Source organism: Magnolia sinica, chromosome 12, assembly GCF_029962835.1.
Source record: "Magnolia sinica isolate HGM2019 chromosome 12, MsV1, whole genome shotgun sequence".
In the NCBI taxonomy this organism is placed as follows: Eukaryota; Viridiplantae; Streptophyta; class Magnoliopsida; order Magnoliales; family Magnoliaceae; genus Magnolia; species Magnolia sinica.
The window spans coordinates 63,554,433-63,698,611 of record NC_080584.1 but is presented as its reverse complement, the minus strand read 5'-3'; the positions used below and the strand labels follow the sequence as shown (position 1 = coordinate 63,698,611).

Sequence of the window (144,179 nt, the reverse complement as noted above, 5' to 3'; positions counted from 1 at the left end):
GTTTAAGATTAGGCTAGGTTTAGGTTTAGGTTATAGGTTATAGGTTTAGGTTATAAGTGTAGGTTATAGGTTTAGGTTTAGGTTAGGCTATCGGTTAAGGTTTAGGGAATTGAGTTTAGGTTATAGGTTATAGGTTATAGGTTAAGGTTATAGGTTTAGGTTATATAGGTTTAGGTTTAGGTTTAAGTTTAGGTTATAGGTTTAAGTTATAGGTTATAGGTTTAGGTTTAAGTTATAGGTTTAGGTTTAGGTTTAGGTTTAGGTATAGGCTTAGGTTATAGGTTATATGTTTAGGTTTAGGGAATTGAGTTTAGGTTATAGGTTGAAATCCATGCCAACCACCCTAATACCATTCAATCCCTTCCAATCCACCCGACCAAACATGCCCTTAGGGTTTAGGTGTAGGTTATAAGTGTAAGTTATAGGTTTAGGTTTAGGTAAGGTTATAGGTTAAGGTTTAGGGAATTGAGTTTAGGTTATAGGTTAAGTTTTAGGTTATAGGTTTAGGTTTAGGTTAATGTTGTAGGTTATAGGTTATAAGTATAGGTTATAGGTTTAGGTTATAAGTTTAGGTTATAAATGTAAACTATAGGTGGTTTAAGTTATAGGTTATAAGTATATGTTTAGGTTATAGGTTAAGGTTTAGGGAATTGAGTTTAGGTTACAGATTAAGGTTATAGGTTTAGGTTAAGGTTTAGGTTTAGGTTAATGTTGTAGGTTATAGGTTATAAGTATAGGTTATAGGTTTAGGTTATAACTGTAGGTTGTAAGTGTAGGCTATAGGTGGTTTAAGTTATAGGTTATAAGTTCAGGTTTAAGTTTAGGTCTAGGTTTAGGTTTAGGTTTAGGTTATATAGGTTTAGGTTTAGGTATAGGCTTAGGTTATGGGTTATATGTTTAGGTTTAGGTTTAGAAATTCGGGTTGGGGTTTGGGTTTGGGTTCTGGTTTATGTTCGAGTTTAGGTTATAGGTTTAGGTTTAGGTTATAGGTTATAGGTTTAGGTTTAGGTTAAGGTTTAGGTTTAGGTTTAGGGTTTAGGTTATAAGTATAGGTTTAGGTTTAGGGCCCGTTTGGCCAGGCGGATTAGAAGGGATTGGATGGTATTGGAAAGGATTGAAAGTAAAATGCCAGGATTGGCCGGGCATGCCAAACAAATTGGGTGATCTGATCCCGGGATATAGCAATCCCATAGATCTTAAGACAATCCACTGACAACACCATCATTACCTTTAAATCCCATGCAATCCACCCTAATCCGTTCAAATTTTCCTAGGACATGTTGGTTCGAGGGATTGGAAGGGATGGGAAGGTTTAATCTCGAGATTGGCCGGGCATGCCAAACAGACTCGATATAGCAATCCTGGGATATAGCATTCCCATGGATCTGAAGACAATCCACTGACAACACCATCATTACCTTGAAATCCATGCCATCCACCCTAATACCATTCAATCCCTTCCAATCCACTTGGCCAAACAGGCCCTTAGGGTTTAGGTGTAGGTTATAGGTTTAGGTTTAGGTTAGGTTATAGGTTAAGGTTTAGGGAATTGAGTTTAGGTTCTAGGTTTAGGTTATAGGTTTAGGTTAAGGTTTAAGTTTAGGTTAATGTTGTAGGTTATAGGTTATAAGTATAGGTTATAGGTTTAGGTTATAATTGTAGGTGTTAAGTGTAGGTTATAGGTGGTTTAAGTTATAGGTTATAAGTTTAGGTTTAGGTTTAGGTTATAGGTTATAGGTTTAGGTTTAGGTTTAGGTTATATAGATTTAGGTTTAGGTTTAAGTTATAGGTTTAGGTTTAGGTTTAGGTTATAGGTTTAGGTTAAGGTTTAGGTTTAGGTTAATGTTGTAGGTTATAGGTTATAAGTATAGGTTATAGGTTGTAGGTTGTAAGTGTAGGTTATAGGTGGTTTAAGTTATAGGTTATAAGTTTAGGTTTAGGTTTAGGTTATAGTTTATAGGTTTAGGTTATAAGTTTAGGTTTAGGTTTAGGTTATATAGGTTTAGGTTCAGGTTTAGGTTCAGGTTTAGGTTTAGGTTTAGGTTTAGGTTATGGGTTATATGTTTAGGTTTAGGCTTAGGAATTCGGGTTTTGGTTTGGGTTTGGGTTCGGGTTTATGTTCGAGTTTAGGTTATAGGTTTAGGTTCAGGTTATAAGTTATAGGTTCAGGTTAAGGTTTATGTTTAGGTTATAAGTATAGGTTTAGGTTTAGGGCCCGTTTGGCTAGGCAGATTGGAAGGGATTGGATGGTATTGGAAGTTAAATCTCGGGATTGGTCGGGCATGCCAAACAGACTTGGTGATTTGATCCTGGGATATAGCAATCCCATGGATCTTAAGACAATCCACTGACAGCACCATCATTACCTTTAAATCCCATGCAATCCACCGTAATCCGTTCAAATTTGCCTAAGACATGTTGGTTCGAGGGATTGGAAGGGATGGGAAGGTTTAATCCCGGGATTGGCCAGGTGTGCCAAAAAGACTCAATATAGCAATCCTGGAATATAGCAATCCCATGGATCTTAAGACGTTCCACTGACAACACCATCATTACCTTGAAATCCATGCCATCCACCCTGATACCATTCAATCCCTTTCAATCCACTCGGCCAAACAGGACCTTATGGTTTAGGTGTAGGTTATAAGTGTAGGTATGGTTTAGGTTTAGGTTAGGTTATAGGTTTAGGTTTAGGGAATTGAGTTTAGGTTATAGGTTTAGGTTTAGGTTAATATTGTAGGTTATAGGTTATAAGTATAGGTTATAGGTTTAGGTTATAAGTATAGGTTGTAAGTGTAGGTTATAGGTGGTTTAAGTTATAGGTTATAAGTTTAGGTTTAGGTTTAGGTTATAGGTTATAGGTTTAGGTTATAGGTTTAGGTTTAGGTTTAGGTTATATAGGTTAGGTTTAGGTTTAGGTTTAGGTTTAAGTTTAGGTTATAGGTTTAAGTTATAGGTTATAGGTTTAGGTTTAAGTTATAGGTTTAGGTTTAGGTTTAGGTTATAGGTTTAAGTTAAAGTTTAGGTTTAGGTTAATGTTGTAGGTTATAGGTTATAAGTATAGGTTATAGGTTGTAGGTTGTAAGTGTAGGTTATAGGTGGTTTAAGTTATAGGTCATAAGTTTAGGTTTAGGTTTAGGTTATAGGTTATGGGTTTAGGTTATAGGTTTAGGTTTAGGTTATATAGGTTTAAGTTTAAGTTATAGGTGAAAATTCAATCAATACTTTTTTTCAAATTTTATGGTCCACTTGTGACTTAGATCTACCTCATTTCGACCTAATACATAAACACCGGCTTGTCCAAATGGCCAGACCACCCATATTGCTGTCCATAAAAAACGGACAGCTATTCATCATGGTCATCACCAATGGTTCCCACCTTCCAGGGACCCCCGCTCAACATCCGGATAGCTCCGACGCACATCCGGGTCTGCTCCATCAATTTCGAGCTAATACATAAACACGGGCCTGTCCAAATGGTCAGGCTACCCATATTGCTGTCCATAGGAAACGGACAGTTACTCATCATGGTCATAACAGCGGTTCTCACCTTCCAGGGACCCCCGCTCAACATCCGGATAGCTCCGACGCATATCTAGGTCTGCTCCATCAATTTCAAGCTAATTCATAAACACGGGCCTGTCCAAATGGCCAGACTACCCATATTATTGTCCATAAGAAATGGACAGCTACTCATCATGGTCATAACAGCGGTTCTCACTTTCCAGGGACCCCGCTCAATTAAATCCTAAATTAGTTACCCATCCAAGGTTGGATAGATTGTAATACTTTAATATTCCCATTTGTTAGTCCATGCCGAAAATCTGGTAGCATCTCCCCATGCCTCTCTAGATAAGTTGATTTTACGATACATTTCGATGTCAAATATCTAAAGTAATGTAAAGATATTTGGCATTGGATATGAAATGGAAGAAACAGATCCAGAGAGAAACGAGGAGATGGACCGCGGATCAGGCATGAATATTTAAATAGATTATATGAAAGCATACTATCCATCCAACCTTAAACTGTCCAAAATGGGACAATTTAAGTGATTTCTATGCTACCAAAAACACACCATATCTATGTATGGCCCTATAGAAATCCTCAAATGGGTAACTAATTATCTAACTTACAAATCACAATTATAAGTCACAACTATAAACTAACTAATCACAATAATAATTTAAGACAAAAAAAAATGTAATATACAAGCTCATTAAGGTTTGCAAGGACAATTTTGGGCAACAGAAGGCAATAAAACAATATGTACTTAGCAATCAAGGAATAAATAGGTTATACTAAAATTGCTATTAAATATAATGAAATATATTATAACATAAACAATCAGAAAGCAAAAATGAAACATATCAAAAGTTCAAGTGAACCACCTAGGAAACAGTGGGGATAATGACACCAAGACTTTAAAACTTCCCAGGGCCCAACATAATTTTTATTTAGGAACTAACATCTAAGTACAAAAATTTGCTCATTTTTTTAAAAAAAAATTTAGGAACTAACATCCAAGTATGGAAACTGATAGACGGAGTGGACTTTGGAAATGGATTGGCTACTCCCTGCCACTAACCAATGGCTAGTGGTAGGTGTTCTGTGGGCCCCACCATGATGTATGTATTTCATCCATACTATCCATCTATTTTCCTAGATAATTTTATGGTATAAGCCCAAAAATGAGGTATATCCCAATCTCAAGTAGACCACATTACTGGAAACAGTGTTGATTGAACGTCAACCATTAAAAACTTTTTGGGGGCCATAAAAGTTTTAGATCAAGCTAATCTTTGTTTTTTAACTTCATCTAACTTTGTATGACCTAATCCATAGATTGTACTAATCAACAAACTAGATGTCAAATAAAAGTGCAGTGGGCCTTAGGATTTTAATGGTGGATATCCAATCACTATTGTTTTCCTTTAGTATGGTCCACCTGAGATTTACGTCCCTCTAATTTTTGGGATAAAGCCCTAAAATGATTTGTAAAGTGGGCAAAATGCATTTACTTGAAATTTTATCTTGGAAATTGGGCAAAATGCCTCAAAAATTGGAATGTAGGTACCTATACCGGATCTCTAACTTGAAAAATGGGCAAAATTATGTAAAGAATGGGAATTTAGGTACCGTAACCTTGATTGTTAACTTGAAAAGTCAACAAAATGCCTAAAGGATAGGCATTTAGGTGCTGTGACCTAGATTTTTAACTTCGACCAATAAAAAAAAAAGCTTCAAGGATAGGCATTTAGGTGCTGTTACCTAGATTTTTAAGTTAGAATGTTGGGAAAATGCCTCAATGATAGGCATTTAGGTATCCTTACCTAGATAATTAACCAGAAAAGTGAACACAATGTGAAAATGTTTCAAGTATTGTTATTTTGATTACTTTACCCAGTTTTTTAAGTTTAGAAATGGGCACCTACCTCAAAGATAGGAATTTAGTTGCTCTCACCAATATTTTTAACTTGGCAAGTGGGCAAAATGCCTTACAGTTTGGCATTTAGGTGCCTTTACTCGGATTTTTATGTTGGAAAGGCTACAAGAATATTTTCACACATAACCCATGACACATTATATAAGTTTACAACAACACTGGATATTAATAAAGAAATCATATTATCCAAACGGTTTATCGATCATCAAGATTAACAACTAAGATTGACCCCACCACATTCACATGGCTAGTGGATTAGGGTGCACATTAAATTTTCCTAGCACAACTCCATCAACTAATTTAGAGATTTTTAGATGGTTCTCCATTGTCTTATATGGTGTGGCATATTTCATGACTAGATTAGCTAATATTTTGGACATCCAATGAATGGGTTAGATATGATCTGCACATAGTGATGGGAACAACACACAAGTAAAACAAACTACGGATGTTAGGATATTTTTGTAGTTTGTATAGATTCCTCTAAGATAAATCCCCGCCCCACCACTGCGATGAATGTGTCTCACATCCACACTATCTATTTTGATAGCTCATTTTAGGGTATGATGGCAAAGATGAAGCACATATAAATCTTAGGTAGACCATACCATAGGAAACAGTCGTGATTGAATTCCCACCATTAAAAACTTTCAAGCGGGCCATCAGAATGTTTATTTTCTATCCAAACTGTTGATAAGGTCATAAAGACTTGAGTGAAGAGGCCACAAAAATATCAGCTTGATCCAAAACCTTTGTATCATGCAAGTCGTTTTTAATACTTGATTATCATTGTTTGTTGTGTTATGGTCTACCTGAGATTTGGATCTACTTCAAAATTTTTTCCAGATCATGCCCTAAAATGAGTTTTCAAAATAGATGGAAGGTATGGGTATAAGGCACATACATCACAATGGGCCTCGCAACCAGGGATCCCACCCACCTCAGTGGATCCTCTATATGTATCATATAGAGAGCCCAAGAGAACAAAAACCTCTAGGTTCATGGTTGACTTTTGGACCACACTCATCTTTTATCTTCATATCATCTGCATGTGTTTGTCCATCTATACTTTGCTAGCTCATTCTAATCCATGAACCCAAAAATGAAACAAATCCAAAATCTCAAATGACAACACAACAAAAATGGTGGTGATTGAATGCCTAGTATTAAAAAGTTCTTGGCCACTAAAAGTTTTGGATTAAGCTAATATTTGTTTTATTTTTTATTTCATTTTATTTTTATTTTTTTCTCATTTAAACTTCATGGAGGTCTTTGACCTAATCAACAGGTTGGAGTTTCTAATGGTAAGATTTGGACCTGCCTCATTTTTTAGATCTTGCACCAATCCACTGACGCAGCTAGCATTACCTTGAAATTCGTGCAATCCACTCTAATACCATCCAATCCCATCCAATCTGCCTGGCCAAACAGGCCCTTATTGTACTGAGTAAACTCAGTAGAGCCCACCTTAAACCCCAAATCCCTAAATCTCCAAATCCCCAAATCCCTAAATCCCCAAATTGTTTCAATCGGTATTGAGATTGAGAGAGATTGAGAGAGAGAGAGAGAGAGAGAGAGACCTCACGCTCAACTGAGCTTTAGAGGAAGAGAACAACTTCCTGTTTGAGTTGGAGCCCTAATCACGAGTCCATGCCGAAAATAGGGTTCCTGAGCTCTGAGGAGAGAGAGAGAGAGAGAGAGAGAGAGAGAGAGAGAGACCTCACGGTCAACTGAGCTTTAGAGGAAGAGAACAACTTCCTGTTTGAGTTGGAGCCCCGATCACGAGTCCATGCCGAAAATAGGGTTCCCGAGCTCGAAGGAGAGAGAGAGAGAGAGAGAGAGAGAGAGAGAGAGAGAGAGGATGCGAGAGAGATAGAGAAGGGAGAGGATGCATGAGAGAGAAGGGAGAGGATGAATGAGAGAAAGAGAGGACCGAGAGAGACAAAGAGAGCAAGGATGCGAGAGAGAGAGAGCATCGAGAGAAACAAAGAGACAGAGAGAGAGGATGCGCGCGCGCCAGAGAGAGAGGACTGAGAGAGACAGAGAGACAGAGAGGGCGCGAGTGTGAGAGAGGCCTGAGAGAGAGAGAGAGAGAGAGAGAGAGAGAGAGAGAGAGAGAGAAATAGTCTCTTGGATACAGGCGTGCAACGGATTGGCTGGTCGATGCTCTGTGGGCCTCACCATGATGTTTGTGTTTCATTCATGCCATCTATCTAGTTTTCTATATCATTTTATGATATTAGACCAAAAATGAGTTATATCTCAATATCAAGTGGACCACATTACAAGAAATAGTGTTGAATGAATTTCGACCATTAAAATTTTTTTGGGGGCCATGAAAGTTTTGGATCAAGCTTATATTTGTTTTTACCCTTCATCTGGGTCTGTATGACCTAATCAACAGATTGGATGTCAAATAAAAAGTACAATGGGCCTTAGGAGGGTTTTAATGGTGGATATCCAATCATTATTGTTTTCATGTGGTGTGGTCCACTAGAGATTTATATCCCTCTCATTTTTTGTATCAAGCCCTAATACGATATGTAAAAATGGATGGACGGCCTGGATGAAACACATACATCATGGTGGGACCCACAGAGCACCGACCACCAGCCACAGGGCTGGTGTCAGGAGTAGCAGCCAATTTGTTTCCCTGTTGGACGCCCTAGGGTGATGACACCAAGTTTTGTGGGCCCCAATATGATGTATTTGTTATATCCACACCATCCATCCATTTTGAGTTATCATTTTAAGTCATGAGCCAAAGAATGAGGCAGATAAAAATCTATAGTGGACCCCACCACAGAAAACAGCGAGGAGAGTGATTGCCACTGTTGAAACTATCTTAAGGCCATCGTAAAGTTTATTTGAAATCCAACTTGTCCAAAAGTTAAAAAAGACATGAAATATGGGAAAACACAAATATCAGCTTGATCTAAAACTTTTGTGGCTTTTAAAAGTTTCTAATGGTGGGCGTCACTGTCCCTTTAGGTTTTTTATGCTGGGTCCACTTGAGCTTCGGATTAAACTCGTTCTTTGGATATTACCCTAAAATGATCTCTCCAAATGGAAGGAAGGTGTGGATACAAAACATACATCATGGTGGGGCCCACGGAACTTGCTGACGTCACTTCAGTAGCCAGTCTCGCTACTCCCACTGAACCAACCCCGTGGCTGGTGGTCAGTGCTCCGTGGGCCTTACCATAATGTATGTATTTCATCTATTATGTTCATCCATTTTTAAATATCATTTTAGGGATTTATTCCAAAACTGAGAGGTATATAAATCTCAGGTGCACCACACCACATGAAAACAATAGTGATGGGATATCCATCATTAAAATCCTCTTAAGGCCCACTATACTGTTTATTTGACATCCAATCTGTTTATTAGGTCATACAGGCCTAGATGAAGGGGAAAAAAATCATCTCGATCCAAAAATTTTATGGCCCCCAAAATGTTTTTAATGGTCAACGCTCATTTAACACTGTTTCCTGTAATGTGGTCCATTTCAGATTGGGATATACTTCATTTTTAGTCTCATGCGGTGAGATGATCTTTAAAAATAGATGGACGGCACGGATGAAACGCATACATCATGGGGGGGCACACAGAGCACCGACCACCAGCCATTGGATGGTGTCAGGGGGAGTAGCCAATCCGTTCCCCTTACGTACCGATTGCTTACCGAGTATCTCAGTACACTTAGCGCACTTAGTAAACTATGGGGCCCACCGTGAATACGTATTTTTTATATATCCACTCCGTCCATCCATTTTACCAGATAATTTTAGATAATTAGCCAAAGTATGAGGCAGATCCAAACTATGAGTGGACCACACCACAGAAAACAGTGGGGATTGAACACCTACCATTAAAAACTTATTTGTGGGCTTGCCTAAATGTGATTCACATATCCAACCCACTCATTATTTGTGTCCCACTTGGATGAGGGGTCAAACCAATTTTCAGCCGCATCCAAAACTCATGTGGGCCCCACCAAGTGCTTTTATATTTTTTAGGATGTCTTCACATAGTTTTAGATGGTATGGCCCACTTGAGTTTCATATACAGATGATTTTTGAGATATCTCATAACCTAAAGGGGACACATCAAATCCACGGTGTTGATGTTCGACACATATCATGATGGGGCCCACAAAACTTACTAACATTAATTCTTAGGTTCTTAGGGTGTCAATAAGTTGGGTCACAATTTTGACCACAATATTTGACCCATTTTACATGTCTGGTCCATTTACTCTATTTTACTGATCATTACCCTCAATTTAACTAGTTACTCGCCCCAATCATGCTATATATGAGAAAGATATTGGGTAAACAAGATTGATCAACAATTTGAGTGAATTTTGATTTAAACATCTAAAGTTATTTACTCTTCAAACTGGACTGATTAGATTGTCCAAAAATGGTTAAAGGTTATTCATAATATCAAAAATATATGAATGAATAGAAAACACAAACATTAGCTTGATCCAAAACTTCTATGGCCTCCAAAAAATTTTAAATGGTAGAAGTTCAATCACACTATTTCCTATGGTGTGGTCCACTTGAGCTTTGGATGTGCTTCCTTTTTGTTCTTTAGACCTCTGTTAACATGGATGATTGGAGTGGATAAAATAAATAAATAATGGTGGACCCCACAGAGTTTACTCTGGTAAGGGTAACGAGTAACTCACCTAAATGTAGTGGAGAAGGGTTTCCTTAAAACATTCATAATCATATATTGGGCCTGCCTAAATGTGATTCACATATCCAACCCACTCATTACGTGTGTCCCACTTGGATGAGGGGTCAGACCAAGTTTCAACCGCATCCAAAACTCATATGGGCCCCATCAAGTGCTTTTATATTTTTTAGGATGTCTTCACATAGTCTTAGATGGTATGACCCACTTGAGTTTCATTTACCGATGGTTTTTGAGATATCTCATAACCTAAAGGGGACACATCAAATCCACGGTGTTGATGTTCAACACACATCATGATGGGGCCCACAAAACTTACTAACGTCAATTCTTAGGTTTTCACAAGGTTAATAAGTTGGGTCACAATTTTGACCAGAATATTTGGCCCATTTTACATGTCTGGTCCATTCACTCTATTTTGCTGATCATTACCCTCAATTTGACTAGTTACTCACCCCAATCATGCTACATATCAGAAAGATATTGGACAAACAAGATTAATCAACAATTTGAGTGAATTTTGATTTAAACATCTGAAGTTATTTACTCTTCAATCTAGACTGATCAGATTGTCCAAAAATAGTTAAAGGTTCAATTAGTGGGCGTGCCTAATAATTTAGTAATTTTATTTTTCACAGATAAAATTGAATTTCCTTTTAAAAATAACATTTTTTTTTCAAAATGTATATTTTTTTCTCTTTTAACAAAATATCACTTTTATTAAAAAAATATTTCAAAAAATATTTAAAATACAAATTCTGATTTTTTTTTTCAAAATCTCAAAAAATTTCTCATATTTTAATTTCTTCTAAAAAATTTCAAAATGCCAATTTTTTTCTTCAAAAGCATTATTTTGTTCTCAAATTTTTTCTCAAACATAGTTAAAATTTCTAAACTTTTCAATATTCTTTTTCATGTGATATTACAAATCATTTAAATATTACCTTTTAATTATATATATATATATATATATATACACACACACACACACACACACACACACACACACACACACACAAATCAATTAAATATTAGCTTATAAATATTATTCTTGACGGTTTTGGTTCGTCGGTAAAACTCTTACCGCGAAACTTTTTCAAGACAGCGGGAAAATTTTCTAAGTTAAAAATAAGATCATTATTCCCGATGAAATTATTTGTTGGTAAAACTCTTAGTGGAAACTTTTCTATCTTAAAAATATAACACTTTTATCGACGAAACTTTTCGTCAGTAAAAACACTATTCCCAACGGTTTTGGTTCGTCGGTAAAAGTGTGGGCGAAAATTTTCTAAAGTAGACTACTTTTACCGACGAAAATTTTCATTGTTAAAACTCTCAGTGCAAAATTTCCTATCTTAAAAATATAACACTTTTACTGACAACACTTTTCGTTGGTAAAAAACATTATTCCCGACAGTTTTGGTTTGTCGGTAAAACTCAGGGCGAAAATTTTTCAAGTGAACAACAGAACACTTTTACCAACGACAATTTTCGTCGGTAAAAAGATTATTCCCAACGGCTTTCGTGTGTCGGTAAAACTCTTAGTGGGAAACTTTTCACGGCAGTGGGAAAATTTTCGAAGTTAAAAATTATGTCATTATTCCCGTCGAACGTTTTCGTCGGTAAGTCTTAGTGCGAAATTGTCTATCATAAAAATATCACACTTTTACCGATGAAAATTTTTGTCGGTTAAAACATTATTCCTGACGGATTTCGGTCATCAGTAAAACTCTTAGTGGGAAACTTTTCAAGGCAGCGGGAAAATTTTCTAAGTGAAAAATTATGTCATTATACCCGACGAAAGTTTTTGTCGATAAAAGTCTTAGGGTGAAATTTTCTATCTTAAAAATATCACACTTTTACCGACGAACATTTTCATCGGTAGACGAAAATTTTCGTCGGTAAAACCAATGATTTTAGTTTGTTGGTAAAACTCAGCTTGAAAATTTTTAGAGTGGAAAATATAATATTTTTATCGACGAAAATTTTCGTCGATAAAAGTGGTTTTGTGATTTTTACCGACGAAAATGTTCGTTAGTAAAACTCTTACGGCGAAATTTTCAGAATTGCGCGAAAATTTTCTTTCTTAAAAATTAAAATAGTTTTACCGATGAAAAGGAAAAAATTTCATCAGTAAAAGTGTTGTTTTACCGACAAAAAAAAATTTGTCGGTAAAAACGTACTTTTACCAACGAAATTTGTTTCGTCGGCAATAATTTCATTGGTAAAAGCATTGTTTCTTATAGTGAACCCTATTTTCTTTGTCTTGTTTAGCCTTATTACTTTGTTTAGTGGAATCATGTTGCTTTGTCGGGCAACCTCGTCACTTTGTTTAATATGACTTTGTCACTGTGTCTAATAACCTCATCACTTTGTCCAATGAATCCTGTCATTTTGTCGGTGGCCCCACATGATTTAAGGCCCACATTGAATTTTGCCCTATATAATGTAGGTTAGAGGTGGGCATCGAGTCGATTCAAACCAAGTTAGGGCCGATCTGACTCAATTCAGTTTTGAAATAGGCCTAACCCGAACTTGAGCTGACTCGGTACGGAGTCCAACATGCCTAACCCGATCCAAGTCCGAGTCTGTCCTAGACTAATTCAGACTGAATCTAACCCAATCACAAGTACCAATTCAGGTCAAATCTTAAAATAATATGAGAAAACGGATGAACGGAGTAGATATACAATGCATGGATCAAGGTGGGCCCACGTTGAGGATTCTACGGACATCACTCATCCTGGGCTGCACCTAATATTCCTTGCTAATCAAGCAGATTTTGTAAACATATATTTTTTTTTAATCTTATAAAATTGTCGTGAGATGACATGACCTAATTAAATTTTAGAAGAAAGAAATTAGAGGTGGATTAGATACTGACACGTTGAGTAGATAGACTCGCTACTGAAGTGACACCACCAAGTTCTGTGGGGCCCACCATGATGTACGTGCTGTATCCACATTGTTCATCCATTTGGAGAGATCATTTTAGGGCATGATCAAAAGAATGAGGTAGATCCAAAGCTGGAGCGAACCCCACCATAGAAAATAGTGAGGAGAGTGATGTCCACTGTTGAAGCCTTCCTACGGTCCACTGTGATTTTTATTTGAGAAATAACCTGTTCATAAGTTAACACAAAAATTAAAGAAGCGAAAACACAAATATCAGCTTGATCTTAAACACTACGCCAAAACAGTGAAAAAAGGATGGTCCAAAACCGTCTCAAATGACCAAAAAGGACGGTCATGGACCGTCGCATGGGCCGTCAAATTTTGGCATGTCGTATTACTTAAAGGACGGTCGAAAACCGTCATTCTTATTGACGAAAAAAGGACGGTCATGGACCATCTCTTATGAGCCTTCAAAGGACGGCCATTGACTGTCCTTTACAAGGATGGTCATGGACCGTCCTTAAAAAGGACTGTTATAAACCGTCTCTGATGAGCCTTCAAAGGATGGCCATGGATCGTCTCTAATGAGCCTTTAAAGGATGGCCATGGACCGTCCTTAAAAAGGATGGTCATGGATCGTCCTTAAAAAGGACTGTCATGGACCATCTCTTATGAGCCTTCAAAGGACGGCCATGGACCGTCCTTAAAAAGGACTATCATGGACCGTCCCTTATGAGCCTTCAAAGCACATCTTCAAATTTGAGAGGGTCAATATACACCTGTTACAATATATTTCATCGTATTCTTCTCGATATACACCTGTTATATAATATATTTCATCATATTCACATTCACATCCATCTAAACCCAAACAACGTAAATTCAACATAAACTACATTCATCCAAACATAAACTACATCCATCCAAACACAAAGAATCTTATCCACATTACATTCATCCACGCATAAATACATATAAGTTTAAGATCATAAATAAAAAAAGAAAAAAAATCAGCAACAATTTTCTTTTTGTCTTTCATCTATAAAAAAAAATATTAAACCAACAAAACATTATAATTCAGAATCATGAAGAATTGCATAAACTTCTTCCAAAAAAGTGGGTACTTTTTTAAAATAAAACTGATCATTAAAATAAAACTAATGCAAGTAAATAATGCAAAAAAGTATTTCAATTCAAGTTAATAGAAACAACAACAAAAATTAATGCTTTGTAAAAAGGGGCATGTGTTAAAAGGGATACATTCTTGTTTGTTGCCATGTGATTGGGCTACAATTCAAGTTAATAGAAACAACAACAAAAATTAAAGCTTTGTAAAAAGGGGCATGTGTTAAAAGGGATACGTTCTTGTTTCTTGCCATGTGATTGGGCTACATTATTACAACAATCGGGTTCGGGTTCGGGATTGGGTTTAGGTTTGAGTTTTCAAGTTTAGGTTTAGGTTTAGGTTAGGGAGTTGAGATTAGGATTAGGTGTAGGTCTAGATTTAGGGATTTGAGAATACATTTAGGTTTTAGGTTTAGTTTTAGGTTATAGGTTATAGGTTATAGGTTATAGGTTATAGGTTTAGGTTTAGGTTTAGGTTTTAGGTTATAGGTTATAAGTTTAAGTTATAGGTTATAGGTTATAGGTTAAGGTTTAGGTTTTAGGTTTTGGTTTAGGTTTAGGTTAAGGTTTAGATTTAGGTTATAGGTTTAGGTTAAGGTTAAGGTTTTAGTTATAGGTCATAGTATATAGGTTATAGCTTTAGGGAATTGAGAATAGGTTAAGGTTAAGGTTTAGGTTTAGGAAATTGGGTCCGGGTTCGGGATCAGGTTTAGGTTTGGGTTTTCAAGTTTAGGTTAGGGAGTTAAGATTATGATTAGGTGTAGGTTTAGGATCAAGGATTTGAGAATACAATTCGATTTTAGGTTTAGGTTTAGGTTTTAGGCTTAGGTTTAGGTTATAAGTGCAGGTTATAGGTTTAGGTTTAGGTTAGGTTATAGGTTAAGGTTTAGGGAATTAAGAATAGGTTAAAGTTTAGGTTTAGAAAATCGGGTTCGGGATCGGGTTTAGCTTTGGGTTTTCAAGTTTAGGTTTAGGTTTAGGTTAGGGAGTTGAGGTTAGGATTAGGTGTAGGTTTAGGTTTAGGGATTTGAGAATACATTTAGGTTTTAGGTTTAGGTTTAGGTTATAGGTTATAGGTTTAGGTTTAGGTTAAGGTTAAGGTTTAGGTTTAGGTTTAGGTTTGGGTTATAAGCTATAGGTTTAGAGAATTGAGAAAAGGTTAATGTTTAGGTTTATGAAATCGGGTTCGAGTTCCGGATCAGGTTTAGGTTTGGGTTTTCAAGTTTAAGTTTAAGTTTTGGTTAGGGAGTTGAGATTAGGATTAGGTGTAGGTTTAGGTTTAGGGATTTGAGAATAAATTTAGGTTTTAGGTTTAGGTTTAGGTTATAGGTTATAGTTTAGGTTTAGGTTTAGGTTTAGGTTTAGGTTCAGGTTATAAGCTATAGCTTTAGGGAATTGAGAATAGGTTAAGGTTTAGGTTTAGGAAATCGGGTTCGGGTTCGGGATCAGGTTTAGGTTTGGGTTTTCAAGTTTAGATTTAGGTTTAGGTTAGGGAGTTGAGATTAGGATTAGGTGTAGGTTTAGGTTTAGGGATTTGAGAATACATTAGGTTTTAGGTTTAGGTTTAGATTTAGGTTTCGATTTAGGTTATAAGCTATAGTTTTAAGGAATTGAGAATAGGTTAAGGTTTAGGTTTAGGAAATCGGGTTCGGGTTCGGCATCGGGTTTAGGTTTGGGTTTTCAAGTTTAGGTTTAGGTTTATGTTAGGGAGTTGAGATTAAGATTAGGTGTAGGTTTAGGTTTAGGGATTGGAGAATACATTAGGTTTTAGGTTTAGGTTTAGGTTATAGGTTATAGGTTTAGGTTTAGGTTTAGGTTTAAGTTATAAGCTATAGGTTTAGGGAGTTAAGAATAGGTTAAGGTTTAGGTTTAGGAAATCGGGTTCGGGTTCGAGATCGGGTTTAGGTTTAGGTTTTCAAGTTTAGGTTTAGGTTAGGGAGTTGAGATTATAATTAGGTGTAGATTTAGGTTTAGGGATTTGAGAATCGATTTAGGTTTTAGGTTGTAGGTTATAGGTTTAGGTTAAGGTTTAGGTTTAGGTTATAAGCTATAGGTTTAGGGAATTGAGAATAAGTTAAGATTTAGGCTTAGGAAATCGGGTTCGAAATCAGGTTTAGGTTTGTGTTTTCAAGTTTAGGTTTAGGTTTATGTTAGGGAGTTGAGATTAGGATTAGGTGTAGGTTTAGGTTTAGGGATTTGAGAATACATTAAGTTTTAGGTTTAGGTTTAGGTTTAGGTTTAGGTTATAAGTTATGGGTTTAGGGAATTGAGAATAGGTTAAGGTTTAGGTTTAGGAAATCGGGTTCAGGTTCAGGATCAGGTTTATGTTTGGGTTTTCAAGTTTAGGCTTAGGTTTAGGTTAGGGAGTTGAGATTAGGATTAGGTGTAGGTTTAGGTTTAGGGATTTGAGAATACATTAGGTTTTAGGGTTAGGTTTAGGTTATAGGTTATAGGTTTAGGTTTAGGTTAAGGTTAAGGTTTAGGTTTAGGTTATAAGCTATAGGTTTAAGGAATTGAGAATAGGTTAAGGTTTAGGTTTAGGAATTTGGGTTCGGGTTCGGGATCGGGTTTAGGTTTGGATTTTCAAGTTTAGGTTTATGTTTAGGTTAGGCAGTTGAGATTAGGATTAGGTGTAGGTTTAGGTTTAGGGATTTTAGAATACATTTAGGTTTTAGGTTTCGGTTTAGGTTATAGGTTATAGGTTTAGGTTTAAGTTTAGGTTTAGGTTAAGGTTTAGGTTTAGGTTATAAGCTATAGGTTTAGGGAATTGAGAATTGGTTAAGGTTTAGGTTTTGGAAATCGGGTTCGGGTTCGGGATTGGGTTTAGTTAGGGTTTTCAAGTTTAGGTTTAGGTTTAGGTTAGGGAGTTGAAATTAGGATTAGCTGTAGGTTTAGGTTCAAGGATTTGAGAAAACATTAGGTTTTAGGTTTAGGTTTAGGTTATAGGGTATAGGTTTAGGTTTAGGTTATAAGCAATAGGTATAGGGAATTGAGAATAGGTAAAAGTTTAGGTTTAGGAAATCGGGTTCGGGTTCGAGATCGGGTTTAGATTTGGGTTTTCGAGTTTAGGTTAGGGAGTTGAGATTAGGATTAGGTGTAGGTTTAGGTTTAAGGATTTGAGAATACATTTCGGTTTTAGGTTTAGGTTTAGGTTTTAGGCTTAGGTTTAGGTTATAGGTGTAGGTTATAAGTGTAGGTTATAGGTTTAAGTTTAGGTTAGGTTATAAGTTAAGGTTTAGGGAATTGAGAATAGGTTAAGGTTTAAGTTTAGGAAATTAGGTTCGGGTTTGGGATCGGGTTTAGGTTTGGGTTTTCAAGTTTAGGTTTAGGTTTAGGTTAGGGAGTTGAGATTAGGATTAGCTGTAGATTTAGGTTTAGGTTTAGGGATTTTAGAATACATTTAGGTTTTAGGTTTATGTTTAGGTTATAGGTTATAGGTTTAGGTTTAGTTTTAGGTTAAGGTTTAGGTTATAAGGTATAGGTTTAGGAAATTGAGAATAGGTTAATGTTTAGGTTAAGGAAATCGGGTTCGGGTTCGGGATCGGGTTTAGGTTTGGGTTTTCTTGTTTAAGTTTAGGTTTAGGTTAGAGAGTTGAGATTAGGATTAGGTGTAGGTTTAGGTTTAAGGATTTGAGAATACATTTAGGTTTTAGGTTTAAGTTTAGTTTATAGGTTATAGGTTTAGGTTTAGGTTTATGTTAAGGTATACGTTTAGGTTTCGGTTTAGGTTATAAGCTATAGGTTTAGGGAATTGAGAATAGGTTAAGGTTTAGCTTTAGGAAATCAGGTTCGGGTTCGAGATCGGGTTTAGGTTTGGGTTTGCTAGTTTAGGTTTAGGTTTAGGTTAGGGAGTTGAGATTAGGATTAGGTGTAGGTTTAGGTTTTCGGATTTGAGAATACATTAGGTTTTTGGTTTAGGTTTATGTTTAGGTTTTAGGTTATAGGTTTAGGTTTAGGTTATAAGCTATAGGTTTAGGGAATTGAGAATAGGTTAAGGTTTAGGTTTAGGAAATCGGGTTCGGGTTCGGGATCGGGTTTAGGTTTGGGTTTTCAAGTTTAGGTTTAGGTTTAGGTTAGGGAGTTGAGATTAGGATTAGCTCTAGGTTTACGTTTAAGGATTTAAGAATACATTAGATTTTAGGTTTAGGTTTAGGTTTAGGCAAACTGTATGAGACTTCATAAGTAGTTTCTCTGTGTTCTTTTTGACTCCTTTATGGGACCTTGTCAACCTGATTTAGATTAATACCTCAAGCTTGGCATCCTCAGGCATTGCTTCTTGCTCTCCACAAGCTAAAGATATCAAATGAGCAGAGGAAGTTCTCAGTTGATACCTGCGAACCGCTTGTGGCCTTTGCTCTCAGCTATGGGATGTACTCCTCTCAAGCGGTAACTTTGCTAGTAATTTCTTTTTCTGCCTGATGGTCATTTCATGCATGGGAATCAATATTACACTACGTTATGTTCTGTGATTCACTCTCTGATAAATCATTTCTATTAGAATTCTTCGATGTAATTTGTGATGGTCTGATTTCCCAGCCAGTAATTTTAGTGTTGTTGGAACACTACTTGCTCATAATCACTTGGGAGAAATTATGTTCGAAGAAGGTGTCTCATCCGCGGCCATGATCGGATGGGCGCCTTGTTCTATCGGTCATGTGAGAGTTGTAACTGCTACCACCATACAGAGCACCAGATTTCAATTTGAACACAAGCAACTTCACTTTCTTTTGTTCCAGCATGTTCATGTAATCAAAATATCACTATACTTCTGCTAACAAATCGAGGAAGTCTTCTATACACAATAAGTCATTAAAATTGAGAAGTTTGACCTTACCTTGATAGTTTTTTTCAGCACGATATAGTCGATCAGCTACATGGATTGGTCGTCGAGTAATGACGCCATCGACATCCTCGTCATTGGAGCTTGACCTATCTAGGATTGCCCTGTGATTTGCCTCCAGAAATGCCCTACGAAAAATGGGTTGTGTCATACAATGATCATGGGGTGGCTGAGTGTTTCCTTGGGCTTAAATAGGAATTAATACATCTGCAATATGGTCGAGGGTTGCCTTTAGGCCTTACATGGTTAATCGTCTCTCTTGGTGGAAATGTTCTATTCTTTCCAATAAATAATGAATCCCTAAATCACCATCCATAGGATTTTAGTTCATTCCATTGTTAATTGTCATCAGCATAAGGGGAGTCCTTGCTCTGATACCACTTGGCACAAGGTGGGATGTGAAGGAGTCGATCCCCATCTTTCTCAGGGGATAACTATTTTGAATCCACGGAGCTCTCTAGACTCCTTTTAGAGCTTCCTCAAATTTAGGGAGATACAACCAGAAATAATTCCAATAAATTCGAAATAACTTGATTGATGATTAAAAATAAAAAAAATAAAAAATAAAGTTACAACTCTTTAAATTAGGAACTGAAACCTAGGAGGGAGTTTTAGACTTAAACTCCAACTCAAACACCCTAAGAACGTGACTTACTATAAATAGTAAACTTACTATTTATAGACAACCTCTATTCCTATTTAACTTCGTGGTTTTCGGCCAAAAATAGTAAGTGTTCTATTTGGCCTAACCAAAGTATTCTCCTAACTTTTCTAAGCCATTTTCATGTTGGGCACTAATTCTACAACTCAAAGGATAAAAGAATTATACTTGAACTAAAACTTACGATTTATAGTAAAAACTAAATTAAATAGGACTTTTGACCATTGATCTGATGGAATCTCATAAATACAGTGTAGGCAACGCAGCATAGTGGGGGTTTTTTTTTTTGGCTTAAGTAGGTCCTTCAACCCCAAAATCATATATGATATGTCAAAAAACTTATCCCGGTTTACGAGATATGATTGATTTAAGGTTCTAACGGTCTGGATCATTTCCACCTCTGATTGGGCCTTCTCTGGTCCATCTTTGCCATGAATGTGCCCGTTGTCCGCTCTACATCACAACCTCTAGCCACCCTTCCCCTAGTGGTTGTCAATCACATAGCGTAAGGGACATACCATGGGCAGTCAGAGTGACACTTCGATCAAGAAGAACTGGTAAGCCCACAATAGCTACTCAACTAGGACGATGTTACATGGCTCATTTAGTAATATGGGGTCTAACAAAACAGTCGAAACATTCCTCCGTTGATTTATAGGAAATCATACTCTGAGAGAGTCGATCAATATTACAAGATTTCGAGAGATTTCAGGTTCCCTGAGTTCACACTTTTCTCCGGAGAAGGGGAGACCTCTATAATCAATCACATTGGTCACTTCACTGTATAGTGTGGTAAGTCATCTCATAATGATTTTTTAAAACTCACGTCGTTTGCGAATTCTTTAATAACAACCGCTTTCACATGGTACACAAATCTCTTTGCAAACTCAATCCAAGCCTGGAATGATATGGAAGAGAGGTTTCACATGCAGTTCCACTGAACTGAGCTTGAGGTATCGGCCATAACCGACTTGTTTAGGCTTGACAACTGCCTAACGAGATGATCGAGCAATTCATCGCCCGATTCAAGGATGCCAAAAATCGTTATCTAGTGATTCTCCCCAAGGTTGAGTTTCTGGGCTCGCCTTAGAAGGCATGGGTTTCGAGTTTAGAAAGCAGTTTGAAGGCATGCACATTGAACATTTGTTTGAGTTGTTAACTAGGGCAATCCAATACGAGCACATCATCAAAATAAAGGCAACGAATGAGCACATCCAAGGGCACATCTTATCATGACCTGAACTATTAGTTGGTTGTAGTGGAAATAATCATCACATGGTCGAATGAAGACCACGACACCTGTTACGAGGCGGCCGTGGCCAAGATAGTTGGCACGTGACTCTGTGAGTGTTCTGCCCTTAAAAAGGTCGAGTAAAAGGCCTCGCCCTGTATAAACTCGAGGAAAGGTTCCTCTGAAACTCTAAGGCATTATACTTTTGATATCTCTATTGTTTAGGAGATGTTATACATTCTATTGGAAGCCAAGTTCATCATGCTTCCAGACTACCAAAAGATTCCATCAACTAAAGATTCCAACAACCAAGGAACTCGAATAAGAGATATCGGCAAGTAAAACGGTACTAAGATTCATTCTACTAATAATTGTAACATGTTCAGGAATATAGTAAATGAGAACATGAACAAAGATCTCTTTAATTTCTCAAAAAAAGAGGAGGTGATGGGAATTGATGGCGGCCAACGTCAACATAGTTGTAATTGAGATGATAATGACCTAAGATAAAGCGTGTGGAAATGGTACATCATCCAACAGCCCTGGTCAGCCAATGCCCAATCAGTCAACCACCCACACTGCAGGTTGAGATATGGTCGATCATTATCAAGGTTACTGATAGTCGGACATCGTCCATAGTAACCAAACAGAGCACAAGCAAAGGGCTTAACCCTAGCCCCAAAGGAAAGGTTCATTTCAAAGGGAGTAATCATCAAAGACCGGTTAGCTAAAACCAAGGATAAGAGAAAAGCCGCAATGGTCAACCAAAACCAAAAAAGTTGGAATATTGTTAAAACTTCCTAGAAGCTCATTCTACATGAATCCTTCTACGTCATACTTGTCATAAGAAGATAACTTGTGGAGGGATCCTGATCTAGATGCACTAAGTTGCCCAATCTGGACAGCATTTCAAAACTTGTGTCTGGAACTTAAAACAAATTGGTGTTTAGAGACAATCTATTAACGGATGAAAGGGCATCCAAATACGGTAGAATGCTTCTATTGAAGTGGTTACAACTCAAATTAAAGTGATCTAGCTTGCTCAATCTCCGCTATCTTTTGAAACCTGCGTATGGATGACGTCTTGTGTTTAGGACCTGCTTAGAACAGGGGAATAATCCCAACCATTATTAATCTTTCATTAAAAATAAAATAAAAATATTTACTCAAAAACATAACATGCCCAAGAGGACACACTTAAGAGGGCCCTTTGTTTCCAACAGGCTCCCTTCCCTTAGATCTTGTATTCAGCATGAAACAGATGGCAATGCCATAGTGAATTAAGATACGAAGGTAAAAAGAATGCTTTCCTATATTTATGTGGGGGATGGCCTCAGATCCCAATAAATCTGTTTTTTTTTTCTTCGCTGTTATCATTGAAGCCTTAATATTAATTAAATGTGCCCGCCTGTTTGTCTCAAGTCCAACTTGAAATCGACAGAATTACAATTTAGAAGTCGGCCTGTCGAGTGCATTTGGATGCACTATCAAATTGAATTTCAAATCCAGCATGGATACTGGTTGGTGCTGGAAAACCTCTATGGGTTCCACCATGATGTATCTTATCCATGCCGTCCATTCAAGTTGCAAACTCATTTTAGGGAATGAGACCAAAAAATGATACAGATCCAAAGCTCATGTGGGCCACACCACCGTGGAAACCTTCCTAGTGCCCACTCAGGATGTTTGTTTTCCATTGGACCTCCTCATAAAGTCACATAAACCTGGATGAAGGCAAAACAGAAAAATCTGCTTTATCCAAAACTTTTGTAGCTCACAGGAAGTTTTTGACAGTAGGAATTCAATCTCCACTGTTTATGTGGCGTGCTCCACTTGAGCTTTGGATCTGCTTCACGTCTGTGATGATGATCTAAAATGACCTGGAAAAATGGATAGACTGCATGAATGGTTGGCACTAGAGGATCACTACATAATCTGAGTCCTCTCACCTCCTTCCTCTCTCTTTAATCACTTTAGGTTAAAGCTAAAGGTGGCTTCTTTTGACCGATCTCTAACGACAAAAGCCCTCTAAAAGAAAATAATAATAATAAGAAGAAGAAGAAGAAGAAGAAGAAAGCACTGAAACCTATCTTTGTTTTTCACCACAGTTGAGCTTATAACACGACAGAAGATGTAATATTATTTTCTGCTAATACTGATGGCAAGAATCAACAAGCATCTCAAAATGTGAAATTTCAAATGTCATTTTGATATGCATGTGAAAGACTCTCAACTCTGCATCTATCAGTAAGATCTATCTGAATTTAGATTGGAGGGATAGAGAGCAATTCAGTATCTTATATTTCAAATCCAAAACTTCCAGATATAATGTTTGGACATGTGACTGAGGCATGGCCACTGAATCCAGTTCAAAAAATTGTTTTAAACTGATGTTATCATTCTCAGTTTAATTTCTTTACAATTAATCCACTTAACTTAAGAGGGGAAGCGTCCTTCAAAATTATTGAAGCGTAGATCAAGAGTCCTGAGGGATGAGAGTGAACCCAAATAGAGGAAAATGCTTTCGTTGAAGGAGTTCAAGGTACTCTAGGTTGGGCAATCTGGACCATCTTTTGAAACCTGCATATGGGTGACGTCCTGTATTTAGAGCCTACTTAGAACAGGGGAAAAATCCCAACCATTCTTAATCTTTCATTAGAAAATTAAATAAATTTCCTCAAATGCATCATGCCGAAGAGGAAACACCAGGGGTCTTTATTTTCCAACACTCTGCGTTAGATCTTTAGTTCAGCATGAAACAGATAGTGATGCTGGAGTGAATTAAATTGCAATGGTTAAAAATGTTTCCCTGTATTTATGTAGGAGAAGGCCTCAAATCCCAACAACTCTGTTTTTTTTCCCCAAGTCATCCTCATTGTAGTTGAAGCTCTGTTTTTATCAGGTCCAAATTGAAATTGACAGAATTACAGTTCAGAAACGAGAAATCCCTGATATGAATGCTAACGAGTTAATTACAGTTCATTAATAGGTGCTCCAAATGCACTCTCACAGTTGCACCCCAAATGACATCTTTCAAATTCAATTTACTGGGCCATCAAGGAAGAATGTTAAGATTGTAGGAGATAAAGATACCTTCATCATCAACCCAACCAGCGAGGTTATTCCCGGCTCCGCAGTTCTCCAAAGGATGGAAGTAAGTTGGCATTTAGATACCATTCTCTCAACTCGTATTCCCTTGTATTATTGAGAGAAATTTCAGTCACTCTGTTGCAACCTGGGTTTTGGCGGTGGACGTGGGATCAAGTGAAGGGACGAGGTGAAGGTGGAATGGATTTAGGTGTCTTCTTTAGGCGACCAATGGTGAGAGAAAAAAAGACTATAGGATTGTTAAAGGGATCCAATCCTTGCTGCAGACAACTGTTTAGAGATAAACTTCATGTCCTTCCTCCATTCCTTTCCAGTTTTTGTAGACTTTATTTACAACTTTTCCCACTACACACCCAACTTTTCCCACTACACAGATGTGGGGATGTCTTCCCTAAAACTAGGACTAAAACAAGGAAACTACCTAAGACTCATACATGAAATAAGGAACTAATACAACCAACTAGTGACCTCACTTGCAAACATGCCTAAAACCATGCCTAAATACATACAAACAGAATGACACGTACAACTGACTACTTCCAATTACTGGTTTGTAACATCCCCTCCTCCTTAAAAAGAGCCCTTGCCCTTAAGGGCTATCTTTGGAAACATCATCTTCAATTCTTCAAGATTTTCCCACGTGGCATCTGCAGGAGATAGACCCACCCAATGCACCAATGCTTCAGCTTTCCCTCTTTTTATGCACTTGTCTAGTATTGCTTGAGGATTTGGAATCATTCGAGACTCTTCATCTACTTCGGGAAGTTGTTCGATCACCTGCTTAGCATCCCCAATCTTGGGTTTGAGCAATGAAACATGAAACACCGGATGTATCCTTGAATCTTTTGGTAAGTCAAGTTTGTAAGCAACACAACCAATCTTCTCTATTATCTTGAATGGCCCGTAATACTTGGGAGCGAGTTTCATATTTCTCCTGAGAGCAAGGGAAGCTTGCCTGTAGGGTTGGAGTCTAAGATAGACCCAATCTCCTACAGAGTAATCTTTTTCTATGGGACCCATCATAAACCTGTTTCATACGAGACTGAGCTTTCTTCAAGGTCTCACGCAACTCCTTCAGTACCTTGTCCCTATGAAGCAGCTCATCTTCCACAGCTTGTACCTTTGCAGTGCTGGAAATATAAGATAATAAAGTTGGAGGGGTGCGGCCATACACTGCCCCAAATGGAGTCTTCTTGATCACTGAATGCCAACTTGTATTATAGCAATACTCCACCCATGTCAGCCATTGCATCCATTCTTTTGGCTTGGTTCCACTGAAACAACGGAGATACATCTCCATGGTGCGATTAGTTACCTTTGTCTGCCCTGTCGGTTTGTGGGTGGTACAAGGAGCTAAAATTGAATAGGGTCCCATGTAGTTGGAAAAGCTCCTTCCAAAAGCACTTGTGAAAGTTGGGTCTCGGTCACAAACTATGGATTCAGGCATACCATGAAGCTTAAATATTTAATCAAAGAAAACACGAGCAACCCCTACAGCCATATATGAATGCTTCAATGGAACAAAATGACTGTATTTAGATAGGCGATCTATTACCACAAAAATTGTTAACTTGCCTTGAGAGGGTGGAAGTCCCTCCACGAAGTCCATGCTAATGTGCGACCAAATTTGTGTAGGGATTGGAAGAGGTTGGAGAAGTCCAGCCGGTTGTCTGTGCTCAGCCTTGTTCCGCTGACAGACATCACACTTCTTGATAAATTCTTTGAGTTGTTGCTTAAGCCCGGTCCAGTAAAACCCCGCCTTCAAGCGCTGGAGTGTTTTGACTAATCCTTCATGTGTGCTATTATGGAACTGAGATAGTACATCCTGCAAGAGGGGGGAGTCATCTGCAAGATAAATACGATCTTTAAAAAAAAACACACCTTCATGAAACCTCCATGGGCCAATGGCATTATCTGCCAAGCATAGCTGGACTAGTCGTTGGAGCTTGGGGTTAGATGCAACTTCTTCTCTGATGGCTGAGATCCACCGTGGAACAGGAGAAGAAACAGCTGCAACCTCTCCTTCATAGTTGCTTCGGGATAGCGCATCTGCCACTACATTTTCTCCCCCTTGTTTGTACTCTATGGTGAAATCGAACCCCATTAGTTTGTAGAGCCATTTTTGTTGTGCAAGGGTGGTGATCTTTTGCTCCCACAAGTACTTAAGGCTTCGCTGATCTGAGCGGACAATAAAAGTTCTTCCAATCAAATATAGCCTCCATTTTTGGACCGCAGAGACTAGTGCAAGCATCTCCTTGTCATAGGTTGACATGAGGAGATTCTTCCCATTAAGAGATCGGCTGAAGAATGCTATCGGTCTCTTGTCCTGCAATAAGACAGTACCAATTCCTGACCCAGATGCGTCACATTCTACCACAAAGTTTTTAGAAAAATCAGGCAAGGCTAGAACCGGCGCCCTTGTCATTGCTTGTTTCAAGTTTTTGAAAGCTTCCTCAGCAGCTTGGGACCAAGCGAACCCAACTTTTTTTGGCATTTTTGTAAGAGGTCTAGCTATTTTTTCGTAGTTCTGAATGAACTTACGGTAATAATCGGTGAGGCCAAGGAAAACTCAAAGCGCTTTGGGAGTAATCGGCTTGGGCCAATTAGTCATAGCCGCAACCTTCTCAGGATCTACCGCCACTCCCTTGCGAATAATGATGTGGCCCAAATAGGCTACCTGTGTGTCACCAAAATGACACTTTTGCTTTTTTACAAATAGGTTATTAGTTTGTAAGATATCAAAGATCACCTTCAAATGTTGTAAATGGTCATTCCATGTCTTGATATAAATCAGTATATCGTCAAAGAAAACAAGGACGAACTTACGGAGATGATCGCAGAAGATGTCATTCATGAGGGCTTGAAAAGAGGAGGGCGCATTTGTCAGGCCAAATGGAATGACTAGAAATTCATAATGCCCACTATGTGTTCGAAAGGCTGTTTTGTAGATGTCTTGGGGGTGGACTCAAATTTGATAATAGCCAGAGCGTAAGTCTAGCTTGGAAAAGAAGAGAGCACCATGTAATTCATCCAACAGCTCGTCGATCACAAGAATTGAAAACTTGTCTTTTATGGTGACCTTGTTGAGAGTCCTATAGTCGATGCACATCCTCCATGACCTGTCATGTTTCTTGACCAGTAACATAGGTGAAGAATAAGGACTCGTGCTAGGCCGTATGACTCCTGATTTCAGCAGATCGCTCACTAATTTTTTAATCTCTGTCTTCTAAAAATGAGGGTACCGATACGGGCGTACGTTGACAAGTTCGGTCCCAGCAAGGAGTGGGATGTGATGATCATGCTGGCGTGGTGGTGGGAGACCGACTGGTTCAGAGAAGACATCTGCATAATCATCCAATATTACAAGGAGGGTGTTGTCGATTGCCTTGGCTTGTGGAGTAGCTATTGCATTAAGCAGTAAGACCACTCCTGGGCGCCCTTGCTTTAATACTCGTTCTAGGCAAAAGTTTTCTACGAGCTTGTCTTGTGGAGATGTTAAACCCTGCAATGAGATTTCTTTTCCCAAAACTGTGAAACGCATTTGAAGGTTGAAAAAATCTCAGATTATAGGACCCAAAGTCCTGAGCCATTGGGTACCCAAGACAATCTCATATCCATCCAAGGGTAACAAGTAGAAGTCTAATAAAAGTAGCCTTGGATATGGAGTGGGACCTGGTTGCACCGGCCTGGGCTGATCAACCGTTCCCCACTTGCTACGGTCACCTCAAATGGCCTCCCTTCCAACGCTTGGAGCCCAACTTTAGCAGCTAGAGTGCTACTAATAAAATTGTGTGTGCTCCCTGAATCCACCAAAATCTTCACTGGTGTTGAAAACAATGTACCTTTCAATCTCATAGTTTGGGGAGTATGAGCTCCAGAAATTGCATTGAAAGAGATCTCGGGCGTGCTCTCACTGGCTCCTTCGACCTCTTGTGACCCTTCTCCTCCATTGTCTTCATCCTCCTCGGGCCAGCAAGCTTCAATGACGAATAGGCGTTTGCATTGACGGCCAAGGGAGTATTTTCATTGCAGCGGAAGCAAAGGCCCTTATCTCTCCTTTCTTTGACTTCTTCCGGTGTCATGCGCTTAACTGGAGAAGCCTCTGGGGTGCATGTTGGAGGTAGGGCCTATTTGAATTTGGAGTTTTCCAACACTGGTGGTCGGCGAATGGCTTAGTTTTGGGCTTCAGACAAGTGAGCAAGGCCAATCACTGCTTCCAATGTGGCGGGATTTTCCGCCCTCACATCGGCTTGCAAGTTGTCACGGAGCCCACTGATGAAGCAACTAACCTGCTGTATTGGGGTGACTTGACCCGCCCGTAAGAGGAGGAGTTTAAACTGTGTCTGGTACTCTTTGACACTTCCAAACTGCTTCAATTTAATCAAGTCAGCAAAGAAATCTTGAAATTTTGTAGGACCATACCTTGCATGTACTCCTTGTTTGAACTCCTCCCAATTCATGGACCCATGAATCTGCTTGTGAAGTTGCAGACACATTTGTGCATCCCCTTCCATGTGGAAGGAAGCAAGTGTCACCTTCTCTTCCTCTAAGGTGTGCTGAAATTTAAAAAACTGCTCCACCCGACAGAGCCAACTTGTGGGATCTTCATTGCCGTTGAATCGCGGGAAGTCGAGCTTGACTAGCTTCGGAGTACTGGAATTAATGGAGGTTCTCGTACTGGTTGAGCTATTGTAGCCCCCCCCCCCCCCCATTGTTGTGAGGTTGAGAAGCTTCTCTCCATTCTCGCGGATTGGCTTGGAGTTCCCACCTCGACGACCAAGTTGTGAAGAGCTCGATCATCTTTTCGATGACTTCTCTTGGCCGGCAGCAAGTGTGCTAACCTCCTTCTTTAGACTCTCCATTCGATGCTCCATTGGCCCCGTCTCTGATACCATAATGTTGCGACCTGGGTTTTGGCGGTAGACGTGGGATCGAGTGAAGGGACGAGGTGAAGGTGGAATGGATTTAGGTGTCTTCTTTGGGCGACCAATGGTGAGAGAAAAAAAAACTATAGGATTGTTAAAGGGATCCAATCCTTGCTGCAGACAGTTGTTTGGAGATAAACTTCATGTCCTTCCTCCATTCCTTTCCAGTTTTTGTAGACTTTATTTACAACTTTTCCCACTACACACCCAACTTTTCCCACTACACGGATGTGGGGATGTCTTCCCTAAAACTAGGACTAAAACAAAGAAACTACCTAAGACTCATGCATGAAATAAGGAACTAATACAACCAACTACTGACCTCACTTGCAAACATGCCTAAAACCATGCCTAAATACATGCAAATAGAATGACACATACAACTGACCACTTCCAATTACTGGTTTGTAACACACTCGGCCTATCCCATCGTGGCACTTGATTCTTTCCCAACTACAACAGTCAGTCCCATCCTCCCATGTAGGAAGAGAAGACCCATTCGGGTAATTGATGGAAGCTTTGATCTCCAAGAGAGAAGTCCTCTCCTTGTCCAAGCACGCAAGACACCCATCACTACAGTCCTGAGCAAAAACCAAAGCCCACAACCACATAACCAATGCCCAATCCATGGAAATTGTATTAGTTTTCTCCTCTGTATTCCAGCAGGAGAATGTGCTTCAATTTGCAAGGTTAAAGTTTTAAGTTTGGTCAGGGTCAAGGAATGCATGGGAGAGCTGACGTGTGTAGCAGATTGGGTTGGGTTTTAAGCGACGATGCTCTGTAGGCCCCACTATAATGTTTATTTTATCCATTCCGCGTATCCATTTTTTATTATTATTTCATGAGCGTAGAAACAGAGCAGATTAAAATCTCAAGTGGACCACACCATGAGAAAACAGAGGTGAAAATTTCGGTGGGAGGAGCGTGGCGCGACTAATCCATGGGTCTAACTGCTCTGATAGGTGCACGTCGCGTGTCAGGGATGGAAGATAATTAAGTTTATCTCTCTCTCTCTCTCTCTCTCTCTCTCTCTCTCTCTTTCTCTCTCTTTATGTATTTTTTGAATATACAGGCCGTCCATCTGTTTTTTTCATCTCATTTTTGGACGTGTTCCCAAACCTTAAGAAGATACAATTTTCAAATATACTACACCACTAAAAAACTGTAACGAATAAACTTTTTGTGGGCCACAAAAGCTTCCGATCAAGCTGATCTTTATATTTTCCCTTCATCCGGGTCTTCTTAACATTATCAACAGGTTGGATGAGCCTTTGGAACTTTTAATCGTGAGGCATACCTGATATTTGGATATGCTTACCTAAAACAGGCCGTTGAAACGGATGGATGGCATGGATATACAAAACATCATGAAGGTGGGCCCCATGGTAATGGTAACACCCACTAAGGTGTTATCCGGCTAACACCTAATCCGGTCCCAGTGACTGAAGGGCAGTGAGTTACAGACGGTTCAGATCGAGCTAATGAGTATTGTTTATCCCGTGGCCGTCATTCCTCACGAGAACCACTCAGAGTAAGTTCCCCGTGTTCCATATGGATTCGCCTATTGCGAGAGGATTTTTTTGTAATATAGAAGGAATGCATGGAGCAATGTCACATCATTGCTCGAGTGATTGATGAAAGAAGGTTCATGAAGAAGCAGTTAGAAATGGCAGAAGGTGATAAAAAAAATAAAAATCAAATAATGCTGAAACGATTATAGTAACCGTTAATGCTTGGGAATAATCGAGATAGCTGGATTAAGTCTATAAATAACAAAGAAATGTAGCAAATTTTTTTTGCCTCATATCAACTCAATTAAAACCAAATATTATCCTTAAGTTATCTTTCAATTATCGGTCATTTTATATTTCTTAGTATAAATAGCTTTACTTCTTACGAAGTAAATTACATTCCTTAGTGTAATTCTTTACTTTCAGCTTATTGTTTATATTTCGTAGTATAATTCGTAATGATAACCAAGTAGTTGATAATCTTAACTATAAGTTCAAGTAGACTCCACGACGGAAAATAGTAAGGACAACGATACCCACCTTTAAAACCTTCCTAATGCTACTATAATGTTTATTTGAAATCAAACGTCTTTATAAGTTAACACAGACATGGAATAAGGGAAACAACAAAAATCAGCTTGATCAAAAACTATTGTGGCCCAAAGAAGTTTTTAATGGTACGCATTCAATCCCCACTATTTTCTATGGTGGGGATAACTTGACCTTTGGATCCATCTCAATCTATGCATCATGCCCTCAAATAATCTCTTCAAATGGATGGATGTTGTGGATACAACACATAAATCATGGTGGGCCCACACAACGTGATGACGTCACTTTAGTATCGAGACTCGCTACCATTGAGTTCAGTAGGTAATCCACGTTCAGATCTGAATGCGGATTGGCTAGTGACCCGACCACTGGCCAACGGCTAGTGGTCAATGCTCTGTGGGCCGCACCATGATGTATGTATTTCAACCATGCATTCATCCATTTTTCCATATCATTTTATAGAATGAGCTAAAAAATGAGGTAGATCCAAATCTCAATGGGACTCCGTTACATAGAATATTGTTGATTAAACGCTCACCATTAAAAACTCTTCGAGAGCCACAAAAGTTTTGGATCAAGCTGATATTTGTTATTTTCACTTCATCAAAGTTTTGTACGACCTAATCAAAAGATTGGATGTCAAATAGGAATTACAATGAGTCCTAAGAGGATTTTAATGGTGGATATTCAATCACTACTATTTTCTTTGGCGTGGTCCACCTAAGATTTATATCTTACTAAATTTTGGGATTGATCTCTAAAATAATCTGAAAAAAATGGATGAACGGCGTGGATAAAACACACATCATGGTAGGGCCCACAGAGCACGGACTACTAGCCAACTGGGCATCACTAGCCAAACCGTGTACTCATTTTGAGTAGTGCCAACACAGCATCGAAATGCTGTTGATCTTGTAAAGTTTCGGGGCCCCACCATGATATATGTTTTATATTCATGCCGTCGATGAAAATTTCCAGATCATTTAACTCATGAGCCCAAAATTTGACAGATCCAAAGCTCAAGTCGTCTACATTTGTCCATACCTGCGTATTTTTAAGAAAAAGTAATGAACGCCTAAAAACATTATAGTTAGATTTTCCTTGTTATCATTAATGGTATAACGGTTGAATTTTGGGGGTGAAATTCTTTTAAAGATAGGAGATTATAACACCCCGTACTTTAAGCCTAGGTGTTAGTTTTCAAATTTTAGATAAATAGACAATTCATTGGTGTGGTCCACATGAGCTTTGGATCTACCTGATCTTTGGTCATATGGCATAGTTGGAACGTACAAAGCAAATGATCGGTGTGGATCTCACAGAATATCACTACGAAACCCACTTTTATTACCGCCTGCACATTAGTAGTCATGCACCCGCTATGCATTGAATTGGGTTTTTAGTCAAACGTGGCTTTGACCCAAACTTACCGAAGAAGAAACCATTCTTCTTTCTTCCCCTGTTTCCGTCAGCGTCCGTTTGAAATGGATAGCCGTCGTTTGTTTGAATGGTGCCACCATTGGTGTCTATCCGGGAAATCCAAACCGTCCATCTCGTAGAACACTGGATTTCGACCAAAACCCATGCATTTTCACATGATTTTTCACACGTGTGTATTCACCATGCCTAGCACAAGAAGAGTGCGCAAGAGAAATTCAAAAATAATAATAATAATAATAATAATAATAATAACGGAAAAAAATTCCGTCTCTTGCACAGCTGGAGTTGATCCGAGGGAGCTCCTTTTTGCCATTCATAGCCTTCGCACATATTAGGGTTCAAGTTTACAACACATATAAATAGAAATTTTTTAACATTTCTCTTCTCTGGCTGCTTTCGAAAATAGGAAACCTTAGCTTCCATTCAATTCTAGCCGTCCATTCTTACCTCTTCTTGCACAACGAAACCAGAAAAAAGATTAAGATTGGTGGCCGATATTACCGTCTTCTTCGTCAGCATGCGACGACACGTCATCTCAAACTTTCTTCAAACCCACCAGGGAAACATGATCTAAGCTTCGATCCGACGTGTCATGAAGCTTCCTAGTGTCGATACTCGTCATCCAAAAGTAGCAGATCGAAGAAAGGAGGCTCTGGTGCCAATCTGCCATCAGTCAATCTCTTCCTCGTCGGAAAATGCAATTTTTGCGATCGTGACTAGCCACCAATCCCAAATCGGGTTCATCCATCAGGTAGGTCAATTGATTATTTTCTAAGCACTGAAATTTCATCAATTTCCCACCATTGATAGGGGAAAGTGGGAGAGAGTGAGATGGGTTCACTCAATTTGACTCAATTGAGTCGCAAATGAGTTCTCTCACCTTGTGTTGCTGAGTTTTGTGGTGAGTACAATCTGAGTTGGACTGAATCTAGTCCATGGCGTGAGAAGATTAATGGATATTTCTTTTAGAAGATTAGCAAGTCAGGGAGCTATCGGGTTATCACCGTGGTACTACCGAGTTAACTCGACAGATAATATTAGGCTGAGTCGAGACCGAGTTTGGGCTAGGCTTGGTTCAGATCTAGGTGTTGGATGTGATTGTCAGTTTGTAGAAAAGGAAAAAAAGAAAGGAAAGTAGAGATCGAGTTCCCGATCGAGTTCATGTTCAGGTTCAAGTTGTTGCCAAGTCAAGCCGAGTTAACTCAGTTGTTCTAGGGAATTCAGTCTCAGTCAAGTCTGGTCGTTTTGGTACAACAACTAGAGTGTCCTTCATGTCACGCCCCAAATCCATGGACGGACAGCTTCCTTGATATATCGAATTCGGTACTTGACTTCCACACACCAAGTCTTGAGTTCGGCGCATCACAAGGAAGATTTTTGACTGATTTTTTTTTTTAATATGCATATAATAATACCTGAGCATGAAGATCCATGATCAAATGACTAAGCAATACTTTCCATTATAAATCCTAATAGTTACAAGTACAATGCTTTCCAAAAGGTACACAACGTCAACATTCCCAAATCCACTTAGGCAAGTATGTCTTCCAAGCTACTCCAGCCTTGAAAAAAAAATTCAGTAAAAAATCTTCCTTGTGATGCGCCGAACTCGGGATTTGGTGTATGAAAGTCGAGTGCCGAATTCGATGTATCACGGAAGCTGTCCATCCACAGATTTGGGGCATGATACTTCATCTCTGACTCGGCCCAGTTACCATTACAGAAGAAAAAAAAGAAGAAGGAGAGATCAGTGTAGGGTGTTGTCTAATCCACTTTGTGGCATTATCGAGTCGACTTAGTTGGAGTCGAGTTGTGTTGAATGGTTTTCAACCCTTATTACTAGAAAGAAAAGGAAAGAAGATGAGGAAAGGAGAATGAAGATGGGACGAATAAAAAAGAAGTGGGGATCATTGTTAGGTTGAACTAGTTATTCTGTCGAGTCCAAATCGAACTTGACTCGAACTTCGTCCAATGTTGGGGGATTCTAGTCCAGTGGAGTAAGTATTGGTTATATTGATTCAGGTGATCATGCGACTACAACAAGTATAGTAGATCTCGATTTAGAATTGAGTCGATGTATATTGATTTAGCTAGGTCGTGAAGAATACAAGGTGAGTTGAGTCATATGGTTTTAATTTTGAAATATATTTTAATGGAAGTTAATTGAATTCGTCTCTATTTGTTAGGTGGGAGATTTCGTTTTCCCAATCGCTTCATCAAGGTTCACCTTGTGTGGATTGAGTTGGAACCGAGTTGTGTCAATTCGATTTCAACTTTTGAGGGTTTGGACTTGATCTCAAGCAAGCGCATGCACTCTAAACCATATTTAAAGAAAATCCACACCATAAAGTGAGGATTCACCGTTCAAGCTTTCCTTCATTATCATAAATAATTTAGTTTTCTTTTGATTTATTTGCCTAATATTATTTATGACTAATTTACGTGTATTATCGAATAATTAGTTGAGATATGAATTGTTAATCTTTCTTTTAAGATGATTCGCATTTATATATGCACATTATCTTATAATTATGAACTATATGAGTATGTTTCTTGATTTGTAGATATTAACATTCTAGATTAATTATAAAGATTTATGATTTATTTAATTGTGGAATTATTTACTCTAGTTTAGTTTCGATCAGTACTTACATGTGTATTTACTAGATAATGTATATTGAATTGATTATGGTTTAATTTGACATTTGGTTATGTTAAGGAGTTGTAGTTGGAATATATGTTAATGGATATGTACATTATAGGTTCATCGAATTAGTGGTTAGTTGTGAATGAATTAAATAATATTTGGTCGTAAACTTACCATCTCATAGATTATTTGTGCCAAGATAACGTATGGATTGTATTATTTTATTATGTCCTCAAAGGACTTGGTACCAATGTGGCTTGTTGGGAAGACTCTTTGTTGGAACTATATGTGGACTTGTGATGATAATGTCTACATGTTGAATCATCAGTGGCTACTAGTTGTAAAGGTTTTTTTTTTTTTTGTAATGGAATACCTTGAATAATTTATTTTACCAACACTGTTTATAATCATTTGTGTGTGTTAGAATCTTACTTGTTTAAATCTTGTGAGCTGGGGATGATGGTATAAGATACTATGCTGGAGCTATTGGCCTATGCTGGGTTACGCGCGTCCCCATAGTGACCTTTGAGCATCTCTGATGTGCTATTTGTAAAATGAACTAATAACAGTTGAGTTAATCATGCATACATGGTACATGAGCGTTATCGAGTACCTGGTTGACGGTTCGAACAACCCTTTTACATTTTGAATGGGTCGACTGTTTGAAAGACTCATTCTCTTGCATAGAAGGGCCAATTGTCTGAAAGGTTCATTTATTTGTTCAGCTGGATGTGTATCCCCAGGTTGATTGCATTCATACATTCATGTATTAATCAAGATTAAATTAACGATTGAATATTGTGATGATTTGGATTATATTGGTGAATAGTGGAGTGCATCTCCTTATGTGATAGCTTGAATTGTGGTTTGGATGTATTGGTTGGTGTTATACTTGTGAGTGGTGAATTGTAATTTAGATATTATGTTTTCTTAAATCGTTACTCGAAAATGTGAGTTGTATCTTATTCCTGATTTTCAGGTAATATTCTTTTATATTTCACTTATGAAATATAAATTGTTTATTATTGTATTTTTAAAAGTGAAGTTTACGTTGAATATTGTATTATCATGAGTTTATTTGAATTATATTCTTACCTATTGTGAAGCTGGGCAATCTTTAAGGGTATACTTCATTAGGATATCTATTGATGCTATCAAAACATATTCAGTTAGTGCGGGTTATGTAAATGATATATATGTCTACATTGTATATGGAGCATGAAGAGCCGGATGAGCTTACGACTATTGATTTTAGATTTCTTATTATTTTTCGTTATTATGTTGTTACATTTTTTATATTTGAGCCATTGATTTGTATAAGCCCTTTGGGCAAACCATTTGTACATTTGATATTTATATTCAAACATTTTCTTTAGGTATGATTTGTTTCCTTCTGTCAAGTTGGTTACTAATAAAAGAAATAAAAATTTATCATGAAACATGACTTGTCTTTAAAAGTTAACACTTAAGATTTCGAAAAAAAGTACTAAACTCAAGCTACGAAATCCTGAGCATAAGGACACACATGCCTGGACGAAGGGAAGTTAGAAATGCCAACGTGACCAAAACTTCTCTGGCCCGCGTAAAGTCTTCAGTGGTAGGTGTTAAATTCCCACTATTTCCTCCACTTAAGGTTTGAATCTGGCTCAATTTTGGATTTGTTTCCTAAAATTGATATTTAAAAATGAATGGACCGTGGATATAACACATGGATCATGACAGGGCCCACGAAATTTTACCACATCACATCAACGCAACACTGACCTCGGTGTGTTATGCACTATCGCAATAAAACACTCACGATACTGCGATTCTTCCCAGCGCGGAAGCGAATTGTGTCCGACCGGCCTGTATCTATTTATCCACGCCGTCCATCCCCTTGTTTTCAGATCAGGCTAAGGTGTGGGACCAAAAATAAGCAGATCCAACCTCTACTGGACCACACCAAATAGTAAGTTTGGTTACATTAAATGTGCAGAGCCTTAAACCAAAGTTGCATTAAATGCAAGAGTCATATTTCGTATGGTCCACCAGCGCTTTGGATCTGCCTCATTTGTGGGCCATACCTTGACATGGTCTGAGAATAGGTATGGACGGCGTGGATAAACAATTACATCACGGTGGGCCCCGCACATATCTGGTTGTACGCTTAAACGTAGGACCGGAGGTCGGATCCAATTCGCTTCCCGTGTTACAGCAACACATGGCATTCAATCCGTCCATTTTAGCCGGTACATCCATCCGTAAATCATACCGGTTTCAGAACTTAAGTGTACCAAACCATGGGCAAACGAGTGAAGAGACACTTCTACTATTGAAATCATCCAATGGCTTGTAATGTTCACGTGACATCCAACTCACTCATAAGGTGAGTACATGAATGAAGGAAAAAACCAAATACCTGCTTGCACAAGAATTTAATGGATCCCAAGAAAGTTTTAACAGTACACGTTCTATCGTGTTATTTCCTGTTGTGTGGCCCAATTGAATTAGATGAGCCTGATTTCAGATATGAACTGTTACTATAATATCTTGCAAATGATGGATGCAGAGGATTTCACACGGACACAGCAATTGACCCAATTAATGCCTATTTATGTCAGCTTTGGTGCAATTTACAAAAGAGCAGAGTACGAATGTTGACCGCGACTTGGCTTCGACCTCCGAACCACGTCGGTAAGGCTATCAATGTGTTGAACCCGCAAAATCTAAATTTTGATTAGACTATGACCACTAACCCCGGCTCCCGCTCGTTGATAGCTCTAGATGTGCGTGTGACTATGACCATAGGGCCCACCTTGAAGTATACACTATATATCCACACTGTCTATCTGTTTTTCAGCTTATTTTAGGACATGGTCCCTGAAAATGAAGTAAATAAAAATTTTGGATGGACCACACCACAGGAAACAATAGTCAATTGAATGCCAACCATTGAAAACTTCCTACCATCGACTGTAAGGTTTATTTACGGTCAAACCTGTTAATAAGTGGCACAAACCTATAAGAAAAGAAAAACCAAATTTCAGCTTCATTCAAAACTTTGCAGCCCACGAAAGGTATTAAAATTTTAAAAACCAATGTTTCCTGTGGCGTGGTCCACCTGAAATTTCCATATGTTTCTGTACGGGGAACATGACTAAAATAAGCTGGAAAAACAGATGAGCGGTGTGGAAATACTGTGCATAAATCAAGGCGTCCCCTTACAATCAAGGCCTCACCCACATGGCTGGTCCCGGGTCACACCCAAGTCGCGCCGGAGGACGTGCTGGTATGCAAGGGAGAATCTGTCTGGAGAGTCGCCTGCAGCCAATTGCTTAACTTCCTTAAATTTCAAAGATGACGTCAGTCCAAGAAATTTTTTTTTTCCTTAAATTCCTTAAATTTCAAAGATGACGGCCGGCCCTTGTCGTTCAGGAAGAATCGCAAGGTCCTTTTGACCAAACCACATGTCCAATGCATGGTGCAGATGATTTCTTAAAGATGGGCCATGGTTTGGTGAGTCAAACCATGACTTGACGGGGGGACTTCACCCAAAATATTTAAAATTACAAGATGCTATACTTTCAATCAATGGTTCACATGTAGATGATCAGGAGATGATCCATTCTTTTAAATCAAATGGAGTAGGTTTTCTGTCATATATTGGAAGGAAAATAGGTCAATGATTTTAAGTACTGAAGTATTCCCACATGGGAGATATTTGAAGTGCTTCTTTTCCATGATGTTTTCTGCATCTAAAGCGTAATTGCAGTGTCCTTGAGCCGGGGACATGTACACTGATTCATCTATCCTTAATATTGTATGAGTGGGCTCATCTCTAGCTAATGGAGATGGGTGAATTCATGTGCCTTCTGCAAGCAAGAAGGATTACCCCAAAAATGAGCCAATCCTACCACTCGAGGGCCTGGAAAAGTTGGTATATTCTGCAGAAAAAATGACAAAGATAATAAGGATGGGCCGGGTCATCTAATCTTGGAGGCTGGCTGGCTTCATTCAGTCCATCATCCATTTTATGCCTTGACAAATTCATTCTGTTTATCAATCTATCTACCAATTTGTTCAAAGGTTGCTAGCATGAATTTGAAAAGTGGGTCACGAATGATGGGACCCAGCAGAAGGGTTGGTGGCTAATGATGGAACCCACCAATAAATAGCTAAGCACTGGGGGACCTCCACTTTGTATATACGAAATCCATTCCAGGTATATATGGAAAATAAGCCTGATTAAAAACTCATATCATGGGCCACAACCATAGGAACAATGTAAACCTACTCTCAGACCACCAAGTTTACATGGTGTACTGGCCTGATGACTTTTGTATCTCCTCTTCGTCATGGTAAGTTACACCTGATTAATAGGTTTGGTGAAAAATACACACCAAAGTGGCCCTACACACAACCCTATGGTTGGCATCGCATCCCCATTGATCCATGTGGTATGCATGACCCATCCCAGCCGTGGATCTAATTAATAATTTTGGCCTGGCGTTTAATTGAGGATAGAACCTGATAGGCAGTGGATTTCACAAATTCAACCTAATGGGCCCCAGCAGACTTGGGTGTTTTAGTCAGTCCCCCACGACATCAGGAGTCAACTTCAAGGACTGTATCTCCCACCTGAGACTAGAGTGTTTTATATATGTACGGCAGCAGATTAGGTGTTACCCTTACTATGGGGCCTACCTTGATGATGCGTTACATATCCACGCTGTCCATCCTTTTCTCCAACTCAGTTGGGTAGATGGTCTAAAAAATTATGCATATATGAATCTCATGTGGACCACACAACAGGAAACAGTGGTGATTTAGTTCCTTACTATTAAAAATTCCAAAGGTCCATCCTAAGGTTTTCCTAATGCTTATCTGCAATCCAACCTGTTGATAATGTTAAGAAGATCGATATGGAAGATTAACTTAATTGAGATCTTTTGCTACTCCTAAAAAGTTTTTAATGGTCATTCATCACGGTTTCTGGTGATATGGCCCACCTGAGATTCGCATCTTCTTAAGTTTGGGATACGTCCTACAATGAGATGAAACAACGTATGGCGTGAATATATAACAAATAAATGAGATGAAATACATCAAGTGGGCCCACATGGTTAGGATAACACCTACTAACGTGTTGTCCGGTAACAGTTAATCCGCCAACTTTATACAGGGGGTAATATCGCAACTGGAGTCAACGCCAATGACGGGATGTCCCACCATTGGCTACTTCCCCTGCCACCAGCCAATGGCTGATGGTCGGTGCTTTGTGGGCCTCACCATGATGTATGTGTTTCATCCATTCCGTCCATCTAATTTTCTAGATTATTTTAATGTATGAGACAAAAAATGAGGTATATCCAAAACTCAACTGGACCGCATTACAGGAAACAGTGTTGAATGAACGTCAACTATTAAAAACTTTTTGGGGGCAATAAAAGTTTTGGATCAAGCTGATCTTTGTTTTTTCCCTTCATCTGGGTCTGTATGACCTAATCAACAGATTTGATGTCAAATAAACAGTACAGTGGGCCTTAGGAGGATTTTAATTGTGGATATCCAATCGCTATTGTTTTCCTGTGGTGTGGTCCACCTGTTATTTATATCTGTCTCATTTTTTGGGATCAAGCCATAAAATTACCTGTAAAAATGAATGAATCGGAATGAATAAAACACATACATCATGGTGGGGGCAACGGAGCACGGAACCATCAGCCATGGGCCTGTGGCTGGGGAGTAGCCAATCCGTTTCCTTCAGATGCTTGGTGAGGCGGCCGTGTCTCTCTCCCCATCCCATGTGAAGGCTGGATAATCTCCCGCTGGAGGCTTCTTGTTAGGTTAACCTAGATCTCATCATGCCCTTCTGCAAAGATACTGTCCGCCAACTAACCGCGTGTACACCGTAAATGCGTTAGCAATGGAAGCGGATTGCGTACTGAGTAACTCAGTACGCCTAGCGTACTGAGTAAACCCTGTGGGGGCCTATTGTCATTCATGAATTTCATCGGTTCTGTCCATCCATTTTAATAGATAATTTTAGGGGTTCATCCGTTATAAAACTTCACTCAGTAGGCCTACAGTGAAGTTTTAGATCAAGCTTATATTTGTTTTTTCCTTTCATATATGTGTGTATGATCTTATGAACTGGTTTGATGACAAATAAACACCACTGTAGGCCTTAGGAATGTTTCAATGGTGGAAATCAATAGTTCCACTGTTTCCTGTGGTATGGTCCACCTGAGCTTTTGATATATTTAAATTTTGGTCTCAACCTCTAAAATGATCGGGAAAAACGGATGGACGGCATGGATAAACTACACGCATTCACGATGGGCCCAACAAAGTTTACTCAGTACGATAAGAGCGTACTGAGTAACTCAGTACGCAATCCGATTCCGTTAGCAATTGGCGGTTCATCTTTTCACTATTCATTTTCGGGACGCCGATTTCCTGCGAAAGCAATAGGCAGTAAGTGACTGCGCTGGGAACTAAGTTGGGCCACCGTAATGTTTGCGAGAAATCCGCCCCGATTATCATTTTGTGAGCTAATTTTAAGACATGGGCTAAAAATGAGACGGATCCAATACTCAAGTGAGCTGAAAAGGGAAATCGGATTGCGTACCAAGTTACTCAGTACGCTCTATGGTACTGAGTAAACTCAGTTGGGCCCACTCTGAATGTATGTTGTTTATCCATGCCGTCCATCCGTTTTTACTTTTAATTTAAGGGGTAGAGCCCAAAATTGAAGCATATCCAACAATCAAGTGGATCATAACACTGGAAACAGTGGGGATAATGATATCCACCGTTGAAACCTTTCTAGGCCCCACAGTGATGTTTATTTGTAATCCAACCTGTTCATAAGATCATACAGACATGGATGAAGGGAAAAAATAAATATAAGCTTGATCCAAAACTTTCGTGGCCCCCAAGATATTTTCAACGGTAAACGTTTAATTCAACTGTTTACTGTGATGTGGTTCATTTGAACATTGGATATGCCTCATTTTTTGGCTCAGGCCTTAAAATTATCTGATAAAATGAATGGACATAGCGGATAAAATACAAAAAATAATGGTGGACCTCACAGAGTTTACTCCTCACAGAGTTTACTCAGTACGCTAAGCTCAGTGAGTTACTCACTACGCAATCCGCTTCCCTGAGAAGGTGAGGATTGAACGTCCACAGTTAGTTGAAATATCCGTAGAGCCACGGAAGTTTTGAATTAGTATAATATTTGTGTTCTCATTTGATCACTACTGTAGGAATGACCTTATGAACTGCATAGATGGAATGTAAACATCACTGTAGACTCAGGGAGGTTTCAACGGTGGGAATTTTCCTACCCACCTTTTCCTTCAGTGAGGTTCATTCGAGTCTTGGATCCTATTCAATTTTTCTTTCAAGTCCTTAAATGTGCTCAAAAATATGATGGATGGAGGGGATTTCAAATAAACATCAGGATGGCCCCACCTAAGTTCAGCGCAGGAACTTTCTTTGAAAGGCTTTCCAAGTAAATCCGCGTCCCCATTTTACCCGTACAAGTGGAAGCTGATGATGGAAACAGATTGGCTACTCCCCTGCCAGCAGCACCGTGGCTGTGGTCGGTGGTCTGTGGGCCCCACCGTGATGTATGTGTTTCATCCATTCTGTTCATCCATTTTTACATATCATTTTAGAATTTGATCCCAAAAAATGAGAGGGATATAAATCTCAAGTGGAACACACCACAGGAAAACAATAGTGAATGGATATCCACCATTAAAATACTCATAAGGCCCACTGTACTGTTTATTTGACATCCAATCTGTTGATTAGGTCATACAGACCCAAATGAATGGAAAACAACAAAGATCAGTTTCATCCAAAACTTTTATGCCCCCCAAAAAGTTTTTAATGGAGATTGGGATATACCTCATTTTTGGTCTCATACCATAAAATGATCTCAAAAAATAGATGGACGGCATGGATGAAACACTTACATAATGGTGGGGCCCATAGAGCACCGACCATTGGCTGGTGGCAGGGGGAGTAGCCAATCCATTTCCCCCGATTGGCTGGTGTACCACACACCACCAACCTGGCTAGTGTGGGTATGTGTGGTACGAAGACTAGCGCTGACACTCCTCCAACTCTGAGTTATATGAACAATCAAAAGGAGATCGAAGTAACATAGGACCTGCAACGATGTATTTATTATATCCACACCGTTCATCCATTTTCCGAGATCATTTTAGATCATGATCCCAAAAATTAGTCATATCCAAAGCTCAAGTGGACCACACCACAAATAGAAGCGGGGACAATGATTCTCATTGTTAAAACATTCTTAGGGCCGTACATTGTTCATCTCCATTATTGCCATTCCCATTGAGAACCAGTAGAGGGAGTTACGTGTGATCAATACATATCCACATGGTGTATTCGAAGATATGCATATATGTGCGGAGAAGATTTCTTGATAATAGTATCCGGAGCATATCAAACCGTGTTGTGTAATTATTAGAGTGAATGCCGAAGAAGCAATCATGTGAAAGTAGTTACATGATAGATGACAAAAGAAAAGGCAAAGGAAACCAAGTAGTGGCGAACGATTATAGCAACCGTCAGAACATGAGAACGATCTAGATGGTTAAATCAAGGTTATAAATAGCTAATGAGTTTAGTAAGAAGAATCGTTTCATAACTACTCCAATAAACTAAAGCCATCTTTCAACTAATTTTCAATTTACTAGTTAATTTACATTTTATAGTAAAATCTTATACTTTTTCTATCAAGCAAATTACATTCCATAGTGTAATCTTTTACTTTTCAGCCCGTTGTTTACATTTCGTAGCTAGTAACTTTTAACTGTAATTTGAGTCTACGCTTGTGCACTGGATTCAATTTATCGATCGAAAATGTGTTTTGCGGCTGTTCTTCACGACCGTCTGTAAGAATCCCTTGCTCATTTCCATTTATCTATATTGAAAAGTAATTTCGTACAGAAGACAAATGTGCAACCCATCATTAGAGGACGAACCCCACCATATGAATATTATCTGATCCAATTTTACACATTGAGTGAGTGGCTAAATAGGTGACGAATCTCACCAAATCATGGTCATATACTATGTGTCTGCCGATCCTAGCGCTTGGGGCCATTGTTGTTTGGCTTGAATTGAAGCCACAATTTCAATTCTGGCATGTCTCACACGTACGACCGAAAATGATGGCATTGGGGCCTTAATTGATTGTTTAGGAGTCAAGAAAAGATTCCGTGGGAGATAAGAGGATTTTCTTTTAAAGGAGATTAGGGGATTTTTCACCCTTAGTAATGCCCCTTTGAGCTGGATTGGGGGCTTAAAAAAAAAAACATTTTCTCCATTTCATGGGAGTAACTATACATGACAAAGACATTTCTAGCTGCCTTCAGAGAAGAAAAAGGAAACCGAGCAGCCTATCATAACCCTTTACAAAGGCACCCACGGTGGGGCCACCTCCTCCCCCACGCTAGATTCTCTAATAGAATCCAGCCCCACCCTATCTATAAAAAAAAAGACACCAGAGAGAGGGAGATCTGAGGCCTTCCTAAATAAATGGCTCCCCTGAAGATCACTTCCCACACGTGTCAGCCCATCTGCCGGGCCATTTCCTTCTCCCAAGACGTGGACAATCCAAATAATCCCCCTCTTCTTCAGGCCTACTACTCTGGCTAATCAATACCGCCATTTCCAACCCATTTGGGATCGGCATTTCAGAGTGTCTGCCACAAACTTCGAGTTTGATTCAACCACCACCTTAGATAGGCCTTGGTTCAAACAAATGGCGAGGTTGTCATACACCGCTTGAAGCTCAACACTGTTGTTGGAACCTACCCCATATCCCATAGAGAACGCGAAAAGGAGGTCGTCGTTTGCCCATCTAAAAATACGTCTGCCTTCAAACCCCGGGTTCCTCTAGCTGACCCATCCAAGTTCAATTTTGCCCAACCCTTTTCTTGCCTACTCCACTTCACTAGAGCATACTCTTTTCTTACAGGGAAGAAGGAGCGACCCCCCAACTCCCGAGGATAAGTCGATTGACCATCAATAGATTTATGGGAGATGGGGTCCCTGTACTGACCCACGCCAACCACCACTTGATAAGAGCAATCAGTGTAGCACTCGGAACCTGCTTGCCAACAAATTTAAAGCCATTTATAGCTTTCCATATTTCCCACAGAATAATGCACGAGGTCAGCCCACGCAACGCACCTATGTTGACCCCCGGGGAGTGCATCAGGCACCATTGACCCATTCTTTCTTGTACCGATGGTGAGCTGAGAGGACAATTCCAAAAATAACACTAAAATGATGCCAAAACTTCACAGCTAGACTGCCACTGACAAACAGGTGGTTCAGCAATTCCATCCCAGGACGTTGATATGATTCCTCCCCACAACAAACGCATTTTGAAGCTAAGAGAACCCATTTTTCATGTATTTTGTCATCAACCGGGTTGGCCCCCTGCAGCAGCCTCCAAACTAATGTGGAGATCTTCTGCGGCATTTTCGACCCATTTGGCCCATCCCCTGTGCTGCCCTCCTTCTCTACGTATCGCCTAGGCCGATTTCAGTGAAAAACTGCCTGATGGTTTGAGAGGCCATATGCAAGAGTCCATATCATCTGAAGTGCAGAAGCCTCCCTGGACGATGTGGTCCAGCACTCCCTAGGGAAGGTATTCAGGAACCGACGGGGAAGGGGTCCCTCCAGACCAAGGAAATCCCGCACTCCTTGTGGGAGTGTTTTTTAGGCTGGTTTCTCACTGGTGAGGCCCAAGGTGTACCCCTTCCATGGTGAGGCCCATTTCTCACTGATCGAGAACTTATGGGCCCTGCCATGAATAAAGGATTAAGCAAAAACTACCACTGGTGAAAAAATTCTAGCTCTTTTCACTGGGTGCCCTAAAAGCAATAGATGGTTAACAAGAAATGTAAAAAGGCCGTGATTGAATTTCAAAGTGGGAAAGAGGCCATAGAGTTGTTGACGGTCAGGATCTTCTAATCTTAAAGATTTTGTGGAGTCTTCCATCCATGCTATGGCCTATTAAATCGACTGTCTTGATCACCCAGCATGCCTCCGCTTGTCCAAGCTCAAGTAGGGAAGAAATATTCAATGGGCAGGGTGAAATGATGTTGAAAGTCCACTCACCATGTGGGCATCAAACGTGTATTGAATTTGGACCATGGGAAGTGTTCTGACCTTTTCCCACGTAAACAATAGCAAGACTGCATCTTACAGCCTCATCGTGTATATGCAATGGCCAGACAAGGAAGAATGTATCTGTTTTACTTTTGGTCGATTCCAAATGTGGTGGGGACTGCCTAATGACTGACTTGGATTTCAAATGGTGCATGCTGCAGAGCACCTGAAGAGGATCCGGATTCCCTTAAGAAATATTCGGATCATACATGACATGTGTGGTTGGGCAATTTAACGAATGATTCTTATCTCACACTATCAAGCATATGTGGGAGTCTCCCCTAGCGTGCAACCGCATACTTCAGTTCACTTGCACAACCAAACAAAGAAGCGATGGAAACATGAGTTGAAATAAAAGCCATGCCATGCATAAACATGATTATTATTGTCTTACAATAAGAGTTACAGGGAGAAACTGATCTGACTTGAAGGTTATGCGCGTGGCCGGGTGAAAACCTTCCGAAGGTTGTCTAAGGCAAAATAGTAGTTGTCTAAAGCAAAATAATAGCATGAATAGATACATGCATCAACGAAATAGAAGAATAGACCTCTCCAATAGCGGTTGATGTAGAGAAGTGCTATGAAAAGCAAGAACGACATAGTGCATGACACCGAAAAACATGCATAGAAGATTATGTCATATCCATCATCCTCGTCGCCTGACGTTGTTGGTATTGAAGGTGGTAGTGGAGAAGTGGAGAAGCAACTCTTCAGTGGTGGTCCAAAGAGTAGGGGATTGCCTTCGTAGCTGGTTTCTCCAAAGGTGCCAAACTGCCCCTTCATCATGTCCGGTAGGACGCCGGATAAGTTATTGTGAGAGACGTTGAATACAGATAAGAAGTTGAGCTCAGTTAGTTGAGGAGGAATCTCCCCGCTCAATCTATTGCGAGAAAGGTCCAAGCTCTCAATCTGTTTTAGATTTGAGAAGGTTTCTGGAATTGGTCCACTCAATTGATTGTGGGACAAGTTCAATGCATGAGTAGCCATTAGATGTCCAATTTCAGGTGGGATTTCACCTGCTAACTGGTTCCATGACAGATCTACGCCAGACATAAGGTCAAGAATGCCGCCCTTGTAAGTTTCAGACCTCTTCTTTGTTATAAACTCCACTTCTTCCTCATCTTTTATCAGACGTCCAACCATAAAAGGCATTGTAACTTCAATATGGTATCCAGGCAGCTCGATGCCTGGATTGAAACCGTAAATCCATGGAGAGACAACAAAAGTTGAGAAGTCCCCCCATGTCATATTACCAAAGCATGGCGGTATTATGATTGATGACCTTACAATGCAATGATGACCTTACAAACTCATGATTACTTGCATATACTCATCTCTCCATCCCATTCTCTCCCATCTTCCTCATTTGCAACCCAAGGAGGCCTTGGACGTCCAAGCAAGGAGAGAAAAACCCAACATTTCCAGCCCCCTTCCTAGCTAAATCCCACTCAATCCAACCTTCTAAATCCCATCTCCACCATTGAAGGAGCTCCATAGAAGCTTGAGCATACAAGGGAAGAAGTAAGAGAGGTAGGTGCTCCTTACATGGATCTTTTCATTTTCTTGCACGGGGATCCCATCTTGGTCTCTAGGTGTGGCCGATGGCCCACTTTGAGATGAATGCATGTGCCATGATGTGACCATTCTCCATGGACCCCATCATGATGTTTTCTTGTTATTCAACTTATTAATGGTCATCTAGGCCTTGATTTTGTGGTGGGAATAGGATTCCCCACCTGATCTTCTGATTTAGGCCCACCTGTTTTTGGGACCACACATGATTTATGTATTGTAGAGCTCTAGGGGAGCTTATAGTTGCGGAGCTCTCCCGCCTCACGTCTCTCTCGTTCCTTCTCTCTATCTCTTTTCCATCTTTTTGTGGCCCACCTGATGTGTGCACAACATCCAGATCGTCCAGCAACAGGGATGTTCCTGTTGTCCAGGTTGCTGGATGTCCAGTGGCCCATATTGCTGGCTGTTTAGGCCTGCATGGGTTAGATGACCACTCAGGCTGATGAGTGGAAAATACAAATATCCACTTGATTCAGATGTTGTGCGGCCCATCCAGGTGGACCCTACCTTGATCAATGTGATCTATATCCACCCGTCCAACAATTTGTGGGCTGTACCATGCAGCAACATGTTGCTGCCCAGTTTCCAAGCCCACATTACTGACCATCTGGATGGAGCAAAGTCCCCTATTTGAGCTTGATTTTTGATGGGAGTGGAGTGGCCCACTGATGTGTGGACCCTACCTTGATGTATCGTTGAATCCACACCTTCTAACCATGGGAGGCCACACTGGTGTGGGCCTAACCGAGCTGGACGGTCTAGCATGTTGGCACCGTCCAGCAGGCTTGGATGATGGGAAAATATAAACATCAGCCTGATCTTTAGAGGAGGGGTAGCCCACTGATGTGGATCCCACCTTGCTGCATGTGCATGCACGCACATCATCCATCCATTCCCCCATGTCCAGCAGTCCCTGGGCCCAACCTAAAGGCAGGGCCAGCGTCCAGCAAGGCTGGCCGTCCAAGCTGCTGGACCCACTTTGATGTTTGTATTGTACCCACGTCATTCCTCCTTTTGTGGCCACTTGGACAGGGCCCACCTTCTGGTGGGACGTTTGCAAGTGGGGCCCACCTTATGTAATGTTTAGCCCATTGTCCATCCATTTGGGATGTCCAGCAGGGCTGGGACGCTGCTGAACTGACCGTCCAGCAGCAGGCCCACCCTGATATATGTGTTGTATTCATGTCATTCATCTGGTATGGCCCACTCTGATATATATATGGGCCACCGTGAGCTACGTATTCCATCCAAATTGACCACCTACTGGACCCCAGCAGGCCCAAGAAGTTAGGAGGGATGGACGTCCAGCGAAGGCCCTATATTGTTGTTTGTAGTTGTATATTATGAGGCTGTGAGGCCCACCAGGTTGAAGGTGTAATGCATACATACTAAGCATCTATTTTCTGAGACCATGGGCCCCATTTGTGCCTTGTAAGGCCCACCTTCCATCTGAATGGATTAAGGACCAGACAGTCCAGATTTTTGGACATCCAGCAGGCCCAGATGGGCTGGACATCCAACCTTAGAGCCCATTTTAATGCATGAGCTACCCATCTATTGTGCTGGACTGTGTGGGCTGTTTGTAAGCCCACTATGATATATATGTGTTATACACCCTGCCCAACCATTTTATAGAGTATATGGGCTGCCCCATGAGGCCCACCAGCATGCATGTGTTGTATGTCTTCCCTGACCATTTATTTTTTGGGCTATGGGCTGCCCCATGTAGCCCACCTTGATATATGTAGACCATGGGCCGTCCCTTGAAACCCACCATGATGTATGAGATAACATGAATGCTGCCCATTTATTTTCTAGCTATTGTAAGGGTCATGGGCCCCATTGTGAGATAGTTTCTATAGTGGGCCGCACTCTAGGAGGCAATGGTGGTTAAATGTTCACCTTGTAAACCTCCATAAGGCCCATTATTAAGCACATTTCCATCTTCTCTTATTAGGCTACCCCTAATCGTTGGATCCCCATTAATGTCAATGATACCCATTTTCCCTTATTGGGCCCTCCCAAACCATTGGGCCCCTATTAATGTTAGTGTCACCCAATTTCCTTATTGGGTTATCCCAAACCGTTGGGTCCACAATGATGTAGTAATTTCCACCTTACCTTGTTGGGCTAACCCAAACCATTGGGCCCCCATTGATAATGATGCTTCCCGCCATACCCTGTAGGACTAAAACCTTGGGACCCATCTTGTGGTCATACCGGGCCTTCCATAGGAAATGTGGTCCACCTAGATACACGTGTTTGACCAAGCTCAGTTACCAAACCCAAGGCCCACTTAGATGATGAGTGGGCTACCCGATCCGTTTGGCAAGGACACATAGTCCTAGATGTATGGACCGCACCAAAGCCCACCTTGTTTTCATATCGGGCCCCCCATAGGAAGGCCCAGTTATTACATGATAGAGTGGGTGAGGAAGCCCACTTACTGTACGTAGGCTCATCCTCTTGACTGCCTTTGTTTTATGCCCATTAAACTCACCCCATGAGGTCTATCCTTGATGTAGTATGACACCTAGATTGTCCACTATCTATGGGTGAGTGTTTCATCACCCCTTGCTGTAGATGGAAGAATCTATGGTATCAGGTTAGTATATCCACTGTTTAGATCTAATCTCGATGTTTTGGATTAGATCCGCCGTCCTTCTGTGGACCCTATCATGTATTTAGGTCGGTTATTATTTATATCTGATAATCATACTAGTGTGCTTAGTTTAGTAGGATACACCTAGTGTAACGCCCTGAAAATTGGGGGTCGTGCATACGCTCGACTCCCGAGTTCCAGGACATCACTTATATTCGATTTTTATTTGTTTCTGTTTAATCAAGTTTAATTGCGCAGCGTGGAATCACTTGGAACATGAAGTACAATCACAACTAGTCTACTGAGATGAATGAGTCTGAATATATACAAGTCCAAATTAATACAAACGGGTCGCACAAGGCGTTGCCTAACAAAATCACAAAAATATATCCAAAAGGAATGATGAGCTAAGTCCAACACTCAGCGATCCAAGTCCATTTGCAAACTCTGCGGCGAACCGCTCATCAACTGGAGATAGGACAACTCGTCCTCCTCATCCAAGCTCACGCCGCAAGGCTCCTCATACTCGGCGTCACCTGCAACTACTGAAGAGTCTGGTTGGTGTTTTAAAACACCGCCCAGAGTGGGAGTGAGTGATCAACTCAGTGGGTGCTATTAATCTTAAGTTACATCAGGCATCAATTATATTATGAATTTAATGAAAAGCAATCATCCATAAAAACCTAACTAATCTTATTAATGCATATGCATGATAGATGATATGATGCATGCCCTCACCACAACACTCTCTCAAGCGACTCCGTCTAACGATCGTGCATGTCAACACTCCCTTAGAGCGACCTCGACTGCCGAGTCGCCAACCTAACTAATGCGATGCGATGATAATGTTAATTAAGTTTTTAGTTAAGTTCTTTCATCCAGCAGGTTGGGAAAACTGATACACCCCACGTATCAATGCCCTGAATTGGTTGCGAGGCCAAGGCCCCCCAACGTGTGAGGCCGAGACCCCGCGATCCTTGACCCCGTCAGGTTTCCCCCATCCCCGACTTCAAACACATGGGGGGTGCTGAATGTGGGATCGCTCGTGGTCACTACGGGGAGGCGCGTCACCCCAGCATAAGCCGACAGCTCGGACACAGTGTCCCATTCCACCATGCCCGGCTCATGAGACAGTAGATCGATATTCAATTCGTTATCGATGGGCTACAATGGTGGTAGGGTATTCCAGTTTCCATACATATGTGAGCAAACAAGGTTAACAAACCAGGTGGGTCAGCCCGTGAACTAAACCGCACGAGCCCAGGTAAGTACGTGGTGGAACGACATCGGGTACAAGCGACCCATGTAGTCTAACTACTGCCGCCCACACGCACTCGCCCAAACCCATGGGTTTAGCCTCAAGGTGATCCTACCAACGGAACCACCTTCGCTCTCCTCATGTTCCTGACCAACCCAAGGGTAGGAATAGTGATTCATAGCATGCCAACTCCAATGTAACATTAAGCATATTCAACACCATGTTCTCATGTTGCTCAACATACAATTCAAATTTCTCTAGCAAGTAAACTATTAATATCATGAATAAGGTGTATGTGTGTGGTGTGAGTTGGTGAGGAAGTTAAGCACTTCCTACACCTCAAGGGATCAAATACATAAGAGCAAATGAATCATACACAATATGAAACAACACATATGAGAAAAAGAAATCAACCAAACATGAGCATGTAATCATCCATACACTAGATCATGAGAGAGGCAAGATTAACATCAAAGAGAAATAAACATGCAATTCATACAATTGAACAACATGTCATCCCTAGGTTTTCTCTAGATTCTTCAATACATCACACCTAACAAACAAAATCATTAAACTCCTACTATAATCGGTGCTAGGCCACCTAAGGATAATACTCCGCACCTATGGATCGTTGAGATCTTGGAAAACGACCTAGAAGCGCCGAACTCGATGTTGATCGGTCAGAATTCTAAGACAATGCACTTGCATGTTAGGATTTCATACAAATCCTAGCTCAACACAAATGATTACAAAAATGATGGGTGCTTACCTCCCCAATCGGATGAAAATTGCTTGTATTTGTGAATGTGGGATTTCTTGAGGAAAGGGAAGAGGGATTTCTAGATCTCACCTCCCTTAGGCCCACCTTTCTCTCCCTTCTTCCTTCTCTCCTTCTCTCTTTCTCCTCTTTTCTCCTCTTTCTCTTCTCTAAGGCAAATTCGTATGGGGAGACGGGGTGCCCATATGAGGCCTTTTTATAGTGTCAGATTTGGTGTAAATGGCCCCAATGGCTACGTTTTTACCATACTAGCCCTATAAGAGAATCTTTCTAACCACTAGGGCCCACTATGGGGTGTACAAGTCGATATATACCGTAGGATAGTTGGCCCTAATGATGATCTACATATGGATATGATCGGCCCGCCATTTGGATGCGCCGATCGACAGATATGATTAGAAGTCTGTTCAACGGTCACCGATAGTCGATCGAGGCCGCGGCTATACGGATATGAGCAGGGAAATATCCTTACTCTACGTGAGAAGTTTGGTCGTAAACCGACGGTCCGAAATTCTCAACTTTGCATAAGAGTGGACGACCCAAATCACTTAAGTTTCAACTTCTTCCTTTAGGGTATTTGCACTTCTCATGCACTCGTCCTTTAGTTCAAGTTGAGCGGTTCTGGATAGTACCCAGGTCCGACTCCCGCGATGGACGTCAAGCCCGACAGACCTTATTCTATAGTTTTGGAACTAGTAGCTCACCAACGAGCGGTCTAGAGCTTGTTCGGAGAATCGGGACATTTCTGGAATGAATTTGGTGGTGAGATTTCTCATGGGCAATGATTAGGGTTTGGATCAACGATGTTCATAGTGTGACCCATTTATGACTAGTGAAAGTGGAGATTTGGTCATGATTACTCTGAACCGTCGGTTTTAGGCTAAAGGAGTAATGAGGTTGATTTGGTCTATTAGTCAAGATCCAGGCAGATTCGTTGGCTTCCTACGGTTGATTAATCAGACTTGTGCGGTTCTTACTGGTACCACCCATGTATAGACTAACATTGAATGATAATGGTCATTAAGTGATATTATAAGTTAATTAATATAAAAAAATTTCAAGGATTTTTTGGAAATTCAAAACAGTGAAAATCCAGGATGTTACACCTAGTGATGGACGAGACGATGATACATGTATGGTAATATGATAATGATGATGGTGAGTTGTTGGTTGAAATGATAGATATGATTTAATGGGTGGTGAATTATAGCATATGCATTGATGATGGATAAGTAATTATTTATAGTACTTATGACATTGTTCATGTTAATCATGAAGTGAAAATGATCCTTATGATAATGATGATGATATTTCGTATGCATGATGACAAAACATGCTAGTTGACCACCATGCTTGATATCCAAGTGATAATAATGCACGTATTGATTATCGTGATGATAATGTGGATAAGATAACCATATTTTACTTGATGCATGGATAATGATAAATAAATGAGGTTGGTGGACGTAAGGATGACCTTATGCATGATAGATAACTAATGCCTAGGACATGTATAATGATAGTATTGGACAAAGGCCATGATATTGATGATGCATATGAATCCCTATATGCTATGTATTATATGCACATAATTGCATGATACATGCTTAGTATAACATCATGATATATGCTCATACGCATCCTTGGTATGCCTGTTATGAGGGATGATTGATTATAGCATATGCCTTTGGGCTGAGATAATTATGAGACTCCTTGTAAGACGGAGTTGCCCTACATGATCGCGCGATACGCGCAGATTTGATGCATGATTGGATGGTATGATTCATGTTTTGTGTGACATGATCACTTTACGCCCTAACGGCATCGGGGCTGTGACCTCCATAGGTATATTGTGAATGGCCCGATGGGACACCAGAAATATTTGGTTTTAGCACTTGGGCATGTTTGATGTCCATGGGTGAAAGTTCCTAAACCCCCGTGGCCAGGGGATGCTCTAATATCTAGATCGAGTGGATATATGAGCGTTCGAATGCCGAATACTAGTAGGCCGCGTCTCCCACTATATCGAGGTCAGTTGGAAGGGAATGTGGCATATAGTGGGCAAAGCTAGGCTGAATTTGACCAGCTCGGAGAATGGGTCCGCTATCGATGAGTCGAGTAGATATTAGTAGACTACTGTCCAAACGGGTAGTAAAGTCTTTTCTACTTGCTGGGCTGCTCGGCTGGGAGGGGCAGCAGCCAGTTTGGAGTGTACTAGACCCCAGTGATAATTTCAGAGATGTACGGTACTGATATGTGGACTTACTGAATAGGAGTTGCGCACTCAGCATTTGACTCATTCATTCATTCACTATCCACTCAGGCTAGTGGTGCACAACCAGACCATTATATGTACCTTCGCAATGGCCAAGATTTCGGTTGGCGCGCGACCAACCTAAGATTAAGAGTCTACCACATTGAGTCTATAGCTATTAAAATTTAGGTATGAGACTAGTTTGGATAGAAGTCCCTTATGATGAACCCCAGAACTTGCGATACCACGTACTATTATCCCGACTACACACTTCAGCTTTATCATTTCTTTTGTATTGCATATTGCATTGCACCCTCAGCATAAGACATTTGGTTTACTATATTTCTGCATTGCCTGGCCTAGATACAACTGACGGTATTCATGGACTCATCAGGATTTGCATATTGCATTGCTTCCTCAGTATATGATATTTGGCCTATTATGTCTCTGCATTGTATAGCCGATCTACATTGCTTTCTTAGTATATGACTTTGCCTTATTATCTCCTTGCATTGCATAGCCTGGATAAGGTAGATGACATTTATGGACTTACCAGTATTTCTGCTTACTCTGATATTTATATGCTTGGCACATATATTGCACACACATACACCACCCTCTAAGCTTCTTGTAAACTTATGCACGACCGTTGCGTGCTGGTGTCATTAGGTTACAATAACATTAAGGCAGGTGCGTGGATGCCAAGCTTTGTGGAGATTTTATTATATTCACGTATTTCCTTTCAGCACTGTATTCAACTGTCGATAGTAGTGGATATGTGATGATGTTTCTGTAACTTGGTTTTGCTTATGGTTATTCTCCTTTACAAAAAATTTTATGTTGAGGCTGTCAGCACTGGATTCGGCAATCGGGAGTTTCATGCGCTGGGTTTCCAAGTTCGGAGTGTAACACCTTAAATGATTATATTCATAATACTAATATATCATAATCAAGATTATAAAAAAAATTATTTATTTTATAATTTAGAGTAGAATACCATTGTTGGCAATAAGCATTATATCTGACGTCCCACTTTGTTTTGTAAGCTCACTACAAGAAAATAAACCTTTAGCCTCAGTTCAAAATTGTGGCTAAAAAGGTTAAAAACTGAGACTAAAGTCTTTAACTTCAATTTTGCCTCAATTATCCAAACTAAGGATGGAACCGCAGTGGCTAAAGGCTTTAGCATCAGTTTTGGCAACCGAGGCTAAAATGGCTTTTATAGCCTCGGTTCTTGTTAAGGGTCAAATATTACATATCAAACCCTAGTTATTACCTAGATTTATAAACATGGCATTGTTTAACGGCATGAAATAATCGTGTTTGTGGTGCAAGGTGTGTTTAGGAGCTTGGACCGAAACAGGGTGCTAAAAGCATGAAATTAACGATCTGATGATGTCAAGGCAAGGGACAGACCCCAGGGGACCAAGATCGACGGACGTGCACACCAGAGATCCAAGAAAATCGAGGAATTGAAGCTCAAGTGGCCCAAAAGACGCTTAGAGTGCAAGATCACAAGGTTTCCACCATCCGTTCGGCTCGAAACTCCATACGTGGCCTGAGGACTATAAATGAACCGTACACGTCAAATTTGAGCCATTAGATCCTTGTGAAAGTGGCCCAACGGACACATCAGCCCCTAAAACCTTGATTTAGGGCCCACCTGCTATCCGAATACGCTTCAACTTCGGTCCCCACGGTTAAAATGAGATGGAAAAACGGATGGACGGAGCGGATTTCTCAAAAAGATCACAGTGGACCCCACATGTACACATGCGTGTACATAGTACACTTTCACCAGCCATGCACCGGATCTCCCAAAAGTGGGTCAGCGTGCGCTGACCAACTCTTATTCTTAAAAATCAAGAAACGTCTAGCGAGCGAACAGAAGGACGCCTGTTTTGGCTAGTGGTCCCACATATCATCCCAACGGACGATCAGTGCCGTCCATTGTGTCTCTGGGCTAGGTGTGACTCTCGCCTAGGTGGCCTTTTGGCCCCATACACGTGTATGCACGTAGATCGTCATAAAACGCAAGATTAACGGTGGAAGCAAAGATTCAATGGGCCGCATCAAAAAACGTACAGAAATACCCTTTTCTAACTAGTTTTTCGAGAGGAACGCAATGGACGGCTTGGATTCTCCCGTAGAAATCAATAATGGGCCCCACCAAGCATTAGCCCCAACTGATTTATGCAGCAGGCTCTGCGTCCGTAAAACGCGGTCGTTGTGGGCCGTTTGTCGATCATGGTCAGGATCGGACTGATGATCCTGACCGTCCAAAGCCTCGAGGAGGTGGTCTCGACCCCGTCCATGAAGCCAAATCAAAAAGTCGGGACCGGCAGCCACCACAATTCCGAGCCGACGTAATTCGGTTTCTAAGATCTGTCGCACCGAAACAGGGACCTGCGTGTATCTGCGCACGTTCTGCAAAAGGAGTGCGTAACTCCTTACGCAATATCACCGACCTATGCAAACCGACTCCAGCCAGCGTTTCTCCACCGCCTTTCACAGCTATAAAGGAAAAAAGATGACAGAGGGAGGGGATCCAATCTTGGCTTGGAATAGATGTGGAGCAGAGAGACAAAGTTGTTTTTTATTTTATTTTTATTTATTTTATTTTGTTTAAGGGATTTAACATCATGTTGCTAGGCTAAACCTCTTAGCTAGGGCTAAGAGGTGAAGCTTGTAGCGTGATTAGGATGGTTGCCTTGCTTTAATTCATATTTTATGAATTTTTGTGGATTTTAATTTAATTATAAAAGTATATTTTTAGTTTTTCATGGTTCGTTGTAACTTAAATTACAATGGATTTGCGATAGCTTTATGTTTTCCATTATTCAAATTGTGAAATTAATAAGACCCATTGTTCACCATCGTCTCATGGGCATAGTAGGGTGACGGAACCCTACCTAAATTTCACAATTCTCTCATGATTGGCTGTGAGATAGGTAAATTACTGTTTTTTGCCATAGTCTCCTGGGAATGGTTAAGTGACAGAATTACTACAAAATCAGACCCATGAGAAGTTCAGAAATCTAACAAATCTCTTCTTACCAACTGAATAAGATAGGACTCTGATTCCAGTTGTGTTGTTGAATTATGCAAGGTAGCTTTCCAATTGCTACGAGCGGATCCTTGGCACCTTAGTTCTCTACCTTTGAATTCTTTAAATTTTAGATTAATATTTCACCATTATTCCCTCAAATTCATTCGATTTAGATTTTGTCTTAGTTTAATTCTAGTTCTATTTAATTTCAGATTACGTATAAGGTTTCAGCCCCTGTGGATTCGACCTCGGTCTTACCGAGTTTATTACTACATCACAACCCTATACTTGGGGAGTGAACAGTTCTTCAAGTGAAGCTAAAAGAAAACTTTTTTCTTTTAACTTCAATTGTCTCGAAATGAGGCTAAATCTAAATTTTAGCCTCCATTGTTTCCAACCGTGACTAAATCTAAATTTTAGCCTCAGTTGCCTCCAATTGCAGCTATACCTACTTTTAACCTCAATTCTTAACAACCGAAGCTAAAGCCTTTAGCCACGGGAGTTGTAGTCTTAGTTTGGCTAACTGAGTCTAAAGATGAATTTAACCTCTATTAGTATCAATTGAGGCTAAATTCAATTTTTAACCTCAGTTCTCAACAACTGAGGCTAAATTATTCATTTTAATCAATTTATAAACCTGTGCACAATCATTCATTTTAATCAATTTATAATCCATTCATGGGAAATGGTTACATGTCCAACTTGTGGCAGATTCTGGGAAACAGTTGTTGATTGAGTAATGCTGCAGCTATCCATGGGCACCCGATTAAGCTGGCAGGTGCCAGCATAGATTCCATGGCCAGGGCTGCTTGATCATGTGTGTCGTACTGGTACCTTACAAATCCAAAACCTTTATCTCTCTTACATGCACTTCTTCAATGACACCAGCCCCAAGAGAATGAAACTGGCGATGGAGTTCAGTTGGAGTCGCCTGACGAATTGGCCATCGAAACAGGAAAAACAGGAAATGTCAGCACAGGTGATAAAAATAAACATGCTGCAAAGCATGGGCATCAATTTAAGGGACAATTTTTTCTCTCTCTCAATTGTACAAACCATGCAGCCAACACAATGTCTCAGTTCTTCTATTTTACCTCGTGTGCAAGATTACCAACATAGACGGTTGAAAATGCAGGGTTGTTTTCAGGGGCCTCGGCACTTACATTCTCTTGACCTCCTCCATCTGCAAAGTGACAATGGAAGCAGAGAACATTCGTCAGTTGACACACACCCTTCTTGGTTAGAGATCTCATACATGCACAAATTGGATGAAATATCTCTACTTGATTCAGTCATGGGTGTCCATGTGCAAGCATCTGGATCAAGAGTCTGAACAGCTGCTGACTAGGTTCACTTAACTCACTTCCATTACCAATACCGAGTCTGTTTGCTATTAAAATTAGCAAAATCAATACTCGACATGCCCCAGTCCCACCTCAGAAATTGATGGATAATTCATGAGTCAACTACAGGCTTTTAAAGAAGAAGAAGAAGTCAACTACAGGCTTTTAAACAGTGATAACTAAGAGAATAATACCTGCTGCTTACGGAAAGAAACAAAGCCAAATCCTCTTGAGCACCCAGTTTTATGATCCCACATAACCCATGCATCTCTGCAAAGAGAATTGTGTAGACACCAAGTTTATAACCACATCAACACATGCAGTAGCAGAAGCTTCCCAAGTTTACTCAAGCAAAACAAGAAAAAAAATAGAGTTTCATCCTTCCTCCAGTAAAGACAAAACCAGGAAAAAAAAACAGCAAACACTATAGACAATCAAATGCAGTACTCTGAAAAGCATAGGGAATTCACGAACAGCTGGTATACACTGAAAAGCATGCAAACAGAGTCCCATCAGTGACTTCAGGACTTAGGTTGCCAACAAAGATGTTGAAGTGGCCTGAAACACATGAAAACAACATCAAGAATGATTAGTAGAGAGAAGCACCATGGTGTGCCAACAGAAACAACAAATAAAGAACAGTAAAAGAGAAAGGAAACAAGTATGGAAGCAAATAGTAACCTGAAGTAACCTCCCTCTGGCCACTGGCATATGCCCAGTTTACCTTGATTGCCTGACCGTAACTGCAGAAGACAGAAGCCACAATTTGAGAATCAAAATCTAAACTGTGTTATGAAGGCAAAAACATTCCTCAAAATTGAGGGGAAAAACAATGCGATTCAACAATTGCTCAAAAAATGACAGCAATGCAATAATGAAAGTTCCTCGGAAAAAATAAATCAAAACGCAACATCAGAAGAACAAAATCCTAATAAAAAGGCAAATAAACTATGATTTCCCAAATGGCTGGAAAAAAAAAAAAACACGCAGTAAGAACAACCATTTCCCTAAGAAGAGGTTTCAGAAAACGCAAAAAATCGAAATAAATAAGCAATACTCAGATTATGTTTATTTTACAGAAAGCCACTGCAACTTCAACCAAATGAAGAAAAAAAAATAGAAATTCATGAAAATTCAAAGGTTTTTAACTGCAATTTCCAGATCTTATAAAAAAGGCGATTGTTAGAAGAATTTCCATAATAATAGAAGCAATTATCAACAACAATAAAATCCAAAAAATAAAAAATAAAAAAAAATTCAAGAAAAGAAAATTTAAAAATCAGGATAAACTTGTGAAATTTTGTTTTTTCTCCAGGAATGTGCAGCTAGTTCAATCAAGGAAAAAAAATAAAATCAAAATCTTCTAATCAAATGGAAAAAAAAAAAAAAAAACAGTAACTTGAAATATTCTCCAGAAATGTGAATATTCTCAAAGGGAAAATTGTTCATTTTTTTTCAAATGAGAAGTTGCCTGATCCAGTCCTATTTGAATATCGCAGCCATAATATCACATTTTGGTAACATTGAGAAAGATTCATTCAAGGGATGAGTACATTCTCACTAGGATCATTTGATCCCTGAACTTAAGGGGGTGTTTGGTTGCTGGCATATTTCCTGGGTTAGCAAATCCCTGGTTAGAAGAAGAAGAAGAAGAAGAAGAAGAAAAGGAAGAAGAAGAGTTTGGTTCAAACTTTTTGGTTGGTTTCTCTTCTCCAAGAATTCCATTTCCCAGGTTTTTCTAGGAAAGCTGTGTATCAACCAAACAAAATTAAATCACTTCCCAAAAAATACCAGGCCAGCTCTAACATTCCCCAGGAAACATAAAATCCAGGGAAAGAATTCCCCAAAAACCAAACTGGGGTCAACTAACAGATTGAGATCAAAAGATAAATTCTTGAGAATTCCCACCAAACCTTGTTGTACATAAGAGGAATGTGAATGGGACACATGCAGGTTTGCAGGACACATGACGCAAACATGTAACCCACCATTTAGATGTCATAGCTAGTGTTTTAAAAAGCTTATGATATGTTGCACAGCATAGCCTTCACACTACGTGGTGCATGAAAATAGCTTAAGTCGCATTTAGCATACATCGCACGCTACTTAGAATACATTGCATGTTATTTTTCACTAAAACAGTAAATGTTTTCAATCTTCTTACATGTGCTATTTTCGTAAAAATTAGTTACTGTTTTCAATGATTTTAGTGAAATAATATGAACGACAATATTAAATCAGTCAATTGCTATTTTTGTCTTGATATTTACTCTTTCCCCAAATTTTCATATTATTTTAATTGAAAATCTATATGTAGAGGTAGATGATGTCTCACTCTTCGGAGGGGTGAATGCTACGCTACATGCTATTCGATATTTAAAACACTGGCCATAGCCTAAATATCCGGCAGGTACATATGGACCACAAATGCACATTGAAGCATTGTTCAATTCTCTAATGAGTGGATAGCATGATCTTTGGGCCAGGGCATTCCCACAGTGTGGCATGTCTAGTGAGCATCTTAGCTTGCACATGCCATACCACCTCAGCTAGTTGAACCACAAGTCCAATGAAAATTCACTCACACAAGTCCATTAGAAGGCTCTGAACATTATGTGGAAACTTCCTGATTCCAAGATACCTCAAATGTCATGTACAACTTTATAAGTGTTCTTGACAGTTCTAAAATGTTTATCCACTTAAAATTTTCCTATATTAATATCATATGCACCATACAACTTTTGGCAAGGGACTAGTTATCATTCTCAAGTATGTGCTTAGAACATGAGAAACACTCCTCCCATCAGCGGTATGAAATAGCAACCAAATCTGGCATCACTAGATTCACTAGTATTCTCTCCTTAAAAAGATTGAATTATCATATCTAACTTCAAACCAAATTAAACCAGTGAAACAAAAAATGAATCATATCTAACTTCAAACCAAATTAAACCAGTGAAACAAAAAATGAAAATGAAAATTTCTAGTATATATAAGAAAGTGACCAACAAAAGAGGGTTAAATTTCAGAAACTTACCAGCATCAATATCTACTCTGAGAATGCTTCGACAGGAGAATTTTTATTTTTTTTTGCTACAAATAAGAAAAAACAATAACATAATATGTAAGCAGAATGTATTGATAAGAAGATCCAAAGTAATAGATCAAAACATAAAGATTTTCCGAACCTAAATCCACGGAGACTATTCAAGTAAACCATATTTTATTAGTAGCATCAGGCCATAGAGGAAAGACATTAATCCATAGAAACGTAGAAGATGGGGTTGAATAAGATCTAGAATGTATTCACAAAGCAAACATTTAATTCTTTTGAATAAAAAAGCCAAATCATTAACTTTCATGGCACCCCAACTCCAACGACACAAGCCTAAGTAGAGGAGATCTCGATAACATTCAATTTGAACCTGAAGATCTCCCCTCTCAATTTTCAAGGAGCCTTCGATATTTTAAAAATCACCGGAGGCCAACAGAAAAATGATATTTCTTATAAAATAGATTGATTGTAGAGATTCAAGTGTCAGTTGTGACTGATCTAAAGAAAAAGGGTACCATATTTTGCGACTCAAATCATACTTGTTCAATTTAACCCTTCCATTTCATCAAAATTTTCTTTTATTTCTTTTTCTTTTTTTTTTTCCTAGAAAATTTGATTGAATGTTATAAAGTGCCAAAAAAGTGACCAAAACAGGGGATGCAGGAGCCTCCACCTGTGAGTGACCCTCTCATCACTTCACATGCCAAGAATCCCATAAGAAAAAAGAAAAAGGAAAAAAAAATGGGGTTCAAAAACACGCCGGGCCAGTCAAGTGGATTTGGGTCACGCCGGGCCACCAACCTTCCCAAGACAGACCACAATAACTATTTGATAAAGAATGTGCCATTCAGCAGGGAAAATCTTTCATGGCACATGGTTCTTAGAAGGAATTTGAACTACGATAAATGAGCTGATCTGCAGTCCCTGTTAGGGATGCTTCATAGTCCAATGATCCCCTACTACTGCAGATGAAAGAGTGTGGAAATGGTAAAGATCCTGTAATTCACAAACTACCATCACGTTTGTTTGAGGTTCGCCCTGCAAACAACACATTTGCAAACCCTAGCCCTAACACTCCACTATTCCAGACTATTGCAATTGGATTCCATTGTGCATCCAAACTCACTCTCAAATCTCCCCTCAGCGATCAAATGGCATGCAATTCCAACAAAAATAATAATAAGATCGCTAGATCGGAATGGATTCAAGTGATTCGCATCTCAAAAGACGCCATCTCCCCTCAGCGCTTAAAATTTCATGCAATTCCAACAAAAGACATAACAAGAACATCGAAAGAAGAAAGGGCCATCGCAAGATCGGAATGGCTTCGAGCGATTCGCATCTCAAAACACACCATTTTCAATTAAATGGAAAAGAAAAACTACGAAAATAGAAACTGAAATCACTTACCGTTTTCTTCTCTTGAATCCTTCCAAACGATTCCTCCATCCAAAAGACTCAGTTCTTGGTTTGACTTTTCCGCAATTCCCAAAAACGCGAATGACTTTGCTTCTGTTTGCTCAAGAAATCGGTTCCGTCGATCTTCTGGAGAGAGAAATGGAGAAAAACGGATTCTTATAGGGATATTGAAACAGGAGCGCTTCTCAAATCTTCCAGATGTTTACATGAAAAGAAATCCCCCAAAACCCTAGTTTTTCCGAGATCTAACATGAAAATGTGTAGAAATGTGTAGATCTGAGCGTATACAAAAGCGATCTAGGGTTTCGTACCTGTTCTCGGGATGGGATCTGAATTGAGAGAGAGGATTGAAGTGAGAAAATGGAGGAGACAGCAAATGGCCTAGCCGGGAATGAAATTTCCAGATGTGGGGTCCAAATAGTTGTTTATATGTCATCTAATCCAAAAATCAGGTGCGCCACCATTCCGATGAAGAGAAAAACTTAAAATAAATAAATTTAGGTAGGTCGCAAAAAATGAAATATAGTTTTTAGGCGTGGCTGTACATTATTCTCAGTGATATGCCCCACCTGAGATCTTGATACGGTCAGTTCTTTGAATGCACGGTGATCATGATGAGAGTCGCTAGATCCACCGTTTAGATTCCACATACACATTATGGGTGGGCCGGGTTGGAATATATGATATTAACCGTTTGATTCTCAGGCATGTGATCATGCCCCATCTTTTAATAATCAACGTTCAATTTTCATACATTATGGTAGGGGTTACGGTTTTCTACCTTGGGACGTGGCATCCCTCATTTAGGGTGGCCATCGGATTCAAGGGTTTGTATGTTCTGTTGTGCCATAACATTATTAATTTGCTAGGCTCATTCGGATGCACGGACCGAATATTATTTATAAGTAGACGGCTGAAAATTAAAATATTCCACTGTCCGTATTAAATGGTTTTAAGTAGACGGCTGAAAATTAAAATATCCCACTGTCCATATTAAATGGTTTAGATGGTAGGCTTTTTGCCTCGTTCCTATACAACTGAGCCTCAATTCCTATGCAACTTAGACTAAAAGGTATACTTTTGACCTTTGTTTCTATGCTACTGAAACTGAAGAGTAGACTTTTCACCTCAGTTCATACGCAACTAAGGTAAAAAGTAGGCTTTTCATCTTTTAGCCTTGATTTCTTTACAACCTAGGCCAAAAAAAAAAAACACTTAGCCCCTATTTTTTTAATTGAAGCTAAAAAATTGTGGCTAAAAGTATATTTTTTTGTAGTGCTGACTGCTGACCGCCAACAAACATTTGGATGGGCTTGAAAAATAATACCTGCGATAGTTTAGAAATATTTGGGATTGAGCATCCTAACCATTGATTTGGGCGCAATCGTTTAAATAAGACCATTGGATAATTTTTTATTTTTTAACTGCCCAATATGTGTAAAAATATTTTTCCAAATAGTAGTTGTGATAATATGGAGCATTCCCTATTCTCCCTATCGAATGAAACGGTTTTGATCACAGCCATATGTTTCTTATGTACAACAATGAAACGATTCTACATATTCAGTTTCTTGGGCTGACACTTTATCATCTCCCTAATAAAATATAACAAGGAGATTCACCCTCTGGCACCTGCAGGGGCATTTAATTACCCCTCCACTACTTTCTGACTAGAATTATTTACACACTTGCTTTGCGCTGGGCTCTATGCAGCCCACAAGATTGACCCACTTGATGAGTAGACTCGTGACAGTGCCCTTTTATGCCATGTCGAGTTCGAGTTGAGTTAGGTTGCCTGAGCCCTCCACTCAAGCCCAATCAGACTGGGGTTCGGGTCTAGGATTTCTTGCCCAAGCCCAACCCAACCAAATTTGTTGGGTTGGGCGGGCCTGTCAGGCTCAGGTTGAGTTCGGCCCAAGTTGCACCCCTAGTGCCTATGACTAGTTTGGCTTGGCCTATGACCACTTACGCATGCCAAATGTAAAAACAAGATGGCTATTGTAAATGATTTCAGTCTGAGTTAAAAAAATAAAAATAATAATTAATTAATTAATTCCCATTCTAAGTAAATAACTAAATCATGGATCTAATCTCACCCATGTACATTATGTGCATGACCCAAAAGGCCAAAATCTCATTTCAAGAGGCTCTGGTGAGCTCTTCCAAGGGGCTTTTTGCTGCTATCTCACACATTCATATCATCAAACAATTGGAAAGAATTCACATTTAAGCGCCATCATTAAAACATACGTGCATAATATAATATGTAATATATACAATATAATATGTATAATGTATTAGGGATATATATGGGCATGGCTGTTGGTAGCCCAAGGTCAGCCCAAAATTGTCTAGGCTTTTATATCTTGGCCCAAGCCCATCCCATGGGCCCAAAAGGCATACGCACACCTGGCCCAAAAACCTGCCCAACCTAAAAGCCCATGGGACAACAAATATTTGGACGGTGGTGAACGGAACAACTGTGGGGCCATGCATTCGAAATTGGCGGTATGTACACGAACACGTGTTCTCTAAAACTAGCCCTTTCGCTCTCTCACATACATGCCGTTCATATATTTTGTCAGCTCATTTAAGGGCATGAGGCTAAAAATAATGCAATTTAGAATATCAGTTGGACAACATAGCTGAACACCCACCTTAAAAAAATATGCACTTATCAAATTTTCTGAAAGGAATTCTTACCTTAAAAGGGTCACTTACCTTTCGTGATGAAAATAATAAACCAGAGATCTGTTGTTGAGGCTCTGATACCACTGGTAGTATGTGGAAGTGTGAGCCCTCAAGATTTGACGGTCTACACGATATGAAACCTTCACAAAGCCGAAGATGAACAGTCTAGATCCAGCGGTCCGCCTATCCACTACTGGAGCAGATGGGTTTAATCACCCCTCTAATTTTATGGTATAGATGGCCTTGGAACATTTCCGAATTCCCTTAAGAAATATTCGGATCATACATGGCATGTGTAGTTAGGCAATTTGACGAATGATTCAGACTTCACACTAGCAAGCATCTGTGGGAGTCTCCCCTTGTGTGCAACCGCATACTTCAGTTCACTTCATGACCAAACAAAGAAGCGATGGAAACATGGGTTGAAATAAAAGTCACGCCATACATAAACATGATTATTATTGTCTTACAATAAGAGTTACGGGGAGAAACTGATCGGACTTGAAGGTTATACACGTGGCCGGGTGAAAACCCTCTGAAGGTTGTCTAAAGCAAAATAGTAGCTGTCTAAAGCAAAATAATAGCATGAATAGATACATGCATCAACAAAATAGAAGTATAGACCTCTCCAATAGCGGTTGATGTAGAGAAGTGCTATGAAAAGCAAAAACGACATAGTACATGACACCGAAAAACATGCATAGAAAATTATGTCATTTCCATCATCCTCGTCGCCTGACGTTGTTGGCATTGAAGGTGGTAGCGGAGAGGTGGAGAAGCAACTCGTCAGTGGTGGTCCACAAAGTAGGGGATTACCTTCGTAGCTGGTTTCTCCAAAGGTGCTAAATTGCCCCTTCATCATGTCCGGTAGGACGCCGGATAAGTTATTGTGAGAGACGTTGAACGCAGATAAGAAGTTGAGCTCAGTTAGTTGAGGAGGAATCTCCCCGCTCAATCTATTGTGAGAAAGGTCCAAGCTCTCAATCTGTTTTAGATTTGAGAAGGTTTCTGGAATTGGTCCACTCAATTGATTGTGGGACAAGTTCAATGCATGAATATCAGTCAGATGTCCAATTTCAGGAGGAATTTCCCCTGTTAACTGGTTCCATGACAGATCTACACCAGACATGAAGTATAGAACAACGCCCTTGTAAGTTTCAGACCTCTTCTTTGTTATGAACTCCACCTCTTCCTCAGAATCTGTCAAACCTACATTTATACCAGGCAAACTAACTTTAATACGGTATCCAGGCAGCTGATCAAAACCGAAACCGAAACCCAATGGAGAGACAACGAAAGTTGAGAAGTCAGTTACTCTTGCCCTCCCGAATGTCATATTACCAAAGCACGGTGGTATTGGACCAGAGAGATTATTGTGTGAAAGATCTAATATGCTGACGTTCTTCAGTTGACACAACTGCATGGGAATGTGACCTTGCAAATTATTTCCTCCGAGGAGAAGAAACCTTAAATTTTGAAGTGTACCAATCCAATTTGGAATATTACCAGAGAAGTAGTTGTCGCTGACATCCAATGTAACAAGGGAGGAAATTTTGGATAAAGCATTTGGCATCAATCCTGTAAGCTCATTTCCTTGCAAATGTAAGAATTTCAGATATAGATTGAAGCAGGAAGGTATGGGACCAGAAATTCCATTTTGGTAAAGGTCCAAAAGTGAAAGACTGGATAGGTTGCAATACTCTGCTGGAATAGGACCTTCTAAATAATTTTCCGGCATGGAAAGCCACATCAACTCAGAAAAGTTCCCAATCTGTGCAGGAAGACGACCTGATATGTTGTTTCTACCAACATCCAAAAACTGTAGATGAGGGCTTTTGAATATACTAGCTGAGATCTCCCCGGTGAATCCATTGCCGTCCAAATACAGATACCTTAACTGAGTCAAGTTCGAATGAGTCGGAAACACTGGGCCTTGTAATCTATTGTTTGATAGCTTCAAAATCATCAATGAAATGCAACCCATGGCCAACTGCTCTGGTATTTCTCCTGAAAAATTGTTTCTCGACAAATCTAAAGAATACAATTCACTCATGTTACCCATCGACAGAGGAAAGGTACCATGAAGAGCGTTTGTAGACATGTTCAAGTGTAATAAATTTGGAAGGCTGAAACCGATGTTTTCAGGAAGTTGTCCGTAGATGTGGTTGCTGGAGACGTCCAGATAATATGCATTCATCTTGTTAGAATGAGGTGGCAGATGGAATGGGCCAGCTAAGGAGTTGCTTCCAAGGTCTAGCAATCCAAGTCTTTTATTATTCTCTAACAACCAAGATGGGAAGTTTCCCTTCATGTTGTTGTGGGAAAGGTCCAATGCTATCAAGTCATATTGGCTGGAAAGGAAGCTGGGAATGGTACCAGTGAGCTTGTTGATTTTGCAGTTTGATAGGTGGAGGACTTTCAACTGGAATTTAGGAACCCAAGGTGTGGATTCAGTTTCAACCTCTAACTGATTGGGATAAGTTATAACATCGACACCAGGAAATAAACCGTCCAGTACTGAAAGTCCCACAAACTCGAGCTTGGAAAGATTAGCAAATGAGCTAAATGAGAGAGACCCCTCAAAGCGGTTGTAGGATAGAGAAAGGAACCGGATCATTGTGAGGCTAGAGAAAAGAGATGAGGAGATTTGCCCACTGAGTCTATTCTCGGAGAGATCAAGTAGTTGGAGGGATGACAAGTTGCTGAGACATGGAGGAAGGCTCCCTTCCAATTCATTTCCTTGAAGATCCAGTTCTTGGAGATTCTCAAGATTGCACAAATCTGCAAAAATGAACAATGTAATTACCGTATCACTACAAAATTCAGTTGGTGATAAGAGAAATGATCATGTGCTCTCAATGTAATAAGAGTTATAGTGTTCTTAAGTACTATGAGTAAGAGCTTGTAGTCCAATTGATCGATCTAAGTTGCTGGTTACATCAATGGCATCTTTCATGGGCTACCATAGGAAAACATTGCACGAATTAGATGATCCGATCAATTTGCAAGTTGACATTCTGTTTTATAGCCATCCATTTCCCCACCCATGGGTGAAAGTGATGCTTTAAAACAACAAGTGCCTCATGACCAAACCTATGAATGAGATGGCTCACTTGCAACATGGATAGGCTAGAACATCTGAATAATGTGGTTTTTTTTCATGGTTGCCATGTATTTTGGATCCTCTGGATCGATTACTTGGAAAGTATTTCTAATCATTTAGTTTTACTATAATAACAAAGCAATATAGGTCCATGGCCCCGTTGATTAGTGATCCAGACGATTTTATTTCAATCATCGATATTTACAGAGAAATGGGCTAGTAGTGCATGTATATGGGGCTGTAAACATTTCACGCCATGGACCTACGGTTTAATGATCCAGTCAATGATCTGATCTACTTACCATCTAATCATCCATGTGGGTCCCACAGTGCACATGGCGCCATACGAATTTAAATGCATGACCGTTAAACCATGCATGTGTGGCCCATTGTACACTGTGCAACTGATCCAAAACATTGAACAGTTGATCATGGTGGGAATTTCTGGTAGTGCGGCCCACTTGAGTTTTGGATCTGCCTAATTTTGCCCTCATGTCCTGAGAGCAGCTGGCAAGATATAATGTCCCACAGTTTTGTCACACGGATGGTATCATGGGAAGTAGGAAAAGGAGTTTCATATTTCTTCGAATTTGGAGGTAAAACCAGAATCTTACGGGGACTTCCAAGATTTATATGGAACCTCTACTTCATTGATCAGGTTATCGTTGATACTAGTGCCTCAGGCCAAAATATCAGCCAAATGCACAACTTGGGTGGGCGATTCCACATGCAACAATGGGGATGGGATGACAACCATAAGTTTGTGAACGGGTCATATCTTTAATCAAACACGTGAGCAGGTGTAACTCACCAAGATGAAGAGGAGACACAAAATTCTCCGTGATTCAAAACTCAAGGGAGCAACACCGTGTGAACTTACGGTTTTAGGAGAAACTTTATATTAACCATTTTTTAAGCCAAAAAGAGTTTTGTTTGGTAAAATCTTCTGTATTTAGGGTGAAAATAAAGGTCATCACAAGGATAGAGAGAGTTTTACATATGGAAGCGGATTGGCTGGTGTACCACACACCACCGACCTGGCTAGTGTGGGTACGTGTTGTGACCGTCCTCTAGCTCTGAGGTGTAAAAACGTTTCAAAGTAGATCAAAGTTATTCAGGCCCCATAATGATATATCCACACCATTCATCCATTTGACGAGATCATTTTAGAGCATAATCCCAAAAATGAGTCATCGAACACACTTCGATGTCATCGAAACTTATCCTTCGATGGCATCGAACAAATACCCAATCAGTCTAGAGACAAGACATGAAAATCAGATATCTTTCGATCTTCGATAACATCAAACATATCCTTCAATGTCACCGAACACTCTTCAATGGCATAAAAAAAGCACTGAAAATTCTCGATGGGATTGAGCACTATTCGATGGCATCAAATGGTGCTCGATTGCATTGAATGGTCTGTTGATGCAATCGACCGACCCTATTTCTGAATGATTTAAGACTTCAAAAAATAACAATCTCCACCACGCCTTCAATCATCAAAATGTAGCTTCTTGTCCTCTTCTCTCATCTCTGCCTTAAATCATAACTCCACCATTGCTTCTCGTGCATAATCTGGTCTCCTTTTATGCCTTCGCCAAGCCTAAAGAAATCGCACAGAACTTGAACTTCTCTACAGGAACCACCTTCGTGTGCATGTCAACTGGATTCACGGTGGTGTGAATCTTTTCCAGAGTCACGTCTCCTTCTTCAAGCACCTGTTGGATAAAATGGTGATGAACATCAATGTATTTAGTATGGAAGTGATAAACATAATTTTTAGACAAATTGATAGCGCTCTAGCTATCATAATTAACCGGCACGACTTCCTGTTGAAGCCCCAACTATTTTATCATTCCTCTCAACTAAATACCTTCTTTGAAAGCCTCTGTCACCACCATATAATGAGCTTCGATTATGGAAAGAGAAACCATAAACTGAAGCTTAGACATCCAACTGATTGCTCCACCTGCTAGCACAAGTGAGAAACGTGAAGTCGACTTTCTAGAATTAACATTACCTGCATAATCTGAATCCACATACCCTACCAACTTCGCCAAAGTCTTTTCAAAAGTTAAGATGTAGTCTTTTATACTTCGAATATATCGAAGTAATTATTTTACCACTTCCCAATGTAGTCATTTCACAACATTAACTGCCCATGAAATATTGGGTCTCGTACAAACCATGGCATACATTATAGTACCTATAACATTCGAATAAAGTACATGATACATAACATGCTTTTTCTCATTTAATTTAAGACATTATTCCAAGGAAAGCTTGAAGTGAGCCGCATGGGGAACGCTGACTAGCTTCGCCTTATCCATCCCATACTTGAGCAATACATTCTCAAGGAACTCTGCCTGAGATAACTAAAGCTTGCTCCTCTTCTTGTCTTTATGAATATCTATGTCGAGAACCTTGTTTGCAGCCCCCAGAACTTTCATCTCAAATGTCTCTGATAATTAAGTCTTTAGTACATTGATTTTTAACATGTTATGACTGACGATCAACATGTCATCAACATACAATACTAGGATGATGAACTTGCCATCACTTAGTGTCTTATAATAGGCACAGTGATCGTATTCGCTCCTAGTAATTTTCTAATTCAACATGAAAGAATTAAAATTTTTATAACACTGCCTAGGCGACTATTTTAGGCCCTACAACGACCTCATTAACCTTCAAACTTTGTTCTCTACCCCTTTAACTTTGTAGCCCTCTGGTTGCTTAATGTAGTTTTGCTCTTCCAATTCCACGTGCTGGAATGTAGTTTTCATGTCCATTGTTCCAGCTCGAGATCGTATTGGGCAACCAGCGCCAACACGTATCTGATAGATGTCTGCTTAACCACCAGTGCGAATATCTTTGTGAAGTCAATTCATTCTCTCTAAGCGTAACCTTCGCTACCAGTCTCGCTTTGTATTTATCCAGTTTCCTTTTGAATAACCACTTGCATCCAATCACTTTTCAGCTCACTAGTAGCTCCACCAGCTCCCATGTGTTGTTCTTGTACAATGATTCTATCTCATTTTCCATTGATGCCTTCCAATTATCTGCATCAGGCTCATTAAGAGCCTCTTCAAGAGTAGACGAATCCCTTTAATTTGTAATAAGGCATATGTGATATTAGAGTCATCCCTGTATCTCGCCGAAATACGGAGCTCTTCACACCACCACTATAGTAAACAAAGATATACTTTTTAGTTTTTTGTTCTATCTTATCTCTCTCAATTGACGGTACATGAGATTAAGCCCCACAACCAAATATACATAAATTTGAGTAGTTCACTTTATGGCCACTCAATACTTCCTCTGGAATTTTACATTCAATAGCCATAGAAGGAGACTGGTTCACCAAATAATAGGCCGTGTTAATGGCATCAGTCCATAAGTCCTTGCTCAACCTAGCATTACTAATCATGCATTGAGCTCTCTACAAAAGAGTCCGATTCATCTGCTCAACCACACCATTTTTCTCGGGTGTGTGGCGCATTGTGTTGTACCATATAATCCCTCAATCTTTACAAAATTGATTAAATTCTCCCGAAGTAAACTCACTGCCATTATCTTTCCTTAATATCTTTAACTTCTGCCTGACTGTTTTTCCACCATGTCCTTCAATTGTTTGAAATCGGTGAAAACCTCATATTTATGTTTCATGAAATAAACCTAAACTTTCTGAGAGTAGTTGTCAATAAATGTAACAAATCACCATGACCCCCCGAAGGAAAACACGAGCGACGGCCCCTATACATCAACATTGACATAGTTAAGCACACCCTTACATACATGTTTTCTAGATTTAAAAGATAACCTAGATTGTTTACCATATATACAATGTTGGCATATATTTAAAGTAGAAATTTTAAAACTTGGAATTAAACAACAATCAGAAAGTACCTTCATGCCACTCTTACTCATGTGGCCCAGATGTGCATGCCACATATGTGTAGATATGAAATCTGTTATAGCTGTTGCAGCTCCATCTATTGAACTGATCCCGATCAACTTGTAAAGATTAATGTGCCTATGTGCTCTGATAACCACGAGTGCCCCTTTTGAAACTTTAAGGACACCATTAAGATCGATGAACTTGCACCCTCTTGCGTCGAGTGCACCGAGAGAAATCAAATTCTTCTTCATGTCAAGAACGTACCTCACCTCAGTCAAGGTACGCCCCATCCCATCAAACATCTTGATGCGCACCGTATCAACTGCCACGACATTATAGGCATTATCATTGTCTATAAACACTTGTCCACCATCGCAATCTTTGTAATTGGTGAACCAACTTCGATGAGGAGTCATGTGATATGAACCCCCTATGTCAAGAATCTAGTCATCTCTACGATCATAGTATAAGTGTCCGATCATAGACACTGACAATACATCACGTTGACTTGTTTCTTCATCAAACGTGGTGGTGTTGGCCTCCCTAGAAGAAACCTCTGAGTTTTCTTTCTTCAATTTAAGATTTGTACAATCCTTTTTCATGTGCCTTACATCCCACAATTTCAGCACTTTAACTTACCTTTGCCCTTTCCCTTGGATTTGGATCTCAACCAAGAGGATCCTATATCTCGCTCAGTATTCCTACCTCTCGTAAATATTGCATCAGTAGATGCCCCCATGCTACCGTTTTTTCTTTCTTATGGCCTTTCCCTAAATGGCTAAGATAACAGTGTCCACACTCAGGGATGTATTACCGATGCACAAAGAGTCCCCGAAAGACTCATATAATGTCGGAAGAGAATTTAGCAAAATACATGCCTGATCTTCGTCTTTGACCACTTCCTCCATGTCTAGCAACTTGTAAAAACAACTTGTTAAAATTACTGATGTGGGCCTCCAAATCTCCACCCTCTGCCATCCTGAAGTCGAACAAAATTAACTTCAAGTATAGGCGATTTTCAAGGGACTTCTTCGCATAAACGTCCTCTAATTTCGCACGTAACTCCGCTACAGTTTTCTCCCTCATGACATTGCAGAGAACCTTATTCGTTAGGCACAATTGGATTGAGGATTTAGTTTTATTATCCAGAATCCTCCATTCATTATCATCCATAGACACACGTCGCTCCTCAAGAGCCTCATCTAACCCTTGCTGCTCATCTAACCCTTGCTGAGTTAATTGGCTAATTATCTTAACCTTCCAAAACTCAAAGTCGTTTTTACCTGAGTACTTCTCAATGTCATACTTATGATTTCTAGCCATTGATTCTCCTCCTTATAGATTCAAGCCTGCGCCCTAACATTAGTTCTGATACTAATTGTTGGGGGACTGCGGAAGCACACAGAGATGAATCTAGAAAAGTAATCTAATCGCACTAAGCAAGCACAAAGAGAATACAACGATTTAACATAGAAAATCCATTGTGGGAAAAAATTACAGCACAAAGTGACAGACGATCACTATGAAAAAAAAATTACAAGAGATGAGAGCTTACCCGATTCGAACAACCTCGAATCAATCCCTTGCTACACACTTGAAACCCCTTGGACAAATTTGAAACCCTAGTAATTTTCTCCCAATCCCGGTTACACCAAAATATGTAGCCTTTGGAAGAATCAGAATCGAAATAGAAAATGAATCCCACAAAATTGCAACTCTACAAAAATCTGTGCGGATCCGTTCGATGTCATCGAAACTTTTCCTTCAATGACATCGAAGCCATGTCGATGGCATTGAATAAATACCCAATCAGTCCAGAGACAAGACATGAAAATTGGATCTTCTTTGATTTCATCAACCCATCTTCGATAGCATCAAACATATCATTCGATGTCATCGAAAAAGTGCCTAGTTAATCCAGCGACGTACTAGAGAAAATTCAAAAATTCTCGATAGGATTGAGCACTATTCGATGGCATCAGTTTTGGATGTTGCCGAAACTTGGTCTGGACCGTCAGTCCAGTGGGACACACATAATGGGTGGACTGGATTTGGGGACCACATTCCAGTGGGCTCCTTGTCCACATGACCCAATCAACAGGTTGGGTGAAAAAAAAATAATAAAAAAATAATAAAAAATAAAAAATAAACATTACAGTGGGGCCCCCCTCCCTGACTGTGAGACCCTATCAATGGGTTGGATGGCAATAAACATTACCGTGGGCCCATGGTCCACGTGACCCGTGAACAGTCTGGATGGCAAATAAACATTACAGTGGGCCCTACCTTGGTCCACATGGCCTTATGAACAGTTAGGTGGAAAATAAATATTAAAGTGGGCCCAGGTTGTGTGGCAAATAAACATTACTGTGGGCCCCCAGTCAATGACCTTATCAATGGGTTGGATGGAAAATAAACATTATGGTAGGCCCCACATGGAATCCACTTATATATGTATTGTAATCCACTTTCTCCATTAGTGTGGGCTCCATCATGATGCTTGTATTTCATCCAAACTGTCCAACCATTTCGGAGATTATTTAAGGCCCATTGTTGAGGCCCACCTTGATGTATTGGTGGTCCTTGTTGAGGCCCACTTTGATTTGTATAAGGCCCATATTATGAGGCCCATGGGTTAAGGCCCGATGGGACGTACATAAGGCCCATTGTAGTGTGATCCCATCATGATGCATGTGTTTCATCCAACCGTCCAACCATTAAAATGATTTTAAGGTTTGGGACGGAAATAAGACAGATTTATTTATCAAGTGGACCATAGTGCATGGTGAGGATTGAATGGCTACCTTTGAAATTCTTGAGATCTTATGATTAGATTGAATGGGAAATAAATGTTATGGCGGGCCTTGAAAATTTTAGTAGTGGAAATCATTATCACCACTTATATTTGAGTGTGGCTCATTTGGTATACATGTGTCCCATGTGGTGTGGCCCACTTACCATATTTATGGCCCATTATTAAGGCCCACCTTGTTATATATGAGGTCTCTGTGATGCGGCCCATTAGATGTATTTGGGGCCCATGGGTCGAGGCCCAATATGATGTATATAAGGCCCATTTCAATGTGTGATTCCGCCATGATAAATGTATTGTATATCCGCACCATTTAGCCCGCTGGATGGTGGGACTCCCCCCTCGATGTATGTATTTTATATCCGCACTGTCTACCCGTCTTCATGGCGTAGGGCCCGCTTGCTACATGTGTTGGGCCTGCCTACACTGTACAGGCCCACCATGTTGTGTCTACTTCACCCATACCGACCACTTGTGCGGCCCGCTTAGATGTACGTATTTTGTATCCACACTGTCCATAATGTTAGGATAGTGCTGGACAATGTTTGGTTGGCGCTGATTTACATGGATATGTTTGGACAGTGCTGATCATCATACGTGGGCCATGGGTGTAATAATACACATGTTATACCTACAACTATTGAAATGATTTTTGGTGTGGCCCATAAAATGAGGCCCACCTTGATGTATTAGTGCGGCCCACTATGACGTATGTAGCCTATTATGATGTGTTTGGCCCATGTGCGGGCCATTTGTTTGTCTTGTTAGGTCCATGAGACGTGGCCCACTGTGATATATCCGAGGCCAATGGGCGAGGCCCATTAGTGCAGCACATATGATGCAACCCACTTGATGTGTATGAGGCCCATTGATGTGGTCCACTTATTGTATCTGAGGCCAACGGGTTGCGGCCCATTATGATGTAATGGGGCCCATGAGTCATGGCCCATTGAGATGTATACTCGGCCCATACGTTGTGGCCCATTGTGATGTGTTCCGACTCATTTAGTGAGGCCATTGTGATATATTCCTGCTCATATGATGAGGACCATTGAGATGTATTTTCGGCCCATGTGAGGCGGCCCATAGCGATGTGCATTAGGCCTATGTGATGCGACCCGCTTGATTTATAAGATCATTGTGTGAGGCCATGGGCCCATTATATGTTTGGCCTTATGTGGGTCACTCGTTGGGAGCAATGTTGGTTAGATATCCATATTGTTGGGCAATGACGGTTAGATGTCCACATTGTGACCTTCCCTTAGGCCTTGTTAGGCCCATTCTCTTCATGGGTTAACCCAAATAAGTGGGGCCCATTCGCCGTAGACGGATGGCTCCGTGCTCTCGGAGTTGATATAACCACGACCGAGTACCGATCCTTATACTATGGTTGATCGGTTGATCATTTATGGACCCTGCTTTGTTTATCTGTTGGTTATCGGTGCCATTGTCATGACCGATTTACCGATTCCGATTATTGACCGATCTCAACTGTCGTGGTCGATTGCCTAATATCGATCAAGGGTGATTATCGATCGAGGTCGATTACCGATTTTGATTTGTCTTGGCCAATTGTTGATTATCGATCGAGGCTGATTATCGATTGAGGCTAATTACCGATTCTGATTTGTCTTAGCCGATTGCTGAATATCGATCGAGACTGATTATCGATCGAGGCCGATTACCGATTCTGATCTATCTTGGCCGATTGCTGAATATCGATCGAGGCTGATTATCAATCGAGGCCGAGGCCGATTGTCAAGACCTATATGATGATATGCGATCCATAGTTAAGGCCCATTGTGATGCATTGGAGGGTCAGGCGATGGAGTCCATTGTGATGTATGTTAGGCCCATGTGAAAGGTCCATCGTGGTGTGTATTATGCTATTGAGAGGGACCCATGGTGTTGTATGTTTGGCCCTAGTGTAAGGCCATGGGTCCACCATTCCTTGGGGGACAATGTTAGTCAAATGCCCACATTGTTGTGATTGATGGTCGATGCCGGTTATTGATACCGATTATGAGTATGTGACAGCATAACATCATGATACATGCCCATACGCATCATCTGCATGTTGGTTATGAGATGTGATTGATCATTGCATATGTCATCAAGCACGTTGTTATGAGACTCCCTGATAGGCGGAGGTTATCTCACTTGAGCACGTGGTATGCGCAGGATTGATGCATGACTGGATTGTATGACTCATGCATCTCACATTATGATTACTGTACGCCCTAGCAACATCAAGGCCGTAGCCTCCACAGGCATATCGTGGATGGCCAAATGGGATACCGAAAATGTTTGGTTCTAGCATACAGGCGCCATAGATGTCCCTGGGTGAAAATCCCTGAACCTCCGTGGCCAGGAGATGTCCCAACATCGAGATCGAGTGGATATATGAGCGCATGAGGGCCGTATACCAGTAGGCTGCGTCTCTCACTGTGTCGTGGTCGGTTGGGAAGGGGTGTGACCTTACCCGCCTGAGTGAGGGGGCAATGTCTAGGTTGAGTTTGACCAACTTGAGGAATGAGTCCGCTATTGGCGAGCCGGCCCCGATATTGGCAGGTGGATAGTGAGGTCTCTTCCACTTACCCAGTTGTGCGCTCAGGTAAGGGCGGCAAGCTAGTGTAGAGTGTAATAGACCCCAGTGATGATCCCAGAGATGAACTGTACTGATATGTGGATTTAGTGAGCAAGAGTTGCATACTCATTCATGCATTCATTCATTCACTATCTACTCGGGTTGGTGGTGCGTAACTATTTGTTACGTGTGCCTTCACAATGGCCAGAATTTCGGTTGGGGCGCGCGACTAACCTGAGATCAGGAGTTTACCACATTGAGTCTGACTATCCAAATTAGGTATGGGACTAGTTTGGATAGATGTCCATTGTGATAGACCCCATAGCTTGCGATACTACGTACTACTATCCCGACTTCACACTCCAGCATGGTCATTCCATTCGCACTACACGTTACATTACATCCACGACGTATGGTACGACTGAAGCTACTTGTGTTACTCATTAGGAATGTATATTGCATCGCATCCTCAGCATCTGATATTTGGCTCCTTATTTGCATAGTTGTCTTATATTGCTTACTCTGTTATCTTATGATTCATGATCTTATCAGTCTTTCTGCTTATTCCGATAATGTACGATTTATGGATTAACAATATTTCCGATATTGTATGATGATGGCATTGTATTGAATACTTGGTGCTTACCTTGTGCACACATTTACACCACCCTCTAAGCTTTTTATAAGCTTATGCACGATAGACGCATGCAGGTGATGTTTAGGTTGCAGCAGTGTTGAGCTTGGAGCATGCAGCGGCCTTCCGGAGCTTAATTTTCAATTTATGTATTTCCCTTCAGCATTGTACTCAAATGATTATATTAGTGGATATGTGCTGATGATGTTGCCTTTGTGAATTGGGTAATCTTGTGGTTATGCTTATTACGACTTAAATGTATATAAAAAAAATTCCTCCTCGTGGGATCCTAGGATCGGAATCTAACATTTGAATGCTAGGAGTCGAGAACGGGGTACTACGGAGGCTGTCGGCACCGGATTCGGCGATCGGGATTCCTGTGAATCTGATTTCCTGGTTTGGGGTGTGACATAGTTCCATCCCTATTCATTCTTTGGCGGCGACCGTTGTTCCAGCCCAACTTCTCTCTTCCCTTAAACGAAAGTTTGCGGATTTCCTTTAGGGATGGGCTGAAGGTAAAAAGAAACTGCATTCAATCAGATGGAATGCAGTGGCTCACCCTACCTCTAAGGGTAGCCTGGGGATCCGGTTATTATCAGATACTATGACGGCTCTTAGGATGAAGCTCGCCTAGTCCTTAAGATATAGTAATGACGTTAGCTTATGGAGGAGTTTCATGAAATCTAAATACAAATCAGATGCAGCAGTTAACCAGCCCAACAGCGAGCCGGTCGCCCCACCTCTTTAGAAGAAGATTAAAGCTTTGTTCCCACTGTTGGACCAACATGCGCGGTGGCAGATTGGCAGCGGAGACTGTTTGTTCTGGTCGGACAACTGGTTGGGTTTGGGCCCTCTGTCCCAGTTATCTTCATCTCCTGTCCCACAGATCCTCCTCTCTACTAAGGTGAATCAAGTCCTTGGCAGATCCGGTCCTCTCCCTCCTGCCTCTGTGTTCTACTATCTACCACAACAAATTATAGAATATCTTTTTCAAGTAGGATTTTGCACTTTGGACAATCTAGACGATACAATCTGGCCTTTTTTCACAAGTGGCTCTTTCAACGTCTGCTCGGCTTGAAAGCTCTGTAGGTCATCGTAACCCCGCAGGTCCTGGCCTAGATGGGTCTGGCATGCCTCGCTGCCCCCTCGGATCTCTCTTTTCGTGTGGCGTCTCCTCCACAAAGCTATCCCATTGGACACCCAAGTCCAGAAGCGAGGTGTCGCATTAGTATCCTGCTGCGTTTGTAGCTCGTCCCCAGCCTCCCCCTGTAGATCGGTTAAATCGATCAAACATGTTTTTGTGGAATGTCAGGCGATAGCTATGACATGGGCATACTTCGGTGGGACGTTTGAAGTACATATCCTAGCCCAATCTTCAGTCGACAGTTACGGGCGGCCTGGTGGTGCGCTAATCATCCCAATGGCAGAATTTCTCATCTCAAGAACATCACTCCTCCGATTATTCTATGGGAAATCTGGAAGGCCTGAAATTCGAGGGTAAGAAATTTCATGCGTCGATCATTAGGGAGAATGTGCAACGCACCTTGAATTCTTTGATACATCTTTTCCCTGATGTTCTGCAACCCCTAGCCTCTAGTTTCTTCCCTAGTGATTTGGGGAATCTCGTGGCGCGCCGAGATGATAGCCCTCCTTTGATTATCAGATGGCAGAAACCGCCAATGGCCTGGTTCAAGCTGAATGTTGATGGCTCTGCAAGGGGTAACCTAGGGCCCTTAGGAGGACGAGGGATATGTAGATCCCACACGGGCGAGTTCCTTTTCGGATTTTCCACTGGTTATGGGCCTGGTTCCAATACTTTTGCAGAGTTGAGAGCAATCCATGATGGTTTAGCCTATTGTTTGTTGTTTAGCTTGCAGAATATTGTGGTCGAGTCTGACTCAAAGCTAGTGATCAATTTTTTGAATGAGGAGTGTCATCCCAGTTGGAAATGGACCTATTGGGTGTCCCATATTAGAAGGACGACATCAATGGGTTAGGTGTGTTTCGTTCATATTTTCAGAGAAGGAAATGAGCCAGCAGATGGGCTGGCGCACCTAGGTAGTAGTTCACAATGCCAATCTCTCTTCAGGCATCTCTCCCTTCTTCCCCAGCGAGTTAGGGGAGGTCTTTTCCTTAGGAGTTTATGAGCTGTCTAGCTTCGCCAGTCGAGCGTTCGTAACCGTATTTGGTGTTCGACTCCCGCGTGATGTACATGAGTGTAGAGATTTAGAGTTTATGATAGGCCCTTTCCAGAACTTTTTACAATGAAGGGGCCTGAATGTTCCAATCTGTAAAAGTTTCTCTCATCAATGAAAGCTTCTACTTTTTTTTTAAAATAATAAAAAATGAAGATACCGTTTCAGCGATTTGATGATTTCTATCAAAAGAGAAAGATCTCATATCACAATCTGGTTGCTTTGAGTTTGCTAAACGGTTTTTCGATGTAGGAAGATATTTATAAGAACTGGCGATAAGGGATTCGATTGAAGAATTGGAGGAAAGGAGTGAAGCTAGAATATGCGAAGAAATGCAAAGAGGTTTTGAGACCTTGAAAAATGGACAAAATCCTGTTCTTAGGAACACATACAACGATTTGTCACACTGAGGTCTTGGTATTAATTCCCTAGTGGGGGTGGCTAACAGCGGAGTGTGTACTGACCGTGGATGTTACTAACAAGCTAACTGAATATATATATATATCTATATAGATACATAGATATATATATATATATATATATATATATATATATATATATATATATATATATATATATATATATATATATATATTTTCATCATTTCATTAGGAAGATTATATAATAAGAGTAATATTAGGTTCATGACACATCTCAACTGAAAGCAATAATTGTACAATATGTTTTAAATTAGTATATTTCTTTCATGTAAACTCTAAATGCATGTGTATAGTCTAATATACTATAACACTCCAAATTTTTCGGTACTTGGGTGTTACCTTGAAGATCTAAATTAGTTTGCACTTGCATGGGAACACACGTGACTCACCTTAAGCATCATCCTCTACTAGTCCTCAATCAATCCATCTCGACTGTTTAGTGCAATATTCATTCATATATCAAGTCATCTGACTGTTGATTCTCGAAGACAAACAATTATTTCATCTCAAAATTGACATTCATCCTTAGAAACTCACTATGTTGTTAGGATCACAATGGCAATAAAAGTCTAAATCTTGCCTTATTAGAAAGATTTAACCATACTTTATCAATTCGGGGTCTTAGATCACTAAATCCACTATTGGTTGGATCCAAAGTGTCCAACTTAAAGGTCCGCCACCTGATCATCACACTCAGACCATCGGGCCGCTAACCATACCATGAACCTTCATTTAGACAAACCATAAGACCCTTAGGGACCTTGCATGTCAGATGTAAACATGATCTGACCATCGGATTGACGGGAATCCACAAATCGGGACCTAAATCATTAGGTTAACCATTCGTCCACTCATCAATCCACTCATCAATGCACCATCAATCAAAACATAGTGGGACTTAATCAACCAGCCTTTAAAATTCAACTAGAAAACCCTATCTAGACGATTATTGTATAACTATGACTGGTAGAAGCAGGTTGATCAAAGTTGGAAGCCATCCGACCATCAAATTATCTAAATTTGACACTTACATTGAACTTCATTATATATGGCCCACACGGACTTTTTTGATCGGCCACACATCTGATCCCTTACACTAACTAACCTTGCTAAACGGATGGATAGACTGGATTTATCGAAATGCCTCCGTGGGTCCCACAAATCACTACTCGAACATGAAATTGTTAAGCAGGGCCCACCTAAGTCATGGATATGCATTGTTCTCTGGATTGGGCCATAATACAGGCCGAAAAAACAGATGAACGGAGTGGATATCCAATCACTATTTAGGAGAATTTTAATGGTGGATATCCAATCACTATTGTTTTCCTGTGGTGTGGTCCACCTGAGATTTATAACTCTCTAATATTTTTTATATAAATTCCTAAAATGATCAGTAAAAATGGATGAACAGAATGGATGAAACATATACATCATGGTGGGGCCCACAAAGCACGATCACGAGCCACGGGCTGGTGGCAGGGGTAGTAGCCAATCCGTTTCCTCATATTAGTCACATGTCGCTAAATAAGCTAACAAAATAGACGGAAAAGGTGAATTTCACGAAAACTACCAGCAAAGGCTTTCCTAGGAAATCCACGTCCCGTGTAACCTTTGGTTACAAGGCGAGGTATATCTGCCAATCCTTGTTTACAAGGAGCCGGAGCAGCCCAAAGCTCTGTAGGCCCATCATTTTGGCCATCTAACATCTACTCCGTCCATCAGTTTCGCAAGGTCAGGATAAGAAGTAATTCCAAAAATGTGGCAGATCCAAAATTCAAGTGAGCCACACCACAGAAAACAACGAGAATGGAAACACAGACCATTGAAACCTTCCTGAGGCCATGTTGATCCCTTATATTCCATTCAGCCCGTTCATAAGGTGACTTCAATTAGGATGTAGGAAAAACAATAATATCATTCTCATCCAAAACTTCTATGGGCCCCAAGGAATTTGACGGTAGGTGTTAAATCCCCAAGCGTTTCTTGTAGCATGGCCCACCCTAGTTTTGGATCTGTCTCACTTTTGAGCTCACATACAAGGGAGTGGATTCCAGACGGATATGTGGTGGGCCCCACATAGTTTTGGGTTACAAAGGAACATGTAAGAAGGTTGCACGCACCTCGTGTCCTGCTTATAACACATCTTCATTAAGGACAACGAGAGCAAAAATCATCACTAGGAGGGTAAAATATTATCAAAATCCTCCGTGGAAAGGTACAATCATCATTTTCAAAGTTAAAGATTATTATCACACAAAGATGTAATATATTTTCCTACTAGTGGTGGCAATAGTTATGTCATGAAAAGCATAGCAGAATGAGAATTTTCAAATGCCATTTTGAGGTGCTTGTGAAAGACACTCAAATCCAGCATCTATTAGAAAAGATCCAAGTGCTCTTACCTTGCAGAAATAGGGAACCATTGAGTTGATTATATCCCAAATCCAAAACCTCTAGTTTGCTCAAGTTGGCCAATTCTATCAAGATTAAAACAATTTTAAAAAATAACATTAGAGTAGGAATTTGGAGAAGTGACGCATGATTACTAAATAAAGTTCAAAATATTATCTAAACTAATATTATCAATCTTGGCTTAATTTCTTTAAAGTTAATCAACTTACCTTTTGACAGGAAGAAATCTTCCAAATTATTCCATCTTAGATGAAGACTCTTGAGGGAGGAGAGTGCGCCCAATTATGGTAAGATGGTTTCATTGAATGAGTTATAGCTCAGGTCAAGGTGCTCTAGCTTGCTCAATCTCGACCATCTATTGAATCACACTGTTTTCAATGGCGCGGCCCACCTGAGATTTGGATCCACCTCATTTCTGGGCTCATGCCCTAAAATGATTTAGAAAAATGGATGGACTTCGTCGATACATCATGTATCTCCCATAGGACATCTGCAAAGATTTTTTCCTTTTTAAGAATATATATATATATATATATATATATATATATATATATATATATATATATATATATATATATATATATATATATATATATATATATATATTTTAATAACACCTGCTTACAAGTAGGTACTCATTTAATTCTTATGAAGGATCATTTTTATCATTTTAGGGAAAAATATTCTTTCAGCTAACTTTATAGAAAAGGGAAGGTATCAGCTTGACAATAACTTAACTAACGAGGTAGCATGGTGAAAACTTGATTAAAAAAATTTATTAAGATGTAAATGTCATGTTAATGAGATACTATTATATAAAAGGAAGATACTATTTTATAAAATTCCTTTTATTTTTTTACTGAGTAACTTCATGAGAAATGGCATGGACCAATAACAGGAGGCAACACCATAACGGACCGAGCCTTCAACACAAACAATGAGCACTTCCATGCACTTTTTTCATAGTCAAACCTGAGCTTTATAAACCTTATATTAAAAGGTTAGACCCTTAGTTGAAAATAACAAAAAGATATGTTCTTATTTAAAATTCCACGAAACAGCAAGCCTTTAGATGAAAAGCATGGAAAAGAAAATTGTATTTTTCGGAAAACCTGGTTTCAAGAAAGTGTGGGAAAGGAAATATTATTTCTATGTTTGCTTATCAACAACATTTCTCAAAAGAATTGAAGTTTGTTTTCGAATCATATATTTGGCAAAATAAAATTCTTTTTAGAAATTATTTTAGTATCATGTGGTGCCTATCTGTCCAGACATAGGATATACGGAATTAACAATTAATATTTCCTTTGTAATATGGAAATATTCCTTTAAGGGGCATCTAATGAACGGGTTAAATGGAATATACTAGACAAACCAATGTTCATCTTGTCCCCATGGTTTCTTGTTATCTGGCCCACCTAAGTTGTGGATTGAGCTTATTTTTGCCTAACACTATGGGGCAATCCGAATGGATGGAGTGGATTTGACATAGAGAATATGGTGGCCCAATGTGAAACTCAGTTAAAGAAAGTCATCTTGGATGCAAAAGTCAGATTCTTTGTATAATCCTAACCTTCCATTCTTGGATGCTTACTAAAATGAGATCATTGAATATTTTTCATTTTTAATTAGCTCAAGTGGTAGATTGAGTGAAGATACCGTTTCAGCGATTTGATGATTTCTATCAAAAGAGATAGATCTCATATCATGATCTGGTTGTTTTGAGTTTGCTAAACGGTTTTTCGATGCAGTAAGATGTTCATAAGAACTAGCGATAAGGGATTCGACTGAAGAATTGGAGGAAAGGAGTGAAGCTAGAATATGCGAAGAAATGCAAGGAGGTTTTGAGACCTCTGAAAAATGGACAAAATCATGTTCTTAGGAACACATACGACGATTCGTCACACTGAGGTCTTGGTATTGATTCCCTAGTGGGGGTGGCTAACAGTGGAGTGTGTACTGCCAGTGGATGTTACTAACAAGCTAACTGAATATATATATATATATATATATTTTTTTCATCATTTCATTAGGAAGATTATATAATAAGAGTAATATTAGGTTCATGACACATCTCAACTGAAACCAATAATTGTACAATTTGTTTTAAATTAGTATACTTCTTGCTTGTAAACTCTAAATGCATGTGTATAGTCTAATATACTGTAACACCCCGAATTTTTCGGTACTCGGGTGTTACCTTGAAGATTTAAATTAGTTTGCATGTGCATGAGCACGTGACTCGCCTCAAGCACCATCCTCTAGTGGTCCCCAATCAATCTATCTTGACTGTTTAGTGCAATCTTCATTCATATATATCTGACCGTTGATTCTTGAAGACACAATTATTGCATTCGAAATTGACATTCATCCTTAGAAACTCACCATGTTGCTAGGATCACAATGGCGATAAAAGTCTAAATCCTGCCTTATTAGAAAGATTTAACCATACGTTATCAATCCGGGGTCTTAGATCACTAGATCCACTATCCGTTGGATCCAAAGTGTCCAACTTAAAGGTCCGCCACCTGGTCATCACACTTAGACCATCAAGTCACTAACTATACCATGAACCTTCATCTAGACAAACCATAAGACCCTTAGGGACGTTGCATGTCAGATGTAAAGATGATTTGACCGTCGGATTGACGGGAATCCGCAATCGGGACCTAAATCATTAGGTTCACCATTCGTCCACTCATCAATGCACCATCAATCAAAACATAGTGGGACTTAATCAACCAACCTTTAAAACTCAACTGGAAAACCATATCTAGACGATTATTGGATACCTATGACTCGTAGAAGCGGGTTGATCAAAGTTAGAAGCCATCCGACCATCAGATTATCTAAATTTGACACTTACAATGAACTTCATTATATATGACCCACATGAACCTTTTTGATCAGCCACACATCTAATCCCTTACACTAACTAACCTTGCTAAATGGATGGATAGACTGGATTTATCGAAATGCCTCCGTGGGTCCCACAAATCACTACTCGAACATGAAATTGTTAAGCAGGGCCCACCTAAGTCATGGATATGCTTTATTCTCTGACTAGGCATAATACGAGCCGACAAAACAGATGAACGGAGTGGATCAGATCAAATACCATTGTGGACCTCACCGGAGAGTGGGTGTGCGTGTGGAATGTGTGCACTCGCTGTGCACGGGTCCAGGGAGCCCGGTCAAAATGGTTGACCTGAAATTTCTTTAAAAAGAGAGGATTTTCCTGACTCTCTTTTGTTTCCGCCCGCTCCTTGACGAACAGACCGCGTCTGTCTATTCTGATCAGTGGCCCACCTACACTGGCCATTTGGAAGATCTAAACCATCCATCATATTTGGAGCGTGGCTCTGACAAAAACCAAGCGTGTTCCGTAGGGATTTGTAATCGTACATAAACACAAATCTAGACGCATCTGGACTATGAAAAACCATGTTTCCAAAAATAGAAAACGCCTTACTGCTGCCGGGTTGGCGATCTGCGTGAGCTCCACTCTCTAAATCCTAGCCATCCATTTAGAAAGATCTCAGCCCTCCGTTTCACGCGGTTTAGGGCTTTCACTAGTAACAGAACCAAAACCACGCTGGTATTGCATTACCGGCCGCAGGCGAAGGACATTACAAAGCAACGCGATCCTAGCCTACTAGTCTCATCCGACGGCTCTGAGGGAGTTTATGACTCGATTTAAGATCAGAACGTTGAGTAGCAACGGGTCTCTCTCCCACTCCCTTGCCACAACTTGAAAACAGCCGTTTTCTCTTTCCGTTGAACCCACCAACCAAACCTTCTCAGAGCTTCAAGTTGAAGCATCCTCAAGCTCCTATGCATGGATCCCAACCAATCCTAACCCTTGTTCTGGAGAAAAAACCGCCCGATGGCAATCCACCATTAACAGCAGCTCATCTTCCTCGTTTGGAGCTGCACCGAGTCGTCGCAAGTTTGGGGTGAGGGCTGCTTGAGTCTGGACCTCATGAAAGTCCAGAGAGTGAGAGAGAGAAAGGTGAAGCAAGAAGAAAAGAAGAAGGATAGTAAGAAGCAAAGAAAGAAGATGGAGAGAGTCCGTGGGAGGGTGCTGTTGTGCTCACCGGCTTTACTCGATCGAGTCATGGTCTGAGTTAGGTCCGGATCAGGCCCGTGTTGGGGTTTTAGCAAAAGAAAAAGAAGGAAGGAAGAGAATAAGAAAGAGAAAGAGGGAGTAGGTGCGTTGCTGCACCAGCTGGAGCCAAGCCGAGTCGCTGGGTCGAGTCGTCTGAGTCGGGGCTGCTTTCCATCTGAATTGGGCATGAGTTTGGTCTGGTCCAGACTTTTGGGAAGTCTAGGGAGAGAAGAGAAGCAGGAAGAAAAGAGGGAGAAGAAGAAGAGAAGAAAGTGGAGGGAGAGTCACTGAGTCTACTCGGTTTGAGACCGAGTTAGACGACTCACTGCTGACTCATTGTGCTTGAATTGGGCCAATTTGTTGGGTAAGTTTTGGGCCTCGTAACCTCGCTGGACATGCCGGAGGCGAAGAGAGAGAGAGAGAGAGAGAGAGAGAGAGAGAGAGAGAGAGAGGAGCGAGAGTTGATACATGCTGCCGAGTTGACTTGGCTGAAACTCGCTGAGTCTAATCGAGTCGACTTGCTCAAATCTGGCTCAAGTTAGGTAAGCCATCTCATTCAATCATATTTTCTATTGTTGTTATTTTAATATCATTAGCCATTATTAGATTATTATTATTAATTAGTAATATAATTAATATTGTTATTACATTAATTAGAAATTACATCCAAAAATATGAACCCAGACCTAACTCTAGGATGAACCCCTAAAACTAAGTAATCCAGACCCTAGGTTATGAGCTTAACCCTAGATAGTGTGCAGAACATGGATCTAACCGTATCATTTGTAGTTCATGGTAGGATCTGACCCTAAGGGCTTACGCACCTCCTAGCGGCACTAGTAAGCGATTCAACACTTAAGGTGATGATTTCTTCCCCTTGAGTTTTCCATTTTCCAATTAGCCTAAGTGATAGTTTTTATTTTAATTTCGGTTGATAATTGATATCCTTATCTTATAATTACATGTGCTAGTTGTGGAATTGAATGCTATATTACATGCTCAATATTTATCATGTATATTTTCTCATGCTCATCTGGATTGCTTATGGAACTTAAACTTGTACATCAATCAGTGGGAAACCCCACTTATAAATGTACACCCATACTTGGGATGTAACTTGATTGATTGTGATTATAATGGACCTTCGATTTAGTGGTAACTTGAATGAAGGTTTAAATGAAATATTGATATGGGCCTACCATCCATGGGTTGTTGTGTCTAAGTGATTTTTGAGGATGGTCTTTTATCACATAGTTTTGATATTTGTCCTATGTGGCTTAGTTTTGATATTTGCCCTGTGTGGCTTAGTTTTGGTAATTGCCTTATATGGGTTCGATGTATTATTTTGTGCAACTATGCAATGGTAAGCCTCATATACTAAATTATGATTGGCCACTAGTCGATGAGCTTCCATTAAATATCTTAAGGTGGTAGCCTCATGAGCCGGGGATGGTGGTCAAAGGACACTATGTCCGAGCTGTTGGCCTACACTGGGTGATGAACGTCCCATAATGACCTTTGAGTTTTATTAAACTAGCTAGTTGTAAATGGAATAATAATGGTTGGGCAAATCATGCATTCATAGCATACGGGCGATGACTGGCCACTAATCGATGAACTTCCATTAAACATCGTAAGGTGGTAGCCTCATAAGCGGGGGATGGTGGTCATGGGACACTATGTCCGAGCTGTTGGCTTACGCTGGGTGATGAACATCCCGTAGTGACCTTTGAGTTTTATTAAACTGACTAGTTATAAATGGAATAATAACGGTTGGGCTAATCATGCATTCATAGCATACGAGCGATGATAGGTGGCTAATTATGGATGTTGTAGCACGTGCCCTTAGTCATGGTATCGTTTTGCTAGCTCCTAGACCATCGACTATTGACCCACCTTCGGTGAGTTTGACACTACGCATGTATTACGTACTTTCGCTGGTGATCGGCCACATGCATGGGTTTTGCCCAAAAGCCAACTGGATGAGCATCTCCAATTGATGTGCACTCATGCATCCATATATTTAATAAGACTGCATCGTGTATTGTTTTGTATGTTTTTTGTTTACAACTGTGCTTACCTAATGCGGATCTTTTTTTTGAAGTTTGTTAAAAAAATGCTTACCTAATGTGGCGATGTGTAATCTTAAGGGAAATTCACAATGAGCTGGCAACTCATTTATCAAATATATAACGGTACAAGTAGTACAAGTGGCTTAAATGATATGCATGTTCAGACTTGATGAGGAGCTGGGTATGATTGCTAGGGATGCATGGCTATATCTGCCAAGAGAAATTGCACGATCTTGTGGCTCAAGTTTATACGCGTTTTATTATTTCTCATATGTTAAATTGTGTAATTCTTTATTTGTTAGCATAGAGACATTGGTTTGTATAACTCATTATGAGCAGCCGCTCGTATATATATTCTGAATGTAATTGCAAATTTTTCTTTATGTTGATTTGTCCATCTTTCGATAAACTGCTAACTCTGAAAGAAAAAGAAAAAAGAAAAAAACCCTGAACTTGACCATCGTTAAAGGTTAACACTCGGGTTTTTGGAGGGCGAGTCACATACTCGGGTTCTGAAAACACGGGACGTTACATATACTCTGCTAGAGTATTAAATCTTTCTTCTGCACATGTGTATTGCCTATTGATAGTTCCACTAGGAGCATATCTATTGTCATTGTTCTGTGGCTCCCACCATGATGCATGTGTTTTATCCACCTCATCCATCCATTTTGCTAGGTCATTTAATGTTATGAGTCTAAAATGATGCAAGTTTAAATCTCAAGTAGACCACACCATAGGAATAGTGGTGATTGAACGCCCACCATTGCATACTTCTTGGGACCCACAAGAGTTTTGGATCAAGCTGATCATAATCGTGTTTTCCCTTCATTGAATGTCCTATTTACGGATTCTTATGGCACTGCTAGTGCATCAAAAATGGGGCTTACCATGAGATCTCAATGACATTCACTCCTCGAATCTATTTTGCTAGTTGAACTTAGGAAAAAATATCCCTTCGAATTTGAGGGGCTACAGTAATGTTTTTTTTCCATCCAAACATGTCACACCAAACTTAGGTAAAGTGAAAACACAAATATTAGCTTGATCAAAAACTTTCATGGTCCACAAGAAGTTTTTAACGGTCAAAATGATCACCGTTTCCTTTACCGTAGATATCAGTTTTGCAGGACCACAATAGCACAGGTTGTGACATGTGTTATAATAAATATTTTTAAAAAAAAAAATCTAAAAAAGGGAAAAAAATTCACTGTACCCGATTGCATGGTAACATAGGCTTGGTCACTTGTCCGTTTTCTGTGGGAACCACCATGATGTATTCATATAGTCCATTCATTTTTCTGGATCATTCTATGGCATGATCCCAAAAATAAGGTAGATGCAAATCCCAAGTGGGCCATAGAAAGCAGTAGTGATTAAAGGGCGACCATTAAAAACTTCCTAGGGACCACCTTAATGCCCACCATAATGTTCATTTTCCAGAAACATGTTGATTAGATTAATCGGACATAAAAGAAGGGAAAAAAAAATTAGATATAAGATTGATTCAAAACTGTTGTAGCTCACAAGAAGTTTTTAACGGTAAGCATCTATTGTCTCCTGTGGTGTGGTCCAACTAAATCTTTGATCTGCCTCATATTTAGGATCATGTCCTAAAATTATCTAAAAATGGATAGATGGTGTGGATTAAACACATACATCATAGTGGGTCCCACAAAGCACCATATACACTTCATGTTAAAGGCACCGCTTGGGTTTCTTTGCCCGACATGGATGGCCTGTTAACGTAGCACAAGAAGTTCATGTGGTTGGAAGTGATGTGGAGCCTATAGAGATTCCCATCACAAATCCACTCCGTCCATCAGTTTTGCAAGACCACAATAGCACAAGATTTTAAAAATTAGCATATCAAGACATATGGGCCACACCACATGATGTATGCATTGTATATTGGTGTGGTCCATTATGATGTATGCATTGTATATTGGTGTGGTCCATCCATTTTGCGAACTCCATTTAGGCCATGAACCCAAAAGTTAGGCAGGTCCTAATCTTAGGGTGGAACATAGAATATGAAAATGAAAAAGCAAAGCAGAATGACGTAGTGTATGTTATTGAGATGTCACGGTGGTCCCACAGGAAACAGGAGATTCACATGGCTTCAAATTCGGCGGGCAATCTAAAATCCTGTGGGGCTTTTCAAGTTTTATATGGAACCTCTACTCTATCAGGTTATCCTTGATGTTAGGACCTCAGGGCAAAAAATCTGCAGATACACAACTTTGGTGGGCCATATAACGGGGAACAATGGGGATGACACAACCATATGTTTGTGTGTGGGCTACCATGGCATTTATCTTTAATAAAAAAAACATTAATAGGTGTAACTCACAAAGATGAAGACACAAAATTCTAGGAAACTCAAGTGGGCAACACCATAAGAACTCCACCAGGTTTTAGGAGAAAATTTACATAAACCATTTTTGAGACCCAAAGGAGCTTTGTTCGGAAAATTTTTTGCATGTACAACGAAAATAAAGAGCTTCACCTAGTGGAAGTAGAGGATATATATATATATATATATATATATATGTGAATAGGTACTATGCTCTCAACCTCACCAGTCCGTCCCATGAGGTTGAGCTGTGTGGCCCCCACCGTGATGCGTTTCGAACATCTACCCCATCAGTCAGATGCACCATTCCATTGTGGGTCTAGGTCTTAAAAATCAAGTCAATCCGTGACTTGTGTGGGCCACACCACATACAGAAGTGGGGAAAGGCCGTGCACCATTAAAACATTTATAATCATTTTTTGGGCCCATCAAGATGTGTTTTGAAAATCCAGCCCATCCATTATGTGTGTCCCACTTGGATGAGGGTTCAGACCAAGTTTCAGCAGCATTCAAAACTCCAGTGGGCCCCAACAAGTGCTTTTATATGTTTTAACGGTGTCTTCACATAATTTTAGATGGTATGGCCCACCTGAGTTCCGTATACGGCTGATTTTCGGGATATCCCATAATTTAGAGGGGACCCATCAAATGCACAGTGTTAATGGTCGACACGCATCACGGTGGGGCCCACACAGCTCGACCTCATGGTAGCTTATCATGAGGTCGAGCGCATAGTACCTTTTCCATACATATATATATATATATATATATATATATATATATATATATATATATATTCATACATACATACATACATACATACATACATATATATATATATGGTCGACACGCATCACGGTGGGGCCCACACAGCTCGACCTCACGGTAGCTTATCATGAGGTCGAGCGCATAGTACCTTTTCCATACATATATATATATATATATATACACGGCGGACCACATAGAACTTGCTGTCTCTTACCTTGAATGGAACCGAGGTGACTAACAATTCCAAATGGACACATGTTGTCTTTCATTAGTCTTTATAACATAGCCCCGTAGGAATCCCTTGTAACACTAAGTGAGGCTCATCATGATTTCTATTTTTTTATTTTTTAATCTACTCATCCATTTTGATAGCTCATTTTAGGACATGAGCCCAAATACCAGGAAGATCCAAAGCTCAGGTAAGCCACACCTCATGATATAATGAAGATAGAAATACACACTGCTGAAGCCTTATCTTTTTAGGTGTCATAGAAGTTCTGGATCAGACTGACATTCTGTATTCTTTCTACATCCTAATCGAAATCACCTAACATTCTGTATTCTTTCTACATCCTAATCGAAATCACCTAACATTCTGTATTCTTTCTACATCCTGATCGGAATCACCTTATGAATAGGTTGATGGTATGTAAAGACTATGGTGAGCCCAAGAAGGTTTCAATGGCTGACATTTCCTTCCCCACTATTTTGTGAGGTTTGGCCTACTTGAATTTTAGATATCCATGTCCTAAAATGAATTAGTGAAATGTACGGATGAAGTGTAACACATATGTTACGATGAATGCCAAAGAGCTTGGGTGTAAGTAGAGCTTGGCAATCCTGACCCGATCCGACCAGATCCGACTCGATTTGAACCGATCCGAAGGCCTGGATTGGTGCGGATCGCGTAGGGTAGTCCAAATCCGAAAGCGTTTTAGGTCAAGTTCGGATCCATACCTACCCGGACTGATCCGATCCGTAATCCGATCCAATTGGATTCGATTTGACCCGATCCGGAGCGAATGAACCACATGCATTTCACAGTGGGCCCCCACAGAGTTTACTCAGTACTTAGCTGGTGTACCACACACTAGCTATATAGCTGCTGTAGGTATGTGTCGTGTGCGAAGAGGGTACTGGCGGACGGATTGGCTACTCCCCCTAACACTAGCCTATGGTTGGTGGTCAGTGCTCTGTGGACCCCACCATGATGTATGTGTTTCATCCATTCCGTTCATCCATTTTATAGATCATTTTAGGGCTTTATATAAAAAAATGATAGCGATATAAATCTCAGGTTGACCACACCACAGGAAAACAATAATGATTGGATATCCACCATTATAATCCTCCTAAGGCCCACTGTACTATTTATTTGACATCTAATCTATTGATTAGGTCATAGGGACCCAGATGAAGGGAAACAATAAATATCAGCTTGATCAAAAACTTTTATGGCCTCCGAAACGTTTTTAATGGTCAACAATCATTCAACACTGTTTCTTATAATGTGGTCCACTTGAGATATCGATATACCTCATATTTTTTCTTCTAATAACATAAAATGATCTATAAAAATAGATGGAGGGCATGGATGAAACACATACATCATGGTGGCGCCCACAGCACCGACAACTAGTGGCAAGGGGAGTAGCCAGTCCGTTTCCAGTATAGCTGTACTGGCATCTGGCCTCCTCGTGCTCCGGGCGCTCCTCAAGCTCCGAGTTGTACGAACGGTTTAAAGGAGATCAAAGTTTTATGGGCCCTACAATGATGTATTTATTATATCTACACCGTTCATATATTTTTATAGATCATTATAGAGCATTATTCAAAAAATGAATAATATTCAAAGATCATCTGGACCACACCACAAATAGCAGCAAAGAATGATTTTCACTGTTAAACCATTCGGGTGGTCTACTAGATAGTTAGATCTGTCTTATTTTTCGTCTCAAGCCTTAAGACGAGCTTGCCAAATGGATGAACGGTTTGGATATAACACTTACCCCATGATCAGACCCACAGAACTTGCTAATGTGGATACATAATTCGAATTCGCTTTGTGCAGGCAAGTAACCACGATTTCGTGAATAGCAAGTAATGTCGAATGTTAGATAAAAACATGCACATAGTAGATTGAAAGTTCTTTCAGAGCTATATAGGGCCCACCTTGTTGTATATATTTCGTCTAAGCCGTTTATCCATTTTGAAATATTATTTTAGGCATTGAGCACAAAAAGGCGGTATATTAAAAGTTAGTGTAGACCACACCATATGAAACAATTTGATTAAATTCATACTACTCAAATCGTACCTAATCCGATCCGCTCGTTTTCCTGACCGAGTCAGACTCGGTTCGGGTCAGGCCAACCAGGCATTGGATCAGTCCGAATCAGGTGACCTGAATCCGGTCTCAGTTCGGATTGAGTTCGGGTCTAGCCATTGGGATTTCGAATCGAATCGAGTTGGACCTAATCTGATCCGATCCGGACCGATGCCCAGCTTAGAGGCGGATTTCCTTGAAGGCTTTAGTAGGAACTAAAGTATCAGGGATGGGATTCTAGGTGAGCCCACCGTGATGTTTGTGAGAAATCCATCCTGTCCATCAGTTTTTTAATATCATTTTAATACATTTAACAAAAAATGAAGAGAGTCCAAAACTCAAGTTGGCTACACGAGAAGAAACATGGGGATATAATGACCACCATTGAAATATTTGTATGGCCACAAAAGTTTTGTATTAGGTTAGGGCTTTTGCATTTCCATTTCATACCAGTGGTAATTTGGGTGGTAATGACCTCATGAACGGTTTGGATGGAACAGAAACATCAAGGTAGAGCTCAATAATGTTTCAATGATAGTCATTTGTTTCCCCTATGTTTCTCTAGTGTGCCCCACTTGAGTTTTGGATCCGCCTCGTATTAGTCACATGTCCTAAAATAAGCTAGCAAAATAGATGAACGGGATGAATTTCTCTAAAACGTTGTAGTGGGCCCCACCTAGCATACCGTAGGAACTTTCGACTAAAGGAAATCCGCGCCCCCCTGCGCTCCCTCTGATAAGACGGGGATTTCCTGCCAATGGCTTTTGCAGGAAGTTCCAGTGTGGGATGCAAGGTGGGGTCCATTGTGATGTTTATGATAAATCCAACCCGTCCCTTCATTTTTAGAGATCATTTTAAGACATGTGACCAAAAATTAGGAGGATCCAAAACTCAACTGGGCCATACAAGATGAAACAGTGGGGAAAGGAATTCCCACCGTTGATACCTTTCTAGGCTCCGCCTTGATGTTTATATGCCATCCAAACCGTTTATAAGGTCATTTTTATCAGGATGAAGTGCAAACACTGAAAACTTAGACCGATACAAAACTTTGTGGCCATATAAATATTTCAATAGTGAAAACTAAATTTTCATATTTTTCATCTCTTGTGGCCCATTTGAGTTTTGGATCTTCCTTATTTTTTCTCACATGTCCTAAAATGAGATCGAAAAAACGGATGTACGAGTTGGATTTCTCACAAATATCACAGTGGGCCCACCCCGGAATCCTTTGAGCAGGAACTTCCTGTGAAAGCTTTCACAAGAAATCCGCCTCCCATCTGATAAAGGTTACAAGGCAAGGTATATCCGAGCACGCCAGCGAGGGCACAGCTGCCCTGCTTTGACGGAGATGAGTGTTGGCCAATCCTTGTTCCAGAGAGCCTGTGCAGCCAAAACCTCTGTACGGCCCACCATGTTGTCCATCTCACATCCACTCCGCCCATCAGTTTCGCAAAGTCTGGTTAAGATGTGATTCCAAAAATGTGGCAGATCCAAAATTCAAGTTTTCATGGATTGGGAATGGAAACACCGACCATTAAAACCTTGCTGAGGCTCATGCTGATCCTTATATTCCATCCAACCCGTTCATAAGGTAACTCCCATTTGGATGTAGGAAAAACAAAAATATCATTCCGATCCAAAACTTCTATGGCCCCAAGGAAGTTGACTGTGGGTGTTAAATCCCCAGCGTTTCTTGTGGCATCTCTCACTTTTGGGCTCACATCCAAGGGAGTGGATTTCATACGGACATGTGGTGGGCCCCACAGAGTTTTGAGTTACACAAGCAACATGTAAGAAGGTTGCACGCACCTCGTGTCCTGCTTTAACACATCTTCATTAAGGATAACGAGAGCAAAAATCATCGCTAGGAGGGTAAATTATTATCAAAATCCTCCGTAGAAAGGTACAATCATCATTTTCAAAGTTAAAGATTATTATCACACAAAGATGTAATATATTTTCCTACTAGTGGTGGCATGAATAATGTCATGAAAAGCATATCTCAGAATGTGAATTTTCAAATGCCATTTTCAGTTGCATGTGAACGACACTTAACTATAACACTTATTAGAAAAGATCCAAGTGCTCTTACCTTGCAGAAATACGGAACCATTGAGTCCATTATATCCCAAATCCAAAACCTCCAGTTTGCTCAAGCTGGCCAATTCTATGAAGATTTAAACAATTAAAAAAATGGCATTAGAGTAGGAATTTGGAGATGTGAGCGAGGCATGACCATTAAATAAAGTTCAAAATATTATCTAAACTAACACTATCAATTTTGGTTTAATTTCTTTACAGTTAATCAACTTACCTTTTGAGGGGAAGCATCCTTCCAAATTATTCCCACTTAGATCAAGGCTCTTGAGGGAGGAGAGTGCGCCCAAATATGGTAGAATGCTTCTGTTTAACCGATTCACCCCTAGGTCTAGCTGCTCTAGGTTGCCCAATCTTGACAACATTTCAAAACTTGTATATAAAATTATAGGAGGTGAATTCCCCATCACATCAAGACTGCTGTGTGGAAATCCAAATTGATTGTAGCCCAGAGACAGACTCTTGAGGGATGAGAGTGAACCCAAATATGGTAGAATGCTTTCATTGAACAAGTTAGAGGTCAGGTCAAGGTGCTCCAGCTTGCTCAATCTCGACCATCTTTTGAAACCTGTATAGGATGACGTAAGTCCTGTGTTTAAGGCCTCTGCTTAGAATAGGGGAAAATCCTAACCATTCTTAATCTTACATGAAAAATAAAATAAAATTATTTCCTCAAATACAGCATGCATGGCCAAGGGTAAACACTTACTAGGGGCCTTTATTCCTAACATATGACAGATTGAGTTGTAAAGATTAAAAATGTTCCCCTGTGTATTTGTGGGAGAATGCCTCAAATCACAACAACTCTGTTTTTGGTTTTTCCAATCATCATCATCATCAACTCAATTAAATTGCTGACTTATTTTCTCAAGTCCACCTTGAAATTGTCAGAATTACAATTCAGGACTCATTGGTTAAGAAAGCCAATCATAATCAACTTAATTAATTTTATTTTTTAAATTGTTGGCTTGTTTTCTCAAATCCACCTTTAAATTGTCAGAATTACAATTCAGGACTCATTGGTTAAGAAAGCCAACGGGTTTTCAATTTTGGCCATTTCCAACTCTTTTGACCAATAATTGCAGTTCAATAATAAGTGCTCCAAATGGAATTTTAGTGTTGCAAACATACCTTGCCATCTCCGCCTGAATTCAAAATGGCACTGTTGAGTGTGTTTGGATGTACTATCAAATTAAATTTCAATTATTAAATTTGAACTCCATTTTTGCAATGTATAAATAAAATAAAATGGCTGAAAGAGCAGACGTAGTTGCAGATCTTTGTGCTGTCTACCATGTTTTATTTATATGGAACATCTACCCGCTCCATCAAGTTATCCTCGTGCTGCTATGATGTCGGGCCAAAAGCAATGGAACAATGGGAATCGGATGACAATGATAAGTTTGTGTATGAGGGTACCATGATATGTATCTTTAGTCAAACACATTAGTTAGGTGCAACTCAGTAAGATGAAAAGAAGATATGAAATTCTTCATGATTCAAAACCCAGGTGGGCAACACCACGTGATCTTAGAGATTTTAGGGGAAATTTTACGTCGAGACATGGAGGAGTTCTGTACAGGAAAATTTGAAATGGACTGAGAAAATAAGTGGCTTCACCCGATGGATGGCAAGGATTTTACGTATAAAACATGGTGAGCCACTCAGAGCTTGTTGTTTCTTGCATTCTGTGAAACAGTGTTATTCATGATTTGATGTAGAGCGGTAGTGGACACTTTCATGTCCAAGATGGACCAGAGAAGGTTCGATCGGAGGCATAAGTGATTAGGACCATCAGAACCTTAAAACGGACATATCTCCCAAACCGGAATGAGTTATTCGACATACCATATATAATTTTGGGGATAGGAGAAGCTACTTTAGCCAACCAACCCCGCAACGCCGGGTTGCCACGCCGAATTTGTGAGATTCCATCAGATCGATGGTCGAAAGTCCATTTTAATTTCATTTTTACTATTTATAGTAAGTTTTAGTTCGATCATAACTCTTGATCCTTTGTGCTTTAGGAATCGTGCTCAACATGAAAAGCGCTTAGAAAAATTGGGAGAATAACGTGGTTAGGCCAAATTAGACACTTACTATTTTTGGCCGAAAACCATGAAGTCTAGTAGAAATCACATTTTTTAGTGAGTTTGAGTTGGAGTTTGATTCTGAAAATTCCTCCTAAGTTTGGTATCACTATTTAAAGGATTGCAAATTTGCTTTTATCATCAATTAATCTATTTTTGAATTTATTAGAATTTATTTCTATTCTTTCTATTTTTCCTCGTGGTCTGTGGATTCAGTGTAATTATCTCCTTGAGCAAGACGGTGATCGACCTCGTCACGTCCATCCTTGCATCATGATTCCACTTGGATGCCACTTATTTCGCAGGGCATGGTTGGCATGTTTTATCTAATTTAATAAGAGCTATTCTAATAAATTTCTTCATACTAGCTCTTATTGTAAAATAAGTTCATTTAATAAAATTACTTTTTCATAATTGAAAAGAGTTTTTATTTGAAATAATCATATTTGGTAAAGCATTCAAATAAGAACTTATTTAAAGGAAAGTTGCTATGATTTTAAAAAATTGCAATAACTCTATTTCAAATGAGCATGCTCCTTCATTCCTTTCACCTTGGATGTTGGCCATTGCACGTGGATTGTATGTCATGTGGAGTGCACCTTTGATGTGGACAGTCCATGTGGGTCAAACATTTGAAGTGGGCCATGTATTATGCGAGACCTACTTTGAATGTAAACCATTCATCATTAGGGGCCGACCTTTGATGTGCACCATCTATTATGTGGGGGCCCACCTTGATTTAGGTCATCCATTATGTGGGGGGCTATGCACCTTGATTTAGGTCATCCATCATGTGGAGCCCACCATCAATGTTAATTTTCCTTCATGTAGGTCACTTGAATGTCCACTACCCATCAAATGGAGCTCACATTTGATGTGTCCCTCGTGTGGGCCCTACCTTCAAAGTGGGTTGTCCATCTTGCAGACCATTCATCATTAGGGATGACTTTTGATGTGAAATGTCCACTATACGGGACCCACCTTGATTTGGATCATCTATTAGGTGGGTCCCACTTGATATAGGTAGTCCATCATGCGAGTCCACAGTTTAATGTAGAGCATTCATTATATAGGGACCATCTTTAATGTGGGCCATCCCTCATGTGAGGCCCATTTTTGATGTCCACTATCCATCGTGTGGGGATGCCCCTTCCATGTTGATCATCAATCATGGTGGGCTACTTTGGATATGCGTCTTTCACCATATTGGGCCACACTTTGATGCGAGCTATCTATCATGTGAGGCTTACTCCATCCTTTATCTAGGTCCACCTTAATGTGGACCATTAATCATGTGGAGCCCCACCTTCAATATGGGTTACTCATCATGTGGGCCCTCCTTTGATGTCAACTTTGCATCATGTGGGCCCATCTTCAATGCCACCACCGATCACATGTGTTCCACCTTTCATGTGGACTGTCCATCATGTGGGTTCCACCTTTCATGTGGACCTTCCATCAAGTGGGTTCCACCTGGTGTATATCGTCCATCATGTGAAAGGCCATCTATCATGTGGGTCCCACCTTTGATGTTAGCCTTCCATTATGTGGGCCCACCTTGATGTGTGTGCCATTCAGCATGTGGGGCCCTACCTTCACTATGGGTCCATCCTGTGGGCTACCTTAGAGAGAAAGACAGAGGGAGATGAGAAGCCACAAACCAGAGAGTGAGAGGAAGATATAGCAAAAAATAAAATATGTGAAGGTAGTTTTAGTATTTTTAAATTTTGATAAAGCCCCAACCTTTACCCACTTAAGCTCAATAAGATCTAAAAAAAGTGAACCATCCCTAGCTAATGGTAGGACTTATTTTCTCATTTCTAGATAAATAAATTTTATAATTAGACATTTACCAAACCATCCAAAAACTTATTTAAATAAGCCAATAAGCTAGTATTCATAGTCATGTCAATCACCTCCTCAGTCTTAGTAGGGTTAGAGTAATCCATGTTACCCAAAGTGAGGCCCATCGCCAGGTTCATATCCAACCGTCTTTCTTTTTTGGTAGCTCACTAAAGGAAATAAGCCCAAATATGAGGAAGATTCAAAATTCAGGTGTATTATGCCTTAAGAAGCAATGGGGATGAAAACGCCCAATGTATAAACTTTTTTGTGGGCAATAGAAATTTTGCATGAGCATAATATTTTGATTTTCCTACATATAGTGGGAGTCATCCTATGAATTGGTTAGATGGCATAAAAAGATCACGGTGAGCCATAAGAAGGCTTCAATATTGTCGGCATTTCTATCCCCACTATTTAATTCTTAATGTGATAAGGTGTGGCTTACTTGAGTTTTAGATCTCCATCATGTTTGGGCTCATGTCCTAAAATAAACTAGTGAAACTGATGGACGAAGTGGATATAACACAAACATTATGATGGGCTACGTAGAGCTTGGGTTATTCGATTCCTGCAATCCCACCATACAAAGCAAGATTTACCATGCGTGGAGGCCAGTTACGTGCAATACATGTGATACCTATCTCATGTAATCCATGTGATACCTGTCTTGTGTAACACAAAGCTTTGTGAGGTCCACTGTGATGTCCAGGTGAAAGCCACTTACCAAGTTATGTTAGCCATTGTTTACACTCATTTTTGGCACACCTACATGGATTAATAAGACTTAACCACATGATGTCAGCACGGACCTAATGCTGACAGAATCATACTCATTCCTGAAGATATCTTTTGCCCTTTACCCTTCGCGATACGTTTCCCATCATAAATGAGGTGCCACAAAACCGTACGCATGCTTTTAAGAGAAATGAAGCAACAAATGACATGTAACTCTAATTCGTGTGGCACATGACCAAAAAACCCACGAAGGTAAGGATCCTTTCATATATTTGGATATGCTCGCTATGGTCGTCCCTCACAATCCTTTTAAAATGGGAGATTTTCCTAAAGACATTCAAAGCTCTAGTGGTGATTAAAAAGATTCTGAATATATGAAGATGACCAATATATGATGATATTAGAGTCAAAAGAATGAGACTTGATCAGGATCTGGTGGATCCAATTTCCCCAGTTCCACGAATATTCAAGGGAACAATAGGTCATGAGTGCAGATAGCTCTATCAAGTCAGATTTAGATATAATAGTGTCCTAAACAAATCCTTGAATATACACGACCACGTAAAAGTGGAGATCTGAAAATGAGTTTTTGATTTACGAAGATCTCATGTAGGAAAAGAACATCAGAAGGTCGTGGCTGTTAAGGATCTTAGACTAACAAGTAAACGCGATGAGAGTTTTCCCACATCCAAAAGCTATAAAAGGAGAACGCGGTGAAAAGCTCGAGGCCCTTGTCAAACACAATATATCTACATAGTCTTTATTTTTATCTTTCTATCATAATTTTTATGACCAAGAGTAGATTAAATGTCCGCGACCATCCATTGTCAGATTCCTATCAACTGAATTCTTTCGTAGAAGATTAAACACTTAGTTCACATTCTGCTGACTATCTGCCTAGATCATCCGATCATACAAAAAAATCATATTTTTATCTCTTGTTTTACTTTATTCTTTAGTTTATTTTGACACTCTGTCGATTGTAATGGTCATCATTCACAATAAAAGCAACATTGTTTTAGTATTCTTTTCTTTTATTTGTCCATCTTTATTCCTTTAAAAAATATATTGGTTGCAATTATTGGTGAAAGAAAAGTCTTGAATGTAAGGTAAAATTATTCAATCAAGAAGGACTAACCTCTACCCTTATGCAAATCGCCTAATCGTTGTTACAATGGGTGATTGTGAAAGCGTCTGGATCCTCAAATCTAGTCTTAATCGGTGCATCAAAGCATTGAGGGCACCAACATTCAATCAAGCATTAAGTTGAGTATGACTCCAGCACGCTCACACTTTCTAATCGCAGACGTTATCCGAGTAAAGGCCCTTGCTCACATGTGTAGCCTCGTGTTTGATTGAATTACACATAAAATTTTTGGTAAGCGCAGTGGGACCCGGTAAGCTAGCGTTAGTATTTATCAATAAATATGATGCCTCCTAAATTTTTTTTTTTAAATGTAGTTCTATTGATGGCGTTGTAGAAGAGCAATAACACTTGGGCTTGTAGTTCGAGCCCATAGTCAAGTTGATACATGATCATCTTCTCAACTGTCTTTGATGACTTTTCAGTACATTTTCTCATAATGGAAGAACATATGTAGCAGACTGCCAAAGGAATCAATGTATAACTAAAGATATTCGAGAGATTAGTTGAAGGTTTCCTCTAGAGACTTCCAATTAGTAATATTAAGCCCCCCAATCATCCAATTGAATAAGAGACAAAATGACCAACTGAGCTACATACAAGAGCAAGTCAGACCGAACCTCGAAGCCAACCTATATTTGCATTAGTGGTGGTAGTAAGGAGCGACCAAGATGTTCAATCTTATGATCAGCTAGAATACCTTGACCGATAGAATCATTATGTTCATTAGGGGCAATTCCCAACCCATGTTGATAACACAGGGTGAGCAACCTTTACTTGGTCCAGTTGTTCAAAGTGGTTTTCAAGGGGCCAAATACCAAAGGAAGACCCAATCGTTTGTCAAGGGTATCACAAGACAGACACATGGGGAAAATCTCTGACCGGTCCTCTTGTCTAGAACGACTATTACCAGCTAAAGGTTCTTGGGGGGGAAACCTTTTGCTCCCCCTCCCCCAATGGTTATCGATCACGTGGCGTAATGGACATATATTAGGCAATTTGAGTGACACCTCAGTTGAGTAGAACTATCAGGCCTGCAATTGCTGGTTGGCGGGGATGATGTTATATGACTCATTTAAGAACATGGGGTCCAATCAAACGACCAATGAATTGCTCCGCTGATTTATAGGAAACCATACTTTGAGTGGGTTAATCAATATTATGAGTTTTCCAAAGATTTCAAGTTCCCTACGTTCACACTTTTCTCTGGAGAAGGTGAGACGTCTACGATTAAGCACATTGGTTGCTTCACCATGCAATGTGGTAAGTCGTCTCTTAATGATTTTTTAAAACTCATGTTGTTCAGGAATTCTTTAACAGCAACCACTTTCACATGGTACATAAACTCTCTGCTATCTCAATCTAATCTTGGAATGATATGGACGAGAGGATTCACATACAGTTTCGCTGAACTGAGCCTGAGGTATTCATAACCGACTTGTTTAAGCCGTGAAAACTGTCTGATGAGATGATCATCATTTCATTGCTTGGTTCAACTATGCCAAAAATCATTGTCCAGTGATTCTCCCTAAGGCCGAGTTTTTGGGCTCACCTTATAAGGCATGGGTTTTGAGCTTCAAAAGCAATCTGAAGGCATGTACATTGAACATCTGTTTGAGTTGTTAAATGGGGCAATCTAATACAAGAACATCTTCCAAAACAAAAAATAACGAATGAGCACATCCAAGGACACATCTTATCATGACCTTAACTATTAGTTAGTTATAGAGAAAATACTCCTCACATGGTCAGATGAAGACCACGGCACCTGTTACGAGGCAGCCATGGCCAAGATAGTTGGCACACGATTCTGTGAGTGCTATGCCCTGAAAAAGGTCGAGTAAAAGGCCTCACCCTATATAAACTCAAGGAAAGGTTCTTATGAAACTCTAAGGTAATATACTTTTGATATCTCTATTGCCTAGGAGATGTTAGACATTCTATTGGAAGCCAAGTTCATCACGCTTCCAAACCACCAAAAGATTCCATCAACCAAGGAATTCAAATAAGATATATATGTCAAGTATAATGGAACTAAGACTCATTCTACTAAGAATTGTAACATGTTTAGGAATATAGTGCATGAGAACATGAACAAAGACCTCTTGAATTTCTCAAAAAAGGAGGTGATGGGAATTGATGTAGAGCGGGTCGCGGACACTTTCATGTCCAATATGGATCAGAGAAGGCCCGATTGGAGGCAGAAGTCATCAAGACCGTCAAAACCTTAAAATAGGCATATCTCGCAAACTGGAATGAGTTACTCGACGTAGCATTTATGATTTTAAGGTAGGAAGAGCTAATTTATCCAACCAACCCAGCTATGCCGGGTTGCCCATGTCGAATTTGCGAGATTAATTCCATCAGATCGACGTTTGAATTTCTTGTTTATTTTCATTTTTACTATTTTTAGTAAGTTTTGGTTTGATTGTAACTTTTCATCTGTCAGGCTTTAGGAGTTGTGTCCAACATGAAAAGTGTTTAGAAAAATTAGGAGAATAACGTTGTTAAGCCACGTAGGAAACTTACTATAAATATTAAATTTACTATTTATTGTAAGTTTCAAATTTTAGGGAGTTTTAGTTGTAGTTTAATTCCGAAACTTCTTCCTAGGCTTGGTATCCCTATTTAAAGGGTTGTAGACTCGTTTATTCTATATATAAATTAATTTACAAATTTTCATGAATACTATTTCTATTTTCTTGCTTTTTCCTTGTGGATTCGAGTAGTCTCTGTGAGGAGTCCAGAGAAGCTTCGTGGATTTGAAGTAGTTATCCCCCTGAGGAAGACAATGGTCAACCTCATCACGTTCATCCCTGTGATAATTGGTATCAGAGCCAGGTTTCCTCTCGGGCCGATGGCAAACAACGAAGGTGTGGACTAAAATCTTATGGACGGTGATCCTGAGACTCGTTATCTTTCAGAAAGAATGGAAGCCTTCCATCGAGAGAGTCAGTTGATCATGCAAGGGCTACAGGCAACCCTCAACTGTCTTGCGAACGTGTTACTTCCGCTCCGAGCCACCACATTTGGTTGTTGTATGACACAACTCTGATTTTCGTAGAGCACTTCTAGTGGTAAATCGTAGGGTTATACCAGATGATTCAAGTTCTAGCGACTAGGACCTTCATGAAGGCTTTACCCGACGACCAATCCATGGGGGCAATCATCTAGATCGTGCTGAAAGAGACTATCGAGGTAAGGCCGAACTTCCTACTTTTAACGATTTATTATGTATAGAAATTTCCTCAATTGGTTAGCCGAAGTAGAAAGATATTTTGATTACATAGACGTGTCAGAGCATAAAAAGGTAAAATTAGTAGCGTTTAAATTAAAATCTAGTGCTTCTGCATGGTGGGAGCAATTACAACTCTCACATGCCCAACAGAATAAGGCGCCCATCTCATCATGGCCACAAATGAGACGCTTTCTTCGATCATGATTCCTTCTTAGTGATTACGAGCAGATATTATTCCAGCAATACTAAAACTGCCAACAGGGGAATCGAACCATCACCGACTACACCGAAGAATTCCAACAGTTGGCAATGTGAAATGACCCGTTAGAAACCGAATCACAGAAGGTAGCATGATTTATAGGTGGGTTACGATCGATGATTCAGGACTGAGTTTAGATGCACCTAGTCAGGACCGTGGATGAAGCGGTTCAATTGACAAATAGGGTAGAAACACAACTTGCAAGAGTTCTTGATCGGCCGTATCCTTCAACTCGACCTCCCATGATGAGTCCCATGCAGGATCTAATGCTGGCATGAGGAAAAGAACCAGTAGGAGAACAAACTGTGATATGGGGAGCGACTCATCTAAGCATCAACGTGTAGCACCCACAACAGTGGGCCCGAGCAGGATTCCAAATCCTTACGTTTAGCTAAGGTCGAACAATTGTTGTTGTTATGGCCAACCGAAACACTTATCAAACACATGTCCTCAATGCCCCACAGTCCACTTGACCATAAACAAAGGGGGCACTGAAGGTGAGGGCGCAGAAGAAGACCCTGGTTTTGATGAACATGAATAGGCCGCAGAGGAAGGAGCAGATGACATTGAATGAACGGGCGAGGATTGTGACGAATATCTAGTTGTGAGGCGATTATAGTACACCCCACAAAAGGAATTACATCCACAACGACACAATATATTTCGTACGCGGTGCATTGTCAATGGCAAAGTCTGTGTTGTAATCATAGACAGTGGCAGTAGCGAGAACATTGTCTTAAGAGCGATGGTGGATGAGTTGTAGCTACCAAACACAAAATATCCTTCCTCGTACTCAATTGGCTGGGTAGAAAAGGTGAACGAGACTAAGGTAACTAAACAATGCACTGTCTAGTTTTCAATTGGCAAAACTTATAAGGATCAAATACTTTATGATATCGTCAATATGGAAGTATGTCATATGTTACTCGGTAGACCATGGTAGTTAGACCATGATGTGACCCACCGAGGACGAGATAATGCTTACATCTTCGTCAAGGATAGCCAAAAAATAATCCTTACCCCTATTGCACCAGAGAAACACCTCGAAGCTTCTAAAGTGGAGGGGAGCTCCCTCTTGACCATTCGAGATTTCATGGAGGAATCCAAGGAGGCCAGCGAGGTATACGTCATAGTGGTAAATGGCAAGGAATCGAAACCCTTAGACATTCCCCTAAGTTTAAGGCCTTTCTTGAATGAATTTTCAAAAAAAAATGGCCTAAAGATTTACTTGATAGATTGCCCCCCATAAGGGACAACCAACATCACATAGGCCTTGTCTTTGGGTCTAGCTTGCCCAACCACCCTCATTGTTAGGTGAGTGAGAAAGAATGTCAGATTTTGCAAGCAGAAGTGAAGGAACTGATCGATACTAGTCAAGTCAAGAAAAGCATTAGTACATGTATTGTGTCAGCTCAAGAGCCTAATGCCAAGTACAAGAAAGGGCTAATAAGCATAGGCATCAAAAGTTATCTCAGAATCATGAGCCAAGTCCCTTGAGTAACTCGAGGACTAGTTTTTTCCAAGTAGAGGGGTCTAATGTAGAATGTTTCACAGATACATTCCTAGCATGGTTGGACCAAAAGAAGGTGGACGGTAAATTGATCATAACTTTTGATCCAGGTATCGTTACGGTGCACCAGACCGAGTATGAAGAACCGAAGCAGCACGAGAACTCGAGGACGAATTCTTTTGAACTGGAGGAGACTGATGTAGAGCGGGTCGCGGACACTTTCATGTCCAAGATGGATCAGAGAAGGCCCGATTGGAGGCAAAGTCATCAAGACCGTCAGAACCTTAAAACAAGCATATCTCGCAAACCAAAATGAGTTACTTGACGTAGCATATATGATTTTGGGGTAGGATGAGCTACTTTATCCAACCAACTAGGCTAGGCCGAGTTGCCCATGCCGAATTTGCGAGATTCCATCAAATTGACAGTCGAATTTCCTGTTTATTTTCGTTTTTATTATTTTTAGTAAGTTTTGGTTTGATTGTAACTTTTCATCCATTGGGCTTTAGGACTTGTCCAACATGAAAAACGTTTGGAAAAATTAGGAGAATAACGTGGTTAAGCCACATAGGAAACTTACTATAAATAGTAAATTTAGTATTTATAGTAAGTTATGAATTTTAGGGAGTTTTAGTTGTATTTTAATTCCGAAACTTCTTCCAAGGCTTGGTATCCCTATTTAAAGGGTTGTAGACTCGTTTATTATAGATATCAATTAATTTACGAATTTTCATGAATACTATTTCTATTTTCTTCCTTTTTCCTCATGGATTCGAGAAGTCTCAGGAGTCCGGAGAAGCTTCGTGGATTCGAAGTAGGTATCCCCCTAAGGAAGACGATGATCAACCACATCACATTCATCCCTGAATCAAGAATTAATTGAGATCCCCTTCTCAGGGTGGCGAATGACAACATGTTCAAATTGAGATGATAACGACCTATGGAAAAGCATGTGGAAATGGTACACCTGATCAGTTGACCACATGCGCTACAGGTTGAGATACGGTCAGTCATTACTAAGGGTACTGATAGTCCGACATCGTCCATAATAACCAAACTAAGCATAAGCAAAGGGCTCACCCCTAGACCTAAAGGAAAGGTTCATTTCAAAGGGAATAATCATCAAAGTCCGATTACCTAAAACCAAGGATAAAGGAAAAGTGCCAATGGTCAACCAAGACCCAAAAAGCTCGAATATTGTTAAACCTTCCTGGAATCTCATTCTACACGAATCCCTCGTCTGTCATACTTTTCATGAAAAGACAACTCAAGGAGGGAACTATATTTTGTATTTGATGTCTTAAATCTAATCAGATTCTGCGCGGATTTTTCGCACAACTGCGAAAGTGCGGGATTTGTTTCCGATTTCATGTATGATTCTTTTCAATTTTGTTTGGGATTCTTTCTAAAACTATATATATGAGTGTAAACAGGATTGGGAGGTATTTTAAGGGATTCTAAGGCTTTCTAAAATGGTTCCAAGGTTTCTAAAAGGGTGGAACAAGGGAGAGATTTGAGGATTGCTCAAGTCTAGTAAGTCCTTCCTCTTTGTAATTTTTGCTTTCATAGTGAAGATCTGTTGCTTTGTGCCATGGTTTTTTTCCAAAAGGGTTTTCCACATTAAATCTCTGTGTTCTCTTGTGTTTACTTAGTGCTCTTGGATTGTTATCCTAGATCCATCTCTGTATGATTCCGCAGTCTAAAACCCAACAAATGGTATAAAGAAATTGTTGGGGCACAGATATGGATCTGTAGGATTAGCATCAATGGGAAATGCCAAGTTTGATATTGAGAAGTACTCAGGTAAAAATAATTTTGAGTTATGGAAGATGAAGATGATTAGTCTATTAACCAAGCAATGCAAAGATAAGGCTCTTGAGGAGCGAAAATTGACTATGAATGACGAAGATTGAAATACTCTTGAAATGAATGCTTTAGGTTCCATCCGTTTATGTCTCACGGATGAGGTTCTCTACAATGTTTTGAAGAAGAAAACTGCGGCTAGTTTATGGGCGAAGTTAGAGGATATCTATGTGAAAAAATCCTCTGAAAATTGCCTACACTTGAAGCTACAGTGGTACACCTTCAAGATGGCAGAGGGTAGAGATTTAGAGGCCCACATCAGGTACTTTAATAAATTGGTTTGCAAACTACTAGATATGGAGGAAGTGATCAAAGATGAGGAACAAGCGTGTATGTTGTTAAATTCTCTTCCGGCATCTACAAGTCATTTAGGGACACAATATGCACCGCAAATAAAATCATGAGTGTCGACACCGTTATCTCAGCCCTTCAAGGGAAGGCTATGATAAAGCTAAACAGCGGCATGGGGACATCTTCCGATACACTGATTATGAGGGACAGGAATACTGATCGAGGGATAGGATCTTCAAGACCTATGTCCAAATCCAAGGGCAAGGGCAAAGTAAAATTAAAGTGCTGGAACTGTGAGATGACTGGACACATGAAAAATGATTAATATACTATTCCTAAAGTGAAAAAAGAAAACTCAGAGGCTTCTTCCAAGGAGGCCAATGTTGTCACATCTGATGAAGAGACAAGTGGTGGTGATGTTCTATCTATGTCCATGATTGGTCACTTGCATGACAATCATAAAGATGAATGGATCCTTAACACAGAAGCATCATATAACATGACTCCTCATCGGAGTTGGTTTGCCAGTTATTAGGAATGCGATGGTGGACTGGTTTTTATGGCAATGACAATGCCTGTAATGTTATGGATATTTGTACAGTGAGCATCAAGATGTTTGATGAGATGAAGCATACCTTGACTGATGTCAGGCACATTCTTGATATGAAGAAAAGTCTGAATTCTCTCGATGCACTCGAAGCTATAGGGTGCAAGTTTACTGGTATTGATAGTATTCTTAAAGTTTCAAAAGTGGCACTCGTGGTTATGAGAGCATAAAGGCATGGAAACCTTTACAAGTTGATCGGGAACACTTCAGCAGGTGGAGTAGCAGCAGCTGTTACAGATTTCACGTCTGTACATATGTAGCATGCTTGTCTGGGCCACATGAGCGAGCGGGTTATGAAGGTACTATCTGATCGTTGTTTGACTCCAGCTTTTAAAAATTTTGATTTAGATATATGCGAGTATTATATATATGGTAAACAATCTAAATTATCTTTTAAATCTAGAAAACATGTATGTAAGGGAGTGTTTGATTATGTGCACTCTGACGTATGGGGGCCATCGCCAGAGGTTTTCATTAGGGGTCATGATGGTTTGTTTCATTCATTGACAAATACTTCAGGAAAGTTTGGGTTTACTTCATGAAACATAAATCCGAAGTTTTCACCATATTCAAACAATGGAAGGCAACGGTGAAAAAACAGTGAGCGAAAAATAAAGGTTTTAAGGACTGACAATGGTGAAAAATTTACTTCCATAGAGTTTAATGAATATTGCAAGGATGAAGGGATCATCAGACATAACACAGTGCGCCACACGCCCGAACAAAATGGTGTGGCTGAGCGGATGAATCGAACTCTCTTGGAGTGGGACCAGATGTATGTTAAGTAATGCTACGTTGGACAAGGACCTATGGACAGAGGCCGTTAACACGACTTACTATTTGGTGAACCAGTACCCGTCTACTGCTATTGAATGTAAAATCCCAGAGGAAGTATGGAGTGGTCATAAGATGGACTACTCAGATTTGCTCATATTTGGTTGTAAGGCTTATTCTCATGTACCGTCAGTTGAGAGAGATAAGCTAGACCATAAAGCCAAAAAGTATATCTTTGTTAGCTATAGTGTTGGTGTGAAAGGTTACAAGTTATTCAACAAGGCCACACGCAAGGTTATCACTAGCCGTGATGTTAGATTTGATGAAAGTTCTATATTCCACAAGAATGATTAAGAGGAGCAAGAGAAACCAGAAAGGTTGATCGTAAACGTCCAGATTGACACAGATGTACAGACAGAGGTATAGGAGAAGGTGGAGCAGCCACCTGTGAGAAGAAACCCACCACGTGATCACAGGTTACCGACAAGATACATGGACGACTTTAATATCGCATATGCCCTCATTACAGATGAGGAAGACCTATCAAATATTCAAGAGGCTCTTGATGAGCCTGATGCAGAAAAGTGGAAGGTGGCTATAGATGATGAGATGGACTCGTTACACAAAAATCACATATGGGAGTTGGTGGAGCTTCTAGTGAGCCGAAAAGCGATCTAATGCAAGTGATTATTCAAAAGGAAACAGGATAGATACAAAGCAAGGCTGGTAGCGAAGGGGTATGCTTAGAGAAAAGGAATCTACTTCACAGAGATATTCGCGTCAATGGTTAAGTAAGTGTCTATTAGATTCGTGTTAGTGCTGGTTGCCCAATATGATCTCGAGCTAGAACAGATGGATGTCAAGGCTGCTTTCCTGCATGAGGAGTTGGAAGAGCAGATCTACGAAGTTAAAGGGGTAGAGAAAAAGGTTTACAGGTTAATGAGGTCATTGTACGGCCTGAAATAGTTGCCTAGGCAGTGGTATAAAAAATTTGATTATTTCATATTGAATAAAAAATTTACTCAGAGTGAATACGATCATTGTGTCTATTACAAGACACTGAGTGATGGCAAATTCATCATCATAGTATTGTATGTTGATGATATGTTGATTGCCTGTCATGATATATCTGAAATCAAGATACTTAAGACTCAGTTATCAGGGACATTCGAGATGAAAGATCTAGGGGCTGCAAAGAGGGTTCTCGGCATAGATATTCATAGAGACAGAAAGAGGAGCAGGCTTTGGTTATCATATGTAGAATACCTTGAAAAGGTGTTGATCAAGTATGGGATGGACCAGGTAAAGCCGATGAGTGTTCCCCACGCGGTTCACTTCAAGCTTTCCTTAGAACAATGTCTTAAATCAAATGAGAAAAAACAGGTTATGTCTCATGTGCCTTATTCAAATGCGTTTAACAGTTTAATGCATGTCATGGTCTGTACAAGACTGGATATTTCACAGGCAGTCGGTGTTGTGAGCTGATACATGTCAAACCCGGCAAGCAACATTAGGAAGCTGTGAAATGGCTACTTTGATATATTTGAGGTACAAAAGACTACGTCTTAACTTTTGAGAAGACAGGGGCAAAGTTGGTAGGGTATGTGGATTCAAACTACACAAGTAGTGTAGATTTCAAAAAGTCAACTTTAGGTTACTCGTTTGTATTAACGGGTGAAGCAATTAGTTGAATGTTGAAGCTTCAGTCAACCGAAGCAGAATATATGGCAGTGGCAGAAGCATTTAAGGAAGGTGTCTGGTTAAGAGGCATGATAAATCAGTTGGGGCTTCAGCAGGAGGCTGTGCCGGTTAATTGTGATAGCGAGAGCGCTATTAATTTGGCTAAAAATTTTGTTTATTACTCTCGTACTAAACACATTGATGTTCGTCACCACTTTATCCGACAAGTGCTTGAAGAAGGAGACGTGACTCTGAAGAAGATTCACACCAGTGTGAATCTAACAGACATGCTCACCAAGGTCATTTATATAAAGAAGTTCAAGTTTTGTGCAACTTCTCTGAGCTTGGCAATGGCGTAAAAGGAAGACGGAGTGTGCACGAGAAGCATTGATGAAGCCATGATGCGAGGTAAAGATAAGAGAAGAGGGCAAGGAGCTACATGTTTGAAGATTGAAGACATAGTAGAGATTGTTGTATTTGATGTCTTAAATCTAATCATATTCTGTGCAGATTTTTCGCACAACTGCGAAAGTGTGGGATTTGTTTCCGATTTCGTTTATGATTCTTTCCGATTTTGTTTGGGAATCTTTTTAAAACTATATATATGTATGTGTCAACAGGATTGGGATGTGTTTTAAGGGATTTTAAGGCTTTCTAAAAGGGTTCTACGGTTTCTAAAAGGGTAGAGCAAGGGAGAGATTTGAGAATTGCTCAAGTCTAGTAAGTCATTCCTCTTTGTAATTTCTGTTTTCATAGTGAAGATCTGTTGCTTTATCACATAGTTTTTTTTTTTCGAAAGAGTTTTCTATGTTAAATCTTTGTGTTCTCTTATATTTGCTTGGTGCTCTTGGATTGCTTGGTGTGATTCCGCAGTCCAAAACCCAACAACTACATGGTTCAATAAACCCCGACATGTGGCTAAAACGCCACCAACACGTGGTCAGGTTATTGTTTGACAGCTGCCCGGTCAACAATCAAAGCAACATAGCATGAAGAAAGCAATCCTCGGCAAAGCAGTCTGTTCCAGAGAGAACAACAAGAAAGACGCCTAAAGGGCTAGCAAATCAATCGTGGCAGCCTGGGGTCCTGACCTAGATGCATGTAGTTGCCCAATCTGGACAATATTTCAAAACTTGTGTCTCGAACTCTAAAAGAGTTGGTGTTTAGATACAAACTCTTAAGGGATGAAATGACATCTAAATATGGTAGAATGCACTTGTGTCTTGAACTTTAAAAGAATTGGTGTTTAGATACAAACTCTTAAGGGATGAAATGGCATCTAAATATGGTAGAATGCTTCTATTGAAGTGGTTACAACTCAGATCAAAGTGCTCTAGATTGCTCAATCTTGACTATCTTTTGAAACCTGCGTATGGGTGACGTCTTGTGTTTAGGACCTGCTTAGAACAAGGGAATAATCCCAACCGGCCATTATTAATTTTTCATTAAAAATAAAATAAAAATATTTACTCAAAAACATAACATGGCCAAGAGGAAACACTTAAGAGGCCCCTTTGTTTCCAACACTCTCCCTTCCCTTAAATCTTGTGTTCAGCATGAAACAGATGGCAATGCTATAGTGAATTGAGATAGAAAGGTAAAAAGAATGTTTTCCTATATTTATGTGGTAGATGGCCTCAAATCCCAAGAACTCTCTCTGTTTTTTTTTTTTTTCACTGTCATCGTTGAAGCCTTATATCAATTGGTTTTTATCAAGCCCACAACCACATGACCAATGCCCAATCCATGGAAATTGTTTTAGTTTTCTCCTCTGTATTCCAGTAGGAGAATGTTCTTCAATTTATAAGTGTAAAAGTTCTAAGGTTGGTCAGGGTCAAGGGACGCATGGGAGAGCTGATGTGTGTGGCTTATTGGGTTGGGTTTCAAGTGACGGTGGCCCACTATATATAATGTTTATTTTATCCATGCCGTCTATCCATTTTGGATTATTATTTCAGTGCATGAGCTAAAAAACAGAGTAGATCCAAATCTAAGTGGACTACACCATGGGAAAACAGAGATGATTGAACGCCCACCATTAGAAACTTCCTAGCGGCCACTGTAATGCTTATTTTGCAATCCGTGTCCGTTTGGAAGGCGCTGTTGCGAATTTCGGTGGGATGAGAGTGGCGCGGCTAATCCATGGCTCAACTGCTCTGATAGGTACACGTCGCGTGACAGTGATGGTTAGCTTGATACCAACGGCACATTTTACTTGAAAAGTTTCTCTCTTTATGTGTTTGTTGAATATCCAGGCACTCCATCTGTTTTTTCATCTTATTTCAGGGGGTGTTTGGCGCATGGAATTGGGAAGGATTAGGTGGGATGGGATAAAAAAAAAACGTGCTGGTTAAATATGGGGATTCTCGCGTTACCATGGGATAAGCTTAATTCCATGCTATGTTTGTAATACGGTGGTACATTGAATGGATATACCCACCATCATTTGAAACTATTGAGAATAACACGTGTTATATCCAAACCGTTCATCTGTTTTGTAACCTCATTTTATGACATGGGCCTAAAAATGAGGCAGATCCAAAACTTATGTGGCCCCAAAGAAGTTTTCAACGGTAGGTATTCAATCCCTGCTGCTTTCTATGGTGGGGTCCACTTGAGCTTTAGATCTACCTGATTTTTTGGCCCATGCTCTAAAATGATCTCAAAAAATGGGTGGACGGTGTGGATATAGCCCACACATCATGGTGGAACCTACACAACTTGCTAACATTGAGTGGAATTGGCACGGACCCAATGCAATCCCTTCTAATCTAATCCAAGCTTTTCAATTCTTCCCAAACATTAAGTGGAATTCGCACGGACCAATTGCAATTCCATCCCACTTAATCCCATCTAATACCATGCACCCAAACGCCCCCTTAGGGCGTGTTTGGGCAGTGGGATTAGAGGGGATTAGGTGGGATGGGATTCATCCGGTCATGTGCCAATTCCGCTCCGTGTTGGGAAAGAATGGAAAAGCTTGGAATTAGATTAGATGGCATTGCATTGGGTCCCGTGCCAAATTCACTCAATGTTAGCAAGTTGCATAGGTCCCACCATGATGTGTGGGCTATATCCACACCGTCCACCCTTTTTTTGAGATTATTTTAGAGTATGGGCCAAAAAATCAGGTATATCTAAAGCTCAAGTGGACCCCACCACAGAAAGCAACGTACATTGAATACTTACCGTTGAAAACTTATTTGGAGCTTTGGAACTTTAATGGTGAGGCACTCACTGTTTGCTGTGGTATGGTCCACCTGAGATTTGGATCTGCTTACCTAAAATGAGCCGTTGAAACGGATGGATGGCGTGAATATACAAAACATCACGAAAGTGGGCACCACGGTAAGGGTATCACCGTGGTCTGGCCCGAGCAACAATCAAAGCAACATAGTACAAGGTAAGCAATATTCGACAAAGCAGCCCGTTCGAGAGAAAACAGCAAGAAAGATGCCCAGAGGAGTAGCAAATCAGTCATGGCAGGCCAGGGGTCCTGATCTAGATGCACTAAGTTGCCCAATCTGGACAACATTCCAAAACTTGTGTCTGGAACTCCAAATGAATTTGTGTTTAGAGACAAACTCTTAAGAGATGAAAGGGCATCCAAATATGGTAGAATGCTTCTAGTGAAGCAGTTATAGCTCAGATCAAAGTGCTCAAGCTTGCTCAATTTTGACTTTCTTTCGAAACCTACTTATAGGTGACATCCTGTGTATAGGACCTGCTTAGAACATGGGAATAATCCTAACCATTACTAATCTTTGGTTAAAAATAAAATAAAAATATTTACTCAAAAACATAACATGCCCAAGAGGAAACACTTAAGAGGGCCCTTTGTTTCCAACAGGCTTCCTTCCCTTAGATCTTGTGTTCAGCATGAAACAGATGGCAATGCCATAGTGAATTAAGATACAAAGGTAAAAAAGAAGGTTTTCCTATATTTATGTGGGAGATGGCCTCAGATCCCAATAACTCTGTTTTTTTTTTTTCGCTGTTATCATTGAAGCCTTAATATTAATTAAATGTTTCCGCTTGTTTTTCTCAAGTCCAACTTGAAATCGACAGAATTACAATTTAGAAGTCAGCCTGTCGAGTGCGTTTGGATGCACTATCAAATTGAATTTCAAAACCTCTGTGGGTTCCACCATGATGTATGTATCTTATCCACGACGTCCATTCATGTTGCAAGCTCATTTTAGGGAATGAGACCAAAAAATGAGACAGATCCAAAGCTCATGTGGGCCACACCACCGTGGAAACCTTCCTAGTGCCCACTTAGGATGTTTATTTTCCATCGGACCTCTTCATAAAGTCACGTAAACCTGGATGAAGGCAAAACAGAAAAATCTGCTTTATCCAAAACTTTTGTAGCTCACTGGAAGTTTTCGACAGTAGGAATTCAATCTCCACTGTTTATGTGGTGTGCTCCACTTGAGCTTTGGATCTGCTTCACTTCTGTGATGATGATCTAAAATGACCTGGAAAAATGGATGGACTGCATGAATGGTTGGCACTAGAGGATCACTACAGAATCTGAGTCCTCTCACCTCCTCCTCTCTCTTTAATCACTTTATGTTAAAGCTAAAGGTGGCTTCTTTTGACCGATCTCCGACGACAAAAGCCCTTAAAAAAATAATAATAAGTAGAAGAAGAAGAAGAAAGCACTGAAACCTACCTTTGTTTTTCACCGCAGTTGAGCTTATAATACGACAGAAGAATCAACAAGCATCTCAAAATGTGAAATTTCAAATGCCATTTTTATATGCATGTGAAAGACTCTCAACTCTGCATCTATCAGTAAGAACTATGTGATTTTACATTGCAGGGATAGGGAGCCATTCAGTCTCTTATATTTCAAATCCAAAACCTCCAGATTGCATGTTTGGAAGTGTGACTGAGGCATGGCCACTGAATCCATTTCAAAATATTGTTTTAAACTGATGTTATCAATTTCGGTTTAATTTCTTTACAATTGATCAACTTACCCTTAGAGGGGAAGTGTCCTTCAATATTATTGTAGCTTAGATCAAGAGTCCTGAGGGATGCGAGTGAACCCAAATAGAGAAAAAATGCTTTCGTTGAAGGAGTTAATTAAAACTGAGGTCAAGGTGCTCTAGGTTGGGCAATCTGGACCATCTTTTGAAAAGTGCATATGGGTGACGTCCTGTATTCAGGGCCTGCTTAGAATGGGAAAAATCCCAACCATTCTTAATCTTTCGTTAGAAAAATAAATAAATTTCCTTCAATGCATCATGCCGAAGAGGAAACACCAGGGGCTTTTATTTCCAACACACTGCGTTAGATCTTTTGTTCAGCATGAAACAGATGGTGATGCTGGAGTGAATTAAATTGCAATGGCTAAAAATGTCCCCCCTGTATTTATGCAAGAGAAGGCCTCAATTCCAACAACTCTGGTTTTTTTTTTTTTTTCTCCAAGTCATCCTCGTTGTCATTGAAGCCCTGTTTTTTGAGGTCCAAATTGAAATTGACAGAATTACAGTTCAGAAACGAGAAATCACTACATACCTTGACATATTTGCAATTCAATTTATTATGACATCTGATGGCAGTCCTGTTTTAAATCATCAAGGAAGAATGTTAAGATTGTAGGAGTGAAGGTACCTTCATGACCAACCCAACCAGCGAGTTGATTCCCGGACAAATCGAGGCTCTGCAGTTCTCCAAAGGATAGAAGTAAGTCGGCATTCAGATACCATTCTTCCAATTCCCATTCCCTTGTAAGACTGAGAGAAATTTTAGTCACTCGGCCTGTCGCATTGTTGCACTTGATTCTTTCCCAACTACAACAGTCAGTCCCATCCTCCCATGTAGGAAGATAAGACCCATTCGGATAATTGATGGAAGCTTTGATCTCCAAGAGAGAAGTCCTCTCCTTGTCCAAGTACCCAAGACACCCATGACTATGGTACTGAACAAAAACCAAAGCCCACAACCACATAACCAATGCCCAATCCATGGAAATTGTATTAGTTTTCTCCTCTGTATTCCAGCAGGAGAATGTTCTTCTATTTATAAGCGTAAAAGTTCCGAGGTTGGTCGAGGTCGAGGGACGCATGGGAGAGGTGATTGTACTCGACACTGTAATGTTTATTTTGCATTCAAGTTGTTGATTACGTCACACATATGAAGTTTGATCCAAAACTTTGTGGGCCATAAGAAGCTTTTAATTGCAGGTGTTTAATTACCACTCATTCATATGGTGTGGTCCACCTGAGATTTGAATATTCCTAATTTTTGGATTCATGCCCTAAAATGAGCTGGCAAATTGGATGGACGGCAGAGATAAAACATATACATCAGGTGGATCCCACGTACCACCGTCAAGCATTGTTAGTATGCAATCGGTATCTGTTTGGAAGGCGCTGTTGAGAACTTCGGTGGGAGGAGAGCGGCGGGGGCTAATGCACGGTTCAACTGATCTGACAGGCACACGTGCCGAGCAGCGTCACTTTCCAAACCGCGTCCCCGAACCGCGTCCGTTAGCTTAATATCCACGGCGCGTTTGAGTGACGCGAAGTAAGTTCCTGGGAACTTAGGTGGAGCCCACAGAGGTTTTGAGACATCCATCCCGTCCATCCGTTTTTTGAGCTCATTTTAGGAGTTATAGACAAAAATGAACCGGATCCACCACTAAGGTGGCCAGAAAACCTGAGGATTGAACGTCCACAATTAAAATATTCATGGGGCCATAGAAGTTTTGAATCTGTATAATATTTGTGTTTTCAGTTCATCCCAATAGGAATGACGTTATGAATGGTATGGATGGGATGTAAACATTACTATTGACCCAGAGAGGTTTCAACGGTAATAATTTTTCTACCCACCTTTTCCTTTAGTGGGGCCCACTTTAATCTTGGAGCCTTCTAAATTTTGAACTACAGTCCTAAAATGACCTCACAAAACTGATGGACGGAGTGGATGTCTAACAAATATCACTGTAGGCCCACCTAGGTTTTCACGGCAGAAAATGGTGTGAAAGGCTTTCATAGGTAATCCGCTGGACTGGAATTGTACGGGTTGGAAGAAAAGTTTTTCTCTCTTTATTTATTTGTTGAATATCCACGCCATCCTTCTGTTTTTTCATCACATTTAAGGAGGTGTTCCCAAACCTTATGAAGATAAAAATCTCATGTAGACCACACCACTAAAAACTGTGACGCATGACCATTAATTACAAGCTTTTTGTGGGCCACAAAAGCTTCCGATCAATCTGATCTTTGTATTTTCCCTTCATCTAGGGTCCTCTTGACATTATCAACAGGTTGGATGGCTCTTTGGAACTTTTAACGGTGAGGCACTCAATCACCATTGTTTCCTGTTGTGTGGTCCACCTGAGATTTGGATCTACTTACCTAAAATGGGCCGTTGAAACGGATGGATGGCATGTATATACAAAACATCACGAAGGTGGGCACTACGGGTAAGGGTAACACCCACCAAGGTGTTATCCAGGTGAAACCTAATCCGTTTCCTAGTGACTGAAGGGCAGTGAGTTACACACCGTGCAGAGGCAGCTAATCCATGCCACATGTATAATTAGCTTATCAAGGGTCATGAGTTGCATGAGTATCATGTAACTCCCCATGTTAATCCTGTTAATCCTGCACGCTTTACCCAGCACTAGAATGTATGGTACAGTACTTTTTATATTGAAAAATGCCAGTCATATAGGAGATCAGTACCATTAAAACATCAGGAACTACCATGATGATCAACGGGCACAAAGTCAAAAAGTTATTCTCAAATCACGTGTACCACGACATCAGAAGTAATAGGCAACCAACAGTCTAGCTTAACGTACAAGTGCAGCCCACCTGGTGAGTAGATCACCCTTCTTTTAAATTTTTTTTAAATGGACAACCTTCATGGTCGAGCCTACGGTTTCACAGAACTGATGTCTAACGTGAGTGTGATGTTAGCGTGAAACATGCATGGTACGGTGCCACAACAGTCGCATCTTTGACGGAAGACAAACAGCACTCGTTTAGAATTGGTGAGGACTTCTGAACAGTACATGTCATACACAGACTGTCCAGGTCCATTGCTCACATGAAACGTGGCAGGAAGAGGAGCATCGGAACATGGCAGGAAAATGAGCGATGCTCTGATACTCTAGAATAGCATAATGGATGATACACAGGTATTTAAAAATTACTCAAAAGCAGATTCCGTAGCATGGAGATGATTGAAAATAAGCTGTATATAATATGCTTACCAGTTTAGATGAACCCTACGATCCACATAAAAGTTTTTTTTTTTTTTTTTTTTGTAATTGGGCTATGAGATTGATATATATTTAGTGAATGATTAGAAATGAAATATATATATATATATATATATATATATATGCTGAGAAAGGTAGGAACGGATTAAGCGTATTGCTAGATGGAAAATGTTTTGAAGCTACAAAAAATAAATAGTAGAGAATGCCTGTTTTCAGATAATAATTTCCTGTTGAGATGAGGCAAGAACATGTTTTTTTTTAGGCCAGGAACAGAAACAAGATCATAGAGGCCCAGGACATGTTTAGCCCCACCGATATATCAAATCCTGGTGCTGTGGTTTGCAATGGATGCGGCATACAATCATGCTATAAATGTGATAATTGGCACTAATTGCACTCTTGGTCCAATGCGCAGTGACTCAAAGATCGGCTAGTGGTGAGAAAATAGAGAAAAGATAAAATTTTCTGTATTTCAGATAACAGAAAGTTGCATCATTACTTAAAGAACTTGTAATTAAAAGATTAATTACCAAAATATGATCATTTAATATTTTATTTTGAACTCCTGACAGGTAGATAAATAAATATGTATGTTTTTTAGGTTCTTGTTACATCTAAACTATAATATACAATTTAGAGGTTTAATTTGTATGACTTGCATGTTAGCCGTGCAATTTCGAAGTAATTTACAAGTGCCTGCAACTAGTGAAGATGCTTCACGCTCTGCCAGAGTATCAAAGTTTCTTTCTTTATTATCTCATGAAAGAGATGGTTTCTAGTTGTCTAGATGCCATGAGCCATCTAAGACATGACTTGGTTAATCGATGCTATTAACATGGTGGACCCATGAATATCCCGTGCCAGTGAATGATTCCAACCTAATCGTCAGTGGACTTTTGGTGGAAGCTCATTGGATGGAAGATGCTTATTTCTTGAAGGAGATGGCCATTACTTGTTTCCATGTAGGCGTTATCCATTCCTTTCACCACCTTACACACGGCTTGGTGAATTAATGCAGTCAATTTGGTGGGTCCGGCCCATCCATGAAAGCCCTTAGGTACATAAGGGCTTCATTGGATGATGCTGACCTTATGCTCAAGACTTTGATAAATTCTACAGGTTGGATGACTGCAATAATGCCAACGACTTGTTTTCTCTTAACTGGCAAATTCTGAAGAAGCCCAATGGACGGGCGGCTACAGTACCTTGGCTATATGATTTTTCCATTGCAGGATATTAATTGTGCCTTTCAATGTATAAATAAAAGCTATTAATATGAAAAATATATGTATTTTTTCAAGTGCCCAACTTGTGTAGTATATAGTATTAATCACATAGAGTTGTCACCCTAGTTGGATGACTTATATATTACAGAGAAAATAACAGATTCATAGCTCCGAAACCGGAAACGCAACTCAATTCTATGAGACATAAATTGAGAACACTAACAGATTCGTAGTTCCAAAACTGGAAAATTAAAGTAACTCAATTCCATGCTATGTATCGATTGAGAGAATCATAATTTGATCCTTGACATTGTGGAAACTGTAGCTGTGTCATTTAATTGAAAATGTTAGTAATATTTATAAGAGGTGGAAATTTTGTATTAATACAATAATTTAAAAATAGTTATAAATTAGTGGAGGCTGGTCCTTCTCATATGTTCAACTCTTTTACAGCTATCATGATCACCTAACTTAGGCTGATGGCCTTAGAATGAGTTGGCAAAATGGATGGATGGCATGGATAAAACACATGTCACAACGGTCCCAATATAGTTGAGTCAGGGTTGATTGGTGGTCAAATGGGTCACTGTTGTTTCCTGTGGTGTGGTCCATTTAAGCCTTTGGATATACCTCATTTTTTATTATTTATTTTTAATTAAAGGAAAGGCTGTAACTTAAGATGTGATTCATATTGAAAGTAGAAATTATCTAATGCACGTTAGTGATATAAAAAATAAAAATAAAAATAAAGAAAGGTCACCTTGCAAACAGATCACCGCACCATCTATTTCCTGTAGTTTGGTCCACTTGAGCTTTGGATCTGCTCATTTTTGGACTCACGCCCTAAAATGATTTTCAGGACTGACTGATGGCCTTGGTAAAACACATTCATCACGGTGGGCTCCACAGAGTTGGGTCACGAGGGGTATCTCTTGCGACCGGCAGGCAATCCGGCCGTATTCTCTACGTTTCTGAACTCTGGGAGGACTACGGGGCATGTATCCCTCACATGTGCACTGCATTAGCAAATGGGAAGATTGTTTCGGTTCACCAGTTCAATCTTTGGTACAAAGGGATGTTTGAATATAACATTCATGGTGAGGATCATTTCATCAACAGTCTATATCAACCAGCTACACATTGAAGGGTTGTCAAATAGTAACTCCATTGACCAAGACTTTGTACCTAGACTGGAGGTTCCTAACTTGAAAGCCACGATGATTTATTTATTTATTTATTATTATTATTTTATATACAGAAAATACGGTGGATGCTGATTGAGAAGGAAACGGATTGGCTACTCCCCTGCCACCAGCCAATGGCTGATGGTCGATACTCCGTGGGCCCCACCATAATGTATGTGTTTCATCCATGATGTCCATCTATTTTTCTAGATCATTTCATAGTATGAGACGAAAAATGAGGTATATCCCAATCTTAAGGGGACCACATTATAGGAAACAGTGTTGAATGAAGGTAGACCATTAAAAACTTTTTGGGAGCCGTAAAAGTTTTGGATCAGTCTCATCTATCAGCGAAACTACACAACACACTCTCTCTCTCTCTCTCTCTCTCTCTCTCTCTCTCTCTCTCTCTCTCTCTCTCTCTCTCTCTCTCTCTCTCTGCTGAGAAAGATAGGAGCAGATTAATGTATTGCTAGATTGCAAATGTTTTAGAGCTTCAAAAAATAAATAGTAGAGAATACCTGTTTTTAGATAATAATTCCCTGTTGTGATGAGACGAGAACATGTTTTTTGTAGGCCAGGAACACAAACAAGATCATAGAGGCCTAGGACATGTTTAGCCCCACCTATTTATCAAATCCTGGTGCTGTGGTTTGCAATGGATGCAGCCCACGATCATGCTATAAATGTGATAATTGGCACTAATTGCACTCTTGTTCCAATGCAGTGACTCAAAGATGGGCTAGTGGTGAGAAAATAGAGAAAAGATAAAATTTTCTGTATTTCAGATAATAGAAAGTTGCATCATTACTTAAAGTAATTGTAATTAAAAGATTAATTACCAAAATATGATCATTTAATATTTTATTTTGAACTCTGATTGTTAGATAATCAAATAAGTATGTTTTTAAGGCTCATGTTACATCTAAACTATAATACAATTGTAAGGCTTAATTTGTATAAATTTATATGTTAACCACGCAATTTCTAAGTAATTTACAAGTGCCTGCAAATCGTGAAGATGCTTCACACTCTTCCAGAGTATCAAAGTTTCTTTCTTTATTATCTCATGAAGGAGATGGTTGCTGCTTATCTAGATGCCATGAGTTATCAAAGACATGACTTGCTTAACAGATGCTTTTAATCTGTTAAACCCATGAATATCTGATGTAGAGCAGGTCGCGGACAGTTTCATGGCCAAGATGGATCAGAAAAGGCCCGGTCGACGACAGAAATGATCCGGACCATCGGACCTTAGATCGGGTGTATCTCGCAATCCGGAATGAGTTATCTGATGTAAAATATATGATTTTGGGGTAGAACGAGCTACTTTAGCCAACCAACCCCGCTACGCTAGGTTACATAGCTCGGAATTGCAAAAAAAAACCCTGGATCGACGGTCATTTCCCTGTTTAAATTTCGTTTTTACTATAAATAGTAAGTTTTAGTTTAGCTTAGAATAATTAGGAGAACGGTTTGGTGAAGCCAAATAGGACACTATTTTTGGCCAAAAACCTTGTGCACTAGTAGACATCACGAACGTCTTTAAATAGTAAGTTTACTATTTATAGTAAGTCCCAAATTTTAGGAGTTTTAGTTGTAGTTTGATTCTAATTTCTTTCCCATTGCTTGGTACCCCTATTTAAAGGGTTGTGAACTCGTTTTTATCGATTCATTAATCAATTTCGAATTTATTGGAATTTATTTCTATTTTATGTTTTCTTTCCTCGTAGATTCGAGAAGTCTCTGTGAGGAGTCCAGAGAAGTTCCGTGGATTTGGAATAGTTATCCTTTTGAGGAAGACGGTGCTCGACCTCATGTCCTTCCTTGCGTCAGTTTGGTAGAATCCACGGAACTTCTCTGGACTCTTCACAGAGACTTCTCGAATCCACGAGGAAAAAAAGCAGGAAATAGAAAGAAATTCTAATAAATTCGAATTTGATTAATGAATAATTGATAATCCTCTAATGCGCTTCCTTACACCATTAATAAAGAAAAAATAAACTAAAATTCGTAATTACCAAAAATAGCAAAATTCCAACTCTTATAAAAATCCTAATTCTAATAAAACTCTTCTAAGGCCTAATTTCTAAAAATAAAAATTGCAAATAAACTTTTCCTAAAAGAGTCCTAGTATAACTAAAAGTTATTTCTAAAAGGAAAGAAAATCTAAAACTCTAAATATATTTGAAAAATCGGAATTACTAAAAATAGTAAAATTTTCCTAAAAATTCGTTTTTGAGCTGAAAGCGCGAGTTTTCTGACGAAACGGACAATAGCGAGTCGGTTCACCTCAGATGACCCATTTCAGTAAAGATTGATAGGTTGTGCGCCCCGTAACGATACCCGGATTAAAAGTTATGGTCAATTTAGAGTCCATCTTCTTTTGGCCCAACCATGCTAGGAACGTATCTGTGACACGATTCTACATCAATATCCCTTACCAGTGAATGATGCCAACCATATCGTCAATGGATTTTGGTGGAAGCTCATTGGATGGAAGATGCTCAAGCATTTAATTCTTGAAAGAGATGGCCATTACCTGTTTACATGCAGGCGTTATCCATTCCTTTCACCACCTTACACACGGCTTGGAGAATTAATGCAGTCAATATGGTGGCTCCATCCATGAAAGCCCTTAGGTACATAAGGGCTTCATTGGATGATGCTGACCTTATGGTCAATGGACTTTGATGAAATTCTACAAGTTGGATGGCTGCAGTTACACCAACGACTTGTTTTCTCTAAACTGGTAAATTCTAAAGAAGCCCCAATGGATGGGCGGCTACAGTACCTTGGCTATGATTTCCCATAGCAGGATATTAATTGTGCCTTTCAATGTATAAATAAAAACAATTAATATGGAAAAAATATATTTTCAAGTGACCAACTTGTGTAGTGTATGGTATTTATCACATAGAGTTGTCACCCTAGTTGGACGACTTATTACAGAGAAAATAACAGATACATAGTGGAGGTTCAGCTGAATTGTGGAAACTGTAGTTGTGTCATTTAATTGAAAATGTTATTAATTTTTATAAGAGGTGGAAATTCTGTAATTAATACAATATTTTTTAAATAGTTTTAAATTAGTGGAGGCTGGTCCTTCTCATATGTTCAACTCTTTTACAGAGTTGGGTGATCAGGAGGGGTATCTCTTGCCACCGGTAGGCAATCCGTGTTCTCTACGTTTCTCGACTTTGTGGCATATATGTATCCCCTCACATGTGCACCGCTTTAGGACATGGGATGATTGTTTCTGTTCACCAGTTTGAAGGTCACCAGTTGAAGGGATGTTGTATGTGCCATTCATGGCGAGGATCATTTGATCAATAGTCTAGATCAAACTACAGATTGAAGGGTTGTCCTATAGTAACTCCATTGACCAAGACTTCGTACCAAGACTGGAGGTTTCCTAACTTGAAAGCCACGATGATTTCTTTTCTTTTCTTTTCTTTTCTTTTTTCAGAAAATACGGTAGATGCTGATCATTGAGAAGGAAACGGATTGGCTACTCCCCTGCCACCGGCCAATGGCTGATGGTCGGTGCACTGTGGGCCCCATCATGTTGTATGTGTTTCATCCATGCTGTCCATCTATATTTCTAGATCATTTTATAGTATGAGACCAAAAATTAGGTATATCCCCATCTCAATTTGACCACATTACAGGAAACAGTGTTGAATGAAGGTCGACCATAAAAAACTTTTTGGGGGCCATAAATGTTTTGGATCAACCTGATCTTTGTTTTTCCCTTCATCTGGGTCTATATGACCTAAACAACGAATTTGATGTCAAAAAAACAGCACAGTGCTCCTTATGAGGCTTTTAATGGTGGATATCGAATCACTATTGTTTTCCTGTGGTGTGGTTCACCTGAGATTTATGTCCCCTCTCAAATTTGGGATCAAGCCCTAAAATGATATGTAAAAATGTATGAAAGGAATGAATGAAACACATACATCATGATGGGGCTCACAGAGCACTGACCACCAGCCACCGGGCTGGTGGCAAGGGGAGTAGCCCATCCGTTTGCTATTAAGAAATCCTAGCCATCTGTTCATCTGCCTGCAAATGGACACTAAATAAAAAATTGATGCCTACATTCTTTTAATTTTTTTTCACTATCTTGATAATTTGATTAATATAACTTTGAAAAAGGATTGCATATTCTGTTTGGCAGATTTAGAAAAAGCTTTTCTTCATTGTGAAATTGTAGGCAGTGTGCTTTCTTTTTTATAAGCCTAGTAAATGCTCTTCTTTATTAAAAAATGAGACAGCACGTATTCTTTTATGTTTTTTATTTTTTTAATTGCTAAATGTAGGACAAGCAGAACTATCAATGGGACAGGCTAGTCCACCCGGCTTTTGGGCCTGTAGTGCCTTGGGCTGGACTTGTGATGGTGTACCAGGCCTTGAGGCCCAGCTGGAATCTGTCAGGCAGTACTATCACTCACTTGCAATGGCAGTGTTGTTATAAAAGAAACTATGGGGATGTTCTTCCTCCTCAATCACTAGGCGTTTCACCATATATTAGGCTCAGGATCCAAAAATCAAACCTATCCATTCTTTAGGTGGAACACACAATTAGAAACAATATAGAGGGCAACTTTCACCTTACAAACTATTTCCCTGGGTATGGCTTATATGAATCACATACCGGTGTGATTTTTTGGGTTTTGGGTGTAGGTTCTATGCTATGTATGGCATCAAATGGATCGAATGGATTTTACATAATCATCATGGTAAGCCTTGTAAAAATCAACGGTGTACATCTATCTCCTAAGTATGTCTGTTGGTGTGCCCCACCTTAATTACATGTCAGCATGATTTTATTTGCCCAACGCCTAATGTGAGATTACTCATCCAATGCCCACAATGGATCTCACTTACACATCACTGTGGGCCCCATAAAAAAATCAAGGATAGGAGTCCTATAAATTTGTTATCATTACTATTTCTTATGGCATGTAATGGTTGGAGTGTATATCATATAATCATCATGATGAACCATGAAAAAAATCTCTTTCAACTATTTCCTTTATTGTGGCCCAATTTAATAACAAGTTGTCCTCAGTTTTTGGTCCTGGTATTAACTTGTGATTACACATCAATTTTTTAGGTGTCCCACCATGATGTGAATGTGAAATTTGCTCCTACCATTCGATGTGTAATCACAAGTTAAGAGGACCAAAAACTCAGGCTCACTTGTGATTAAATAGGGCCACAACAAAGGAAATAATTGAGAGAGATTTTTTCATGGTTCATCATGATGATTATATGATATACATTCCAACCATTACATGCCATAAGAAATAGTAAGCCTGTGATCCAAAACAAGAACCCCATATGTAAAACAGGTGAGCTACGTCAAGGGAAACAGTTTAGGGTGAACATTACCCTGTATAATATTTCTAATTATATCGTCTCCCAGAATCATGGATGAGACTTATTTTGGGCCTTGGTTTGGTTCTACCATGCGGTGATGTACCCAGTGGTCATGGTGGATTTTACATAACCAACATGGTGCAGTCCATTGAAGGAGCTTTCTTTGTCACTATTTCTCTCCTCCCTCTATGGGCACCATTAAGCTTTCTATTGCGGAGCCTTCGACTGAAGGTACTTTCTTTGTCACTCTTTCTAGCAGCGAGAGACATCGTTATCAACCTCACCAAGGAAAAATTCCACCATGCCCTCTAAGCAAACTGATATCACCTATGTCCATGTTTGAGATTTTTTCATGAGGTTTAATTTTGAGCTTGGGATTGGGTTGGGTTTAGGCCAGGCTCGGGTTGGACTGTTTTGGCCCGTCACTGGGCCATGCTGATATATATATATATATAAAAGCAGGCCGGGTTTGGACAAAGCTTGTCCCCGCCCTAACCTAACCCATTGCTTGGCACGTGAGGTGGAAGGCATCTAAACTAGGGTGTCAATGGGCCGGGGTCGGGCTTTAAAAATTAGAACTGTGAGAAGTCTGGCCTGATAGCCCGGCCCAAAACAGTTTAAAATCCGGGCGGAGACCTACCTCAATCCCAGCCCATTGACAGCTCTAATCTAAACTCGGGTGTCGTAGATGATTCCAGTCCGTCCCGCCCACATAAAGTTCCCGTGGTTGGAAGTTATGTGGGCCAACAGAGACTCCAGTGAGCAATCCAAAAATATATTAAAATAAACCAGTGGTCTCACTGTTTTAAAACATCAACTACTGTTGAAACTTTCCTTGATTGAACCATAATGTTTATATTCTATCCAAACCATTCGTTAGGTTACCAATAGATAAACTATATGCACAAATATCATCCTGACTCAAAACTTCTGTGAGCTTTAGAAAGTTTCCAATGGTGGGCGTCAAATCCCCAATCTTTTTCTGTGGCATAGCTCACTTGAGTTTTGAGTGTGGATCCTCTGTTTCGTGGAAACAGTGAGACCACTGGTTTATTTTAATATATTTTTAAAAATTACATTTCAGGAAAAGTTTAAGGGAACTTTGGACGGTTTCGTTTGGAAATCGGATTGCACACGGAGTACAGAGCTGTTCACGAGTCGAGCTAGCTCGAATAACTCGCTCGACTCGGCTCGAGTCAGCTCGGATTGACTCGGCTTGAATGGCTGAGTTGGGCCGAGTCAAGCTGAAATACTGCAGCTCGAGGTGAGTACGAGCCGAGTTCGACCATGACCCATTTTAACTCGACTCGAACTCGAGCTCGACTCGAACTCGTGCTCGACTCGGCTCGTTAGAAATAGGTTTATATATATATATATATATATATATAATCGTAAAAAGTAAAAACCCTACCTCACGTCCCCACCCCACCCGCAACTGCCTCCCTTTCCGTTTCTCCCTATTCAAATTTTCTTCTCTTTCTCATCTCTACCCCACGGTCCCCACCCAGCCCGCTGCCCCTGCTCGCCGCACGCCCACCCGACCAACATCATTGAGGTAAGTTCTTCTTCTTCTTCTTTTTTCCTCTTTCTTGATTCCGTTGGAGAATGGGGTCCACCTGATGAGTGGCTTGGATCTCAAATCGGGTTCTGTGATGGCCCGCCTGATGAGTGGATGGATTAGATCTCTCATGTATCTGCCTAGCGTAGCGTGGGTATAAGAACAATGGTAGGATGGAGGAGGTTGGAGGTGAAAAGGATGGAATGGATTGGCTACTCCCCGGAGAATAGGGATGCAGGATAGGGACGCAGGTTTTTTTTTTTTTCAGAGAACGGGATACGGATTGGCTACTCCCCCTGACACGAGCCCCAGAGGTGGTGGTGGGTGCTCTATGGGCCCCACCATGATGTATATGTTTCATCTATTCTGTTTGTCCATTTTTAAATACATTTTAGGTTTTCATCCCAGAAATTAGGGGATATAAATTTCAAGTGGACCACACCACAGGAAAACAACATTGATTGGATATCCATCATTTAAATCCTCCTAAGGCCCACTGTACTGTTTATTTGACATCCCATCTGTTGATTAGGTCATAAAGACCCAGATGAAGGGAAAAAACAAAGATCAACTTAATCCACTACTTTTATGGCCCTGAAAAGGTTTTTAATGGTCGAAGTTCATTCAACACTGTTTCCTATAATGTGGTCCACTTGAGACCGGGATGTATCTCATTTTTTGTGTATTACCATAAATTGATCTAGAAAAATAGATGGATGGAATGGATGAAACACATACCTCATGATGGGGCCCACAGAGCACCGACCACGAGTAGCCCATCCGTTTCAAACTAAGTCAAAAAGAGATCTGTCGAAACGTCATCTCAGGCATGGCTGTGAAGCTCCTCCTTGGAATCTACGCTGGAGGAAAGGATTTTGTGTGCCCAGTGGTTGGTGCTACTTGGGGCCCACCATGATGTATGTGTTTTATCTATGCCGTCCATCCATTTTGAAATATAAATTTAGGGCTTGACCATAAAATTGAGGTAGATATAAATCTCAGGTGGACCACACCGTGGGAAAACAGTAGTGATTGAACTACACCATTAAAAATCTCCTAGAGCCAACTGTAATGGTTATTTGACATTTAATCCGTTGATTAGGTAATAAAGACCTGGAAGAAGGGAAAAAATATTTATCAGCTTGATCCAAAACTTTTGTGGCTCCCACAGGGTTTTTAATGGTGGGCGTTCAATCAACACTGTGCGGTCCACTTGAGATTTGGATCGAACTCATTTTTGGGCTTATATCATAAAATGATCTGAAAGAATGGGTGGACCGTATGGATGAAACACATACATCATGGTGGGGCCTAGAGTGCTTGGGCTCCACAACCTACCATTATATTAATATGCTTGGATCTCTCACCGAGAAACACCTTTGATACTCTGGCGAAGTATCATAGACGATACGCATGCACTTGAGACATGCATACATGGCATAAAATTAGTTCAAATTAAATCGTCTGAATTATGGGTATCAGTTTATATTTAGGAAAAAATTATGCCCACTTGATCATCTAATATCAAATTTATGAAAAAATATTAGACAGTTAGAAATTAATCCTATCATATGGTTTGATTTCAACAAACAAGTGTTTACCACTCAGAGGTTATGATGTTTTTAAGATATGGTGGATTCTGTAATTTAATTTGTTTAATTTGAGTTAATATATTCTAAAAATATACCATTTTTAAGTGACTGCATATCAAGCGTCATGGGTAGGCAAGTAGAGTATCAAGTAATTTCCCATCTCTCTCTCTCTCTCTCTCTCTCTCTCTCTCTCTCTCTCTCTCCGAGTTTACATTGGTATACAAATAATTCAAATGAAACCATTCAAATAGTGGGTACTGGATTTTATGTATCATGGATCCAAAATTGAGATTATTAGATAATCTAACAAGTGTTTAAGAATCAAAGGCCAGGATTGTTCAACTAATCTGATTTTTGGATGGTAACTCAATGAGGGTGGATCCTACGAGGAAAAACCAACTGTACAGGTGATGATTTCTCTTTCATCCACGACGCACACTTATATTGATATACAATGCCCAAATCACGGCCCCCAATAGTCACATTGATCAAATGGTCCTGATTATCTAAGTATGGCCACCAAATGGACGGTTAAAAAGATGATCATCTATGGTCCAAACCTTATAGGTAAGGCCGTATCCTATGTGAGCTATTTTGGATGGTCGGGATTAACAGACATGCATGCCACTTACATGGTTAATAAGTCATCAATATTTAAACAATTGTACAAAAAGTACACAGGAAGGTAGCTATGTTGGCAGTAATTGACTTAATTAGAATTACCGGCTGTAAGATATCATAAAAATATAATAATTACAAATTACAATCTCTCTTTGATTTATTTATTTATTTTAACGTAACTTGACTAACCATTTTTATATTTGAATATAAGTGGTAAAATCATAATAATAATATTTTTACATTACTAAAATATTAAATTAATAGAAAAAATATTATACAAATTATTTTTTTCCATACAATACAATATAAAATTATGATGATCACAAATATCTTTTAAAGTCCACTTGATGAATTACATGTGACTGTGGCAACTAATTAGTATCGAATTTTACATATATTCGGAGAATATAGGGAGGTGCTGCCGATATTGTTTGTATTATATATTTATACTTGTTAACTTTTGATTTTTAGATGACTACTGAAGAAAACTCAAGTACTCCTGGCCCTGGTGCGTCAATCAATTCTCCTTTTTCTGTGGATGAAGAAAAATTAGTTAATAAAGTTGAAACAGCTTCAGGTTCTGTAAAAGGGAAAAAAAGATCGGCAATATGGGAATCTTTTGATGAGATCACGCAACCAGATGGTTCTGTCAAGATTAGATGCAAGTTTTGTAAGACTCTTTACAACAAGCATTCTGGTTCTTCTACAACTCACTATCAGAGGCATCTAGATAAATGTGTGAAGAGACCAAGAACATCGAAGGGTGGATTGCAACAACTGCTTTCATTTAATATTTCTGAAGATGATAACTCTAAAGCTGCACTGTCAACGTATAAGTATGACCCGAATAAATTAAATGAGTGGTTTGCGAGGTTAGTGATAGTCAATGAGAAGCCATTCAGCATGGTGGAAAGTAAGGTTTTCATGGAATTTTGTAAATTTCTAAATCCTAGATGTGAGAAGGCCTCTCGATCTACTGTGAAAAGAGAGTGCATGAAGATGTATGCCGTTGAGAGAAGCTAACTTGAAAGCTCTCCTTGAATCTGTATCCAGAATAAGCTTGACATCTGATATGTGGACGGCCTCAAATCAGAGAAAAGGATATATGTCATTAACCGCACACTTCGTGGATGTGGATTGGAAATTACAAAAGAGGATTTTAAACTTCCGCCATGTTCCTCCTCCTCATACCGGTGTGGTATTGTCTGATTGCATTTACAACTGTCTTGTTGAGTGGGGCATTGAAAAGAAAATTTCTTCAATTACTTTAGATAATGCCTCGTCTAACGATACGTTGATTTCTTTCTTACGTACTCAGTTCAAGGCTGCTGGAAATTTATTATTCGAAGGTAAAATATTTCAAGTTAGATGTTGTGCTCACATACTCAACTTGATTGTGCAAGAAGGGCTTAAAGCAATTGATTCAACGATTGCAAACATACGAGATAGCGTTAAATATATAAGGGGGTCACCTTCAAGAATGAGTACGTGGAATGATATAATCCAACGTTTGGATTTAAAATCTAAACAGCAGTTGAAGTTAGATGTCTGCACTCGCTGGAATTCCACTTATGAAATGTTGGATACGGCTATACAATTTAAAGTTGCATTCCCTGAACTTGCGGCACGTGATAAAATGTACGCATATGTGCCAAGTGATGAAGATTGGAAGAAAGCTGAAGATGTTCATCGGTTTCTCAAAGTTTTTTACGACTGCACGAAGATTTTTTCAGGAAATAAGTATCCCACGGCAAATCTATTTCTTCCTGAAATTATTTTCATTATGAACGCGCTTAAAAAATGTGCTGCTGATGGTCCGGAATTTTTAAAAGTGATGGCTCTAGGAATGCAGATGAAATTTGATAAGTATTGGGCTGAATGCCACTTGTTAATGGCTATTGCAGTTGTCCTGGATCCACGATACAAGATAGCAATGGTTAGATTTGTTTTCAGATTACTTTATTTCAGTTCTGAAAGAGTTTCAGCGGAGACTGCCATTATTAATGCTGCAATTGAAGAGCTGTTCGCATCATATGTTGATAATTCGGCCGATCCATCAAGTGCAATAGGTGCTTCTCAAATTGCGAATAGTTCTTCTACTGCGAGCGAGCGACTTCATGACTTTATGTCTTTTTTAGACGAAGAAGAAACGGAAACGCAGAAAACTGAATCCGAAGTGGACAAGTATTTAAAAGAACCGGTCATAAGGATAAAAGATAATGATTTCGATGTTTTGCAATGGTGGAAGTCTCGAGCTCGTGAATACCCTAGACTTTCTTTGATGGCACAAGACATTTTATCAATTCCAATTTCGACCGTGGCATCAGAATCAGCTTTTAGCACTGGCAGCAGGGTAGTTAGCAAGTATCGAAGCTCACTCGCCTCGAATACAGTTGAAGCACTGATATGTACGCAAGATTGGTTGCATCCAGTTTGGGGCGGTAGCACTTTCGATGCTGAAGAGTATGAAGAGGACAATGAAATTGAAAGCGTGGGCCAGAATACTTGAAGGAATGAAAGCTTTAAAAATTTTCATGAACGGATTTATAATTTTTAATATATTTTAACTATTTTGAATTGATGTTGATGTTGATTGTTGAGGACAAATTATGTTTTTGTGGTATGATATTGATAGTATCTAGAGGTTTATCATTTATGTCTTAGTAATATGGCATTTAATATATATTTTTTAGCCAAAATTTTAATAACTTAACCTATGATGAATGATATGAACAAGCTCGAGCTCGACTCGAGGTAAACTCGACTCGACTCGAACCACTAGCTCGACTCGAACTCGACTCGATAGCTTCGGCAAACAAGCCAAGCTTCAATGTTGAGCTCGAGGCCGAGCTCGAGCTCGAGCTCGAACTCGAGTACACCATGGACAAGCCAAGCCAAGCTTAGCCCAGCTCGACTCGGCTCGGCTCGATGCCCACCTCTAAGTACAGTATGCTATTACGGTACTGAGTAAACTCAGTTGGGCCCACCTTGTATGTGTGTTGTCTATCCATGCTGTCCAATTTATTTTCCATGTAATTTAAGGGGTTGGTCCCAAAATTGAAGTATATCCAACAGTGGGGATAATGATTTCCACCATTGAAACCTTTCTAGGCTCCACAGTGATGTTTATTTGTCATCCAACCTATTCATAAGATCATACAGACATGGATGAAGGGAAGCACAAATATAAGCTTGATCCAAAACTTTTGTAGCCCCGAAGAAATTTTCAATGGTCAACGTTCAATTCAACTGTTTCCTATGATGTGGTCCATTTGAACATTTTATATGCTTCATTTTTTGGTCTCAAGGCTAAAATTATCTGGTAAAATTGATGGTAGGAGCGGATAAAATACATAAATCATGTTGGACCCCACAGAGTTTACTCAGTATGCCAACGCAATCCGCTTCCTCCCATTTGGGGATTCAGCTGCAGCGGGACACGCTGTACTAAAGTTACGTCACCTAGTTATGTGGGTCCCACCATGATGTATGTTTTGTATCTATACCGTCCATCCATTTGGAAAGATCATTTTAGGGCATGAGCCAAAGAATAAATCAGATCCAAAGCTTGAGTGGACCCCACCATAGAAAACAGTGGAGAGAGTCACGCTCACCATTAAAAACTTCTAAGGGTCACAAAAGTTTTTGATCAAGCTGATATTTATGTTTTTCTCTTCTAAATGTTTGTGTTAATTTATGAACAGGTTGGATCTCAGAGAAAAATCATGGTGGACCTTAGGAAGGCTTCAACTGTGGTGGACGTCACTCTCGTCACTATTTTCTATGTTAGGGTCCACTCCAGCTTTGGATCTGCCTCATTCTTTTGATTATGCCCTAAAATGATCTCTCCAAATAGATGGACAGTGTCAATACAAAACATACATCTTGGTGGGCCCCATGTAATTTGGTGACGTCACTTCAGTAACAAGTCTAGCTACTCAACCTCCCATCGTTAGCTAATCCGCCTCCAATTGCTTTCTAAAATTTAATTAGGTCACGTCATCTCACGGTAATTTTATAAGATAAAAAAAATATTTATAAAATTTACCTAATTAGCAAAGAATATTAGTTGCGACCTAGGATGAGTGATGTCTATAGGATCCTCACCTAGATCTATGCAATGTATATCTGCCCCATCCATCCGTTTACTCATATTATTTTAGAGAATTGCATGTACAAAACATGAAGCAGATACCACTCTCAGGTGGACCACACCACAGGAAGCAGTGGTCATTGAATGTTAACCATTGAAAACTTTATTGTCCATTGTAATGTTTATATGTCATCCAATCTATTGTTGATAAGATTACACAGCCTGAATGAAGGAAAAACCCAGATATCAGCTTGATCCAAAACCATTTGTGGCCCAAAAAAGGTTTTAATAAACAATGACTATGGTTTCTTGTAGTGTGGTCAACTTGAGATTTGGATAGGCTTCACTTTTTGGCCTACTCGATAAAATGAGCTCGCAAAATGGATAGATGGCATAGATATTCAATGTATACAATTAGATGGGTCCCACTCACATAAGGGGATTCGGAGTTGTCGGATTCTTTCTTTTATATTCGGATCACGTGGCATAGTACACAACACCAATGTTGGTTTTGTGTGCTATTTAAAAAAAAAAAAAAAAAAACCTTTGTGGGCTTCACCATGATTAGGGCTGAGGAAGCGACAACTCAGTAAATTTGACTCATCCGACTCGATACAATCGGAGTGGGTGAGTCGATCCTAATCGAGCTGACTTCGTCCAATACGAACTCAAAACGAGTCAAGTTCGAGTCACCTAATAACTCGACTCGACTCGACCCAAAATCCAACTCGGTACTCACTCGACTTGATCTGAAACTCGACTCACATATATATTAAAAAAACTTAGATATAACATTTTAGATATGAGATGCAGTGTAGCTATGGAGAGGTTGTAATTCTAGTAAGTGAATCTTGATTTTGAGTTGTGATTTCAGCTCGTGAATACCCACTTCACCCAAATCGATACTTGTGATCGGGTCAGACTCGATCGGGATTAGTCCAGGCCAGACCCAGACTCGGATCGGGTTAGGCATGCTAGACTCGATATCGAGTCAGGTCGAGTTCGGGTCATGCCAATTTCAAAATCGAAACGAGTTGGGTCAGCCCTAACTCGGTCCAAATCAATTCGATGCCCACCTCTAACTATGATGGTTGTTTTTTTATCCACACTTTTTATCCTCTCCTTCCATATTGTTTCCATTAGTCTGACCCAAGTGATTCATGTATCGATATGATTTTTAGTAAAATGCTTTTTTCTAAAAAAAATAATAATAATAATCTAGTTGTTGAAGTGGATTTTAACGTAAGTATAATGTTTGACCATTTAAAATAAATGGTAGACATCTCTATCCCAGTTATGTCATTTAGTGCGTATCTCTAAGGTCAATATGGGACTTAATAGCTAATGGTTATAATAAATATTACATAAACACCGTAGTGGGCCCCAGAAAAATCAAGAGTCACACACACACACACACACACACACACACACACACACTTATATATATAAACTCTCTTTACAAATGGAGAAGTATGGGGGATTGAATTTTTAGCGGAAGCCCACTATGATGTGTATGCAAAATTCACTCTGACAATTAGATACGTAATCATTTAGGCGCAAATCCAAAAAAACATTAGGTTAACATGAGATTCATCTGAGCTACACCAAAGAAAATATTTTGAAGAAAAACATCCACCCTTGAAACTTATAGGACCCACCATGATGATTATATAAAATGGATGCACTGGTTAATCTAATGGAACCCCATCATTTTGTCTAATGAAACCCTATCACTTTGTCAAATGAACCCGTCACTTTGTCTATTACAACCCCATCATTTTATTTGACAAGGTGTCACTTTATCTAGTAAAATCTTATCACTTTGCGGAATAACATCGTCACTTTATCTATTGGAACCAAGTCACTTTATTCAAAAATTCATCATTTTATTAAGTGAAACCCTATCAATCTATTTGGCAACCCCATCACTTTATCTAGTGTATCATTGTTACTTTGTCTAATAGAACTCCGTTACTTTGACCAATAATCATGTCTATAACACCTCAGTTCCCGAAACTCGAGTACACTACTCGTTTTTCCAAAAACCCAAGTGAACACCAACATGCCCATTATCTACGCCTCCTACACACTGAATATAGTTTGATAGAGTCAATGGCTATCCTAATGAGGTTCAACTCCCAAGATTTACCAAACATCAAGATAATTAAGTATAGTTTTCATGAACAATATATATTGAATAGTTTTCATCGTAATAAGACAATTCAACGTGGGCCTTAAATCATGTTGGGCCACCGACAATATAGGTCATCCATTGTTGATAATTTTTTCTTAGTCATTACACAAAGTGACGGGGTTCATTGGACAAAGTGACGGGGTTATTAGACGAAGTGATAAAGTTATACTAAACAAAGTGACAAGGTTGCCCGACAAAGCAACATGATTCTATTAAACAAAGTAATAAGATTAAATGAGACAAAGCAAATAAGGTTCCGTTAGACAAAGTTATAGATTATCGGAAAAAGTTATGTGTTGTCAGACAAAGTGACCTGATTCCACTAAATGAAGTGACGAGGTTGGAAGACAAAGTGACTAAGTTCCACTAGACAAAGTGATGAGGTCGCTGGACAAAGTGACGAGGTTGTTGGACGAAGTGACGAGGTTCACTAGACAAAGTGATTAGGTTGTTGGACAAAGTGATGAGGTTCTACTAGACAAAGAGACTATATAGGAGTTCTACTAGACAGAGAGTGACAAGGTCGTTGGCAAAGTGATGGGATTTCACCAGATAAAGTGAAGGAGGTGCTAGACAAAGTGACAAGGTTCTAATAAATAAAGTGATGTGATTATTGGATAAAATAATGAGGTTCTATTAGACAAAATGACAAGGTTCCACTAGATAAAGTGATGGGGTTGCCAGACAAATTGATAGGGTTTTGCTTGATAAAATGACGAGTTTTCGAATAAAGTGACTTAGTTCCACTAGACAAAGTGATGATGTTACTGTGTAAAGTGATAGGATTTCACTAAATAAAGTAATGGCTTGTCAAATAAAATGATGGGGTTTCAAGAGACAAAGTGACGGGTTCATTTAACAAAGTGATAGGGTTCCATTAGACAAAATGATAGAGTTCCATTAGATAAACAAATGTGCCCATTTTATATAATCATTATGGTGGGTCCCCTACAAATTTCAAGGGTGGATGTCACTCTTCCAAATATTTTCTTTGGTGTGGCTCACAAGAATCTCATGTTAACCCCTTTTTTTTTTGGGGGGGGGGGGGGGAGGGGGGGCGGGGCGGCCTAAATGATTACACATTTAATTGTCAGAATAAATTTTGCATACACATCATGGTAAGCCCCCGCCAAAAATTCAATCCCCCATATTTCTCGTTCTACCCCAGAATCATATATTTTACATCAGATAACTCATTCCGGATTGCGCGATATGCCCGATCTAAGGTCCGACGGTCCGGATCACTTCTGTCGTCGACCGGGCCTTTTTCGATCCATCTTGGCCATGAAACTGTCTACGACCCGCTCTACATCAGGTTTGCCTGTAACCTATCAGTATACTCAATTAACTTGAGTAGGGGTAAATAACACTTTAAGGACAGCGTCTCAGACGTGCTTCAGCCTGTCCTTATTTCAAATCAACTTAGATTTTTTAGATTCCATATATATTTTACTAAAAAAAATCTATTCTGTAAATTTTTGTAACATGTGCTAGCATGTAACTCGTGGGCAAGAACCTGGTCGTTCATCAGCTAGGCCCCACCATCTATGCTCGCTGGCCAAAAATCAGGCTAGTCCTGTCATCAAGTGCGCCACACATTACCAAGAAATTGGATGGATAGAAAACATCAACTGCAAGTTCCCATTCAAGATACGCATGTGGCTCATTGTCTAAGCCAAGTTACTTGATTATTAGGCCAGGGCATCTAGACAGCAAGGCCCACCTGATGAACAGTCAAGCTGGATCACAAATTTACCAAGCTATACTCCCCATGTTGTGTTCTCACTCCAAAACAGGCACCATACCACTGCTGTAGTATATGTAACTATTTAGAAAATCATGCATCCTTGTAGGAACTGAAAAACAAAGTAATAGAGTTTAATATGTATATACTATGCATGTGTGTTTTGCTTCCATCCTTTTACAATATTGCATCTTTCATCATGCTTGAGTGACATTCATTTGATACAACCATACTGGGGATCTCAGAGAGCTAAAACGTGATTTTGTACATGCTAGTTGGATTGAATCTAGCTGTTTATATTGTGAGAAAGGATATGAATCTTAGCAACTTTGTTTTTTCTTTTTTCTTAGAAATCAGGAACTCTGTCCATGTACATGCAGCAGCACATATAGGAGATCCGCTGTTCATCTCTTGCATTGTGCAGTAAATGGATGTATCTCAAAGATGATACCCATCAGACTGTTGGTTGACTTCTTTTTAGCCACCCACTTGGAATCCTCAAAAATCCTCCACTTGAAATATATTTCATTGTAGATTTGCGAATGCATTGAAATAAATAGGGTGCAAGGTTTACTTGGCTTTACTCTGGCTGCGTAAGAACGTAAGCTTCATACACAGGCACTTAGAAATGGTACCATGGAAAGTTCGTAATCATCATCAAAGCTTCATATTTTGTACATTTGTCCATTGGTAAGACACATGTTGGATGGTTAAGATCATTTGTGCCGTTGGACTTTTCTTCCATACATTCGCGTCGGACCTGTCTGTACAATCCTGATGATGGATCATTCGGCCATGTTCCCACCTTTTTTGTGGTGCATTGGGGAAAAAAAACAAAGAAAGATAGATGCTAAGTGTGGGAATTCCAAGCTATTCATTAGGTGGGTCCACTCATCAGGTGGATTAAAACTAGGATGGTCTACTGATCAGGTAGGCCAAACAAGAGGAAAAACAGAAAATGTATGTTTCCACTTTGTTTGTGCATTGCTGTGAAGCATCCTGCCAAAAGCAAAAAGAAGCTCGGCTCACTGGGGCCTACATGCTGAGTGCTTTGGTAAATGGAACTTTCCATGTTGTGGAATCTAGGGCGGGCCTGTGTATGAAGTCAAATAAAACCAAATACATTGTGGGACCTGTGGGACTTGCTGAAAATTAGACTAGTCTAACAATCCAAACCTCTGATTCATGGACACTTTTTTATTTTTAAATAAGACTATTGGGTATTTTTCATTTTTAAACGTCCAACAAATGCACAGCAATATTTTGTCAATTATGCACCTAAACTGGCATTAGAATTTGGATAACTTAGTCTAATTACTTGTTTCCACGTATACAATTTCTCGGTAAATTTGAACTGCCTGTGTATCATTCATCGCACTCTGCCAGAGTATTAAAGCAAACTAAGAGAGAGAGAGAGAGAGAGAGAGAGAGAGAGAGAGAGAGAGATCCAAACTTCTTCTGATTTCATTTCTTTGGAGAGAACAAGAACAGAGTATGGATTCCACTGAAAACAGGGTATTGATTGCAACTATTTGCAGTTGGATTCCACTGAAAACAGGGTATTGATTGCAACTATTTGCAGTTGTGAAATACTGAAAGTGATGCATGCCACAATCCTAGATGATCCAATTCCAATTGAAGATAAAGGCATGAAATCAATCAAAACATCATAATAAATGCAGCACAATACCCTTGGTTTAAAAAAGAGAAAAAAAAAAAAAAAAAAGACAACAAGGGATACCACAGGCATGGGAGCATGGAAGCATATGCAGCCCCTCTTTTATCGATGTGTATAATCACCTTTGTGGGGCACACTGGATACGCATAATCCTCCAATTTCATGGGCCACTGATCCAAACAATGTAGTCTATTTGATCAATGATGGCCCACCAACTTCAACATCTTATATAATGCAAAACCAAATGTATGTTACATGTAAGGCCCGTATCATAGTCTGTACCGTCCCTTAGGATCCCGCCGTCCTCCCGGTTGAATTCCAGCAACCTGCAACGTGTAGATAGTATTTGCTTGCGACCCTGAGTCGCACCTTGTCAACCCAAATCGGCTAGACTCGAAACTTGTACCCTAGCGACCGCGCCGTCGCCGCGGTTCCAACGCCGCGTCTCGCGCGCCGATGCGATTCCCATG

At 39.8% G+C, this 144,179-nt stretch overlaps 2 protein-coding genes and 2 long non-coding RNA genes across 11 annotated transcripts; all 4 read right to left on the bottom strand.

The window, feature by feature from the left end:
* Positions 1-46,649: 46,649 nt before the first annotated feature.
* Positions 46,650-47,551, bottom strand: LOC131220158 (cuscuta receptor 1-like). Its single transcript, XM_058215124.1, has one exon. The coding sequence runs from the start codon at positions 47,549-47,551 to the stop codon at positions 46,736-46,738; it is 816 nt and encodes a 271-aa protein (XP_058071107.1). The 3' UTR covers positions 46,650-46,735.
* Positions 47,552-58,406: 10,855 nt separating this feature from the next.
* On the bottom strand, positions 58,407-64,033 carry LOC131221513 (uncharacterized). Of its 8 annotated transcripts, XR_009159372.1 has the most exons (6): positions 63,945-64,033; positions 63,625-63,759; positions 59,841-59,902; positions 59,630-59,717; positions 59,354-59,429; positions 58,859-58,999 (listed from the first exon to the last, which is right to left on the bottom strand). It is a non-coding gene; the product is annotated as an uncharacterized LOC131221513 (long non-coding RNA). The 8 variants fall into 8 exon arrangements; XR_009159371.1 differs by lacking the exon at positions 63,945-64,033 and having other exon boundaries at positions 63,625-63,880; XR_009159370.1 differs by lacking the exons at positions 63,625-63,759; positions 63,945-64,033 and adding an exon at positions 62,197-62,960.
* Positions 64,034-66,283: 2,250 nt separating this feature from the next.
* LOC131220157 (receptor-like protein 15) lies at positions 66,284-120,207 on the bottom strand. Its single transcript, XM_058215123.1, has 5 exons — positions 119,809-120,207; positions 98,365-98,715; positions 98,143-98,217; positions 84,408-84,482; positions 66,284-69,105 (listed from the first exon to the last, which is right to left on the bottom strand). The coding sequence occupies exons 1-5, from the start codon at positions 120,161-120,163 to the stop codon at positions 66,833-66,835; spliced, it is 3,129 nt and encodes a 1,042-aa protein (XP_058071106.1). The 5' UTR covers positions 120,164-120,207; the 3' UTR covers positions 66,284-66,832.
* On the bottom strand, positions 94,051-94,497 carry LOC131221514 (uncharacterized). Its single transcript, XR_009159373.1, has 2 exons — positions 94,309-94,497; positions 94,051-94,268 (listed from the first exon to the last, which is right to left on the bottom strand). It is a non-coding gene; the product is annotated as an uncharacterized LOC131221514 (long non-coding RNA).
* Positions 120,208-144,179: the final 23,972 nt, after the last annotated feature.

Excerpts from the sequence above, each read along its gene's own strand:
- LOC131220158 (XM_058215124.1), bottom strand. The coding sequence starts at position 47,551 with ATGACATGGGGGGACTTCTCAACTTTTGTTGTCTCTCCATGGATTTAC.
- LOC131220157 (XM_058215123.1), bottom strand. The coding sequence starts at position 120,163 with ATGGATTGGGCATTGGTTATGTGGTTGTGGGCTTTGGTTTTTGTTCAG. Across the intron at positions 84,483-98,142 it reads TGGTTCCGTATTTCTGCAAG|AATTGGCCAACTTGAGCAAA; the intron begins GTAAGAGCACTT and ends TAATCTTGATAG. Across the intron at positions 69,106-84,407 it reads TGGTTCCCTATTTCTGCAAG|ATTTGTGCAATCTTGAGAAT; the intron begins GTAAGAGCACTT and ends TCATTTTTGCAG.